Consider the following 135,963-nt stretch of genomic DNA (forward strand, 5'->3'; position numbering starts at 1 on the left):
AGGGTGAACAGACAGAATGATTTATAAAACCAAGCGTAGCAGAGAAACTATTAGATCTTCCTTCTTCATCTGTTGATTTGTTATCTGATCTGATTAAAAGCTGCTTTTGTTTCCATCAACTTGATGTTTCTTGCAAAGAAAAGAACAAAAGAAATCTCTTCCTGTCAATGGGGGTGGAGGTCTCTTCTGCTGCATTAAGAATCTGCAGCTCCTCTTATTGTTGCATATGCAGCCTGTTTCTGGACATGGCTGATCTCGGTGCTCCCCGCCTCCTGCTGCTCTTCACCAACATTGTCTGTTTAGCCAAATGTAAGTATGATCCTTTTTCTCAAAGTCACTCAAAATTATTTACATCATTTAACAACTTAAATGTTAACTATAACTCAGCTCTGATGCGTAGCTGTATGATTAAAATGATAAGCTACAGACCATCATAACTAAAGAAATTTATTTTAAAACAAATAATTTTTGCAAAGGCTCCCATCTTATTAGAATACATGCAAAAATTACTTGAATATGAAATACATTTTCTTTTATCTAACATTTTTTTAATCTAAATACACCCATATTACCGCACATACTTAGCACAACAACGGTTAGTTTTCCTATAATGAACAGATACAAAATTGTAAAAACAAACAAAAATGTATGGTTTTGCTAAAAAGTTTTCACTTTTACTAATAATAGTAAGTTATTATTATTTATTTATTTCTGTTGAACTCAGTAAAATAAGAAATAAATAGATCAAAATAAGCAAAACAATCAATTAAGGTAGCATACAATTTAAAAATAGTATAGAAAATATTCTAAAATTCATTTTCTTCTTTTATTAAAAGATGTCCATTTTGAATCAAATTAGCTTTTTTAAAACTGTTAAAATGAAGTGTAAGCGCTTTTCTTAAATCCCTCTTAAATTCCTTTCTTAAATCTTAATCCTACGCTCTATTCTAGTAGGTTTTTATTTAACTTGTAGGTTAATTTTATATTGTTTTAATTGTCTGTGCATTTTAGTTAATGTTCTACTTATTGAACACCAGATCTCCTCAAAAACCGATTTTATCTCAAGAATATTCCTGGTAAAATAAAGATTAAATAAAATTCTACTTTTTTATTTTAAATAAGGATTAACATATTCAGATTCAGGCAAATAAAAATTAACTTAGTGTTGAGTTTAGATGATAAATGTTAGAGAAAAATAACCTGAGAACATCTGACAAGCAAGGTTATTTTGAAACATTTTATGCTGTTACATTTTTTTTCTCCTCTTCTCACAGCTGAGACAAGCGCCGCAGCTCCACAGTGTGAGTAAAACATTTTGAACTTTTAAACCAATTTTTGTTTTTGTTTCACTTTATTTTTTCTATTACTTTTGAAAATACATCTTATAGGCAGGAGACATTTTTGTATCTTCCTCTTTAAGCTAAAATGGATTAATTTTTAATTTGCTGAGCAGGTTCTTACAGTGTTAGAGCGATCCGGTTTGGATTCCAGTTTAAGATGACCAGTTTCCCCACTGGTCGCTACACGATAAGCGTTGGTGAGGAAGGAAGTCCAACAACTGACAAGATTGTCAACATTCCTTCCTCTAATAAAAACCCAACGCATGAAATCCAACGTCTGAAGCCCTGCACTGAATATGAGCATAAGGTCGCGCTGCTTGACAATAATGGTACAGAAATATTCTGCAGCGGCTCTGGAGGAAAAGCAAAAACACTCAGCATGAGTAAGTACAAAAACTTCCGCAGGTCCTATAGTATTACTTTACTTATTTGGCGTGCAACACTGAGAAACATTACTGACGTGCTTCAGATGAACAAGACATCACAAACAGCCCCTGCATCCCGGGATACGTCTGCTACCAAAGTGGCTGGAACATCAGCTCCTCGGTTTCTGCACCAAACCGAACTGAACAGTTCAGAGACGGGACGTTTGGTTTTAAACTGGCTGAAGACGACATCTGCTCAAACTTTACTGTCAGTTTTTACCAAGATAACTGCAGCAACTCCTCCTTTAACCTGACCCGATACATTCCTGCCGGTATGTACGAAAGACCAGACCAAGCTTTAGAATTAAGTAACTTCATTGTGATTTTTGTAGGAAGGAAAAAAAATCAAAAAATATTTTGTAACAATTATATTGTTATGCTGTATTTTTTTAAAGTCTGCAGTTGTAATAAAATAAAACACAGAAAATATACAGATATTCTTTAGGAAATGCATAAATTGTTGTAGATCCAAAACTTAAAAACTGTTTTGTATGATCTGTGTTTGGTCATGCAAATTACTCTGCGATCAACTGATAAAATAAATTTAAAACTTAGCCTGTTATCTGCAATAAAAACAATATTTGGGCTAATGTTATCTTGCTACATTTTGATCATTTTAATCAAATAAATAAAAAAGCAGATTTCAGTGTGCGAAGGTCGGTGGAAAGATGTGATTTTATTTATTTTGAAATTAAATAAAAAGCAAAATGCATTTCACTTAATTTCAAAGATGAATTCTTATAAATAGGCTCTAATTTAATTAAAAAACAGAATTCTCCATCTACACCAATCACCTCTGCTTTCGGTCCAAATTTGTATCAGGCAGTCGGGGCCGCACACAATCAATCCAGAGGCCACAAATGGCCCCCGGACTGCAGCTTGGAAACCCTTTCTAAAAACCAAAATGGTTGGATTAAAATTAGATTTGTTTCTTTTTCTAGATCACATAAATCCAAATGAGATGAATCAGACTAAACACAATCGCCTTCCTGCAGAGATAGAAACAAAACTGCCTCCAAACTGTAAGAATCTCAGCATTGAGTACACCTGCTCAGGTGAGTGAAACGACTAGAAGAGATGTGCTTAGAAACATAGAAATATATGCATATAGATGATTATATTGGCACTTGTATTCTCTGTGTAGCTCTTCTGAATGTCTCTAAATTTGGAGCAAAAGGCAAACATACTAATAACAGATACTAAATAAATTCTCTGTTTCCTCAGAAAGTGGAAAAGTCGGGGAATCCATTCAGCTCTCTAATCTGGAGCCGTTTACAGATTACAGCTGCACTGGTCTGATCAAGAACAACAATGTTTCCATCAACAAAATAACTCCAGCTGTCCAGCTCAACGTTACCTGTGGTGAGCTGCTGATTACTGTCTTTGAAATAACATAACTTTAATCCAAACATAGTTTTGGGTTGGAGAACAATAAAAAGGAGTTTTTGCTGTTTTCCAACAGATTTTACGATAACTCCCAGTAATATATATGAAAACGAAAGTTTAGCTGTGGGGTGGTGGGAAACAACCAGTGAGAAATGCGGAGCCGTTCTTCCTAATCTAGAGAAGCTTTCTTACAAATGCACCTTTCAGGAAATTGATGGAGGTGAGTAAAAATTTTCTTATAATAAAACCATTTTTACTGCTAACTCTTTGTTAGACGTTTGGAGGAACAAATAAAAATGTAGTCAATAGTTAATTTAGATCTTCCATTCTCTGTAAGACAAATCAATTGAGCCAACGTCAAATAACAATTTAGTTTTAATTTTCCATGGGACAAGTGTATGTACCCTAATATTTTTTTAAAATTTACTTTTATTTGGTCGACTAAAATGTCTTTATTCTGACCTGCTGTTCTCAACCAGATGCAAAGGTCCATGGCAAGACAGCGCGACAGCCTCGTGGAGGATTATGTAAAACTTATGAACTTAAAAGATACACCAAATATATTATTGAAGTCTACGTCGTCTATAACAACAAGAACGCTTCCCAAGGACTAAAACTCAGAGCACAAACAAATCCCGGAGGTAAAAGTGAAAAAAAAAAGTATTTATATCTTGATAAACAAATCTCAACTTCACTGAAGACATTAGATCATTAGATGAACATTTACCATGTGGATATCAAGATGTTTATGACTTTCTATAAAATCAGTAAAGTAGTTTTACTTTAATCAATGCTTAACAAAAAGTACATGACATTTTCTGTTGTCGATTCACTTCACTTAAGAAAACATTTTATGTAATTATGGATAAATTGTTTTTACAACTAAAACTTTATAGCAGAGTTTTCTTATTTCAGCTTATTTGGCTTAATAAAATAAAATAATGGATAATCCTACAGATATCCCCTTAAAGAAAATACAATTTATCTAATTGAATTACAAAAATCTAAACTTTGGATTTTCTGTTTATAGACTTCCAGTTTTTATGCCCCTTCTTCATTTCATTTCATTGTCACAATATATTTTTTCATAGATTTAATGTATTTAACTATTTATTTACTATATTTTGGTCCTGTGGTTATTCTCAGACATAGGGTAAACATTTAGGAATATACTGACAGACATGAAGATGTTTTATAATCAAAAGTGTCAAATTAATTATTAAAATTATTCTTGAGTTTTTTTTTTAAATGACAGAATATTTTTCTATGTTTTACCGATTTTAAAAATAAAAAGTAAATGCATCCATGATTTTAAAAAACTCTCTTTTTTATTTCTTGTATCAGTGCCAGATAAAGTTCAACAACTGAAAGTCCACCTCATAAAGCACAATGTGATCAGAGTAACTTGCTCCCCGCCAGTCGGTGGATTTAAAGGACCAAAGAAAATTTACATCGTTCGTCTCATTGGTGACAGAGAAGTAAAGAAAACTGCTGAGTGTCGTTTTGAAATCGGAGATCTGAGCTACCGCACATCCTACACAGTCCAGGTTTGTGTTCAGCTTTTTTATATTCTCTGGATAATTCAAATATTTTCTATTTAACCCTTGATGAGGAGCATTTCCCTCTTCGTAGGTGGTTGCCTTCAATGGGGTGTTTGAGAGTGAAGCTGAAACAGCAAACGTTTCCACTCGCTGTACGTGTTGCTCAATAACTACAACAAAGTGTGAAGAACTTCACACACCGATCAAAATGAAACACTGCGTACTGTAACTCATGTTTTATTTGTTTCATGCAGACAATGACAAAGCTCTTAGTGGCATTTTGATCTTCATCCTCATCATTCTCATCATCATACTTGTAGCGCTGCGTCTGGCAGTCTTCATCAAAAAGCGAAAGAAGTCAAAGAAGTAAGACTATTTACTTATGTTGATCTGACATTATAACACTGACTTTTATATATTAATCATTTATCAGAAAATAATCAAAACTGATTGGTTTTCTAAACAGTGTTACTAAAGAAGAAGTTGTGCTCACATCAAGAGCGAGTAAGTTTTCTCAATAAATCTCATAAAGATTTTATTTTAGAACAATGTGGTTGATTCAAGTTGTTACAACATTGTCCCAAGTTATTATGACTTGGGTCAATGTCATTTATATTTTATTTTATTACAAAATAAAATGAGACTTTTGATTTCAATAAATAGCTCTGTAAATTTTAATAATTTTCTGTTGTGATGGAGATACAGTACTTTCTAATTGACCAGATATTTAATTGTGAAAATCCTCTTTTACTGTAGTGTCAGATTTCCTGTTTGTTGTGCTTTATGTTAATAAATATCTTTCTAAATATTTATTAGAGGCTTACATATGAAGACACCGTGGCGCTGAAGACCAATTCATCATTTGCTGTCTGTGCTTGAATATCAAGAAATTCAAAACATCCACGCCAAAATTTCCCAGATTTTGATTTTAATGTTTGGTAATATATATATTCTTTGATTCAGATGTTTACAGCTGTCTATAGCTGCGGTTGTTACTAAATGCATCTATCTGCTGCTATAGATGCATATGTTGTTTATCGCTGTGGTTTCTCTGTTCTCTTTGTTTCTCTTTTTCTGCAGGTGTAGAATCAAATAAATAAAAGACGCATAAAAGATATTCTCCTTATCTAATGTATGTATATACATTTGACGTTTGTTTTCACATTTATAATATATGTGTGACTTTTGGAATATGTACAAATTTCGTTACTTCCTAAAAATGTCAAATAAAACAATGATCATTGTTCATTGATTTTCTTTGAATCATTTCCTTCCACTGTTTTAACCTGACGATATTCCACTTCAATCATAATGAGGAAATAAAAAGCAAAACAAAAAAAACTTTGGCACTAAAGTAAATTTTTTTGGTGGATCATATCTACTAATATTTTCCATAAAATTCACCTATTTGTGATTTTTTTAGGGCACATTTAAAATATTCTAAAGAAATTTAAAGGATAGACGGTAGCGGCTCTGTGGTGATCATTATTATTCCACCACATCTGGCCTTGTAAATGTTTTTCTTTATACACAACTTTATTTGGCTTTAATTAAATGTTTAACTCAGCAACACCTGCTTACCAGTAAATTTCACTAACTGATCATGATACCCACAGAACATGCCAGCAGGCTCCTCATCAGAAACTTCAGAAGACGACGTTACGAAAATATTTCCTGTATGAAACAGAACAGCAAGAAAAAAAAAAGTCTGCTTCCTGTTGTTAAGTGGTTGCATTTTGCATGCAACCTACATATCTTTAGACAAATAAACTTTACAATGAGGAGTTATTTAACTTCAGCATCCAATGAGGAGTTACTTGGCCTTTGTGCAGATACTTGGAGAAAACAAGATTTCATGTTGGACACAAACAGCCTGAAATTTTTGCCCGTCCCTCAGTGTTGCTGTCAGTCTCATAGCAACATCACTGAACATTTTATATCTAATCAGTTTTGGAGAAACATCCAGTTTTTGTATCAAATGTTCCAGAATAATTGTTTTGTTCCCTTCTTCTGACTGATACCTTTCTACAGTTAGATCTTTGCAGTACTTTTTAAACTTTACTGCCAGTGCTGGTTATGTCTAAAGGATGTAAATGAGGAAAGCTCTACCAAGAAGGTTCAATTTGATTTCTGGTTCATCAGATTCACTATATTTGATGGCAGGAATAAACTCAAGAAGACTGAATGCTGATTCAAAGATGCCTTAACAGCAGCTCTACTAGAATTGATGTACAACAGTTGTTTAAAACCATTTGGTAAATGATAAATGGTGCAGGAACTTGTTTAAATGAAAACATGATCAGAGTAAATATTTTAACAATACACCCACCTTTTTGAAATACACTGACAGTCTAACTCCTATATGTCACTTTGAGCACACTATGCACCTGCACAATCACAAAACACCAATAAAGGAATGAACATAAAACTACAGACATTTAAAACTACCTGTGGTTTCTTCAACAAATAGAGTAGAAATACAGCTTCCTGTTGATTCGGTGAGTGAAGAGTAGAGGCAGGTGTACAAGGCTTCATCTCAGTCCTTTAACAACAAAACAAATGCTAAATTCAAAAGGTAGACTGTTAACATAACCTTTTAGATGTGATTTACAAATATGTGACTTTATAATCTGAACTGCTGAGGTATAAGCTCAATATTGGCAAAACATAAAGAAAATGTCATAGATGTAGTTACTTATAAAGTTAGGAAACCTCTAAAGGTATAATATTCATAACAGTAACACATTTTAACACTGAATCAAATGTTATTTATTTATTCAAATGTTGCAGCAGTGTGGCATTCAAAAGACTGGAGTTGCTCACCTATTTTATCGTCTTTTGAAATGAGAGTCTGACATATCTACACCGAAGGGAAACAGGAAGTAGTGCTGATACATTTAAATGTTTCTAAACAATATGATGAACTTTAATAAAGTAACATAACTCTCCCCACAGAACAAATGAAAAGCTGGATTTGTAGAATCACGAAAAGAACTTGACAGTAACCCTGAATACCCATGAACTGTTTCTTAGAAAATGTTAAATTTTCTGTCTTTTAACATTATTTTATTGCCTTATTCGGCCACATTACTGATAATATAGCATCACAACAACAAAGAAAACAAGTCTCAGTCAGCTCAATGTCCACAAAAATGTTAAAGCTTTATTCATTTTTAATTTGCATACATTGCATTTGTGATATGTGAAGTTCATTTGTCATAAAATGCTGACAAAGCAACTAAAGCTACCAAGACAATAAATATCGCCAATGTTTTCATTTTTACTTTCTGGACTCTTCAAAAAAAACTTCAGTGGGCATGCAGGAGAAAATGGACGAAAGCTAAAAAGGCACAGTCAGGCAAGTTACAAATAAAAATACCAAGAATACCAAAATCCTTAAAGCAACTCAGAATTTCATCTTCTTTGGAAAAGTAAAAGAAAACTCCACCTTTGTAGGTAATGTCTGCACAGATCGAGCTCAATTTTCTATATATAATATGCTTCATATTTCAAAGTAAATGCACTTTATGTGAATTTACATACAGTAAAATGCTTTAATTAATTATGTATCCAGGAAATATCAAGGCCTGCCTCCTGAAGGCGCTGCAGAGTCAGCTTTAGTACTTTACTTTCTATGTTGATTTGCCAAATTAAAACAAAAAAACCCACCAAAACTAAAATTTCAAACATTAAAGCAACCAGTCCCAGACAAATACTAAAGAATACTGAAATATTTTGATGCCATCTGGATACTCATTTTTAGAGCATTATCAGGACTGTAGCTGAAGGGAAGAAATTGTTTTATAATAAAAGAGTCGTAGAAAAGAGCCTAAATCCAAAGGAATATATATACTTGCAAAACACAACTAGCAAACACTGTATTTGCTGTAAATCTCTGTATTTCTGTAACTATAAACACATCATTAACATATTTGTTAACCAACCTTTTTTTTCTTGCACATGTAAGTTTTGATTCTGTATATAACACATATGATGCATTGGATGTTAAGGAAACAGGGGTTTAACAGTGTTACTAGGGGGTTTATTACACACTAAAATAGTGTTATTAATCACTATACATTTACCTTCAGAACGGTTTCATTATTGAAATGTAAACCAGTTACAGTCAGTGCTAGCTTTTTATGAAACACTGGTGTAAACCATGAAACTGGAAAAAAAAAACACATACTAACCAGTAATCCATCCCAAGAACCCAGTTCGTCTTTGGTATGAAGAGTAAACATCCCATCATGGCTTTTTCCTTTAAACAGGGCTTTATATATGGTCAATAAAATCTACTTTCACATAGATTGATGATAATGTTTGAGATTTGTCTGATACTTTGACTGAGAACACAATTTAGGCACACTGTGGTGTCTTCCTAACACGGACGGCTTGACATGCTATATTTATAGCATAAGAGAGAAAAACGCTGCAATACTAACGAGGCTGCCTTGAACTTGACCACCTGTATGGAGGGTCAGATGTGTCTGCTGGACACTGAAATAAAGGAAGCTTTATTTCATGTTCTTAATGTTTTCTTTGTGACTTTTACAGACCCAGAACAACGTGACACTTTGTACCTCGCTGGAGCTGAGCTAAGAAGAAAACATGGTGTCACGGGAAGGGTAAACAGCAGATATAAAACTGCTTTTATTACAGCTTCAGCGACTATGGGGGCTGTCAAAAGAGACATTGTGAAGTTTTCAGACAACACAAAGGTGTCAAAATGACTAACATTCAAAGTGTTGTGGAGACATTTGCCCGTGTTCTCCCCCAAGCACGTCTCTAGTCTATCCTGTAAATGATTCTTCCTTTTCTAATACATTCATTTGACATAACCCTGCCAGCCTTGCTTTACCAGGGTAAAAAAGTGCAACACAACAACATATCAACCATCAATTGCTCTGCTTTGTTTCAGATTTGCTGCTGTCACTCAGTGAAAACAAATCTCCACCAGAATTTTAAGTTTCTCAGTTTTTTCCACCGTGCAGTAAAGCGTTGTCTGAATTTCTTTACACATTTAAAGCTAATACGGCTTTCTTTTTTTTGCCAAGTATCTATTTTCTAACCAAGTGTTGACCTTCTCCACTTAGCAAATTTTCAAAACAAAAAAAAAAAGATAAATATATTTTCCATAATTGTTTTTGTGAGCAGAAAGGGTTCGGTGCTAAGGCCTCATACGCTGCAAGAACAGAGACATGGTTTGGGAGTTCTTGTAGCTTTTTTTTTTTTGGACATGTGGCTCCGCAGTGACGCAACTACCGTGCAGAAAGAAAGAAGGTTCTGGGTTTGAATCCCCGTCTGCGGTCTTTATGCATCAATTTGTATGTTCCCCCCAGGAATGTCTGGCTTCTCTCAGGGTTTTCTGGGATCCTCTCACAGTCCAAAAACATCACTGTTAGGCTAATCGGTCTCTGTAAAGTGTCCCTAAGGATGAGAGTGTGTCCATGGTTGTTTGTCCGGTGTGTGTCTGTGTTGCCCTGCGATGGACTGGCGACCTTTCCAGGATGTAACCTCTGGAGATAGGCAGCGGACTCCCACCATTTTGGAAGGAAAGGTGTGTACAGACAACAGATAGATGTTTTTGACATCAGCTGGGCAGAACCTTTTACATGTTACTTGTTCTTGCAGAGAACATAATGACTTTTAGTTGGGCTTGTCCTAACTCTCATCTTTCTGGGCTTGTTTGTAATATTTATTGGGCCTTGCAAAAGTATTCATAAGCTTTGAACTTTGTACATTCTAGCATATTATAGACACAAACTTTAGTGCAGAGGTGTCCAAACTTTTCACTACGTGGGTCAAAAGGGTCAGCTTAACCGTAATTGAAGGCCACAAAATTTGTTTGCTCTTTTAGTTCAGGGTCTTTTTTTTGCAAAATGTGTCCTTATTACCTGTACTAATAAAACTAATGATTATTTCTACTATTTTTAGATTTATGTTGAGCACCACCACCACCAACAACAACATCATATGGGTTCTTTAATTCAGAAAGAATTACTTTATTTAGCTGAGTTTTGTACCTCAAGTAAAAGTCCCTGGATGTTTGCTGTCCAGTTTACTATAAAATTGAAATAAAAGAGAAAGACATGGTTGACAAAATTTTGTTATACTTTCCATTCAAAGAAAAACAATCAAATTCATCTGTATGTTTTTTAACGAAATCACATAATTGCAAACTTTACTATTTTGTCTGCACCAAAATCAAATTTGTGCCATTTTTGTTTTACAATTGAGGGCCACACAAAATCACTTTGTGCCACACTTTGGACACCCCTGCTTTAGTGCATCTCTTTGGGATGCACTACGCATACCTTATGCCTTAAGTAAAGCATAATTGTTAAATTAACTGTGCATCAGTTTCCTTCCACTTTTTATTATACACTAGTTGTGTTTCTTTGTCATATAAAGTTACAGCGAAATACTCTAAAGTTTGTGGTTGTAATATGACAAGTGGAAAGGAGTATGAGAACGTGTGCATGGCACAAATAATAATCTGGGAGCACTGATATGTACAGCCTGCATAGGAGAATATTATTTTTGTTTCACAATGCAATACTGTTCAAAACCTTGCAAACCACTGAAAACACATGAGAAGTTGTTGAAAGGGTCTGAAAAGTCACTATTTCTACCAACTAATGTCACTGACTGAGGTAAATGATAGTCACAGCTGCAGGATGGATGCCAGCAAACACAAGCTGAGACAATTTTTCAACCTCAACAAAAGAAAAGTTGAAATTCAAATCCTAAAATTGAAAATCTACCTACTGAGAGAAGAACATCTAGATCACTGACTCTGGTCTGTTTCATAAACTTTACCCTGGCGGTAAAAAATCTGCTTCATGTACCAGGTATCACCAGGAGCTAAGCTCTGGAGGAAGTTTTTTTTTTTTTTTTTGTAAAGGGCAAAAGTTGTGTTTGGAGTCCAACATAAAAGGCAGGAGTGGATGAGTGGAGGAGTTCTGCAGGGTGTAGTGTGCGACTCCAGGCTTAGCAGCCCTGTGTGACGCCCTGCATGTGTTTGGCGATGCCGTACACGTAAGCGATGTCCGGTCTCTTCTCCGGGTCGGGGTTGATGCACATATCTACCAGGTTCCTCAGCTGGTGAAAGGGCAGGGTGGGCAGGTAAAGAGAGAAATGATGAAACAGTTAATGATGCTTTACTACCAACATGTCAATTTTAAAAGGAAGAAACATCCTGCAGGTTGTTCCAACACAGCAGCAAAACCAGGAGGCAATGGTGATCTAATCAGGTTTTGGTCAGATGAATCCACTTTAACCCGAGCTCACACATGCACACCTCCCGGTGCCACTCCACCGACACCCAGGGACATCGGTTACACCCGAAGCAAAACGCAGCAGCTGATTGGAGCAGAGAGACAGGACTATTGCAGCTGGGACAGTCAATGCCATCATTAAAAAAACAACAAAAAAAGGTAATAAAAGATGCAATGGGGGAAAAAAACAACAACAAAAAAACACATCTATACAAGGTCGCTATGGTAACCGTCTGTCGACTTCCTGGCTGCTGTTGCGTGGCACCGGCTTTTCATCAACCGTTGCGTGTAGGGGTGCATGTGTGTGTGTGCGTGAAAAGGATGGTTAAAAAAAAAGTGAGAGGAAGATGCAAATTCAGACGGTCTGAGAATTAGTCGCATGGAGAGGAGACGGAGGGCGTGCAGAGAGGCAGATATGTAAAATATTCATGCGCTTCTTTGCATGGCGAGTGGGGTGGGGGGTGGGAGGAGTGTCAGGTGGAGAGTGGAGGGGTGGGAAAGCGAAGGAAGGTGGTGGTGGTGAAGGAGCGGGGAGCGGAGATGGTTAAATGACACAACAAAGATGAGCAGCTGACAGTTTGCTGCCGATCCTTCAGGAGCATTGTTTACATCCAGACAGGCGCTGCAGGCACCCCCCTCATCTCCATCTCTCCATCGCCCTGTCTCCCGCTCTATCATTCCCGCTCTCTTTCGCTTTGTCTTCCTTTCTCCAGGATGGGGGTGACATGTGGGGTAACGCTTAAGCTCAGCGTGGTGTGTGTGTGTGTGTATGTGTGTGCAGAGAGAGTTGCTGTTACAAATATACACTTGCACATTTTTTGGCAAGTTCAAAAACACACATGAAGATGCCACAAAGGCTCAAAATACCTCAGTAATAGCTCTTATTCCCCTAATGAAGTAATTACTGAGGCATAATAGAAGCTTATTCTCTTCAGGATTTATTATTAGACTACAGAAACGTGACTAACAATATTAAATACTTAAGTCTGACAGTAAACTTTAGTGAATCCATGAGGTTAAAATAATAATCAAGAACCATTCAGAGCATCTTGTTATTGGGCATCAACATTTAAATGGAAAACTGCATAAGGCAGGAGCTACTGGTCCTCAAAAGGGACATAAAGAACTGCTTTGCCCAACCTGCAGGACATTAACAGTCAGAGGCTAAAACAGCCCAGTCAGTCCCAGTACAACCTTCTCTTTACCACCATCAGATTTAGCCCAAAATAATTCATACTGATTCTGCAGGTTTCTTCTGACTGGAAGTGAGATTAATGTTTTGGAGAAGCTCAGAAAGAGTCCCAGCTAATTATGAAAAAGAATATAAAATCTCCATTTGCTGATTTGATTTGCTGAACTATTAATAGTTCACCAAATGTTCACTTTAAGTGTTTTTACTCTTAACACTTCAAAATGTGAAAGTACTATGTTTACATCCATGTAATTTGCAAATAATTCTAGAAAATAATTACTGCTCAGATCAAAAACTGGACATAAAACACCATCCTTAATACAGTACAACAGAAACATGGATTATAATTGGGAACAAAAAAGTCTTTTGTACTAAAATTTCAGCAATCAAGCAAATTTGATAACAAAAATCTGTAATGGATGTATGGTAAACACCTACCATACATCTGTGGATATGTCTCATCAGTGTTCTGAAGCATTTGTCTGAATACATTTAGAAGAAAAAGAACCTCCACCCACATGAAGACGACACGCAAACAAAAAGCCACGCAGATTCTCATGCTTGTCATCGGTAATCAGCAAAAGGGCAAAATGCAACCAGAAGTCTGACTATGTTACATTTTTATGCACGAGGAAGTCTTCACAGAAGTAAAGTAGATGATTAAACGATGATTTTTGGGAAACTCTAGCCCACTTAGTCTGACTCTCCTCGAAAGCATGTCCATATGTTTTTTATATGTGAATTTAATTCCCAAATGGATAAAATCACTGCCAGCCTTTTGATCAATTATACACCATTCACTGGGTCAGACAGATGGGTGGATTTTCAGAAAAGAAAAGTTACAAAAAGAAATGAAAAACAGGGCAGTAAAGTGTTTGTTATGCTTGTTTCAAGTACTAAGAAACCAATATTGTTGCGTCCTCTTGTAAAAATGCACAAGTCTACATATATTTAATGAAAAAGCAGAAAAAGGCAACAGATAACAGTAGAAGTACTTACCTCTTCTGAGTAGTGATCTGCGGGAAGAGGGGGGTAGTCACACTGTTCTATCTTCTTGCAAAGCGAGTAGAGGTTCATCTTATCCCCATAGAAAGGACTCTGTAAGGCTGCCATCTAAAGCATAGAGATGTAAAGAAATAGAGAGGAGACGTATAGAGAGAAAGGGGATAGAAACAAGAGGAGAGCTGGTGAGACTACAAAGACAAAAAGGAAGTAAAACACTCAATCAAACTCTCAACAGGTGGTACAGGCTGCACCGGGTGTTGGAATCAGTCTCTGCACAGTTAACTGCTCTCAAAGCATGAGGTTTAAAGGACCGTGGGAGTGTGAAAGACAACAAGTTGATCAGTCTAAAGTTTTTTTTGTGCATGGCAGTTCAGTGTACTGTCAATGTTTATGTGAATCAAAACAGAAAAATCTCTTAAAAATTGTTCCCAGCAGATGTTTTTTCTTCCCGCTTGCTGGTCTTTTCCTTGGCACTACATCACAAGGCTGTGAATGAACATGTGAGATGCAGCTTTAACTGTAGAGGGGAATGGACACAAGACCAAATATTATTTCATTTTTCAGGAGCAGCAAGAAATGTGCAACTTCTAGACAAGTGAATGTCAATATTCAGAGCAGACAAAACTAAGATGGACTGCAAAACAGAAATACATGGGAACAGGTCAAAAATCCTTTCCGCCTCTAAGAATACTCTCCCAACATGATATTTTCTCTTACAATTGGCTCACTGTTTAAAGCAGGGGTGGGCAACTCCAGGCCTAGGGGGCCGGTCTCCTGCAACTTTTAGATGCATCTGTACTTCAACACACCTGAGTCAAATAATGAGGTCCTTAGCAGGACTCTGGAGAACTTGACTGCACTTAGGAGGTGATTCAGCTATTGGATTCAAGTGTGTTGGACCAGGGAGACATCTAAGAGTTGCAGGACACCGGCCCTCGAGGACCAGGATTGCCCACCCCTGGTCTAAAGGCACTCCAATTAAAATTAAATTCTTATGTTAAAGTAGATTCTTAGAAGCTTTTCCAACCAGGAATGTGACATTGCTTAAATTTATTTTATCAGGTAATCTGATATATTCATGTTCGAATAATGTATGTACAGCATTACTGTGAAATTCATGTTCTGATTATTTCCACTGTGCTGACTTTATAACAGTTTAAATATACAGATTTTCAAAAGTGAGAATTTCAAAGAGGATGACTGTCAGTTTCACTTTCGGTTTTAAGAGTCCAGCATGCTGAGGTGAGCAAATCTTTAGTGCAGACCGCAGAGTACGCTGCGACAGTATTGGGAAATAGTGATGACATTACTTCTATGAAGCCTGTAATAATTTTTGTGACAGTGTACCACCTGCTGTACTGCAGTAATTTTCCTCTCAGTCAGTGGAAAATATGGTTACTACACACACGTATGCATGATCATTTTTGAAAATACAGTAATATAAAAATTTGGTCATACCGCCCTGCTCCATACCAATATTGTGTGTATTGCTGCCTTCCTTTTTGACCAGCATTAGGTTATTCTATCTGGTTTTCTGCTTGTCTTTTGTTTCTGCTTCTATCTAAAGCCTTACTGCTTTTCCAATTTTCAAGATCCAAATTTAGTTTAAAATTCCACTCTGAAAGCAATCTTGATGGTTGCTTCTGACCTTTGGATGGGCTCATTGTGAAAAACCAAACCTGCAAAGAGGAGCTATAAAAAGGAAAAAAAATTCAGAAGAAACTTCACAGGTTCATCAGCGGGCAGAGGGAGTTTTAACACAATATTTTCTCAACTATTTTTCAGCTGTCCGTGTATTGTTTTGGAGACAAAAGTATGTGTTTGACAGGTTGCTAATTTGGAGTGTGAAAGCTGACAAAGAGGAAATTTTCACATGTGAATCAAAAAGGAGTACTTCCATACAGAATACATTAGCTCAGTGAAGGTGCTATATTATAAAATGCTTGGCACCATGGAGAGAAAATATTTGTGTGAGTTGGACCAATGAAGAAAAGTGGCTGCAGGATAAATGACAAAAAAAATTTCGGAAGAAATTTAGCCGGGGCCTGCCAAGGCGCGCCCGTCGGGCATGGGCCCGGCGTCGTCGCGCCACAAATCGGCGTCGACGCCAAAGGACGCCGCGACGTGATCAGTGGCACGCGGAGAACCGCAAGAACGTTAAGCGAGGCGGACGTGCACCGTTCGGTACGATTTAAAATGTTGTCAAGGCTTTTATTTTGGAAGTTTTGTTAACCTTCATTTCAAAGGGCCAAACTAATCCCATGCGTAATAGTCCTTGGGTTAAAATAGTTATATAATGCTCAAAACACAAGTAGCTGATGTAAAAATATTCAAGGCTTTTATTTTGAAATTTTCAGTATGCTTCATTTCAAAGGGCCAAACTAATACCACGTGTAACAGTGCTTTGGATGAAAAAGTCAAATAAAGCCAAAAAGAGCAATTACGTCATGTAAAATTATTCAAGGCTTTTATTTTGAAATTTTCAGAATGCTTCATTTCAAAGGGCCAAACTAATACCACGTGTAACAGTGCTTTGGATGAAAAAGTCAAATAAAGCCAAAAAGAGCAATTACCTGATGTAAAAATATTCAAGGCTTTTATTTTGAAATTATTATTATGCTCCATTTTAAAGTTCCAAACTAATCCCATGTGTAACAGTGCTTTGGATGAAAAAGTCATATAAAGCCAAAAACAGCAATTACCTGATGTAAAAATATTCAAGGCTTTTATTTTGAAATTTTCAGTATGCTTCATTTCAAAGTTCCAAAGTAATCCCATGTGTAACAGTGCTTTGGATGAAAACGTCAAATAAAGCCAAAAACAGCAATTACCTGATGTAAAAATATTCAAGGCTTTTATTTTGAAATTATTATTATGCTCCATTTTAAAGTTCCGAACTAATCCCATGTGTAACATTGCTTTGGATGAAAAAGTCATATACGGCCAAAAAGAGCAATTACTTCATGTAAAATATTCAAGGCTTTTATTTTGAAATTTTCAGTATGCTTCATTTTAAAGTTCTGAACTAATACCACGTGTAAGAGTGCTTTGGATGAAAAAGTCAAATAAAGCCAAAAAGAGCAATTACGTCATGTAAAAATATTCAAGGCTTTTATTTTGAAACTTTTGTTAAGCTTCATTTCAAAGGGCCAAACTAATACCACGTGTAACAGTGCTTTGGATGAAAAAGTCAAATAAAGCCAAAAAGAGCAATTACATGATGTAAAAATATTCAAGGCTTTAATTTTGAAATTTTTGTTAATATTCATTTCAAAGGGCCAAACTAATACCATGTGTAACAGTGCTTTGGATGAAAAAGTCAAATAAAGCCAAAAAGAGCAATTACGTCATGTAAAAATATTCAAGGCTTTTATTTTGAAATTTGCAGGATGCTTCATTTCAAAGGGCCAAACTAATCCCATGCGTAATAGTCCTTCGGTTAAAATAGTTATATAATGCTCAAAACACAAGTAGCTGATGTAAAAATATTCAAGGCTTTTATTTTGAAATTTTTGTTAAGCTTCATTTTAAAGGGCCAAACTAATACCATGTGTAACAGTGCTTTGGATGAAAAAGTCAAATAAAGCCAAAAAAGAGCAATTACGTCATGTAAAAATATTCAGGGCTTTTATTGTGAAATTTTCAATATGCTTAATTTTAAAGTGTAAAACTAATCCCATGTGTAACAGTTACTGAGTTAAATCAGTTATATACAGCCCAAAGCAGCAAGTAGTTGTAAAGGCCAGTTCTCAGTCCTGATCTGTTTCAACTGAGGATAGATAGAACTACAACGATGCGTATTCGTAGTCCTAACCAGCAGCCAATAGCCTCTTGAGTTCCGTTGCTATGGCAAATAATGGTCTCAGCAGGTGTGAGCTCTGAGCTGTGAGCTCTCAAACACACAAGTGTGTTTGAGCAAACACACTTTACTGAAAAAAAGCATTGGAAACAAATCCTTCTTGTTCGGGAACCGTAATACATATTCGAAAAGCGTTTTAAGCGTATGACAGTTCAATGTGTCTTCTGCGATAGTCCCGAGATTCATATCTGTACCTCACTCAGAGCATTTACAGTGATGAGAGAAAGAAATGTTGTGCCCAGATATGAACCGAGGTCGGCTGTCACTCTAATATGAGCAAAAATGAGAAACTTTGGGTCGCTTAGAGGCAAATTGTGGACAAACCATAACTGGTATCGACGAGCCGTCTTCACTTTCGAAGAGATCACAGACGTATCTACAAAATGAAATTTGAATGGCATTTCTAGGTGAATTTGTGACGACACAGCAAATCCTCAAAAATAGGGTATTTCTAGGATTTTTCCCATTGAGTTATAATGGGGTTTTTTTCGTAGTTTTTTGCGAATTATGTCGCCATGTTAATCCCGAATCCCACCAAAAGTAATAGCTGGAATGGCGTGAATTTTCTGCACGTTTTGATACCTCTTTTGTAGGTGTGCACGCAGCGGTATGAGCCGCATTAACGGTTACGGATGAAAAATAAAGAATAACTAGAAAAACAAAATTTCTGAAGAAATTTAGCCGGGGCCTGCCAAGGCGCGCCCGTCGGGCTTGGGCCCGGCGTCGTCACGCCACAAATCGGCGTCGACGCCAAAGAACGCCGCAACGTAACCAGTGGCACGCGGAGAACCGCAAGAACGTTAAGCGAGGCGGACGTGCACCATTCGGTACGATTTAAAATGTTGTCAAGGCTTTTATTTTGGAAGTTTTGTTAAACTTCATTTCAAAGGGCCAAACTAATCCCATGCGTAATAGTCCTTGGGTTAAAATAGTTATATAATGCTCAAAACACAAGTAGCTGACGTAAAAATATTCAAGGCTTTTATTTTGAAATTTTCAGTATGCTCCATTTTAAAGTTCCGAACTAATCCCATGTGTAACAGTGCTTTGGATGAAAAAGTCATATACGGCCAAAAAAAGCAATTACGTCATGTAAAATATTCAAGGCTTTTATTTTGAAATTTTCAGTATGCTTAATTTTAAAGTTCCAAACTAATCCCATGTGTAACAGTGCTTTGGATGGAAAAGTAAAATAAAGCCAAAAAGAGCAATTACGTCATGTAAAAATATTCAAGGCTTTTATTTTAAAATTTTCAGTATGCTTCATTTCAAAGGGCCAAACTAATCCCATGTGTAACAGTGCTTTGGATGAAAAAGTCACATAAAGCCACAAACAGCAATTACGTCATGTAAAAATATTCAAGGCTTTTATTTTAAAATTTTCAGTATGCTTCATTTCAAAGGGCCAAACTAATCCCATGTGTAACAGTGCTTTGGATGAAAAAGTCAAATAAAGCCAAAAAGAGCAATTACATGATGTAAAAATATTCAAGGCTTTTATTTTGAAATTTTCAGTATGTTTCATTTTAAAGTTCCGAACTAATCCCATGTGTAACAGTGCTTTGGATGAAAAAGTCATACAAAGCCAAAAACAGCAATTACATGATGTAAAAATATTCAAGGCTTTTATTTTGAAATTATTATTATGCTCCATTTTAAAGTTCCAAACTAATACCATGTGTAACAGTGCTTTGGATGAAAAAGTCAAATAAAGCCAAAAAGAGCAATTACATGATGTAAAAATATTCAAGGCTTTTATTTTGAAATTTTCAGTATGCTTCATTTTAAAGTTCCAAACTAATCCCATGTGTAACAGTGCTTTGGATGAAAAAGTCATATAAAGCCAAAAAGAGCAATTACATGATGTAAAAATATTCAAGGCTTTTATTTTGAAATTTTCAGTATGCTTCATTTTAAAGTTCTGAACTAATACCATGTGTAACAGTGCTTTGGATGAAAAAGTCAAATAAAGCCAAAAAGAGCAATTATGTCATGTAAAAATATTCAAGGCTTTTATTTTGAAATTTTTGTTAAGCTTCATTTTAAAGGGCCAAACTAATACCATGTGTAACAGTGCTTTGGATGAAAAAGTCAAATAAAGCCAAAAAAGAGCAATTACGTCATGTAAAAATATTCAGGGCTTTTATTGTGAAATTTTCAATATGCTTAATTTTAAAGTGTAAAACTAATCCCATGTGTAACAGTTACTGAGTTAAATCAGTTATATACAGCCCAAAGCAGCAATTAGTTGTAAAGGCCAGTTCAGTCCTGATCTGTTTCAACTGAGTATTCCACTATAGATAGAACTACAGTGATGCGTATTCGTAGTCCTAACCAGCAGCCAATAGCCTCTTGAGTTCCGTTGCTATGGCAAATAATGGTCTCAGCAGGTGTGAGCTCTGAGCTCTGAGCTGTCAAACACACAAGTGTGTTTGAGCAAACACACTTTACTGAAAAAAAGCATTGGAAACAAATCCTTCTTGTTCGGGAACCGTAATACATATTCGAAAAGCGTTTTAAGCGTATGACAGTTCAATGTGTCTTCTGCGATAGTCCCGAGATTCATATCTGTACCTCACTCAGAGCATTTACAGTGATGAGAGAAAGAAATGTTGTGCCCAGATATGAACCGAGATGGGCTGTCACTCTAATGTGAAGAAAAATGAGAAACTTTGGGTCGCTTAGAGGCAAATTGTGGACAAACCGTAACTGGTATCGACGAGCCGTCTTCACTTTCGAAGAGATCACAGACGTATCTACAAAATGAAATTTGAATGGCATTTCTAGGTGAATTTGTGACGACACAGCAAATCCTCAAAAATAGGGTATTTCTAGGATTTTTCCCATTGAGTTATAATGGGTTTTTTTTCGTAGTTTTTTGCGAATTATGTCGCCACGTTAAGCCCAAATCCCACCAGAAGTAATAGCTGGAATGGCGTGAATTTTCTGCAGGTTTTGATACCTCATTTGTAGGTGTGCACCAAGCGGTATGAGCCGCATTAACGGTTACGGAAGAAAAATAAAGAATAAAGAAACACTTTCTCCGACAATAGCAATAGGTTCCTGCCATTGCTTTGCATGGCAGGCCCCAACTAGAAAAACAAAATTTCTGAAGAAATTTAGCCGGGGCCTGCCAAGGCGCGCCCGTCTGGTTTGTGCCCGGCGTCGTCACGCTACAAATTGGCATCGACGCTAAAGGATGCTGCAATGTAATCAAGTTCAGATTTCTTTAGCCGAAATCTCTTTGCTTCCTTGTCTTTCGTTAGGCGATGAAATACGTTCATGTTTGGTTCGGTTCAGTTCTACTCTAGTGGGCAGACTGTACCGCAGCTGATGCGCTACAGATATTTCTCCGCTGATTTTCAGTAAAACTCTACAACGGAGAACCTGGAGGTTCTGGTTCGGATGAACAAAATAAACCCAGATATTTTATGTTTTATTATTTGAAATTATTGATAGGCCAAGCATAATGAAAAAAAACTCAGATCATGAAGTTATTTTATGTAATTCAAACAAAAATTATAATTTACATCATACCAAGCTAATATTATGTAGTTCTGCTGTTTTTCACTGTCGGCACAAGACGGCAGCTGAGAGTATCTGTATCCGAAGCAACTGATTCAGTGAAGTAGCTTAATATGCTAGTTCCGGTTATTTGTGGCAATTTCTGCAAGTCACAATAGCTCTAGGTTGAGGTAAAACAAAATTGCCTTATTTCAGCTGATCAGATTGATGTTAACAGAGATTTTGTAGCCTAACAGGTTTCACGAAAGCCAGTTAGCAAAGTGCTAACATGTGAACAAATTGTGGTTCCATCAAGCTAGCAGCTACGCTATCAGAGCCACAACAAAATATCCCACAGCAGTCAAACTTTTAAAATCGATCACATTTCTTAAAGAACACATTACATTTAACAACTGTAAGCAGTTCTAATAATATAGTAATGAAATTAAATAGTATATTTTATGGACATAACACAAACACTTCTTACCTTAACCAAGCAGTCGGAAGCAGAAAGCTCTTCTTCTTCTTTTTGTTTTTAATGGCGGTTGGCAAGCAACTTAATGGTGTGCATTACCGCCACCTACTGGTATGGAGTGTGGATCAGGGCGCAACTTAAAAAAAAACAAACACTAAATCCTTTCTATCAGTTTAGTTTTCTTAAGAAATTTTATGAAATAACATAAATATTCATGGGGCGTGCTGTGGTGGCGCAGGGGGTTAGCACGCCCCACGTTTCAGTTAACCGCTCCCCAATCTAAAGTCTTACATATAATCCTGTTACCTTCAAACATGTAATAACCGCTTTATTTATTTTGTGTTTAATTAATATCTTATTAAGTTTAAATGTCTCTATATCATATTTCCTAATTTATTGTACTTGCTTTATATTTTCCACAATTAATTATTACATGTTCTACTGTTTCCATATCCATACCACACTCACATCTACCTGTTGGATGTTTACCAATCAAATTTAAAGTTTTGTTTAATCCAGTATATCCAAGGCACAATCTTTTTTTTTTTCATACTTGCTCTTTTCGCTTTTCAGACTTACAATACTTCATTTGAGCCAGCTGGGGGAGACAATTCTCTGTTTTAGCCAGTAGGGTATTAGGGTTTTCAATGGATTTTCCCCATTGACTTATAATGGGGTTTTTTTCGTAGTTTTTTGCGAATTATGTCGCCATGTTCATCCCGAATCCCACCAAAAGTAATAGCTGGAATGGCGTGAATTTTCTGCAGGTTTTGATACCTCTTTTGTAGGTGTGCACGCAGCGGTATGAGCCGCATTAACGGTTACGGATGAAAAATAAAGAATTATAATAATAATAATAAAGAAACTTTTCTTGGGAGAATAGCAATAGGTTCCTGCCATTGCTTTGCATGGCAGGCCCCAATAATAATAAAGAAACTTTTCTTGGGAGAATAGCAATAGGTTCCTGCCATTGCTTTGCATGGCAGGCCCCAATAAAAAAAAATGAGATTCTGGGTAATAAATGTAAAGATTTCCAACCACAATCATAACATAGATCTGTAACTTTTCAATTCGGTTTACTTTTATAGCGGAAGATCACAAAAAATGTACTTTAAATGCAAGTATACATAATAAAAGAGTTAAATAGTATTCAGTCCAAAGTCTAAAATCAATTAACTCTATTCAAACCAAATCAATTTCTATAATCAGGTTAACATTTCTGTCAGTCTGATGCAATGCATATTTTGCAGAGGAAACTTTCCATTTTTAACAGGAAGAAACCTCCATCAGGAAGAAACCTGGACATCTGATGAGACCAGAGAGCTGAAATGACAGGAAGAGTCCAAGAACAACCACAGAAGGACTGTGGTCGGTTTAACCGACCTCTTCTGCAGGTCAGTTAAACCTGCAGAAGTTTATACAAAAGACCTCGGCAAAAGTCTTGATTTTTAGACTTTTGGATAAGTTCGGCTTCACTTGTAAAAATTGGCCGATCGCTGATCTCCCAAAATTAAGGAAATCAGCACCGATATATTGGCTGGGCAATAAATTGGTCGGTCTCAAATCACTTCGCAGAAATCATTTCAATTCAGTCACACATGCATTTCAATTGATTCTAGTTATCAAACAGTACATTGTGCTCAATTAATTAACCAGAGTAGATTAAAAAGTTTCTGTCTAAGGAAACTCAGCAGATTGTACCATAAACTGAAACCATAAAATCAGTTTGGAAACTTTAAAGCATTGACTTTATCCTCACCTAACTTTCTGCTTCCTGCTGTGCCTGCCTCAGTAGGCTTTACATCATTTTCTTCATCCTGTTGTATATTTTTCTAAGGTTGTAGTTCAGATATGTGTGTTTGAGTAATTGTGTCCAGACGAGAGAGGCCCACTGAGATTCTATGGCTGTCTTCTTCACTTCCTGCTGGCAGCTTCAAGTCAAAAATCTGTCAATCTGCTCAGTAGAACCCATGTTGTTTTTGGTCTCTGTGGCATCAGTGTTGACATGTCAGCCACTGAAAACAGAAGTACCAAAGCTCCATTCAAGTTGGAGACAGAGGACTGTTTGAGCAGTGGCAATAAATTACTTGTTTTTATTTGAGTATTTCTTTTCTTTCCAAACAACAACCTTAACTATTGAAGGAGTGCTAATGCAAATCGGTGCAACAGGTCATTAGTATAATGACAAAAACTGTTGTTCCCATAGAAAGTACTCCTTGTACAGTACAGTTTTTGACACGTCTGTCAATGATAAATGAAACCTGCATTTAAACTGGAGATATGATGTGTTCTTTCTGCTCTTTCTTTTCATTTTAATAGAAACTACCCCCGTCCCAATGTCTCTTTGTTTAGCTATGTTCTTTTGTGTTGTGTTTTTCTTTTGACACATAACATAATTATATACTTTTTACATGATATAGCAATCCAAAATATTACAGGTACTTTAATACATATATTATTTTATTAAAGCACCATTTGTTTAAGTTTTCTTCCGTTTTTCTCATATAAAGTACTCATAACTCAGTTCTTCTGGGGTTTAGTTATGAGTCTGTCATGGACACATCCATTAACAAATCCCACCACAACCAAGTACATTCTAGTTTTTCTTTTATACAAAAGTACTCCTGTGGTTAGCTGTCGGTTTCCTTGACCAAGCTCTTTGGCAGAGACATTGCTGCCATTAGCTGTGTCATTAGTTTTATTTTTTATGGAAAGTTGACCTGGCCCATCAGGTCATGTCTGCATGTATAATTAACAATAGTTACACCACTGTTGCCAATTTAGCAATGTTCTTGCTATATTTAGCGACATTTCAGACAAAAAAAATAGGTGTCGACCAAAATTAGAATCGGCAGGTAAAGCTGGTCAAGATCGGTAATCGGCGATCGGCCAGAAAACTGCAATCGGTGCATCCTTAAAAAAACTAAATGAAAATAATTTTTTGCATGCTAAAATGGTCAATTGCATTGAGGCAACCCTTCAAAATGTACGCCAGATTTATTCTCTGCAAAGTAGATAACTATTTTAGAATGCAATAATCGTTTTATGGGCAGTTGTGGCCTCTAAGCTCTCTCATCTGTACCTCCTACATTCTGTGATCTTTGGTGTTTTGGACAATGTCGTCATTGGTGTCTAGTGTGAGCATCTGCTGCCATGACATTTTGTCCAACTGTCCAAATATTAAATTAGCATGAAAAATTTCAGTTTAGAATGGCTGAAATATATTAGTAAACAATTATTGGACACCAAACAGTTCTTTGCGATATGAATGTTGCAGTCATTGATGTTGTGATGACGATACCTTCACGATATACCATATAGCCTTGTTCTCTAGTCATACTGTTGGAGACCAACATTGTCTGTAGGATGTAAGTTAAATTTATCAGTCTAGTCAAAGTGAACATTGTTTGCAATAGTCTTAGGTGGGAGGAGTGAAATGTGGGTGAAAGGTTACATCCTGAGTGTCGTGGATATGTCTTATTTAAATGAACATATGATCTCATTAATAAGAACTTCCAGCTGCAGCAGGATATAAATATGTCACATGTGATGCAGGAATAGAAAGCTAAGGTATTTTTCATGACCAATTTACTAGTGCATCTCTTTCCAACAACTAAAGTTGAAGCTTTAAAATGTCTAAGATCAAAGAAGAGATCTAAATGATCCCTCACTGAGTTGGCTTCCTTCACCAAAAGACATTTTGTTATAAAAGTCAATTTCAGTTGTTTTAGAGCGGTCCATGTGGAAAACACTCCTAATTGCTTTGTAAGAAATAAACCGTGTGTGTATTTTTTAAATTAACCAAGTGCCTTTATGCCCAAATTTCTCGGAAAGCGTGGAGAAAAAAGACTGAGACAGAAACATGGGGGAAAAGAGGGGAGGGAGAAGCAGGCAACCGCAGACACCAGGAGGCAAAGGGTTAAACAAGACCCCCTCGTATTTTCATGCATCTTCTGCTTTTGACAGATGAAAAATGTCAACTGTCCTGTTTGTATTTGCGAGTTTTTGCACTATTCATCTGCTTCATTAGTGCCTGCTGCTCCTAGCCCCTGACAGCTGCCGGCCCCCTGCTCTAGGAGTGAGTACACACACACACACACCCGCACATGCATAAAGATACATACCCACACAAAAACAGGAAAATACACACTTGCTCCTTTTTCAGACTGTGTCATCGCAACGGTTTAGATGATTGACTCACTCCCTGACCTCTGAGGCCCTGGTGTGTGTGCGTGAGCCTGTGTGTGCGCACCTCGCGGTGTGCGTGTGTGTGTACACGGTTCATTGATATTCGGGAAAGACACGCTGCACACGCATGCCTGCTGTCTGTCTAAGGGGAGTGAGCTGCTGGTGGCAGAACACACACACAGACACGCATCTCAAAAACCACACACACACAGCTGTATTTCAGAGAACTCCCCCTGATGTAGCACATTACTAGTTTCCCTCAGCTGTCACAACTAAAACATAATCCATAAAAATTACTCGAGACAAAACCAATGAACAATAATCTTAATCCTCAAAGATCCCCTTGATTTAATATAAAAAGTTAATATTATGGGCTCTTTCAACTTAATGTTACTAATGCAATAATTTGTACCCAATTTAACAAAAGAAACTCTACTAAGTTGGTCAAATAGCAAAAGAAAGACTAAATTATTGCACCCAAATGACTTTATTATGCACCTAAATGTGTGCCAATTATTGCCAATACAAAGAAAGAACAATCGCTCCTTTATGACTGGAAACATAAAGTACAAAATCTCTCCATACAACTCAGGGTAGCATAAGTCCAAAGCTCAGCAGAATTTCAAATGTGTAGGCTGGAGTTCAGACCCCACTGACATGATGTTGTTAGTTGTCTTCAATGGACTGTAAAAAAATAACACCAAAAAGTTATTTTCTATTAAACAATTTCTACTAAGTTGGAAGGTGTCTGACAAAAAAAAACAACAAAAAAAAGTGTACATTTCCTATCACTCTTCATTTTCAAAGAGCACAAAAACTAGAATTGCACCAATGAGGCTTTAACTGACTGATGGCAACTTCTAGTTTTCTTTGACAGCTAACCTGCTTATTCCAGAAAGGAAATTTTTAGAAAATCTTAGAAAAAAAAAAAAAATTTTCCCCCAAGATTAACAATTACCAACAGGATTTCAACAAATTTAATTTTTATTCAACCTTTACAGGTACAAACACTGTGTATTAAAGAAACAAAACATTGGTGCAAGGGTTATTGATTTATTGAATCCAATAGGAAATACACAGATAGGCATGAAATTATTCAGATTTGGATTTAAATTTGCCAGCATACTTCTTCTGATCAGGAATAGTATGAACACTTTGAAGCTGTCCGACCAGAATCCTAACTGGGCAGCCATTTAATAAAAACAACTGCTGAAAGTTACCTCCTGTAAAGTATAATAATAATATATGATCATTGAACCAATCTATGGCCATTATTTGTTCATATTGCATACAAAATATGTATGTGTTACAGACCATTACAGACCATAAGATATCATACATGATCAACCTAGCTACTGCCCTTCTCAGGATTATGCTCTTTTTTCTTCAAATCTGCATTTCTTTAGCTGTCTTAATTTGAAATTGAATTCTATTGAATTCTCTTTTTATTTTAAGAGAAATATAACCCTAAACCTTGCTGAAACCCACAGGCCACAAGTTTTAGCACAGAGTGCTTAACCTTTTATTATTAATACCTTAAACAGTGTATCTTTAAACTGAGGTTTGAAATTTTGATTCATCTCTTAAAAATACTCCAATAAAGCTCATCATCAAAACACAATCAAAGAGAGAACCAAAAAGACTATCCGTCTTTTTCAGCTAACTGGCCATGTTGTGCTCTCCGTAGCCTATGCATGTAAAACTGGCATGGCTACTTTGTAAATGTCTGGATGGGGGCTTTCCATTTTAATTACATTGATCCGGGTTTCACACTCCAGCTTCTCTCCCTGTACACCAATTAGGAAGAGCTACGAGAGGCAGCCATCTTCCTCCTCTTCCCCAGCCCCATCATCCCTGGAGTCTTCACATCCTAGGACTAAAGGGTTTCTCACAACTTTTCACTCATTTATGAACACACACATTACCGTAATGGCAAAATAAACACCTAAATGTTAACATGCTTTCATGATAAACATATATTGGTATACAGAATGTTTTAAGACACATAAAAAGTGAAATACTACTGTACAAGTGAAACCCGTGACTTCTTAGATGCTGCTGGTCCTTCATGAGTCTTTATGATGATATATTAATCAAAGTAACAAGTTACAATGTTGGGACAGTCATTAGGCATATACCTACACCCAGCGGAGCTATCAGTGCCCTACTTTAACACACTAAAAAGGGAAAGAAAGGGAGGAAGAAAGGGATGAGTGAGTTGAAAGCATAGAAATGTTAAAGTGGACTGAATCTTTGAAGAAAATCTTTTTAGGAATATGTTCACCAGAGCCAAACTTACTGCAGTCGCACTGAGTGGAAATATTTTAATTCTGAAAATTAAACATAGTTTAACATTTTTTGAGAAAAGAAAAAAAAACTTCTGTTGAAACGAAAGTAGCAAATTTTAAAAGCAAAACTATATTTCCTTTAGGAACACACCAGCTCTAACCTTTCACCCCTAAGACTTGCATTCTTCAAGCACTTAGAAAATATCCTTGATGGACGTCTAGATAACATAAAACTATGACTTTGTCCCACACTGATGGCATTCTGAATCTTGAACATATGAATGCTTTTTAGACCCTGAAGTGAAATTTAAAAATTCTGAAACCATTTTAAAATAATCAAGTTTGGGTTAATTTTACTAGTGATTAAAGTCTGAAAGGGAACTCTCTTTGTCAATCAAATTAATACTTGTTGTAACCCTGAATATGAAATATTTTAGCTTGGGGATAGGTGTATCGTCAAGGGCAGTTCCTTTTCCTTTATTGTCTTCAATTTAATTTGGTAGAAAAAAAAAAGTGAAACCAATTTTCTTATTTGCTGATTAACAGGATGTAGCAACTCATTTCCCAGAAGTCCTCTTCTGATTGGCTGATCAGGGTCACGTGACGACTCTTTTCCTTTAAGACAACAGAACAGCTGTTGGATGTGAAGAGGACTTTGTAGAATATGTGGTGGACCTAAAGATTAGGGTGATGGAAAGGAGGGCTTTCCACCTTCCCACAAAAGGAAACAGCAAAAATAATTTTCCACTTTCTTGAGAGATGCCTGTCTCTGATAGGGGTGAGCAATATGGACCTAAGGTTTTATTACAATAATTTGCGGTATTGTAGTAATAAAGATAAACGTGATGACGGGAACCATTTACAACATCTGCTTTAGGTAATTACATGACTCTGTGTGTCACAACTATCATAGCCCCACTAACACAAATGATGCTCCTGAAAAACATACTCATTTGTAATGTGCTTCTTTAGGAGATTTAGAAGTCTGAACACGGTACCTTTATTTTCAAGTTTATGGGTGTTAATGACAATAAAGGTAGTTTAAAAATCATTAATTAGAATTTATTGTGACAGCAATAAATCAAAATGGTTATCATAAGACATTTATCACAATAAATTATTCACAAAATGATAAAGGGCCACTCCTAGTCTCATAAGTAAACTTATTTTGTTGATCATTTTAAATCTGAATCTAGCAGGGGCTTGAATAATTATGAGATTAACCTTACATTAATATAAATTACATTAGAATATTCAGACAAAAGGAAAAACATGTTAAGACTGAAAAAACAGGGCCTCAAACCTTGTATGCAGCAGACTACTGACATGTTTTAGAGAACAGAAAAAAACGTTATAAGAGCTAAACAAAGGGAAACCGCAGAGGCAGCTCATCACATGCGAACGCCAGATGCTGAGAACTCAGTATTTTGGGGTCTCGTAAAACCAACACCAAAAACAAGGCGGGAGGGAAAGGCGGTGTGCAGGAGGTATGAGACATGGGCACAGTCAGAGGTATAGATGCTTTGGTTTCATACAGGAAGGAGACACATTCCAGAAAATCTATTCAAGATATTTTTCAGCTATAAACCGTAATGCATCTGTATGAACAGGAGTGTAAAATGCATCTCTCTTTACAGAAAACACAGTAAGTTCGAGACTTACTGATCGAATTGCATGGGGGTATTGACCAGGACCAGGCGTCTCCAGCTTTGCTCGGTGCCATGTGACCAACCTTGTGATTTACTTCCTGGCACTCCATGGGAGACATCCCAACAAGCACCCCTGTTTAGCACGCCATAGTAAGTTTGGGTGAAGGGCAGAGTGCAGGGTCAGGGGATGTAATAAGGTTGGACATGAAGAGAAAGGGATCAAACAGAATGGAAGATGAAGATGGACGCAGATACAATGGTGAGGTATTGACGGGCAGACCCTTCGGACCTCAACTCAACCCCCGGGCGCAGGAATGAAAAATGCAGGCTCCCTCAAACGGAGCCGCTTCACACACAAGGAACGAAAATCCCTGCACTCATTCATAGATGAGAAAACGCACCAAGAAAAAAAAAAAAACCCAGCGCAATCTTCATTCCCAACTGTGCTTTCGTAGTGAAATCAATGAGGAACAAAGGAATCAGAAGTGGATTTCTATGTGAATTGCCTGGAGGTTAAGTGAGGAAAAGAAGGCATGTGGAAGGGAACTTTGCAGAAGTTAGAGTAGAGCAGAGAGGAATGAAGGCTCACGTTCTGAGAAAGAGATACTCCGTACTGTGGAGCCGTCTTGCTAAGAAAAGAGCGGAGCACGAGCCTGTTCTTCAAAGAGAATATGCATGGTGTGGTGAGTACTGCTCTGGTAACAATACGATTGTAAAATCTTTATCTCCACAGGCTTCGTGCATGACTCACCTTGACCTGATGGGGGGAGTTCTGTGTCTGCTCTTGTACCTGTAACAATTTCTCTCTGAATGAAACCGCCCCATCATTCTCTTTGCTACAGCAATCCATAACTCAACTCTCCCCATTTGTTATTCTCTCTTTCTACTTTTCTACTCTTCTGTCTCATTTCGTTTCACTCTCATGACTTTTTCTACCTTAATGCCCTTAACCTTTTCTACTTTTCTTTAGAGATTCCCATACTTTTTCACCCTACATCTCCATGTTTGTCTCTGAACCTCCTCTAGGAGCAACAAGTCTCGAGTAGTTTTTCAATTCTGCTCTCCAGATCCCTTCTTTCTTTTTTCCTCTCATCTCTTGGTCTCATTTCTTGTGGTTTACTCCAAATTCTGAAAGAAAAACCTCCAAACTGAAAATAAACTATTTATATCATGTTTAAAATTGCACAATGAAAGACAAAATTAAACATAATTTGATTTTACTATGAAATTGCACTTAAAATATTGATACATTGTGAGCCTAAAAACTAAACCTGACTGAAAGTTACAGATAGGCTTTAAAATTCAAAGACCCTATGCGTTCTCATGACTGCTTTACATGGAAAAGATTTTGCAAAGATGACCGATAATCTCAACCTGTGCTGTAGAGAGATGCAGCACTGATATAACCCTGAAATCGATTGACCGGGTTTCGGTTTTGCAACATTATAATGTTGGATCACTGAGCATACGTTAAAATGAAGATGCTCATCACAACCCTGATGCTAATTGCAGGAAAGGTCAGAGAAAACTATCTGCTGAGGACACAGGGGTCTTTTGGAGTGCAGAGGGCGCTCCTGAAGGCGTTTTTCTACTCTGTGGTGACATCAGCCACCTTCTATGGCGTATTATGTTAGAGCAGCAGCTTCTCCACAACTAAGAGGAAGCTGCTAGACATGCTAGTGATGAAGGCCAGCTAGGTCCTTGAATGCCCCTCAACCAAGTGCAGGTGGTGGGAGACAGAAGAACTTTGGCTAAAATAATTGGATAATTTATCCAGCAGAGATGTTACTGAAATGGAAAGCTCCTTCAGTGACCGACCGCTGCATCCTTGGAGCACAAAGCAGCATAAGATCTTTCCTCCTTCCTCCTAGCAAACTGTTAAGACTTTATAACAATCACTACTCTCAAAAACAATCAATACATGTTTACAACTCTGCTGTTATTTGAAGTTTTTCCTTATTTCAAATAACATCGTTGCTATTTTTCCACATCCCAGCAGATGTTATAGTATTTTCAATTTCTTGTAAAATGTCTGATGATGCTTTTTTCCAGCACAAAAATTCAGAATTAGTACATTTCTTTAAATTACCCCATCGAGCCTCTATTCCTATAAAGAAAAAGAGAGTACTTACTGTACAATTTCTTATTCTTTATACTTTTACCTTAGTTAAATATGCATGTTGCATTTAACTCACTGCTGTTGCACCAGAACTTCTCCACTGCGGGACAATAAAGAATATTTCTATTCTATTCAATTGTAAAAGCACACCATGGCATACAGAATGAGACAAAATGAACCAACACAGAGGAACAGGAAGGTGGAACTTGATGAAATTTTAAGGAGGGCATAGCGATATATCCAGCTCACTAAACATGCATTTCTAAGATAACTGAGAACTTCCATTTTTGCTTTTATTAAAGAAAAATGATTTATCAAATCACACAATTTGCTTTAAACAATCTGTAACCAATGTAAAATATTTAAATCCAGGTTTGACCAGCCCACATGTTGCTATTTTGTTGCAAGTCTATTTGTAAGGTGGTCTTAATGCCCAAAAATAGCACTTAAAATTCTTGTGTTTTGTGATTTAAAAAAAGCTGTTTTTTTCTTTTTTTTTTTTTTTAATTTTTATTCTTTAAATCTAATTCTTAGATACAGTTTTGACGTATCTAAAAGAGAATCTCTGTTCAGTGTAGATTTCTCCAGTTCAAGTCTGACCAATCTAGTATTTTAGATCTTGAGCTACATATAAGTTTTTAATAGTCAAGCACCACTTCCTTTCTTCTTCCAAATTAAGTGTCAAGTTAAAAGCCCTCACCTTCATACCAAAGACTCAAAATAATAGCATAAACTCCATCAGACAAAGACCCTAACTTCCAGTATTACATTTTTAGTTTGTGAGTAAAGTAAAACTTTTTAAGCTTGATTTCAATGTGATCTGATTTTTCTGAGTTAAAACGTGGGTCAGCTAAAACGCTTGTTTCTGTCTGTTTTTTTTTTTAACCAGGAGAGAAGTTGTTGCACTTGCTGCTTTGTTCGGCTGCTGGTGTTTCGCACCACAATTTTCACCATGATGCATCTGTGAACTTATGCCCTGCAAGCTGAGCTCAAACTTCTTCCTCGCTCGTTCTCCACCTCTATGCCTGAGGCATTGTGGAGAAGGTGCAGTCAGTGATGCGTTGAGATGCCGCTCAAACCATCACAAACTCATGGGAGTTGGGAGACGAAGAGAGGAAAATGTGGGCAGGTCCTAAGTCAACAATCTGTCTCTGAATTTGGGCTCATCTGTGAGTAGTGAGGGCACAGAGAAGCTGTTAAACAGTAAGGTTGGACTGACTGTTGTCCACATCCAACACTATTCTTCCTCTTACTCTTCCCCCCTTTGTTCGCTCTGCGGTGGGGTCTTCTGCTCTGTTTGTCTCTACTCACTGTGGTTCAGAAAAAAAGCCCCGCAGCGTTTTGCTCCCGACTAATCAAACTAGTCAGTGTCACCGTGCAGCCTTATCTAAAACACATGGCCATGTCAGTTTCCTTCATTTAAAAGCTTTTCAATGTTCAGCAGGTTCTACAATTTAAACAAACGTCAACACAGAGTTTCAGGGCCTCCGACGGCACAGAAAAAATCCAAAACTAATATTTTATACATAACAAGTAAAGAAATCTGTAATGTTACTGTTGATAACAAATGTAAATAAAAATACTGTGGTGTAGGAACATACATGACTGTCAAGTACAGTGCCATATGAAAGTGTGCATACCCCTCAAAATCTACAATTATTGTTTTATTGGCATTTCTGGTTATAGGACAAACAAAAACAATCATATATCCCCCTTTCCTCTGATAATCCAAAATAAAATTCAGTGGCTTCATGAGCCATTCAGTAAATCGAGTCAACTTGTGAGTAATTTAATCTCAGTATAAATCCAGCTGTTCTGTGAAGGATGCAAAGTGAACAAACAGCATTATGAAGACCAAAGAACACAGCAAACAGATCAGGGAAGAAGTAGAGGAGATATTTTTAAAAAAGTAGATGTTTGGGTTATAAAATAATATCCTAGGCATCTCTCAGAAAACCATCAATCCATCGCCCAACAAAATGACAGAATGGGTAACGAGACAATAACCAGAGAAGCACCCAAGTAGATTATGGTAACTCTGGGGGAGCTGCAGGACAACTGTTAGTCATGCACTCAGCAAATCTGGCATTTATGGAGGAAAGGCATGAAGAAAGTCATTGTTGGAAAAAATCCATCAGCAGCTCTGTTTGCAGTTTACCACAAGCCATACAGGGAACAGCCAACAGGTGGAAGTTGCTCTGGCCAGATGAGATTGAAATTGCATTGTTTTTGGCCTACGAGCAAAGCGCTACATGTGGTGGTAAACTAGCGCTTCACTTCAGCTCAGTTCTTTATTGTCCCACATGGGGAAATTTGGTTCACAGCAGCAGTCAGACAGTCGAGGCATAAACCACACACGTCAACACAAATACCACACTAAATAACAAGAAATAAAACTGTGAAATGCTCCAAAATGTTCTAAAATCTGCCAAGTTTAGTCAAAATTAATTAGGGGCTTCAAAAGCTCTTGGGACAAAAGAATATTTCAGCCAAGTGCATCCTATAGATGGCAACCTGCACCTCTGACTTGAAGGGAAGAGACCACATTTCTCTAAAAGAGGATGGTCTCTGCTGGCTGGGACGCTTGCAGACTTTTTCACAATTTGTCTGATATCAGACAGAGAGCACGGCCAATTATTTTGTTCTTATCTTTTAAGAATACGTTGCTAAAATAAGCAGTAGACAAAATAACTAATCTCTAATCAGCATTTTATCAATGTCAAAAATATGTTACCATCTTAGAAAATACTGCCTGTGCAGACTTTTATTGCAAATCACTGCAGAGTGTTGTTCAAATTTGAGAAAACTGTTAAAAATTGTTCCTAGGTATCTGAAACTGTCCAAAATTTTCACTGGAGATTCCTTGAATATTATTGGTACAGTAGGGTGAGTGAGTTTTTCTCTTCATGTCATTTATGGGCCATATTCAACTTGAGACAACGCTCATCACACTACTTCATAAAGTAGTAAAGAACAGTTCCATTTTGGATCTCTCCATCCTGCAAGCATATTGACTACAACAGTGTCATCTGCATACTTCAGGAGGTGTTTGTTTTAAAAAAAAAAAAACACTCTTGCCGTCATTTATGTATAAAACATACAACAAATTCAACAAAAAAATATATTCATGCACTACTTTATGTTGGTTTATACAAATAAAATCCAAATAAAATTCATTGAAGTTGGTCATAATAATGTAAGAAAGTTTAGCTTTTCTTATTACAGTGTACAGTATATCCCAAGTATGCAGGGTTTAAAATGGCCTGTCTGTTGATGTGCATGTTTGAATGTGTGTGTTCCTCTGTCACTCCCTCCTTCGACTGTAAGGTGACAGAGTGTGCACATATTCCAACAGCTTACCTCGTAGAGGAGGCATCCTAGCGACCAGATGTCAGATTTGAAGTTGTAGCCGTTTTCATGTATCCTCTCTGGTGACATGTAGTAAGGGGTACCCACTGGAACACAAAGACAGTGAGAGGGAGGAGGAATGGAGCGAAGGGGAGACGAAGACAAATAGAAAGAAATAGGCAGAGGGATAAAAAAAAAAAAAGATAGTATTAATATGTTGCAGTAAACAATAAAAACAAAACGATTTTAGTCTATATTATATAAAAACATTTGCCTTTACAATTTATCACTTTTGTTCCATTGCATACCTCGGTGGCATTACACAGAACCAAACCAAACATAAAGCCATATATACACACGTATGTGTATATACATACACATGTACAGAAATTATACCCACACACATAAATCAGTTCCCATTAGTGAGACTCCATAATGATCTGAAACAGTAGTCAAAGCTGGCCCATTTCCAGTTCTGGTTTTGAAACTCAAGAATCCCCAACTGCCAAGGCGGATGGCAAAGCTCCAGGAAATCAGACCATCACCCAACTGGACCCAAAGAGGAGGCACAGCTCCGCTTCACATCCATGACGCACTGCAGGAGGCTTTGGAAATTTGCTGTTTTCTTAGCAGACTTTGACTGGCTGTTTTTATCATCTGCTTTCCGTTTACTGTGAATTCCCACGTAAAAGTCTATCAAGCAAATCCAGCGGGGGCATTTTATTGATCACATATGGTTAGAAGATGGAAACTTCACCAAGTTCTTAGGCTTCTTTTACATCCACTCAAACAGCAGCACGAAGGGTGGCTCAGTAAAATATAAACGTAATCTGTAGGACTCACATAGTCAACGTAACCGATGACGACTATTATATGCAAAATGTCTACATCAATGTTTTTACTCAACACATCATGCTCATGCACTTATCTTTTATTTAAACTTTTTTACAAAAGTTACAGACTCCTGTCTGCAGACGTTTGTGTGTGTGTGTGTCGGGAGGGGGGGTGTAGGCGTGTGCGTGTGTCTGCAGGCAATCATATTAAACTGTGTTTGAAATGCAATTTCAAAACAAACATGGTGGAAAAAGCATCTGATTCCATGTCAAATGAGCTGCGTTAGTGTAACATTTCTTCTCAAAAGTCAAAGTGGTCTATAATATACCAAGTGCTTCAAGTCAGGGGATGATAAACCGGGAAAATTTAGACTTTCTATAAGGTTTGTTATGGATTATAGTAAAACAGCCACTGTGCAGGAGGAGCATCCGAAGAGACAAAATAATCCTGACAATAAAGGCAGTATATGTATATTCTTATAATGTTGAACACAAATTATGAAGTTATTCTCTTCCGTGTTTTCCTCTTGATGAAGCATTTAGACCAGGGACGGCCAGAGTGCGGTCTGTGGGCCACTTAAGCCCTTGGAATGACTTTGTGCAGCCCCTGACCTCAGACTGAAAAGTAGCACAACTGGGCCTAAAACCACAGAGAGTTGATATAGATGGAAAGATTTTGTTTTTATTTGGGGTGAGATTTCATATCTGTGTAAAATGGAAAATTTTACATTGACACAAAGTTTTTGTCTTAATTAGCTACACATTTTGCTTTTATCAAGGCAACGTTTGGCACAGAGTGACCCATATCCTTATCTTGTTGCTCAGAATAGAAATACAAACCTAGATTTAAAAAAACAGTCAACCCAACTCAAACAAGGTATCTTTCTTTTAAAAAACCAAAGGTGTACAACCCATTTTATGTTTCAAATCTACAATGATTTACAGAACAGCGCGTATGCTAGACAGGTGATGGAACAAATAAATAGGCTGAACAATTAACCAGGTGGTCTCAGCTTAATAAAATCATATTAATATATAAAACAAACAGTAAAAATGTATTTTTTTCTAATACTCAATTTATTTATTGCATATAAATATTAGGACATGATATAAAAGGTAGTGACCAAAATGTGGCATTAGGAATAAATGTTGCTTTTCTGTCTTTATTAAAAGCAACGAGTTACTGAGTGACATGTTTTTGATTGAAAGATGCTCAGAATCCAGAAAGACATTTCTGTACATTTTCTCTCACTGGTTATATCTGGACTTAGGTAAATGTGCATTAGTTGTTGAGTTTACAGCTGAAGAGAGCTGGTGTGTGTGAGCATCCCTCATGCTGAAGCAACTCAAGAGATAAGTCAGCTTGGATAAAAATATCAAAAGAAAAATGTTCAAAAACGGGACTGAAATTTGTATACGCACAGATAGTCTCCAAGCTATTCAGCACATTAAACGGTCTAACGGAGGTCAAATTATAAACTGTAATTAATAAAAGTTTAAGGGAGAGGCATTAGACTCGACGTCTACTGACCTCAAAAGCTAGCACTTTTAAATTTGGTGAAGATCTAATTGGGTGGAGAAAATCAGCTTTAATCTTAGATGAGTGACTCTGAATAAAAAAAAGCGTTATATGTCATTCTGAAAATAATCAGTTTCCACAGCGGCATATAGAGGAAGAAAGGGAGGAAGAGTAAGAATACAGGGATTGCGGCTTTAATTGGTTATCAGGTTTTCATTGTAGTTTAGATACATTATTGGCTCTCTGGCTGTGTGTGTGTGTGTGTGTGTGTGTGTGTGTGTGTGTGTGTGTGTGTGTGTGTGTGTGTGTGTGTGTGTGTGTGTATTAACACCCATGTTTGTGTGAGAGCTCTGTGAGGCCTCCCGGTGCGGTCTGAACAGGCTCCCCTAACATCCATTATTAGTTGATTAAAAGAATCAGCCTCCCTTATGCTAATAGTTGCATAAAAAGGGCTGCAGCGTCGGGCTCAGGCTCCTTTAGTGAGCCGAATTAAGGACACATTATTTATTCATGCAAATAAATTGAAAGTCATGTAGGGATTGATTTCCATTATAGTGAATAGCAATGACAACACTGTTTTCACTGCATAACGGCTTAAGTGTTGTTGAATGGGAGGTGAGATGCCATCGAGTATAAAGAACGCAGCACTTCTGAACCCCTGCTGAGCGTACAGTGAAATGAACAAAAACTTGTCTTATTTGAGATTCACTCATTGATTTGATGCCATTTCCTTATAAACTTTAAACCTAAAGCTCCAACAAGACTATTTCAATGTTTCAGACGGAGTTTCCATTAATAAACCTGCTTTTATCTGCGCTCCATTACAGCTTTCACTTCGCAGAATTTTGAATCACAGTCGAAGGCGATGAATTAATTTTCATTCAGACTTCTCTGTTTGAATCCAGGCAGCAACACACAGTCAGACTGAAATGGAGAAAAATATTTTGAGATGTTTTCTGCTGCAGCTCTTTTGTTGTTGTTGTTTATTCTTTCTACACATCCATCTGAGCCATCACCCCAATTCAACTCTGTACCAACCTCTTCTTTCTTGATTGCATGCCTTTAAACCTTCCAACAACACATACTTTAAAATACAAGATGAACTCAGGGTAAATTAGAGTTATAAAAAAAATACACATAATATAAATTCCATTTATAACGCACCGTTTCAGAAAGAGAACATTACACCAACAGTTAATGATGGTGTAATCCGATCATCAGATTGTGAATTTAGCAGAATTATCCTTAGCAGACCAACAACTCCACCACTAAATGCCTAAAATAACCAAGTGGCCTAGTTAAAGTCTGGACTTCAATCTGACTGAAATACAGTGGTATGATCTTACCCAGGCAGTTTAGCTTGAAAACCTTCTAATGTTGCTAAAATAACAAGTCTATAAAAACAAAAGTGACCAAATCTCTTTCACATTGATGTAAAAGACTAATCGCAGCTCATCACAAAGCTTGAGGGCAGTTCTTGCAACAACCAGTTTGGTTTAGGGGACTTTTTCATAGAGTTTGGTTGGTCTGGATAGATCTCTTCCCCAACTTGTTAAAATGATTTATAAATCGCATTTTATACTTATTCAGGTTATCAAACCTTCCAACATTATATTCTTGTTTGAAGCACACGGGAAACTGTTCCTTTCCCATCAGATATTCTGCTTCATACTTGTCCAGGAAGCTTCTGTTTTCCACATTTCATTTGGCCATTTTTGGGAGAAGTGGTCCAATGTGACTGGAGTAGCATGAGCAACAGACGATGTGGGTTCTGACTGACACAGCAATGCACTAAGATTTATATTAGCACTTTGTTGTAGCATTGGCTGGAAACCATTGGTGAATGTATGTGTATATTGCAAAGTAAGAGAACATGTATTTATAACAAAGCACCTTGGAATAGATGTCACCTACAAATACAGTCAGATGAAGAATATGTCAGTCAAACAATCACCATGTTTTTTATTAGAGAACATGGGTGTGTTTTAGTACATTTTTGTTTGTTATCATTTAAAGCACTCCACACCAAATGAATGCAAAAGGACACACATGCTTATTTTTCAATTAGAATGGCTTTAGGTTTCCAGTGATATGGTAACATTGTAGAGGGGAGCTGTAGATAGTAAACTATTCAAGGTTTTTGAAATGTGTTGTGCATTTATTATTAAAAGATAACATTTCTATCTTTTAAGAAGAGATAAAAAAATTTCTTACTTTTCTTTTGTGAAAAGTAAGAAATTAGCATTGGCAAAGTGTTAATCTCAGACTAAGATTAGCACTTTGCCAAGACTGATACATTTTATGAAATAGTTAAATTCCCCACAAGGGACCATTAGACGCTAAATTAATTATACTATGTTCAAACTGTGGTACACTGAGTATTTAATATGTTTATTTTGTATTTTCACATTGTAAGAAGATACTCAACTTTAACCCACCCTTTATTTTATGTTAGGTTAAGTAAGGCCTGATGAATTTAAAGACACAAAATTTAAACTTCTATTTTGTTCTATTTTCCTATAAACAATGATAATGTTTGACAGTGAATTATTGTACCCTCATCGAACGCATTTAACAAACTGCGATTTAATCTACACTAAGACCCCTGGTGTATGTTCAAACTAAACTGAGGGTGTATCAGCACAAGTCCATATCTGTACAGAAGACAAAAAGGGTCTCTTCTCTGTCTCTCTCAGTGTGTGTAGTGTTTTAGACAGGGGAAAAAGAAGTGTGCATGTGTGTTGGTGTATGTACCGAGAAGCAGCTGAGTTGAAAGCCTTGGAGCTGACAGGCTGTAAGCCTGGACCTCCATCTCAGCTCCACCACCCAACTCCTCTGTTCAGCTGGGTGGCTGGGCTCATTACAAACCCACGCAATGGCATGCATACACACTGCGCTTCTGTGTCTATCTCTGTGAGGTCATTGAATGACATAATGCAATCCCCTGCTCCTTTCCCTTCAACTTCAGCAGATGACTTCAACCTTCATCCTGACATTTCTCCCACCCGTCTCACTAAAGTCAGGGCTTCATTTGCAAACAGCCACCTTATGTTTTTCACAGGAAGAGGAAGAGACAGAACGTCCTCACTTTTTAAAAATGGGCACACTGGAATGATCAAAAACTAAAATCTGGTTCCCACAAAAGCAGTCAGACACAGATATAAATACCTATCTCTCACCACTCCACCACACAGCTTTTCTACCCTTTCTTCCTCCTGTGTTTCCTGCCATTCTCTCATTTTACTCTGTTCTTGACAACTTCTTTTTTCTCCTCTTTTTCGTCACTTGTCACACTCCTTTCTTCTACCTGAGACACTGTACATTTTTTTCACTTTCTCTCTGTCACCCCTTCTTCTGTTTCTTACGCTCATTTCATTTTTTTTGTACCATATTGCCTCTCTCCCTTTCTTCCTCACTTTACTCTCTCTTTTCACTCGCTTCCATTCTCCCAATTCTAGTTTTCTCACACCTTCTCCCTCTCTCTCCTTCACCTACGCCGTCATATTTCCCTGACTAAAAGTCAAAGCACCAGAGGGAGGGACAGCGGGAAGGAGAAGTGACAACAAGCAAGGCACAGAAACAGCAGCAGGAGAGAAGGTGAGGTGACAGAGAGAGACAGAGAAGATCTGCTGTTTGAAACACACAGTGAGAAATGTCAAGGGGAAAGCCAGACGGAGGAGGAGGTGGGGGGTGAAGCGCTCTGAGTCTCTTGTGTCGATAGGTCATGGTAACCTACAGACATTATCAGCTTTTTCCAGTCCAAGAACGTCCACAGATATCTGGATTTGGTAAATACATTTACACATGAATTGAATGTTGTCTTTTTTTCTTTTTTGCGTATCGGTCTAAAACAGAGAGGCAGTGGAAATCAGAAAAAAAAAACCTGACAAGTTCCTCCTGATGCTTTAAGTATTGTCTGTGGAAAACAACATGCAAATGAACCCAACAGTATCAAAACTGTTGTTACTGACGGGGAAAAAATCAACAGTTAGTTGATTTTTAAGTGGTTTAAGTTTTAAAAAACAATGCTTTTTATGATTCTATACAAAAAAAATAATACATAAGCATTAACATTTACCATGTTCAGTGCAAAAACCTGCACTAGAAAAAAAAAAAATCAATCTCCACTGATTCAGACTCACTGATCACCTTGACCACACTTCAGGTGGGGCTGCCTGTCCTCTATCAGCCTAAAGAGGGTGCTGTGGACTCAGCTTTTAATGAGCAATCACACACACGCAAACACATTTTCAATCTTCTCTTCTGGCACTGCAGGATGTTTGGTTGATAGAGCTTCTGTTTTAGCTGGTCATGTGACTAACACGTTCTCAAAGTCTGAGCTGCTGTAGCACTGGGGGCTGAGAATAGCACACAGTTTGAGGTAATAACAGTTCGACACGGGAGGAGACACGGTGTGAATGGCATCCCAGTTGTCTGTGGAATTTGTTTTACTGAGTTTTCCAGTGTATGAAGTTGCAGAAATGTCCAGAGGGACGCTGGGTAACAGCACAGCTGATAGAACTCCAAGTGTCGAAACTGATATCTATCAGATTTTACATTGTTTTCTGACATTTTAATAATGTCTGAAGTCTGGCACTTTGGAGCCGAGACTGGAAATTACATGTGAATCTCAATAATCATCTGCTTTTTCAGGTGTGTGTATGATGAAAAGTATTTATATACAAAACGTCAGTAAATATCGGTTTCACAACAAAATTTAAAATGTGGGTATTTCAGACAGTGAGGTAGAGAACAGCAGTCCTAATATTCTTCTCCTTTTTCTTTGTCTCTTCGATACTCCAAATCTAGAAAATACTTTATACCTTTTCAGACTCTGCGGGAGCAATGATTAAAGTGTATATTACAGAATATTTCTTATGTCTTGTAGTTACCACAAATACATTATAATCTTTTACTACCATCTAGAAAGATTGTCACGAGGCAGTCACATTTTTCACACTGGAATTTGCTTAAAGTAATGTGTGCAAACATACGTATTTCACCACACAACTTCCGTATTCTGAGGGAAGCATTTTCAAGTTTAAGCTGTAGAAACCATTATGTTCAAATATGTTGCAACGACAGCTACTTTTTGCAATGCAATGCTCTTCTGGGAACCATGGGTTTTAACATCCATAAGACTTTTTTGTTCTAACTAAACACTGCAGCAGAACCAGCACAGCTTGTCATTGTAAAAGAACTTTCTGACAACACTGACGAAAAAGACCCAAAAAACATCCTGAGTATGAGCTCAAGAAACATGACAGGGCTTAAGGTGTTGACTTGGGCCAACCTCTGACTTCTCAGATCCCTACAGGACATCTCTGAGACAGACAAGAACAAGCCCAGTCCATCGAGACCACATTCTGCAATAGTTGGCACCACAAGGCTATAAAAACATACATGTCAACACCATGTCCCATTTAAGATCATGTTGTCCTGCAAATATCAAATGAATTTTAATGATGGATGGAGTTTCTGCAAAAGCAAAACATTTGCGTTCTTCCAGATGTTAAAATCTGGTTAATACAGGCGGAGATAAACAATTTACGACATGTTACTCCATGTTCTTATTTGGTAAAGAAAACCGAGTCATTAGGCTTGAACACTGTGTAAAAAGTCAAGTACACACCATAAATCTAGAGGCTGTGGAACTAATTTTAGCAGCTTCAAATTTAAGAGTCTTTTGTTTGATCAGTTCAGTTTTTCACCTTGCCTAGGCATCAATGGCTTGTATTGCCATTAATAATTAGAAAAACATTGATAGTCCGCTGGAGATGGACCCCCGTGACCCTGCAAGGATAAATGTGTGAAGACAATGATTGATGGATACTGTAAATCCCACTGGTTTTTCACCTTGGAACTAGAATGAGTTCATCTTAGTTGTAATGTTGTTCCCAGATTTGGCTTTTAAATCCAAGACAAAGTGAATATAACTGGGATTGGCCCTGGACTTTAATAGATCAATACAACACTCAACGCAAAAAGAGTCCGAGCTCCAACAGTAAGTCAGAGATCTCAGGACATCGACTATGACTTCTGCATTCTTTCTCTTAGATGTTCCTTATTTACCTGGGCTAAGGACTGTCACCTCTTGATAAAACACACTGACTAGCAAAGGTGATTTTGGTTGAGTTTGGATGATCTTAAGTCCAAATCCAGAGCAGCAATCTACCAGGAAATTCAAAAGCGATTTCTGCTTCCTTCTGCTAACAAGCTTTATGAAGATGCTGATTTTATTTTGCAGCTGGAACCGCTCCACAGTCAAAACTAATTCAGTGACTGCTCTTGACTCACCAAAAACATTTTTATTAGTCTTGTGCAAAATTGACATTTTTGGAGAAATAAAATTTGGGGTTTTATTCGCTGCAATCCACAATCATCAAAATTAACAAAAACAAATATAAGAAATATATTGCCATGCTGTAAACAGTTCTATTTCTCCATACATTTTTGATATGTTTAATTAACTGAGATGCAGCTGTATAAAAACCCCGTACACAAAGAAAAAAACAAAACAAGACCAAAATTACATAGCCTACAAAATCTGTTAATTGTAACAGGTTCTGAGTCCCAGATTAAAAGCAAAATGTGAGAAGAAAATAGTAAAACGAAATTTTGCCCACTTTTTTACTGTGTCCGCACCCTAATTTATTTGGGGATTTCGTGCAGCAACTTTCACATCCTTGAAGGAAAAATAGGGTGTTACAGGATGTTACTTCCTACCAGTGACTAACCGGTCCATCAACATGAACAATAGCCATGATTGTAGAGAAGGCTAGCTTGTTTTATTACACCCGGTTTAAGTAAGACCTGTGTGACTCCAGCCTCAGTCCTTAACGGCGTCAGGGTCAAAGGTCAAGCTAACAGGAAGCAGTTAAGTGGCCAATGGCAGAGCAGGACTAAGTGCTGAGAAGGCTTGATGACTACATGACACCAGACTCACCATGCCTAATGAAACACTGGTGGATTAGAAGCTCAGCATGCATACTTATGTGTAGACTGTTGTGAATTACCAAGAGAGTGAGCAGCAGTTGTTTTGGAGCTGAAGAATCTTCCCAGTCCCAAGTCTCCCAGTTTAACCACACCAGTAGCTGTGATGAACACATTGGCTGGCTTGATATCTGAGAAAAGAGAATCACAAACAAAATAAATTCTGAAAAATAGCCCAATTTAATTTGGCAACCGTTTTTTTTTTGGTCAGCACACAAAACAGGCACCTGAATAAGAGACATTAAAATATCATTTCAGTTAATGTGGGCGTTAGCAAGCTGTTTTCTGAAGTAATGGTAATGTGACCTGCCGAAGCCTTTGAAATTTACAGCTCCCGTATAATTGTAAGCAGCTTTTGAATAGGCCGTCTCTGCTAAGTGGCTGTTAGAGCTCAGAGCTCAGGGTTCATTTGTGTCCCTGTGTCCTAATCAAAGTCAGCATTAATGGAAATACATCACCTGTAACTGAGAGGGTCTCTGAACGAGCAGCAATCTGTGCACATGAATCCAGAATGAGACCTCATAAACAGAGCACTTTTTTTAGATGATGTGCTTGTTAACAGCTAGACTTTAAGCCTGTCAAGGTGCTAGAGCAGATAACAGAGATTTATTATTATTGTTTGACTTTCAGATTCGCCTTTAGCCAAGTTAAAAGGTCGGGTAAACAATTGTTTCACTTTCTGTTAACAGGTTGCTTAAGTAGTTTTCTTCTCATCATGGGATTCGGGGGATTAGAGGTGAATAAGAAATCGACCTGTGACCAGAATAAGACAATTTGCAACTTGACTGGTCCTGAACAATGACCGACTGATTGACAACTCAAAGAAGCAATCCTTTTCCTAGTGGAGATGGCAAAATACATGAATGCTACTAAGAAGCATGACAACAACACTTCTTAATTTCAATGACGTCATAACGGACAGTCAACCATTTTCACTACCTGTGGTGTGTCTGAAAACGAATTGTGAGGAATAACACTAAGGCGAGATGTTTAAGAAGAAAACGTGCTGAGATCAGTCAGAAACAAATAAGAAAAATCAGAAACAAATAAGACAGAAAGAAAGTCACAAAGTCAGAAAGAAAAAAGAAACAAATAAATAAAGAAAGGAAAAAACAAACAAACTTTGAAAGGATGGATGGATAACAGGTTCCTCTGTTTTATCTTTCGGAGATTTCAGCCACTGTCTTTTGAGGAACAAAGCGTAGAAAACATTCTGTTTTAACTGACAATGCCGTGTAGAACTTCAACGCTCAGAGTGAATGGGGGAAGTGTGTATGTTGCGATGGAAAATACATCGGTGGTAAAGAACGTCAAAATGCATCAACACAACGAGTCTAAAATGACATTTAAAAACAAGCACTTGACAGAGTCTGGCTATATCGAGGCTCACTGCAGGAAAAAAAGGACATCCAGAGCGGCCAGACAGCAGGTAAAGCAGCGCACAAGTACCGACACTCACTCGGATGATGGTCAGAAAGCTAAACAAATAACACAAAAAATAATTTAAGTCAATGGGCTGGTGGTAGAAGACACTTGTTCTGCTTTTGTTGAACCACCGCTATGCGCTAGTGGTAGTAATATTTCACAGACGTAGCGCCGTTCAACCTCCACCCAGTGGAGAACTCTCACACCAAATGTCTGCTTAAAGCTGCAGCATGTAACTTAAGCAAACAAATACAAAATTTCACATATGTATTCAAACTTTCTCTATGTCCTGATATGAGACAGATAATCTATGAAAAATAATCAATCTCCTCTGCCTCCTCTCTGTGCTTTGCAGAATTACTCCGCTCAGTCAGAACCAACCAATCAGAGCCAGCATTAATCAGCTAGCCTTGCGCTCAGGAAGTTTTGACTCAAGAAAAAAGGAAACTGAATTGAATTACTGACATTATTTGATATAGGAATTGTTGTGGGATTTATTTGACTTATGTATAATTTAGGGTACTGAGAACCTTACTGTTAAATATTATTTTACTGATTGCAGGTTTTTCAATTGTCCTTTTGACTGAATAGCTGCTATATTGTGCCTGCAAGTATTTTGCATGTTTATGTCTAAATTTGGTGTATTTATTACCAGATCATTTTGCCATTTTGCCAGATCACATAGTGGCATTTATACCTAACGTGAAAAAATAAGAGGCGATCCAGATGATCGGCAGTGACTTCATGGATGATTGGAATTGGCAGCAAAAAACAAAACAAAACACAAATTTACATGTTATCGGGAGGCATGGGACCAGCATGAAACTCTCACAGTAAAATAACCTGAAGCAAAAATGCCTATCGACACAATTTTTAACAGAAATGTGAAATATGTTTTAACAGAGTATTGCAACTTTAACTTCCACCTCATAAATGTCCATACATTTTTGACCAGAAATATTTATAAATATTGGTCTTTCTTGTAAGTGAAGGAAAATGGTGAAGACTTTAATCCCACTAACCCAGAGTATACAGCAACAGGTGGAGGAGGGGTCCTACACTACAAAACAAATCTGGGAACATAAAACTACTCTGGCAACTTCTCTCACATCTCAATGAAAGGACTTTAAATCAAAGAAATTATATGACATGATATTTTTCCACTTTTTAAAAAGTGACTATTTAAAATCCTGTAACACCTTGATGTTAGTAAACGTCTCATGGATAAAGGTAGATATGAAGCAACAGTGCTATTTCATACAAAAAACAAACATATGGGGAGTATGAAATTAGAAAGTCTGTAAGAATATGAAACAGTGATGGTGCCAAATGAGTGGCACTTCTAAAAGATAAAAACAAACTGTTTAATTACCATAGTGAAAGTACAGAACAACGCCCTGACCCATCAGAAAATTCCCTATTAAGATGTACTGAAGCATGTATGTGTAGAGCAACGCTACCTCTGTGCATGACTCTTCTGGAGTGCATGTGTTCAAGCGCACTGCAGAGCTGGACGAAGTACTTCCACACCGTTCTCTCTGGGATGAGCCTCCTCTGCTTCTTAAAGTGCTGCAGCAGGAAAACAAAAACAAAGAGCCAAGGTTACATTAAAATGCAGCAGGGGCAACAGACAAACAAAAGATTTTACTACAAATTGGAAAAAAGTACAAAGGATAGAGTTACTAGGTTGGCATGTAAGATTTTATGTCTTTGTAGAGTATCCTTCCCCACACACTGACTCCACTCCTAATGCAAGCCAGACCAGGCTATCGTCTGTCCCTTGCATATCCAAGTTCTGTCTCATTTTCTCTGCAGCGTACAATGGAAAGCACATGCATTCTCCGGAGCAAAGAAAAAGAAATTTGTGGTGCCTTCTTAAACTCCACCATCTGGCACACAGGACTCTTGTTGCGCTCAGCCCACAGTGGCAGAACGGTTCCTCCTGTTTTCAGAGTTTATGCACGTATAACTATTTGGAAGGCTAGGAGTTTTTCTTGATTATCAACACTGTGGTTCAGCTGATAAAAGCAAAGTGATGACACGAAGGCAAACTGATCAACAATGACTAAATGAATTAACTGGTTCTTGGAACTCCTATTTGGGCGGCTGTGCAGCAGTGCAGGCCATAAAAATGTATCAAGTTCTATGATCACAATTTAATGGGGTGTCCTTCAGGCTCCAGCTCCAGGAAAGAAAAGCCTGGAAGTAGACCAGGTTAGACGAGAGCTGTGCACACGAGGAATGCACTTGGAGTATTTAGCCAACTTTTACCAAAACAGAAAAAAAATGTCTTAAAATTCTGGACAGGATACATTTCACCAGGAAGTTCAACTTGCATGAAGAATTTTGTTGCACAACGGAGACCTAAAGCAAAAAATGTAAAATCTCCAAGCACATTAAAATGCAACGAAGGCAGGATTTTGCATGCGCTATAAAAATACTTTATTAAATTTCCTTTTATCATTAACAACTGTCCTTTTTATACAAAATGTTTCTCAAAGCACATAAAGGTGCATAATTTGGGATCTCTGAGCAAATTATTCCATGTTCAAGGTGCACAGTATGAAAAAGCAGCCTTCCCTGAGATCAATCAATGCCCTTGGTACGTTAAAAAGAGGCAACTAGTTTAAGAAGCGTGGCTGCTAAAAATCCGACATGAGACGGAGGGGAAACTGAGGCAAGCTGGGAGTTTATCCAGGACTGCTTTACAGGCAAAAATATACCACAGGTTTTGTCTGCAAGTGGTCAATGATGTCCACCTCACCAAATCATAAATAATGCAACGTTTGCATTTGTAATGAGAAGAGTTGCATTGCACACTAAATCAAGGCTCCAAATAAGGGAGCTGCATGCAAGAAGAATAGATCACAGCATAATCAATCACAGGCAGAAAAGTTGCTTCTGTGTGTTTTTTTTTCCTTGGTAATACAGGAAGATTTATTCCTAAAGTAATTTATGAGCTATTCAGTTTGTTTCTCTGATACATATTATGCTTGCACTGCAAATAAGTAAAATTCTATACACCTGTTCAAATATATGAATCGATTACAGAATTAGCTGAAAAAGACCAGCATGTCCTGGTAACAGCCAAATTACTGTATATTTTAGTTGTTTTTTTATTATATTTTATACATATCCACTTATGGGTATAATGAATGTCAACCAAATATTATTAAAAATGAGACATTTGGTGCAAAAAGGATTTGTGGATCTAATTCCCAGATGCATAAAACTAAAAATATACAGAAAAAAGTTCACATATTTTCAAGCCACCACAAGCTTCTGGCTTCTGACAAGTAAGTGCCGTAATTCCTCTCCACATAATAATCGGAAGAGTTCATTTAAACTGGCTGGTTTTCTGAAACAGACCCAGTATAAAAGCATAACCCATGTAGTTTCAATAGGGCTGAGGGTCGGAGCCGTTCCAGGAGCTGAAAATTGTTTTTCAATGTGTGTTTGGGGTCAACATCTTTATGGGACACACACATGGCTTTAAATTTCAACCAAATTTTTGCTACTCTGGTAGTTCTTTTCATTACTGCGCTTTGTGCAATGACCAGTAACACTTGTGAGTCCCTCAGCATGATGTTACCACCCCTATGCTTGACAGCTGGTATAGTGTCCTTAGGTTTTCAGCCTCACCTGAACTATAGATAAACTGAAATGATATAACAAACCAGCCACCTTCATAGTTTGGCCCAAAATTATTCATACACATGGCAAGTTTAGGTTTAAAATAATCTTTTAATTCCTTATGAAAATAAAGTCATGCATTTCAACTATATTTTCTGGAATTACTATACATTTAGACCTAGGTCCAGTTTTAGTATTTTATCTTGCAACATTCACTGCATCTCCAGATTTCAAATCATCCCTGAAATTGAAACACTATACTTCACTTTATATCTGTAAACAAACCATTTTATTTGTGCGTAGACCATGACACAGTTTATTTTTGCTGGATTCACATGAATTACAGTCATAAAAATTCATAAAATTAGCTCTCAAAAATAGTATCTTTTTATCAGGGAACTTTGCATCACACCCCATTCTATTTAAAATTTTAAATTCTATTTGTGTTTTTATCCCCATTTAGGCCAGTTGACTCTTTTGAGGTGCAACACATGTAAATTAAGATCCCTGATCAACCTCCAAAAAAACTACTTCTGGTTGAAACGTCTAGGCTATTTCAGGTACACAACATCCAAATCTGCAGAGGTAAAAAAAGAAGGAAAAAAAAAACATCTAAGGGATAAAATAAATACAGCAACCTTTATTGCTCTCTAAAGTTGATGTTTAAGTCATGATCTTATACTGCTGATGGGGGACTTGGACCCAGAAGCAACAGAGTGGCTAAATTTGGACTGTGTGGTAAAAAAGTGTAACATATTCCCCAAACCTCTTGTTCACCATTTGTGCCCAAACAATCCTTGCATTGACATCCCCTGTGAGTTGTTTCCTTAAATAACCCTGTAAAAGGATGTTTAAGGGATGAGACGCAACTCACTTCATCCGTTAAGATATTACAATATTCCTACACCCAACACAAGCTAGAATATATATTTGTCACTGCAGCACTCTTCCAGTGAGAATGTCTTAAGTACCTGATTATATATATATTTAGGTGGCGATTTGCTGGACGTTGTTTATAACAAGAACAGAGGGGCAATAAAGACTTCAAAAACTGAAGTAGCAGAAATATAAAAAGGTGAGAGATAACTAAAAATGGATAAAGGTGTGGTAAAGAGAGGAATAGAGATAGACTGATGGATAAAGAAAGGGAGGAATAGACCTTGGCCTACATCCAAACAAAGCCTCAGTAAGGAGCCATTCTTTCTTTGCCCCCCATTTCCATATCAGAGGACCGTTTGATGTCAATGGGGGAGCACATAGACACTCACCAACACCCTCTTTTCTATGCCTTTAACAGCAAACACTGCACATGCAATATTCTGTAAGTGCATGCAAATCAGGGACCATCTGATATCATTCGAATCCTGAGATGGTCCGAGAGAAACAGAAAAGTAACAGTTTGGAGGAAAATACATAAAAAAGAATAATAATAATTTACATTTTTTTTTACAATGTTTTGTTTTTTTAAATATGGCATGTTGTATGAACGTGTTTACTGCACAGCCCTAGGCAGGGAAACTGAAATCTGGCAAAAACATCTGGCCTGCCACTGTTAGACTGGAATAAACAATCAATTAAAATGGTGAAGAAGACAAATGGTGCAGAGAAGTAGCATATATATTAAGAGTTTGTCTTGTCAGCAGAGATAAGGCTGATGACACAACCCCAATGCTCTGAGCATCCGAGAACGCTTAGCTAAGATAGCAGTGACACTTAGTGGTTTGTTATCCTACCACCATGTTACCTGCCATGTAACATCTTTGTAAAATGCAACTCAGAACATTTGCTTGAATTTGTGCCTCCATGTTTGTGTCTGCATCTTCTCTGCTTACAAAGTAGACTATATGTATGTGTAAGGTGTGTGTGTGTGTGTGTGTGTGTGTGTGTGTGTGTGTGTGTGTGTGTGTGTGTGTGTGTGTGTGTGTGTGTGTGTGTGTGTGTGTGTGTGTGTGTGTGTGTGTGTGCCAAGCCTGCCATGTTCACTCTCTTGTACCACTAATCCTCGCCTCTCCTAATTTGCTATGTTGAACTGTGCAGATGTGGATCTGCTGAGTATGACTGCAAACAGCTTGTCGAGCTGTGCTGATACAACACTGCAGCATCATTTATGCATAGCAGAAGACCAGGCTTTTTCACATACACACTCCTAATTTGCTTTACTGGCAGATTTTTATGATAACTGGGGTGTCGGTCTAACTCGTACTCGAAAAAAAAAAGAAGAAGAAGAAAAAGAAAAAGTATAAGCTGTGGATAAAAAAAGCACTACTAATGCTGGATAACCCCAAGTTTTTCTTCTGCTTAAAAAATTAAGACAATTCCTTGAATAAAAACAAGCACACAGATTTAATGTCAAATTTTATTTTACTTAAACCTGTTTATATGGATAAAAATTAGAAGAAGCTCCAGCCAAAATAAAAAAGGTTTTATTCAAGGTTTTTCTAGGAACCGATACGAAAACAAACATTGCTACTACTTCAACATACAGCCTTAACAGCAATTATTTCAGTTTAAATTCATCCAAGTACCCCCTACACTCAGAGGCTTGAATTTTATTATCACTAACAGCTCAAGATTTCTAACAATGTCTCTTTCACGGTCTTGGCAGATGTAAACACGTTCTAGTGAGATGAAAGAAACTTGCAGGAGGCCTTATATATTAGTTTGTTCCAGTATGAAGGGATGATTAAGACTCAGTGTCCAGGATGTCAAACCCCTATAAAATAACCACAAACCACAAGCCTTCTGCAGTCAGGCCTTCATTTATCAAACCACTCACTGGCACTTTCTGCTTGTGTGTGCACATGGCTGTACAAGAGCATCATAAAGAGACGAACAGGGTATAATTTAAATCTGGCCTCAACCCTCAGAATTTAAATTTAAAGAAAAAAAATCTATATATATACATAACAGTGTATGAAAGCGGTCAATAGCAGCGTTGTAAGTTATACTCTTTGTGGCAATTATCTTGATTTCTCTCTAAGTTTTGATGTAGCGCCAAGATTAATAACAGTGATAAATAACCGGTGTCTTGCTGAAGTATTTATACTCCTTAAACCTTTTCACATTTTCCCACCATTACAACCACAGCTTTAATTATTTTGTTGGGCTATTATGTGATAGACCAACACAAAGTAGAGCAAAACAGTGAAAATTTAGAAAAATACTGCACGGCTTTAGTTTTATAAAAAAAATAAAGATCTATGACGTGTGGTATGCATTTGTATTCAGCACCCTTAATTCAATACTTTGTAGAAGTACCTTTCATTAAAATTACATCTCCAGGTCTTTATAGATGTATTTCTACCAGCTTCACATATTCAAAGGCTGAATTTCTTTAATGCAATGTCGCTCAAGTTCAATAAGATCGGATGGAGAGAATCTGTGAACATCAATATTCCAAGTTTTAACACAAACTCTCAGTTTGGCAGAGCTAGGTTGTCCACTAGTCATTTACACAAGCAAAAATTATTTAATAGAATTAGTTCACCACATTAAAGAAAGACAACTGGGTTCCATAGCAAAACATGATTAAAATCCAGTTTTGCAAATTGACATGAATAATAAAATGTCAGTGATTCAACAACTTTCTTTTACAAGTAAAACATAAAACACATTTTGTTTGGTACATGTGCACTCTTCATGCATTCTTAAATTTCTAATAATCAGTCTTTTCCTGGTTCAACAATGGTTTTATTCTCAACTCTCTACCATGAGGCCAAATTTATAGAGTGCACAACTATTATCTGTCCTGTCAATAAACTCACACAGCTCAACTGTGAATCTCTGCAGCTCCTCCAGAGTAACCAGGGATCTCTTGGATGCTTCCCTGATGAATAATGTCCTTGCCCAGAATGCCTATCAAAGACAACCATGTCTTTGTAGGTTTGCAGTTGTGCAATATTTAGATTTTCAGATGAAGGAGTGAACAGAGTGAAGCTTGGAATATGTGCTAAACATCCACACAACTTCACTACTGAAGGTCTGCTGGCTCCTCACTAATGTTCTCTAACAAACCTCAAAGGCAGATCTATTTAAAATACACACAGTTTGATTGAGCTTACTACTTTGGCCATTTCTGAAGGTGATCGGTAACACTTGATTTTATTTAGGGGCATAAGGGAAGAGGTACTCAATAAAAGGCACACCACAATTTCCAATGTTTTATCTGTAAAATCAACACATTGACCTTTGTTGGTAAAAAAAAAGGGAGAAACTGTTTGGTTAACAAAACCTTTCCAAAAGTACAGTATAAAATACTGGATGGAAGTTCACAGTGTTTCAAACTGTTATTTCTGCTATTCTGCTTACCTTGATCATACGAGAGAGATCCCCAGCATCAGCTAACTCCAGAACTATGTTCAGCTCATTGTCCTCAATAAAAGATGCGTGATACTTTATCACATTGGGATGATTCAATTGCTGTTGGAGGGGAAAGGAAAACAAAGTCAGCATGTCAGAGCAGACAGAAGAAATGATGGTGACATTTGTCATGTGGGCATCCTTGGTCACTTTCACCAGCTTCTTTCAGCTGGTACAAAATCTTCAAAACAAGGTTATGCACAGCAAAGGTGTGTTTTTGTGCAACTCGCTGTACTCTCACCACCAATTAAAATAAAAATGGCTGAAACCATGCAAACAAAATACATTTGGTACATGGGGACCTAATGAGAAGGTTTTGTCCTCAACTGTGACAAAGCTGGATGACATGTCACAACAAACCCCTGTCTATGATGACAACAACCAATGTGTGTGAGACACATAGACACAAAAACACACACAAGCGTGACAGGCTGACATGGCTGGCAGTCTTTAAAAAAAGAAAAAGAAAAAGCTAGCGTCCCTGGCTCATCTCTAGCGGAGAATCCTTCCTGCTGGTTGGTCAATAAGGCAGGAACAGCATTCCCTGTAGTAAACAAAAACTTTCTTTCTATCCTGAGCAAGAGACACGTGAGAGGAAAAGAGGAATGTTGATGGAAAAGACACAAATGACACAGTGACAAGGAGGAGAAGGAATGCAGACAGGGCAAGGTTGAAGAGCTAGGGAGGAAGAACAAAGGCGTGGATGGAAAACAGAATGGGAGAGGGATAAGGTAAGCTGAGTTGGAGATAGGGGGAAGGGAAAAGCAGAGAGATGCTGATATGTGGATAGTTGGAGCCGTGATGTGAGCAGACGGAGGGGTGTGACACGCGTCCTCCGCTCGGCTCTGCTAAGCCTCCTCTGCTGTGATTAAAGAAATGTTCATGCTCTGGATGATGCCGAGAAGAGGGGAAAAGGAGAGCACAGTGGAGTACACTACGCTACACTACACTCTCAGACTCCATCTCTGCATCCTTCTGCAACCCTCTTCCTCATTCGCGCTCTCTGTCTCTTCCTCACGTCTCCATCTTCCCTTTCTCCCTCCCTTGTCCTTTCTTGCCAGATGTATTTTTGGCTCAGAGTGGCAGTTCTGCACGGCTCCACAATGTAGCACAGCCAGAGAGTGATGACAAGCCCCCCCATGTACCCCACTTCTCCTCCTCCTCCCTTTCCTCACCCAACTCACTGCTCCTCCACAACTTAGACCTCAGGCGAATGATACAGAGAAATGAAAAGATATGTTAACATGCAGAAGTTTATGTAAATGATGGATGGGACGCAACTGCAATACAACAATCATTCATAGGGAAATTTCACATAGAGACTTGCATGATTATGTAATTACACATGCTGGCTGAGACCCAACAGTGTGTGTAATTACTTAATCATGCAAGACTGTGTGATACGTTTGTTGAGCTGGTGATGTGTTTCAAAGAAGAAGACGATACAGACTAATGCAAACTGATGGTACAAAAGTAGACGTGCCAGTAAATTCAATTATACTGCAATTGTACATGGTCGCATGAGCTAAAAGGAAAGTAGTTGGTAGAAATATGAACCACGCTGGTTTCAGTTACATTTGGAGATAAAAAAGGTCAATAAAGTAAATTAATTTACTTTATTGTATTTCATGTATTGTATTTTATTGTAATTTATGTATTTCTGCATTACATTTTATGTAATGCAGAAATTTAATTCAATGAATGCATGGAACAAACGTATGTAATATTTTACAACTATTCCATTTCAACTAAATTCAAGTTTGTAGCTGAGAATATTAATATTAATTTCTATGAAAATAACAGAAGAAAACGTGAAAGGAACTAGTATGCACAGGGCAACAGGGAACAGCAGCAAAAGACTGATAGCGACAATAATTTTAGCGCAAAACTTGGGTATTGATGCAGAACACAATGCCCGCTCAGGACAAAAGGTGCAATAAATAATTCTTCAGGTTGAAATTACATAAACTGAAACTTTAAACTGTGATTTATCTAAGGAGAAAGAGGAAATCTGAAGAGATGTTCTCTAGGAGCAAAAGTTTGAAGATCTAACAAACCGGGACCCTACTCAAAGTTTTAAAAGTGATGTATCAACCCATTGTGCCTGCAATTCACCACAGTTTTAGATTTAAAAAATTTATCTGACAGCCTTTCTATTTTAGTTTTAAAAATTTTGCTCAACCTCAGTTGGCTCAGACGCCAAAAAAAAAAGTATCACGGCAGAAGCTAAGCAGTTGAATGAAATGAGATCAGGTAGTGTTAGCAGATCATTTTGTCCAGACAGAAAATTCAAAACACACACTGCGCGCTTACAAACTATAGCTGCTGTTGTCTTAGTGATGCAGCTATTCACTCCCTCCTCAAACTATTTGTCCTACGGCAAACATGTTTCATAATAGACTCTCCTTTATCTCTGCTGAAATAAGTTTGTTTTATTTAAATGAGTAACTCTGTCTTGTCCTACATACAAATTGCCCTTCAGACGGTGTGAAAATTAATGGAGAGCCCTTGCTGTTTTTAGAAAAGCAGTTGAGGCAGAAATACGTAATGTAAAGGTCGATTCGGATTAATTTATGTTTCTTTATGATCAATAATTTACAGGATTCGTGGCCCTAACATATGATATGTGCCGTATAAAAAATGACAAAGAAGAATTATATGTTGTAAATTTTAAAGTCAGTAAGATGAAAAATTCTAGAAAAAGCAAACGGAAGAGGTTTTTAAAGTGCTGTGTTTGAGTAAGGCTGAAAGTAGCTGGTTCATGTAAGTTTCCTGTCTTTCCAGTAAACCCCTGCTGTAATCTAATCAGATGCAAACCCCAGACATGCGCATTCACAATCACATGCTTACAGTGTAATATTATTAAATCTTCCACTGCTGATTAGTGGAGATCATTAGTCAGGAGACAATTCAGGCATCACAACAATCACAAGTGGGAGAGTACTGTGCAGCTGTGGGATTTCAAACATGGTAAGAAAAATTAGCAGTGTTGAATAGGGGGAGCCCTTTTTTTTTCGCAAGCCACATCCCTCTCAAAGAGAATTTAGACGAAAGGAGAAAAGTGAGAAGTGAGATTCTCAAGTTGAAATCCCCATGCCAAGGCAAGAAAACACAGATGAATGAGCAGACATAAACACAGACAGACAAACAAACAAATAGGCATACTGTTGGATGGCCATGACTGAGTATGTCTGTGTAAGTGTGTGTATGCGATCACAGGCGACTGTGTGTGTCAATTCAGTCGGCCCATGCCAGTGCGCTTCTCATTATTCTGATTTAGCTGTGTCTGCTGTTGGCCTGTCTACTGGAGGATAAGGCAGAAGGACTGTCTCTTTCACATTCACTCGTTTATTATCAGGCTGGCTAGGCAGCACGAGGGGCCAGGCATAACTTCCACATTCACTAGCAATCAGCTTGCAGGATGAAAAAGGCGAATGAAAAGCTCTGAATAGAGGAAATGAGGCAAGGGGAAAAGACAGCGGAGAGAGATGGATACAAAAACAGAGCAACTAGCCAAAACAGCAGAGACAGAGGAGGCAGGAACAAGCAGAGGGAAAAACTGTATAGAAGAGCACAAAGGAAAAGAAATCTTATAATAGGGAGGGATAAACAGAAATGTAGCAGATGTGTTATATGAAGAAATGGCATCTGGAAGGGTGACATTTAACCCTGACCCCTATTATGAGGTCAGAAATATGGACCTGCTGTCCAGTAGAATCATTTCAATTATCTATGGCTTCAGACTAAAGCTCCGAAAAGGGTTCTGTCTGCTGCATCTTATTTTACTGGTCCACATCACCTCCTTTAGCTTTAATGTAATGTTTCAATGACATAAATATGTTGCTTTTTTCCTTTTACACGAAATGTAGTGCTGCCAGATTGTAGAAAAATTATTATTTTAGTAAATATTCAAATGGGGGTTTGTCATGAGTGCTTACCGAGTATTTATTGCTCTTTAATAGCTTTGATTTTTTAATTCTAAGGATGTGTGAAGTTCAAGTCAACAGATTTATTAAAAATACACTTTAGATTCAATGATAGATGGAATGAAAATGATGAATGATAGATGGGAGTCATTTCTATTTCGTTTTGGTGAAACTTTTTAAAGTTGGACTACAGAATGTTGTTCGTTTAGTTTTGCATATAATATTCTGCATGTCTTCAGATGAATAATAGTATATCTGTTTGGTGCATGTGCAAATATTTTCAGTGTGCCATTGCACCTTTACTAAATGCAGATTCATTAAGGTATGATTATTTGGTATTTTTGGTGGATTGTTTTGTTTTTTTTGTTTTTAGAGTTTTTAGTCATTTTAGTGCTTTGGCGGTTTAAGAACGAAAACTCTAACACACCTTGAAGTAAAATACTTATAAAATTGTCCCTTTTCAATTTCTGAAGAAACACAAATTGAGTCAGGGAGCAAAAACACAAAATATTGACTGGTAAAAAATTAAAATCAAGGTTCAATGTGGCAATTCAAAGATAAAGCAATTTTATAAAATGGAAGAAGGAAGAATGTCAAAGTTTATCCATAATTTAATTTTCCCATACTGATACAGAAAGAAAAATATTTTTTAAAAGCAAATTTTATAGTTTTTAAGACTTTTTGTGACTTCACTGGAACCCAACTCTAGCAGGTCAGACAGAAGCAATAAATACCATCGGTCCTTCACTGTTCTCTAATTGTTAATGTTCCTTTAAAGGTTTAAAAAAATCCCTTTTCTCTAGGGGAAAATCAAAACTTGTTAGCTCATATCCACATCTTAAAAAGATAAGAATCTATATGTTCAGAATGTTCTAGTAGATTCCATGTTTTCTGCAAGCTGGAAGTCATAGGAAAAGCACAGTCTGGTCAACTAAATCAATTGAATTCATTCTGATAAATATAACTTTTAGAATGAATCGCTAGTATAGAAATTATAATGTGAATGCTAACATGTGTCACAACTAAAAGGCTGTTAGGGGAAAACAGTACTTCTGACAGACATGTAGGATCTTTTAGACAGGCAGAGATATTAAAACTGTCATTAGATTATTCATTAGTATTTTAGAGCAGCCCAGTTGACACGTGTTAAAAGTAGTTCAACAAATAAAACCACTTCACTGGAAAATAAGAAAAGGCAAAGCAAGGAGGAAGAAAGGGGGAGACACATGAGAGACGCTGTTAAATTTCCATGCTGCTGCGCTGTTGTTTGGCTTTAAACATTTCAAAAAGATTTGAGAAAAAAAGGCAATTGTTCTGGCATTCAAAAAAGAGCCAATAGGAGCCTGGAGGGATGTAATACTTCTGTTTTCACACACACACACACACACACACACCCCAACAAACACACACACGCAGAAAGTAATAAACTGTACAGTCACACATGCATACTCATTTATATTCCCATTTGTGTGCACAACAGCCCCCTGCATTTGTAACCATCCAAGGGAGAACACACATGTACACACACACACCTGCGCACGCACACACCCACACACGCACGCACGCACACAAATCCACGGCGTCTGGAGCAGATCAATTGTTTTCCTGTGGTGGTGGGTCTCAGCTGAGGCACCTTAAGAGAACAGAGCACAGCGCATGGTGCCGTCTCCCTTTTCTCTGGTTCTTTACCTTAAGGAGATCTATCTCTTTGATGCAATCTTGCCGAGCTTTGGCATCCATCAAGTCGAATATCTATCAAGAGATCAAAAGGGGAGAGAGGACAGAAGGGTGTTTTGACGTATTCAAAAAATGTAAGATTGAGAGATGCAGATAAACTGGTTAAAAAATATATATATATAAATAAATAAAAAATAAAAACAGAACATGGTTGCTGTTATCTGGAGGGCGGCACTGGAGCGACTACAGGTGTTTCACATCTGAGTAACATGCACATATCCCTGTGTAAGGGGTTTGTCTGGATGTATGCTCCATCAGAGCAACATGGCGTCTTAGCGCTTGCATGAGTGTACAAGAGAACTACAAGGCCATGCATGAATCTAACTGCAGATTCACATTCTACTGAATTTCTTACAAATAATGTAAGTCAGTCTACATAGAGATGGCAGTTGCACAAAGGTTAATTAAAATGTATATTTTAGTTCAGAGGCGGGTCAATTTTGCGACTTCCAATCATAAGCAAGGCAAATTACCTTTGCAATAGAGAAAAACATTGAATATGTTTTTGTCCCTCTTTGAATGACGCAAAGCTCTCCAGGTTTCTTATCTATGGCAACTTTTTTTAAAAAGAAAAAACTACTTCTGTAAACTGTCACTGCAGTAAAAACCTCCTCAGAGCTGTCAGCACAAGACTATGCATTCACTGAATCTTGGCAAGTTAGAGTTTCACATATTTCACTACTATTGCCAATATGAAGCCCTTCCTGTGTGGAGAAACAATTGCAGCAGTTGGATTTGTTATTTTCTACAACTCCAGAGTGTCTCATAAGGTGTTGACAGAGCAAATGAATAGTGACCTTTAAACAAAGTGAACTTTGGCTAAATATATTCTCTTTCCACCTGATGCTGAAAATTGTATTTATTGCAGCTTACCTGGATTTTCTTTAAGGCCACCGACGTGTTGTCTAACAGGTACCTCGCTCGGTACACCTCGCTGAACTGGCCGCGTCCGATCTTCTTCTCAATTTGGAAGTTGGCCAATGAGTTATGGCCCATATCTGGCTGCAGCGGTTTCTATAACACAGGAAAGAACTCTTAGCTTTTAAGTGCACATATAGATTCATGCATTACCATTACATGAACTTTCCAACCAACATGTACAGCAAATCATCATAGCTATCGTGCAAAGAACCACATGTTGGTCTTAAAGTGCAGCTATGCTCGCATTTCTGGAAGAAGAGAAGATGAGGGCTGCAGGGTGAGGGTGAAACTGTGGTGAAACCTGGTTTCTCTGGGTTGTTTGATGAAGACGTTTACACTGGAACATGCAAACCTTTAACTGCAGCTTAATATTTAATCACGTGATGCACAAATCAAGTCCAAGCAGCTTCACACTCTAACTCTAACTCTGAACAGGCAGCAGAATCGGCAGACATGGTTTTACTCCCACATTCATATGATCTGAGTTCTAGGGTGAATTATGTGAAGGTTCATTTCCAGGCCTTCAGTACAACCACATGGTCGCCTATTCAGTTTACATATCAGCAGATGCCATAGCAGTCTCATTTATCATGCATGAAAAAATAGAACAGCTTTTACTTGTTACAGGCTAAATTAAATGACTCAACTGTAATATTTCTCTGTTATATTTTCTGTATTTCAGGACTTTGCAGTCACTCACTGGACCAGACACTGGAGTCACACCTCGGGTTTCACAAATGTGGGTTTGTTGTCAACAATCCTGACAGCCATTACTTCGAAGACACATGAAAAATAATCATTTATTTATTAACGATTCAGATGCAGGATGAGCTGATATGAAAATCTGGGCTGGTATCCAATATCCAATATTAACATTGTTGTTATGGCTGATAGCATATATATTTACTGATATTATATGTAAAAAAATAAATAAATAAAGATTATACTGTAAATATTGCTTCTGTGCTTTAGGTGAATGCCCCACAATCCTGCGCTGCATTGCCATTACTGTCAATTGATCAAACAAATGCCCCAAGGTCAAGCCCCTCCCAAAGGACACACATCTGGCAACAAGATGGAAATAAAAATCAGTTGCTAATATCAGCACAGCTTTTCCTCATGGGAGTATCATCGGCCAATATTAAAGTTAATACCGATATATGATGCATCTCTAATTCAAAGAGTAGGTTTTCATTTCTGAGAATTTCTATTCCACTAATTATATCCCCAACAGTCTCACACCAAACAACTCTTCATCTTGCTCTAACAACTTGAGCTGTTGTTTAGAAAGACACTCACCTATCCCAATTAAAAAAAACACTCAGAAATAAACTAGAATAAGCCCTGAGATGAAATGTGTGAAAACCACACTGAGTACACAGTGTGACCTTTCCAGCCTTTTGGTTAACTCGTAAAAAGGCGTCGGTGGGAGCAAACACAAGGTGACAGATATCAGAATGCCACATGTCACCACTTCGTCTGCCAGCGTGGCCGTGGGAGCAGCTCAGGGGCAACAGACTGGGGAGACGGGGAACCAGGTCAAAATTTAACCGAAACAAACAAGACGAGAGTAATTACAATCATTTTCTGGTGTTTAGGATTATGACAAATTTACCATGAATTCAGATTAGGGATGTAACAATATACACATCTAAATACAAATAGTCCAAAAACATCAGACATAATGATAACAAGATGAACAGAAAAAGAAAAGTAACAGTCACCTAAAAGTTATTTTAACTTTGAAAAGCTGGTAGTCTGTTGGAGGCGGAAAACTATTCCTGTCCTTCCCTTCTGCACCGAAAACTTCTACAAAACATCATAAAAAAAGAGTTCCTCGAATAGAAATTAACTCCAAATTACAACTCTATTTAAACAATCAGTGGTTTTTGAAGGTGGGAAAATTTCCTGGTACACTTTGTTGTGTTTGCATCAGAGACAATTAAAAAACACTTAAGTTTGTAATAGCACGGTTATTTCCTTTTATTTTAGTTCTCCAGTTCAGACTGGAAGCTCCACCGGACATACATGAAATATAGCACTTTGACATCAATCTAATAAACAACTTGAAACAAACTATCAGACATTTTGTCTAGAACTTACAAATCTTCAAAATATATAATTTAAATATATTTACTGAGAATTTCAAACCACTCGACCCAAAAAATGCCTTACTTTTTGTTTGATAACAGACAACTTGTAAAAACAATTCTTTAAAAATTTGAATTCAACAACACAAATTTATAAAACCAGGTATATAATTTAACATGGGCAACAATTAAGCAGAGTAATTAGTGTTTGGCATAAAGGAAAAACTTTAAATGAATGCTTCAAATATAATAAAATTTGTCATAAAAATGCTGGATGTGAGAGAAAGTGCCTCTCCAAACAGGATAGCTTGTAATGTGCTGGCAGACAGTCTGGGGAGGGGCGGGGTGAGGGTGATCATTTCAGCATTTTACTGTTTTTTCTTAAGTTGACAGCCAAATCAGGAGGCGTGAACCAATCAGATGCCGTGTCCAATTAACACCGCCGAGGTGTGTGCCTTTTCCGGCATGACACCACCATCAAGCCACGCTGTGTAAGAGTCACTGACAGCCGCCATCAGACGGCGCTTCACAAGCCTCTGCCTTACTCAACATTAGACTACAAAACAATTTATCTCTTTTACTCAACAAAAAAACTCAGAAAGTTTAGTATTAAAATCAAATGTACAAGAGATGGAAAACAAATCCATATAGATTTCATAATATTCACAAAAAGCAGCGCTATTTGACAGGAAGTATCAATAGTATAAAAAGGCCTTTAAACAGGACAGAAGTCCAGATTTTTATGTTCAAAGAAAGGATGGAGAAGGCAAGAACAGGAAAGAGAGGACAAGAGGGCATTGCTTTCATTCGCTGCGTGGTAGCTTGACAAATGTTAGCATGAGCCTCTAAAGCGCTGTGACAACCGCCTGCTGAGAGCACAGTCTCGCTAATGTGTCTTGGCATGCCAGCTTCGTAATCACACATTTACATATGCAATGACCTACATTTGCATGTCAGATCGCACACTGTCCAGCCTGATTAACAGTGGGCACCTCCCCGCGTGGAGTCGCCCTGGGTGGCAGCAGAGGCCATGCGAGGGCGGAAGAGAGGGCTGGAGGGAGGGCGGCTTTTCTGGCAGCCAAGGGGCCGAGCTGCCAGGCAGGATTATGTCAGCCAGCGGCCCCGACATTAGACACTTCATTAGAGCTAATCTGTTTAGCAGTGGGCAGTGTATGTAAACTTCACAGGCCATTTGCGGCACCTCTTCGCCCCCTGGCCTGGCCTTCAAAGGGCAGCCAGGCCGGGCCTGAGTGACAGGTCGTCTCATCTGTCGCACACGAGCGTCGCACAATCAGAAGCTTCGAGCTGAAAGACAAGGCCACAGCACACACACTCTCACACTCACACGAGCACCCCCACGTTTACAGACATATAAAAAGGGAAACAGAGTAATGACCCTGACTGAGGCAGGGGTCAGAGTCTGGATGAATCAGTTGCAGAGGGTCACACAGAGCGTTCTTTTTAAGGATTTCAGTCTGTGTGTTTGACGTGTTGGTGGAGATAAAGGATGAATGGTCGCATGCAGGTCTAATAATACCCACCAAGCACAAATAGGGGGTTTTGAAGGCAGCAAACAAAGTTTGCAAGCTGTTTTTGTGGACATTTCTTGCAACAATTTGCTCAAAAGGTCATGCATGTGGAACTTAGTCATGTGAAATCAAACACATAAACTGGATATGAGAGTTTACAGTAAGAGTCGTCTTTTAGGAATCAGAAAACTGTAAGAGAAAAGTGTGCTTGTAACCATGAGCACAAACATAGCTTTCATAAAAAGTATGTTTTATACATGTTTGTGATAACTATCACCTTGTCTTGGACGTTTCACCTGTGGAAAAATAAATACATCAAAATCGAGCTTCTCTGCCTTCTCTCAGTGTTAGCTGCAGAAATGCATTGCTCAGTCAGAAACAACCAATCAGAGCTAGAAAGAGGTTCTTGGTGCTGCCAATCAAGCTTGTGTACGCATCACTCATTTTCTCCCCATTGCTCTCTGCTACACTGCAGCTTCTACCTGACAGCAGAGTTTTCCAGTAACGGCAAGTTTACTGGAAACTTGCCGTTACTGCTTCACACTGTACATTGAGCAGTATGATCATAGATTGATCATACTGCTCAATGTACGGTGAGCAGTTCATACACGAATGTGATTGACAGCGTTAAGACCTTTCTCCTGGCTAAATAATAATTTTAAAAAAGCATATTTCTACTTATAAAGTTGCATATTGTAGCTTAATGCACAATAAGCTACAGCATTTTGAAACCAGGAACACAAACCACATTTTTGAGGAGTATTAACAGAATTTATGGATTCAGTTTAAATTAAAATTTAAAACTTCATCAACAGTAAAGAATTACTGACATTTTGTTAACAATTCACTCCTTAAAAATGTATGAGTGGCAACCAGAGATGGAAACAAACAAAAACTCAAAACTTGATGCACTCTTGCCTGGGACTGGAGTCACATGACCGATCCTTATCTCATGTATTCATGTGTGAAGATAAACCAGCAGAAAGCCACAGACCACAGCCATGCCAGGGATGTGCAATGAGCATGTAGAAAGGTGCAGGGAAGCTTGCCAAATTTACTTTAAAAAGTTGTGCATGTTAGTGGTGGTTTCATAAAAAAGACCACAGTGGCGCCTCAGGAACTGAACACTGAATGAAACACCACTTCAAAAACACAAAAACACTTAGTTTGTCTGTTATTACGACTTAATCTTGAATAAGCGGTTGAAAACAGGGTAGACTTGAATTTAAGGGTTTCTTTCAAGCAGGTACAACCAAATGCATGTAACACTGCAGGAAAACCCAAAGAAGAGGAAAGGAAGAAGAGTATTCAACAGAGGAGTAACTCGTTTTCCTCCTCTGTTCAACAATCAGGACTTATAGGCTACACCGATGTCAAGAAGATTTGTAAAGTGCTCTTCATGTTTGTGGTGATGCTCTACATACGTTTAGTGAAGGGGAAAGTAACATGGCCTATTACAATTAGTCAGTTTGGAGATGTTTGTTTTTTAAGCTGGTGCTTAAAAAACAGGCTTTTTTTCCTGTTTTCACTCGATTGGTAAAGTGACTGTGCGCTCATGCAAAAATCTAAATTAATTTTACAAGATCCCTAATTAATATTTAATCGTGCAGAAAAGTATTTAAATAAATAAAAAATAAATTTACTACAAACCAGTAAAACCTTTAACATTTAATGTAAAAGTTAGTCTTCAATATAACATTTTAACTAAAATGTATAACAAAAAGATCATTGTTCCTTTGTAGGTCAAGTGATATTACTGTATCATGTTTTTATGGTGTAAAGAACTTAAAGCACTTTTGAAATATGCTATACAAATAAATTTGACTTCGGATGTGATTGAACTGAGATCTATTTTCATTTCTCGTTCATTTGCATCACATCTTATATTCTGAACATTTTCATTTGTAAACAGATGGACTTTAACTTTATTAAACTTAGACTGAAGGATATAACCCTAAAGATTGAAAGAAAAGTTTTTAGTCTCCAGTAGGAAAAAAGAGTTTTTTGAAGCTGGTGCTTAGGGCAGAGTAGGACCCCAGATGTGTAGAACAGCAATTTCTCTAAAACATTTTGTTAAATCTCTGGTTTGTACTTTGAGATGTACTCAGTCTGCTCACATTGTTCTGTTTTGAGAAGGGGACAAAGTCACGGATGACGATTAAGTGGCAGATCGGGCTAGGCATTGTGGGTAAAGTCTGTGAGGGACAGAGTACACAAAACTGCCATGGGTAAGTCGGAGGCAGAGGAACTGATGGAGACGGGGGACAACACAGCGAGAGAGAGAGAGACGGAGAGGGAGCAGACAGACAGCTCATTGTTGAAGTGTGATACGAGCTGCCCAATAATGACACCATTGCCAAACACAACTGACAAGACACATGGAGAGTGGAAAAGGGGATGCTCAAGAGTGAAATATGGTGGGGGAGGTGGGGGACAAGCACCAGAGGGGAGAGGGTGTGATGTGACAGCCCAGCAGTGCCAGTAGCTGCCACATGAAGTCCAGCAGCAGCAGAGAGGCGCCGCCTTACATGGGCAGACAGAGAAGCAGTCGGATCTACGGCCACAGCAAAGTTTGCTTGTGGGCTTTTTTTACTCACAATATAAATGTAACACTATAGATAAAAGGAAAAAACTCCAGCTCAAAAGACAAGACAAGATTTTTACAACGTTTGGGAAAACTACAAATCACTTATTTACTTTTTTATGGGTTGCAATTTATTTTTTAAAGAATCTGTCTTTGTGCGGAATACGCTAATCTAGGTTTAACAGGTATGAAGTCAGGTTCTCATGCTCGTCTTGATCCAAGGTTGTCCTAATACCTAACAGTGCTATTTTGCATTTCTAACGTAGAATAAAAAAGGTTTCATAAATCTCAAACCTTGCTTTAACAAATCTTTCTGCTTGGTTGACCACTCAAGTAGTATTTATTACTTTGAACTACTAGCACTGCAGAAGGGGGATGCAAAAACTTATAAAGTTGCTTTTTAGTTTGGTGCCGACAGGAAGCCACAAAGCAGATATAAACTTTAACCACATCGACAGCTAGCTTCTGACATCACTTGTGCAGGCTGTTGTTGAGAAACATGCCGAGGTCTCAACCTGAGGAGATGGATGTGATTTTGTAGATCATGAAGTGCTGTGATGCACTTTTGAATCACACACTCATTCATCATGTGTATACTGACCACATGGTGCGTAATTCACAGTGTTCCGCTGCATAATGACTGGGTACATTACTTTCAATGACCTCACTTATTTTTTTTTACATCACTGGATCAACTGACCATGTGGGAACGAAGACTTAGTCCTTTCAGTGATGCCCCTAAGAGTTTGATAAAGGACATTATATACTATATCTTGTGCCACAATGTTTTTCTAATGATTATGTCAAAAAATAACATAGCAATCCTAAATATACCCATGAGTAGACATTTCCAGGGTGGTTATAAGAATTATTATAATACATTAAAGCTTGAAAATCCTTTCATGTATTAAAAAAAACTGTTCCCAACCCTGGTTTACATTGAAATCAAATAAAGGAGTTAAAACGCTTTTCTTGGAAACATAAATAAATGTTTATTCTTTGCTTTGGTCAATAAACTCCTTTGTCAAATGGTCTTACCATATTGCTGTAATGGAAAAAATTATCCTCCCACGTCCTAACTATGCAGCACCAGTTTATTTTACTTGGTAACCAAGTATTTTGTCCACTTAATTAATGTCATTACTGACTCTGTATTTTGTTGGAGAACTTTACTATGACAAAACAAGGACAGTTCAAATTTACCATTTCATTAATTAATAGCTCATAATATCAAAAAATATTTCTGTCTGCTGGATGAGAACCAAAAGCAAAAAGTAAGATCAAGATTTTCATATCAGGTTTGGGTAGAGGATCAGATTTTCATTCTTGGGACTGTAACGCTGAAACAAAAACAAATGTGCTGGAGGTTATATTATAGAGGAAGCCAATTTAAATTTAATAGAAAATGTATGGCATTACTAGATGTGTTTCAGCCTACTATATGTTTAAACCTGCATCTGATTTTTACTCATCTCAAAAGAAGTGCGTCAACATACATGCTTGTGGACGATGCATTTACAAACTACAAAACAAATATTTCAAAATTGACATTGCACTCATCTTCACAGAACATACCATCCAGCAAACTAGTTTGGATTGAATGCAAGTGACAAAGAGGGGGAGCAAAGAGGAAGAGATGTGTACAGCAACTGGCAGCAAGGGAGGGGATGGCTCCCACCCTCACCAGTCACCAGCCCCCTTGAGCGGGCACCATGCAATATTCATCCTCAGCCAGTCAGCCAGTGAGCCAGGCAGCGAAACCAGCAGGAATCACCCCAAAGGTGCTTCTCATTCTTCTCCCCTCCAATCGGCTTCCACAACCACAGCGGCTTGTCTCGGCGCTTCCTTCCAGTCAGATCTGTGTCTGTCAAACTGTGCAGTGACGGCTGAAATCTGATCTGAGGGGGCCTTCTCTGAAACCCTCCCACTCACTCAAGAGCAAATGCACCATTAAAAATGCACATCTTAGCGGCTCATCCCGTTTAACTAATGCATATGCATCATACCTCCGGGACCAAGAAAAATTATATTGCAAGCGATATGGAGTATCCTTCATCACATATACAATTCAGATTTTTTCAGGAGGAGGCTGGCGGGATTTTTTTTCTCCCTTTTTTTCCCTGGCTGCCAGGAAAACTGAACCTTAGGAAAGTGAGAAACAGATACAGAACTTGTTGAAAGGCACCCATCTGGATGCTGCTTAGACAATCATCTACATAATCTAACTTTTTCCCCTCTCTCCCCCCTCACCATCTCCCATTAAATGTGAAATCGGTTCAAACATGCTCTGTGTGAGTGAGAAAAAAAACATGATGCAACAGAGAAAGTTCACTGTGCATCTCCAACCCAGAGCATAAAAACAAGTCAGTCTAGAATTAACACTGATGTAAACTGCTAGAAATAGATTGAAAACCAGGGAGAGAAATCATTAAGCCAGAACAATAAACCATAATCAACTGCTGGGAGATCAGTAAGAAAAAAGAAATCCCCTGTTTTTGTGTTTGCGTAGGGGGAGTGTTGCCAAAGTCAAATTAATTATTAGAGCTTTTATCTGCAGTTCTTCTGTGTGCAGCCCAATTATCCTTAATTTTGCAATTAGAAATCTTAAAATAAATGAATCCCTTTGGCAATTCGAGTGTTAATGTTGCCATGCCCTTGCATACGCAGGAAAAACAACAACCAGTACTGGCCTATTTTTAGTGAGCTGCTGTGTTTTCCCAAAAAGAGCCCACGTTTACTCTGGGGCATATGGATGAACCTCTTTGTTTAAAGTCTATTCAATACTTATGGAGGCAAAAACATCCTCCTGTAAAGAAATCAATGTGCCTGATGTTCGAGGGCGGTATTAAAACCCAACAATGACCACATCTGCACAGAGCGAGCTTGAGTTGTATCGAACAGAAAGAGGCACGCAGGAAGGCCAGACTCTGCCAACCTCCTGAGCTCTGATCAATACCAACAACTCAACATTCATCCTCCGCCGTCTGTCTCACAAGCAGGCTACAGTGGTGCGTGGCAAGATGAGACTGAAGGGTGCATCTTCACAGATCCACAGGAAAAAAATGGCTTATTTAACGTTTAAAAACTCTTCAAATGGAGAAGCATGTCAGTGTAAAATAAGAAATGCTCAACGGTGCAAAATAATTCAGATTCATTACAAGTGGAGAAACTTAAACTTAGAGATGCACCAATCAATTTTTTTCCCTCAACAAAACCAATATCTGCATCACTTATAGGTTTGACCTCTAAAGGACAAACATATGCTTTCTTCTTTGACTGAGGGAGTAGCTATGAAACTAATTGATTTTTTTTACATGTTTATTAATAATGATATAGCCTGAAAATGTCAGGAGTTTTTAGGTTTGCCACATGTACTGACGATCACATGACAAAGGGAAAAGCTTAGATTTCAAATTAATCAAAATATATTCAATCAAATCTTAGACTTATTTGAGGCATCTTTGTTTCATGAGACAGAAAACTTTCAAGTTAACCTAATCCATTAATTCGGACCAAAGTAAACCAACTGCAGGTGTGAAGAACACCAAAAAGAGTTATCAAATACAGGAAAGTCACTGTAGATGACTGTAATCTCTTATGGAAACGGCACTTTAAAAAGCTCAACTGTCCCTTTAAGAACCCAGGTTCTTACAGTCTGTATTTATTTTCCAAAATGGATATTTTATTAAATATTTATTACTATTATTATTCTTGTAGTCAGCTAAACAGCTTTTAACTAACAACTGAATATGTTGTTTTCTTCCAGCTCAGACCTTTAAGCATCTATTCTGTTGTTTTCTATGAACTCATGATCCTGTTGAACCCCACAACTTGTTTAATAATTTAAAACTTTGAATGTAATCCCAGTTCTCTCAAGGTAGTGGCTCTAACTTAGGCCTAGATTTCTGAGCCACAAACATTCATATCTAACAACAAAAAATGTTAGAAAATGTATGACTTTAAATGAAATGTGACGAACTTATAACAATATGCGTACAAGCTGAGAATCTTTTCCACTTTATAGTAGTGTGAATCATGCATGGCAACAATACAGACCAACAAATAAGCCAGCGGTAGATTGAAAATGATCTGAGAACTTCATGTATTCCTCACCTCACTTTACAACTATGCAGCTTGGCTTGTGTTGTTGTGAGTCTGTGGGAAGTGTTACCTGAGGTTGAAATACTGGCACGCCTGCTTGCTGTCCTTGTGGGTGCATATCCATATCCATGGTGTTAGGAGCTTGATCCTGTACACCTCTGGAAGAAAACAAAAACAAAAAGTTCCTTTAAAAATGCTACAAAACTCCTGCAGCAATTCCAGTCAATCTCCACTGCCGATCACAAACAGGCTAGTTAGTGATTGCTGCCATGAGATTCGGTTTCAGAGGAACTGGAGCCCACGTCTTTGCTGTTGATTTGACACTCTTTGTCCCGACTCTCCTCAAGTTGCAACATGGACAAGCTACAACAGCCAGCAAAAGCAACTTCAAGGGAGCATCGTAACGCTTCACTGCTTTCAGCCTGCTTTCAAGATATCTTCCTTGGAAATGATCTGTTTTATCAGCAACTGGTTGAAGCACATTCTGTAATTGTTGTTTATTCTTTTGTTCTGAGGAAATGTAGGTCAGAGACTTAAGAGCATATAAGCTCTTAAGTCTTATATGCTTAAGAGCATATACGACTCTGTTTCTGGTGTACATCATTGTTCTGTTTAAGTGCATGTTTAGGCACGTGACCGATGGGGAAGCTAGCTGCGTAAGAAAAGTGCTCATCTTGAAATGACACTTTAAATAACTGGCAGGTTTAAAAAAACCCAAAAAAAACAGCATGAAAATGTTTATTTAGTTAACATCATAGGATAGTCAATGCAATAAATGCAATGACTATGCAGACTAAAATTAACACTGATAAAAGACACAGGATCCAGCACTTACACATCACCTGCAAAAAAACACCTATGAGGTGTTGTGTCTATTGGTTTTCAATGGAAGCAATTAGAACCAGGAAACGCACACATACTCAAAACACACAGAGAAAGAGAAACGGAAACATCACAGTTTAAGTTATGTTGCACTCTTACCACCTTGCTGATAATTAACCTGTAGAGAGATCTAATCTCTCTACAGATCAAATCCTTTGCAATATCAATATTGCACACAGAGATATTGTGATGACAATAAATTTGCAATACATTGTGCAGTTCTATGGCATTGATAACATTTTTTTAAAATTCATATAAACTGATGTAGTTTTAAATTTCACACAATACATTTTCTCTTAGTTTTAGTAATTCAGTGTAAATTAGTAATTCTGTGCATGGACAGAGAATACATGTCTGTCCATAATCATATCAACTAACATCAGTTTAAGATGGTTGCTGATCTAATTAATGTAGATTTAAAAAAAAAAAAAACACGCACACACACACGGTATTTTACAATTCAACTAACCTTCAAGCCTTTTGTTGTAATTTTTCTAAGCTTTGTATTTTGATAGAGTGAGACTGGCATCATTACTCTTCTCTCAAACCTCTCTCTGTTTCTGGCAGAGTGACAAAATAAGCAGTGTGAGTTCTGTATCTCACGTTAATGAGATCAATTACAACTGCCGTGTTCTGAGGACCCCCATTTACGGTCAGCAAATGGAAAAAAAACATGTAAATCAGAGACTGATTTACAAGTTAATCTGACCCAAACAGAGCAAATTCTGCTTAAAATGCAGCTACTGTCGAAATTCCGAAAATTCATTCTTTTGCCAAAAACTAATAAAACCAATGAGACACACAAAACTATACTTTCAAAAACATTTATTGGTGTCAAGAGTGTAAAGTGAGTTTAGTGGTATTTCAGTAATGTGGATAAAATGGTGGCCAATGATAAAGGCTTTATCATCATCTACTCATACAAAAGGATCAGCTGTGGCCTTAAAACTTTGTTAAAAATAGTTTGGTGTGCAGAAGAAACACAAACTCAGCCCGTTATAATATGTGATATGTATGATGTGTCTCCTTTTTATTTATCAAGTCAAGATTTTTTAACAGGATTAACAAAAACTTTACAAAAGATTGACAACTATAAGCTCATATCCATTTCTTTACTAAAAACATGGATGAGATTTCCGTTACACTGGGAATTGCACTTTTATTTTTATCTAAACAAATTCAGGTTGAGGAAGTGAGTAAAGGGAGGGAAAATGCATTTCTTTCCATGCCACCAGTGACTGTAGACTAACAATTTTCTCACTTTACATAATTTAATGTAAGATTCAAGCTATGTTTCCTCACATGAGTCCCAAATTCAAATTAGGAAGCAAATGGCAGAGGACAAAAATAAGGAAACGGAATGAGGCAAAAACTGAAACTGATACATATTTATCTCCTTCTAGATATATTTTAATTCATCCACCTTTTTGATGAACATTGCATTTCATTTCCAAAACTTCACTGACTCTTAGGACATGGTTTAGCTTCAACATTTACTCAAATCATGTCTATTTTTTTATTTCATACTTCCTCATATCTCAACAAACAAAATGTTTCAAGCACTCCATAAAAGATAATCGCTGCTTTTAAAATGCTTCTCTCACAACTACAGTTGTAGACAAGTTGTAACAAGCGCTGCATCAAGGTATACTATGGTGTTTTTACGGTTACAAAACCACAAAAGCAGCAATTGATTGGAATTCATAGAGTAAGGCAGTGGTAATCTGACTGGGATAGTGCAGCAACTGGTGGGGGAGGGGTAGAGCACAAACTTGCCTGTTTTAAAGTATTTCAGATCAAGAAACACAAACAGTCATGATATAGAAACTAAAGAAGCATGACCCTTCATCTTGCTAAAGCAATTACAAATTTTAAACTAAAAACAACTAAAACACACTCCAGGCTCTCTCCCAACACAGATAGACTAAATAAGCAACAAATACCAGCTTGTTGGTTAAAATGAACCAACTAATGTTTTTAAATATAGATATTAAATATAGATATAAACTAAGGTAGTTTTTGAATTTTCACAAGGAAATGACACTATAAGATGCAGTGAACATTTTTAAGACCATTTCTCGTGCCTCATTTTCCACAAATATCAAAATCATGCAGACATTTTTTTTCCCCATAGGATTTTATTTATTCTAAAACAGAAAAAAAATTAGAGCAGCAATTAACACAAAAATGAACTGAATGTATTTATACACACTTTACATTTAAAATGAAAACACCGTTGTCTGCAAATAGGTTTCACCCGAAAGTCCTCAAATGCTTCACCCGGTTCAAATTCACTGAAGGAATGCTATGTTATTGCATTTCAGGCAATGAAATGTTTATTTTCTTATTTAAAAAAGAACTGAATTATTTTATTTCATGTTTTAATGTATTTAAATTAAAATAGGCCTAAGTGGTTAAAAGAGAAATCTGAATAATGTGCAATTTCTTTTATCCGATTAATCATCGGAATAATTACTGCAGCCCTGGCTTTTCACTTTGTGGAAAGTTTCTCTCATTGCTATAAAAAGATTTTTCATATTGAGTGATGGAAAAATTAAACATGAGAACAAACAAAAAAAAAAAGAGTAGGCCACAGCAGGGATGATGAAGGACAGAGTGCAACAGATGCACAACTGAGGAAGAAATGCTGGAAAAGGGAAAAGGGTTCGCTGGTAACCCTGATGAGTTTGTGGTCCTGAGAGAGAGCGCGCGGTGCTGTGCACCACAGAAGTTGGCGCTGGCTTTAGCTCCTTTTTAATCCCCATTTCCTGCCTCCTGCATTATTCATTTAAAACAGGAAAAAACACAAAACGCGGGTGACGATGATAAAAAAGGTGGATTGAGGCTAACTGGGAGAGAGTGGGGAAGTAGCAGGGTCCTGGCATCGGGACGCTCTAAAGAGAACAGTGCTAAATCAGCTCGCAATCTGGGAGACAATATGAAGATAAACCAACTAGTCTGGCTTTGAGGAAGAGAAAGAGTGAAGGGCAAGTACGGGGGTGAACAAGAGAGGAAAAATGCAATGTGACACTATCTGGCCCGGGTGTAGGATGGGAAAGAATCAAAGCCACCTTTGAGGAGCCAGAAGACGACAGTGAAAGTGCTGGAAGAGTGGTGTCCATGATTACAAGAAATGGAGAAACCTTTGAGTCTGCGCTCATGAAAGCCTACCCCAGGCCTCCTCTCAAACCCCTGCCTGACGAACGCTGATGATACACAAAGAGAAAAAGAGACGGAGAGAGAGGAAGAAAGCCTCTAATGATGGAGGGGTCCGGATACTACAGAAGCGGCACACTTTTCAATTCATTTTAATCACTATTCAAAATCATTAGCCCAAATGTGCAGGCACTCGTGTTCATTGGGCCATGAGCTGAGAGAGAGACAGAGAGGGGGAGAGGACCAATTACACCTCAGCATGCAAGCCACTTTTTGAGGTCTTTTAGTAGGATGGTCCAAGAATTGACAGAATAGAAAATGAAGACAGGATATTTTTCACTGTCTTTCAATCTATGAGGATGGAGGAAAAAACAGAGGAAACAGCGGGTGATGAAAGAAGAAGTTCTGAAAAAGGCACTGAAAACCAAGTTCAACCATTCCTTTAAATCCTAAAATCTGCTAAACTTTTATAAGTATTAAAGAATCTTAAACAGAGGATCCACACAACATTAGTAAGTAATCCAAGTCCCAACTAGAAAATAGGAGACGTATACTGATCAGAAATTTGTGACCTGTTTTTCAATCTCCGATGCCGATTTTAGAAGATTTCTCTTGAACAGAGAAATACACTCCCGCCTGTTTGTGGTTAAATTTTCTAGTTAGTTCTTTTGCAGGATGACTCGATCTTTTCACATTTAATTCATTCTCATAATAATAACAGAACTACTGTACGTTGCCTATAACTCTCGGAACAGCTTTTCGCTTTAAACACTTTTTTGCTCTTTTTAATTTTCAAGACCTCATAGGAAGTTTTTTTTTCATTGCAGGAGTAAATTATATACAATCCCAGCACAATAAGCTATCAGGAACTAGTTTGATTCTCATCAACCAACTAAGCCAATACAGTTTATGTGAGTACATTTCACCTTCTGGAGCGAGTGAAAAACTGAATTTCCAGCTGACCTTTCTTGGGCGAGTCCCATAAACAAAAAACCCTGAATCCTCATCTGCATCTCCCTCCCTGTGCCTGCACACCTGCACGTTTGTGTCCTGTGCATGCCAGTTTTCACTTTACATCCTCTCCTGATGTCTATAGCGGTAAATGGTGACTAATATAGAGAAAAGAGCTCAAGCACAAACAGGTGTCAACCACGACCCCCCCGCTCCTGCCTTCTCTTGTCCTTCCCACGTCCTCCCCTTCCTGCTCCACTGGGCTCTGTTGCTCCTGTCTGTTATTCAACACAAGCTGGCACGTGGCTAAAAGCCTGGGCCACTTCCCTGCTCCATTGTGCTACCCACTCCACCAGGGTACTGACGGGCCCCTTGAGGCGGGGGGCCCTTTGTTGCCGTTCTGTCACTTAAGCAGGTGCCTCGCGGTAAAGGCAGGAGCCAGGCAGCCTGTGCTGCTTCGTTAGCGTGAAACGCCGTTTGATGTGCTCGTTTCATCAGCCAGAGATGGCTGCTAAGGAGGATGCTAATAATCGCTTGAAAAACAAAAACATTCCACTTAAGCTTGTAAAAGATAAACTCCAATTTCAATGATAAAAGCCGAGTGACAGGCAGCCATGGTACCAGTGGAAAGAAGACCGCCAGCCACACCACTTCAGACTTTTTTATTCTCCTCACTTCGATTACAAGGTGAAAATAATCCATCCTGTCAATCATGGGGAATAAACAAGGTATACCGACAAACTGCTGACTGTGTATGAGAAGAGAAAATTATGTGGGCAAAGTATGCAAAAATAGAGCTGCATTTAAGACAGCTGTGTTATCCCTGAGGATCAAGCTTAGTGTGTCAATGAGCAGGCTGTGTGAAGCAGAGCCCCCCCCCAGGCGTTAAGGAGAGGGGACCCGTGGGGTTTATGCCGTGTGTGCACACCCTCGCTACTTTCACAGCCTTTCAAAATGCCACATCACCATCACCCCTTAGTTAAAATAGAAGATGAATGCATAATATGTTGAGGAAACAGCAAATCAGTGGCTTCTAATTTAGGCTAGTTTATCAAACTGTAAGAGACGCCACAAGTTCTCAGGATCTCAGAGGAAACTGACTGAATAAGCATGACTTTAAGCAAGTAAGCACTCAGAACCGCCACTCTTCATCTCTGAATAAATGATGACTGTTTATAACCAGAGGATAGAAACAGTTTAGATTACAACTTTTACGGTGCCACATGAACTGAAGTAGATTTAATCCTTAAGCAAAGGTTACTACTTAACATAAAAAATTTTAACATTTATAATCAGAGGTTTAATATTAGACGCCAAGACGTACAGCTTTCCTAGTGGGCAACAGATAGTTTATAACATTTACTGATTAATCAAAGATGTTAGTCTATCAGTTCTTTGTGTTTGAAGTAATGCTGTCGATCTATTAATCACTCTACCACTATTCAGTATATTCAACTTTTTAAGCTTGAAATGTTTTCAAAGACATGCAAAGAAGATGCTTATAAACGTGCAAATACACAAACATATTCTTATGTTTAGGATGGTTTAAAAGAAGTAATTTTGTTTCAAACATTCATTTAGAAACGTTAACTTTAAATTCCATGTGCTGCGGTGGGACAATAATTCATCATTGCCTCATTGACCGCAGTACAAGACCATGTAACTCGCTGCTGTGAACTAACTAACCCTCCACTGGAGAAAGGCTTTTCAGTTTAAATAGGTAATGCAATTAATCTGCATTATGTAATATTAAGGCTTTCAACTGTTTAGATTAATTGCAGGAGTTAATGTTGTCGTGGGAGGATCTAAAACGGTTCGGCTCTGATGGTCTAAAGGGTTTCTTTGGTGTTGGAGTGTTTTACGCTCTTTCACTTACTGACTTTTACAAAACTGTGGCAAAAGTCAATGTGTATGTAGTTTTCTTGCACTGTCACAACTATATATTTAGCAAGCATGAGCTGAGAACTAGTGTGAAGTTATATTTATAGTTTAAACAACAATAGTTTCCAAATTGCCGTTGCCAAACACTTTATTACAAACTCAATTTTCCAGGTTTTCTCTACAGGCAAAACTTGTACTAAAAAATGTCTTAAATTTTTATATTTTTGTTCAGGTCTCTGTTTCAAAATCAGAAACAATAAATGTTCTATACATCATGATGACTGTAATAATCAATGTTATGCTATTTTAGCAAAAATAGAAATAAATATGTTCCGTTAGAAATAAAAACAAGATCCTGTTAAAACAGTTTTATTTAGCATCTTTGTGTAAATACTGTCATTCTGTAAAACAATTAGATTTTTACTAATGGAAATTTCATACCAGCCTTTGTGTGAGAGTGTTTTTCGCTATAGTTGCATATATTCTCAGTATTTAGAGTAGAGCAAACCTAAATTAATTTATATTAGAATCAAAGACCCACACCCAGAGTTAAGCACCCCAGAATGATGAAGATCCCAGGGCTTTGGGCTGCCATCGCGGCCTGTGGCAACAACTCAGTTTTTCACAATGCAGAACATAAGCAGAGCACAGCAGAGCAGAGATGTCAGCCCTCCAGGACCAACCAGGGCTTTGTTTGTTAGCCATGTCACAGACTGACCACCAAATTAGCTTCATCACCTCTGGCACCGGGATATTAGATGTGACATCCGGTACCGCAGGCTGTGGCTCTGTTTTTCTGCATGGCTAGAGGGCTAATATGTAAAAAATATTTATTAAATAAAAGGGAACAAATGAGGAAAAAAATTACAAAGGGATGTGTATCTTAAAAATACAACTGCATATTAATCTAGATACCCAGAGCATTGTAATGTTCTGGTATTACACAGAATGAATGAACTTTGTGATTTGCGAAATATTTTAACAGTAGTTAGATTTAAAAAAAATAATTTTAAAAAATCACATTTAAGCCAGCCTTAATAATGCAGTTATGATTGGCTTTTATTGAACCAATATTGTTAACTATACACATAAATATGTTTCAGCTCCCTATGGCAAAACAGAATAACACAGTTTGTTTTTGTCTCACTCTGCTTAGCTGCAGCACATATTTTAAAACTCATTAACTCGATATTTAGAAAACTTCAATTCCATCAAGTCATTCAACATGTCCTGCAACAGAGTCCTGATTTATAGGACTGTCAAATGTACACAAATTTGTTAAAAATAAAAACTACTTGATCTTTCCACATAGTGAATAGTGCATACTAAGCAGCATCAGCAGTGGCTGTTGCTGAATTTGCCTTACATCAGCATTGCTGAAAAGTAACAATGGTTGTAATATATGCAGCAGCTGATAGGCTGCAGATATTATGTGGGAGCTCTGCTCACATGGGCCACTGACAGCATGGCGAGGAATACTAATGGCGTCCACCTACTGATGGATTTATTCAGTATCCCAACATGTGGAGGATCTGCATCACGAGGCATGTCTTTAGCTCACTAAAATTACTAATTGTAAATCTAAAAATTACAAGTAAGATCCATTTTATTGCAACTTACCACCTCTTTGTTTACTGTAAATAATAGAACCAAAGACAAATGAGTTATTAATCTGCATCAGATAGTTGATGGATAACAACAGACTTCCACATAAACAATATGCAAAGATACAGCAATGCAAACCTGGTGACTTTATCGTTATAGCGCAACATTTTTTTCAGGAAGTTGGCTCCACTTTGTTAAAGACTAAGACAAACATGGAGGGTAAGCAAACTGTTTTAATGTGAAATGAGTAACCTCTTAAGTGGAGAAAAGTAAGGGAGTACTTCAAGTTACTTGACAGTAAAAGAAGAATTTGACAACACCCAGCCACCATGAGTGTCTACAATTTTATCCAAAACAATTGTTGGAGGAAAGTTTTACTCTTGTTTGATTAATGCTGAGCCTGTGTGTCAATGTGCAGACTTCTACTCATTTAACAGTAAATATACTCTAATATTTACATGAATCAAATTTAAACTAGACAAAATCCTTGGTCACATGCAGATATGAAATATAATATTTCAGTCTTTATTATTACACATTATTAAAAAGGATTAAATAGAAACAGGTTATATATAGTGCTCAAAACTGAACCATTACTTTTTATTTTGTTCCAGTTTAATCTAAAAATTGTGACATTCTCAAACAAATCTGTCGTTTTATGAAGACTATCGCTTATGTATTTAATAAATTAGCCTTTTATAGAGGACTATTTATTATTTAGATTAATGGAAAAGTTTGTAATTCATTTCTGAAGAAGGCCGTTTGGAAAATGCAGGACAGATTAAACACATCATGCTGATTTGTTTCTGGGAGGTAAGAAAGGCTTTTTGTTAAGATTCCTCCCGCATGAAATTAATTTCAACAAAAAGCAACTGTTTCCTTTTCAGCCCATTTTCCAAAAAAAACACAAACTTAAATATATCTTACGTTCTCTTGATCTACAGTTTTCCTCCTCTCCTTGAGTTGCTTGATGCAGTTAGACTGTGTTAGCACAAAAATTTATCTAAGAGGAAGTGACAAGCACAAGATGTCCAAATCATTAGTAATGTGAGAGCAGCAGTTCCCAGGCATGTCTCGTTACATAGTTAGCTGCTATAGTAAGGTCTATGGTTTGGGTTTTTCATGGAACACATCTTACTGTAAGGTCTGTAAGGGTTATGGAGAAGGACCACAACCCCCCGATCTCCTTCAGAGTCAGTTAGCAAAGGCAAAATCTAAGACCCTGAACCTAAAACAACCTTGGCCACAGCCAGTCACTGAATAAGGAGAAAAAGGTACACAAACATTAAATGGAGAAGTTATTGTGAAACGAGACATCTACATTGAGTGCATATGTTAACCATGGAGCCATGGGAACAAGGCTCCACCAAAAAAATGAAAAATAAAATAAAATCAAGCTTTGGGCTGGCTGTTGCTCAGCTTCAGCCTGCTGTGGCTTCTGTGGAGAATTCTGCTGGCTGCTGCACATACATCCTTCCAACCAGATCTAAAACAGTCCAGCTCAGAGAAAACATCCAACATGGCACTGCTGTTTCATACACGCATCCAGGATTTTGTTATGCAGTCCAGAAAGACGACTCCCATTAATAAAACCAATGGAAAACCAACGAACTTCACAGAATCTTTAAAGAAAAACTTCCAAAAATCTATTTAGTTTACCATTACATGATGCTAATAAAACACATGACCTTATGTTGAATTTCAAACAAAAAAATCCCAAATGGGAGCTAAATTAAAATGGAAACAAAAATCAACGTGAGCGCAGCATATACACACACACAAAAAAATAAAAAGTGCTGTGTTTATTTTTACTCCTCAGGCACTCATCTCTCTTTGCATGAGTGCATTACCCGGCACACCGTCACAGCATGCCAGCGTGTGAGCGAGTATGTGTGTATCTGACGATCAGAGAATAACGTTACCCCTAAGGGGTCGCACCTCTCTCCATTCTTGCCCTCCTCCCTTATACGCTCCTCTCTGCTCTGTGCCTGCAGGGATTTCCTTTTTCAGTTCAGAAGAGATGTCAGACCTGTTCCACCATCCCTAGCAGAGGCTGGACTCTGCCCTACATTCACTGAACATCTGGGAAACTCACCGCATCAACCTCATTTTAAGATGTCAGGGTCATGTGGGGTTTAGTGGGGAACATCAAAATATCTTAAACTTGAATAAGTTTAAGATATTTTGCTGGTCAGCAGCAGAGAGCTGAGCATAAAGTTAAGGCTTTCACACAGGGGTCTGTGTTTTAGCTGTTCAACCACAAATATAAAGCAGTAAAGCTCAGTTGCACTCAAAATTCACCTACAGTTGTGGTTCATTTCAGTTCAACGTTTAATAAAGTTTCCAAATCAGAATAAGAATTAAAGCATGTGGTGATGAGAAAGCTCCCTCTCAGTCTGTAATTTTACAAATCCCATGCCTCTGACCGATCTGGACCAAAAACAGAAACATGTGATGAGTGAAACGCTTGCAGAGGAATTTTCATGCTGCTGTCTAAAATGGTAGGGGTGGGCAAAATGGACTTAGAATTTTATCGCAATATTTTGTAGTGCTATTCCGATAATAAAAATGATTAAAAAAATAATTTCTTATTTTTCAGGTAACTGTATGTCTGTGACTGCATGGCACAGCATTCATATCTCCACAATCTCATTTGAAATAGGCTTCTTCAGGACACCACATACTTAAAAAGTGTTATTTATATCACTGCAACGGCACACCAGCTGCATTTAATCATATCTTTCAATTTACTGGTATTTATTGATGATTTGTGGAAATAGGAAAATAACATTTCCAAACATACTGCCCGTTTTGTTTTTACTAGAACTTTTTCACGATAAAAGATAAATAGAGATAATAATGTCCACCACTAAAAGCCATAGAAAGGTGTGACCTGAATATACCAAAACTGACTGCAAAACAAGTTAATCTTCAACAGGAAATAACCCAACATATTACCTCACCTTCACACATTTCAAAATTCCAACAAGAAATACTACATTTGAGATTTCTTAAAAATACATCTATGCTGGACGAAAAGTAAATAGTTGGTAGATAGCGAGTTTCTGCTCTGTAAAGGGCAGCTTTTAAAAAGTCACTTCTGACTGCAGTTTTAACTTGATGAAATGCCTTTTTGACTCAACACAGCTTCACTGAAATCAAAATTTGGAACAAAAAAATCCTCACTTTTTTGAACTCTTTTGGCTTATTTGAGCATTTAAGCAGCCTGTTCTTGCTAATTGAAAATTCAAAAGGTGACAGCAGATTTAGTTCAAACAGACTGTTTTCAATCCTAAACACAATCCCACAGCTCAGCCGCAACTTTCTGATCTAATTTATCCTACGGAGAACTCTATTTATATCAGAACGGAGTTCAGAAAATAAAATCGTCAGTTACCAAAATTGCAGAGAAATACAGAAGCAAGGAATGCAAGTAGGATCCACAGATAGGAGAGAAAAGCTCCCCAACAGGGCTTGAAAGCGACTAAACCAGAGAGGTCTTCCCTGCCACTTTCACACATTAGAATATTAATATTTATGAGACTTCCTGTCCCCAACCCCCCCTCTGTTTTTCCCTCAGATGATTTGAACATGAAAAACTTGAAAAGCGTAAATTCCAGGAGTTGCGTATCACAGTTTGACCTGGAGCCACACAGCAGACACCAGCCATGACAGACTCGCTGCTCAAAGCAGGCGGGAGCTTCTTTCATCACGGCATCCTGGTGGTTTTTTTGGTTTTTTTACTATAGTGTGACACTACCAGTCCATGCCATCTGCCTCTTTGGAGAAATCTGAACTTCAAGACGTGCCTTCCTGCTTATGCGTTGTTTTTAGGTGGGCTTCACAACCAAAGCCCAGCATTGTGCAAGCTTTAGCTGCTAAGCTTCTTGCCAACTGCTGTTTACAGCCAAGCCTCGCAGTGTGGCGCAATGTTGAATATTCACCGTTAAACTGACAAGCCAGGACCAGTTGGGAACCCAGCCAGGATCCCCCCCCCCCCCCCCCCTGAAAACACAAACCCATAAATCAATCTTTTTTTTTCCCAGCCAGTCCAGAGGCGGACCAACCAGCTTACATCCTCAAGCAACAAATCCAGAGCAGCAACAGTTTGGGGCATTTTCCAATCATACTTGAAGCAAAATTTAAATAATAATTGACAGAAATACGAATCAATACATTGATTCTGCTTAAAAGACATTCATTAACGTCACCCATCTCTGTTGCTATCCACATCTGTAAAATAATTTTTTTTAGAGCGCCAATACCACACTGGCAAAGGTCCTTCATCCTTGGCTTGGCAGGACTTCTGACGGCGCCAGCCGGCAGCGCCATCCAGGCCTGACCCTTGCTGCTGCAGCTTCCTGCTGCGCTGGGGGAGTCGGGCTGCCTGCCTCCCTGACAGTGGGCCAGGAGGCTGGGGAGGAAGCCCCAGGTAGGCAGGACCTCCAAGAGTGGGGAGCCAAGAAACAGGGGAGACAGACTTTGAGCATTACAACACACCGAGGATAAACTTAAGAAGAAGAAGTGAGGGAAAGTGGTGGAGAGGGGTCAGGGGCTGGTAAGCAACAAGAGGGAAGATCCAGAAATGAAAAAGCAGCAAAGATGGGAAAAGCGGATATGTGTGGCATGAAAATGAAGAAAGAGCGAGACAAAGAGGCTTGAGGGCAAGCCGGGCAGCAGGAGATGACAGAAGCGCCTTGTTATGACTCTTTTTGCTTTTTTTTAATGCCCCCAAGCATTCAGCACAACCTCAAAGCCCTAGGCCAAACTCAGAGACCAGGGAGACCACGGGAAACCGCTGTGAGTCAGGGTACAAACAGCGAGGGAGGCAGAGGAAAGACTAAAGGGACATCTTGCATGTCCTGGTTATAAACCAGACCAAGTGAAACGAAAATGAAAATAACAGAGTGGATTTCGCAAAATGTATTTCAAAGTGATTTATAAGCACTAAAACACCATTTAAGATTCATAAAACTGTCGTTAAAACTGATAAAGTGTTTCTATGTCACAATTTAAGATCCAATAGTGGCATAAAAACACGCTTCTTTAAATTTAACAGAGTTCAGAAGGGCGAGTGGAAATTTTGCTGAGATGAATCATGGGGTGGACTGAAACTGCATCGCTGTATCCGGAGTTTAATGGAAAGCACAAATTAAAGCCAAGTCTGATTGGTAAAGGTCTAACTTGAACCAAGAAAAATGTCGTATAAGGAAACACAAGAGATCATTATTAATATCGGTTTTGGATGATTTTTTTAGTAACACTGGGCTGATAACCGATGTTTAAATCAATCTTGTTGACATTTGTGTTTAAGTTTTCTTCAGTAATCTCATTGAGTTTTCCTGCCAGTTCCAAATAACTGTAAATTGAAATGCCGACAGGAAGCGTTCTCCCACTTTACAAACTACTAATGTTGCTTTAAATGTCATAATAACTATGTCCAAATGTCACAGCAGCAGACAACACTGCGATCAGGTCTTTCCTGTTGGTTGAGTGGGTCACATAATCAGAACTGCACCAGCAGCCAAGAGTCCAAGTTTCGCTATGAAATGGATGAAACCGCAAAGATTGTTCGGGAAAACAACTTTGTCTGAATGTCCACGGTCTGATATTGTTCAACAAATTCAGAGTTTTCTTTCTAATGCAGATGCAAATAAAATAACTCCACAAAATGTTTGAATGTGAATAACTAGGATTCATTAATACAAATCTTTTGCACCCTATTCTGATCCAAACCACTTAAAATTGGTTATTTATAGGTAAGGTCTGAATCTAATACTACTTTATAGTGAATTAAATTGTTTCCCTGCATATACTTACAAAATTACATGTTGGTTCATATTACATGGCCTGTTAGTATAGTGACTGTTTGCCATTTAGCTCACTAAACAGAATTTTTCAGGACACTGCAGTTACTTTTTTACTTGAATGCAACATATTTTGACAATCTTTTCACAATGGAGTATCTTGCTGAAGACTAAAGCTAGCATCCTGCTCCTCAGTTCGGATGTGTTAATTCTAATTTTTCTGCTTATTTTGTTGCTACAGTGAAACAACACCTACCGGAAATGTTTTTCCCCTTCATAGACTTAGGAAATTGCTTTGATCGTCATAGAATTTAATGAATAAGGAAACTCTTGATTAAAAAGGGAACTTGGATTTATCCAACTTTGTGTTTCTTCCTGTTGCCACTTTGAACCACAGTACATTGAGAAACCTCAAGATATTCAATTGCATCAAGTGCTGAATGTGAAGAAAATCTGAGTGAGTGTTAATGTGGAAATACAAGCGCAAATGTTATTTTTAAATAAGAAAAACTAAGCTTTCAGTAAAACTAATATTACTTTAGAAATTTAGCTGTATATTAAAAGTCCTTATGATTCATGACATCTTTAGTTTTACTTACTATAAATAGTACAAGAACAGAAAGAAAAAAAAACTTTCCCAGCATTTTACACTGAAAACAGGGCGGTTAAAACAGACAATCTGTCAAAACACGCAAATTTTTGTTCTTCTGCAATAAATCCTGTGTGAGACATTTAGTCTCATTTGTGGTGAGCCTGGAACAAATGCCCATAGCATAATCAGCAAGAAACACAGACACAGAAAAGCGGATTCTTTCTGCTCACGAGTGCAAAATCATTTGGCTTCTGTCTCATTTCATGACAAATGTGTGCTGTCACTGATGTGGTGTTTACAGTGGCATGTAGCATCTTGCAATTATTCAGTGAATGTGAACTGATCCTGAGGCATTTGGATATTTTGCATTGGGCATAATGAAAAGTGATGGAAAGAAAGAGGAAGCTCCAGAGTGATAGCAGGTTTAAAAAAAAACAAAAAAAAAAACAGGAATCTGCTTCAAAGCCATTAAATTACAACAAACACTGAATTAAGTTTCATTCCCTACAATGGACACATATTGGAAATGTTGAGAATAGGCCTGTCACAATAATCAATAAATCAATTAATCTCATGATAAATTAAACAAACTCAAAATTTTCCAATGGCATAATTTATTGTTTATCTATTTTGTTTTCTCTTTCCACCAAAAACTGGATGATAAATGTTTTTGGTGCTTTGGTCTCAACTAGACATTTTTTCAAGGACAACTTTTTTTTACAGAGACATCATAAATCATTTTGTTTGTTGTTCTTTTATTTATTTATTTTGGATATTTAAGAAGTCTTCCAGTTCCAGTGTGAAATGTTCATTAGAATGTTTTGATCTTTGAAAATGTGCTCTTGCATTATTACCATTATATTACTTAAAAATGGTCTCAAAACAACAATATTATCATTTATCGCGATAACTTCTGGAACAATTTATCGTCCAGCAAAATTTTTTATCGTGACATGCCTCGTTGGGAATGGGCTAGCAGATAGTATTTTATTTTTATGTTTACGCATTTACGTATGGCAGATGTTTGTTTACAGCACAACTTACAGGTGAGGATATAGTGGAACAGATTAATACGAATAGACTCTTAGGACAAGTGCTGTTGTCCTAAGAGTAAGACAGGCTGGGAGATGGGACAATGGTTTACTGAAATGTAAAACTAGAACATTCTGGCTTTCAAAGTAAAAGGTTCTGCTTCTTCTGCTGATGTTATGGTCTTAGAAACTCACCTATCCAGAAAAATCATTTCTTTAAACACCAGAGAAAGAAGTAAAACTTTGCTCAGCTTAAAATATCATTTAACTTTTAAGTTCTTAGGAAGTCTTAATAGCAAGTAGAGTGTCTGTTTATAACTTTGCTCAATTGTTTCATGCTTCTTTTGCTTCCATAAATCAGCAGGAAATGGAACAAAGTATGATTTGATAAAAATCTTGAACCACTTTTATTTAAATGTGAATGAAACATTCCCCAGGAAGGTGGAGGGTAAAATTGTTAAATTATTTCTGACAGATTATGAAACCAACTGACACCGATGTTTTATTTAAGTAAATAAAAATAAAAATTGTCATCAAATATGCCACTTTATCTAATTGTTCTTTATTTCACAGGAATAGTCAGTAATGAAACCATGCATTTATCAGTAAATTCCTGTAAGCTAAAATGTGCTATTTACGTCTTAACATATCTATCACTTTGTAGTTTGCAGGTGACTCTACGAATATAAATAGATACTTTAAATAAAGTAGGACTTATGAGCCAAAAACAAGGCCAATCTTGTCAAAAAGGTGTGAGCAAAACAAACAAAACCCAAGTCCTTTGCTGTAGAATAAAGCGCTGACACCGTGCGGTCAAAACAAAAGCAGAACAAGGGGCACTGAAAGCATTTCGTTCGACTTTGAAACAGGTCTGAGGTCAGTAATTTTTGTGTTTGCATGTCTTTGTAGTTTGTTTTCCTGAGGGCCTGATGAGAAGAAGCAGCAATGCCAGACTTAAGTTAGCACCATTCACGTGACACGAGGAGCTGCGAGGCATCGTCCTAGGATATTTGGATGCTTGAACCATCAGTGACCCTGCATATAATAAAGGGAGATGGATATGAAAAATATTGACAGGCTGGCTGTTTGAAAGGAGTGCAAGAAGCTGCTAAGACAACCCACATTCTTTGCCAAAGACCTTCCTGTAAACTCTAACCAAATAGAGTTGGTGATGGAAAGACTATTTTTTTCCTATTTATTAGTGTCCGTTTTATTTTATCCACATCTTTTCTCATATAGCTTCAATTATTCACTTGCTTCTAATGTACCAAACAACCATAAACCCTGCATCTTAGATCAATCCTAGTAGTGATCTCAACTACATTTTTTCCTGGTATAAAAAAGCTTTACCGAGGTCTTTCACATCATGCAAACGACAGTGTTTAATGTAGCTAAAAAAGGCCTCAGGAAGCAACTTCCTTCAAATACGCTTTGCAAAAAGAAAAAGAGAGCAACATTTTTTTGCTGTTGTGCTCCGTGAAAACCCAAAGGCAAGATGACTGTTAAATGTGGTCAGATGACAAATGTCTCATCTGATCTTTAATCCCGTCAAGTGGCCAGCTTCAGGGTTAAAACGGGAAACTTTCACAAGACTGAGTGATTTGGTAAATTCCTCTATGCTAAATCATTACTCTGACTTAATACAATATCTATGCATGAAAGCATAGAGTTTTACATTTTAGTAGAGAAATTTCAAAATTTGATACCAAATCAAAAATCAACCTCACATCTTCTGTTCTGTAAATATGTCTTTCAATATGCAATCAACAAAACATGACAGACATTATTTGACAATTTGAGTAAATTTTTCAATGTGTTTAAAACAAAGTGTCTGCATAAGGACTTGTTATCATGACTTGTCTACATAATCTAAGATGATGACTATATTAATCCATCAACATTGATATATTTAGTTTGAGTTTCAAAAGAAAAGTTTTCTTCACTGACAAATTATCGGTGCTATGGAAGATGTTTTCTCAAATTCTCAAAGGTTGAGGCCGTCCAAAGTAAGCAAGTACTTCAATAATCTGTAAGTTTTAATTGTGAACAACAGCAAAACAAATACCACGAAGAAATGACACCCAGGAGAAATCTCTGAAATTAAACATGCTTTCTATCTGATAAGTGTTTAATCTCCAGAGAACATTTGAGCAAACTGAGCAAATATATTTCATTTTATTTGTGAATATCATAATAATATCTAACTCGTAATTCGGTTATGCAAGTTAGTTAATAGTTTCAGTTCCAATTATATTGATATGAAAGAAAGAAATCATTCTTCCTATGTTATACTGACTAAACACCGACAAATGTTTTAGTTGTTTTTTTTTCTTTCTAAGTTTTGTTGACTTGTAAATTCAAAAAATAGATATTTTGCAATCAAAAGGTTGTCTGTTCAATTCCAGCTTTCTCCAGTTACACGTCAATGTGCCCCTTGTTCATTTTTTTATATTGAATAGCTTTATATTAGTAAATACACAGATAAAAACAGCTACATTTATTTATTTATTTATGTTGCACCAGAGAAGAGACTTTATGCATTTCTCTTATTTAGCAATATACAATAGAGTTGAAACTTTATCAAAAACTTGTATTATTTTTGGAGAGAAAATGGGTAATTTGTATAATTACAACTGAAGATCAATAAAATAAAATAGATGTTGAAGGCAGCCACATGCATAGAAATGCCAACTTTTCAAGTAAGGTGAGGGCTTTTATCTGTTTGCTTCCATTTACAAAAATAAGTAACTCATTTTATTTTTGTTTTAATTCAAAAGATCCGACTTAATTTATCATCATACATCCAACTTGCAAATCCAAACAGCAGAGCACGGATAATCATCTTGTCTTGCAAAAGCCTGTCAGATGTAATCCACCTGCCATTAGCTAAAACTCAAAGGGAGACATGGTGACAGAAATCCTTTCACCACAGAGACTGATGCAAACATTTGTCAGCCATTTTTCTGATCATCCGGTTTATGACACATTCCTTGATGATCCGACTTCACAGAGGCAGCCGGCGTTCATCTCAATCACCTACCGACGCCGGCAGACTCCAGCCTGTTGTTTCTGACGATGATCAAATGTGGCAACAGAGGAGTGAGTAATAATTGGGTCAACAAGGTATGTCAGCTCCCACTAACTCCCGTTTGAATCATCCCTTCTGTAGCTGCAGAAAAACGTGCGACGCCTTCAATCTTTTTACTGTGATGGGCAGCGACAGCGACATTTAATTGGAGTCTGTTAATTTTCAGCTAAACTTTAGGCCTAATAAGGATGGAGCCTGAAGATGGAAAATAACTAATGTTTTTAGTTAGCTTATGTTGATTTAACCGATAAATTATTACAAAGTATACATGCAGTCTGGCTTTAAAGATATGGGAAAAGATTCTTACAATAAAACTACAGTAGCAGAACGTCTCAACTACAAGTCCTACTTTATGTTTTGCTCACATATCAGGTTTGCTGGTTAACTGGGGATAAGATTTCACACTTTCTAATGTCATCTATTGATTCTATTAATAAAACATTTATAGATACACGTAAAGTGAAAGCTTAGTCAGCGTAACTGCTGTGGAACAAAACATTTATCATCTCACGAGTCTGACCTGCTTGTATATTTTCTGTATGAGCCTCCCGGTCCAGAACTTGAATTCAAACCTCCATGTTCTGCCATGAAACGTTGGAAAAGCAGCACATGAAGTAACACCACAATCAAAGAGCGTGCAAAACTTAGACAAACTAGAGATTAGGATGCTGCTCTTTAACGTCACAGTTTGCAGTTTTGGAAAATTACAGTTTCTCTGTCGACTTCATAAATGATGAATGAAGAAAGTTCAATCAAACAGAAGGATAATGTTGGCATTGTTCGAGAGCAATAACAAACTTTATTGCTCTTCCTACCTCTCTCATGCCTTATTCTACGATATCTTGTGCAATCTCTGTAGTTATGGGTTTAGGCTGCTAGAGAACAAACTGACAACTCTTCCTCACTCTACTACTTTCTTCTTTTACTACTCTGAATTGAATTATTGCTCACCTAATATGTAATCACATATTGGTAATTACAAAAAACAAGCTAATCGTTCCAACATTTAAACAACCAGTCTGACAGTTCAGACAGTCAGAGTACCCAGAGAAAACACACACACATACACAGCGAGAATATGCAAACTTCAGGACGCAGAACAGTGGTACCAACTACACCACTGTACCAACTACACCACTGTACCAACTACACCACTGTACCAACTACACCACTGTGCCAACTACACCACTGTACCAACTACACTACTGTGCCAACTACACCACTGTGCCAACTACACCACTGTACCAACTACACCACTGTACCAACTACACCACTGTGCCAACTACACCACTGTGCCAACTACACCACTGTACCAACTACACCACTGTGCCAACTACACCACTGTGCCAACTACACCACTGTGCCAACTACACCACTGTACCAACTACACCACTGTACAGCCCCTATTATTATCATCATCACCAGTACTATTATTATTAGTCTCAACTTCTCGCAAGTTTCGATGTAAATTGAGGAACTGCGTTCCTATTTTCTTTTTAATTTTAAACAATACACATTAGCTTGATGTCAATGTGTTTGGAAATATAACTGTGCAAAATATTGCTAAGAAACCTATTAAACCAGGCATGGTGAAGTAAAACTTTACTTTGAAGTTATAAGAACAATGAATCACAATAACAGGCAGGCTTTCAAGAAGGTAAAATGTGGTAAAATACATGGATATATATCCAAATCCACATAGTATTTAAAAAGTAAAACTACTTTATGTAGTTTTGCCCCTTTTTACTTGATGATAACATGACAGTAACAGTGAGGCATGGCAAAAGAGCTGCCTCTGTCATACGTCCATCACATGTCTGCCTACAGGGCTTTCTTGTGATGAGAAGAGCAAAAGTTTTGTAAAAGTCACCTTTAACACCTATAACAGTGTAATTTGTGTTTTTGTAAGGTTGTTATTAACCTTCACTGAGCGTGTCAGCTGTGTAAATAACAGGAAAAGTTTATGAAGTAGCATGCTAGTTGGCTAACAGGCAAAGCTAACGAGCGAACTTCGTAGAACTTTTTTCTCAAGCGTCAAACTCGAGTAAAAGCAAACAAACTAATGATAGTTAAATATTAGTAACTGCTATAGTTCCCCAACATCCCCGCTAAACAAGTGACAACAGTTTCCAGCGGTGGTTGCGCTCCAGGAGTGGACAGTGTCAGTACTCACCAGGAAGTGGGACTCTGTTGCTAAGCTATTCCTCCTTCACGTTAAGTTTCCTCCGATGGTTATTATGGCGCTCGTCTTTGTTGTGACTTTCCCCGTTTCTGTCCAAGGTCGCAACAAACCAGTGAACTCGGTGGGCCTCTGTTCTTGCGTGGCACTTTGCCTGTCCTACAAAAAGTTTTTTCTTCCCCCTACAGAGGCTGGCTGTGCCGCGGAGTCAGTGGAGACGTGTTTTCAGCCAGAAGGCCCCCCTCATCAGCTCACTGCTGCTCCGTCAGTCGCCGCTAATGTAAACAACGCGGCATTCCCGCAAGGCAGCTGTCAAATACCGCGAGATTCAACACAGATACTCTAACTCGGGAGTGTCCAAAATGCGGTCCGCGTGCCTTCTGTGGCCCATGGACTTATTTTGTCGATGGACTATTCAGGAATAGTACACTTCTGGTCTGCCAGCATGGACACTTGATGCAGATGGAAACTTTATTTTCTCTTAATTAGAGCTTTGTTCTTTACTGACGAACTGATATCTTAAAATGGAAAATGTTTGGCTCAACACAAACTATTTATCTTTTGATTTTGTGTTTTGATTTTTTTAAATTCCATATTAAATAGGATCCAAAACTAGTTTTTAGCTTTCGCTTTCGCTGCTGGGAATAAACTGGAAAATAAAAAGCAGTCAACCCCAACAAAAATGTGGCCATTGTAATGTCTCTTTTAAGAAGACAAGTCTAACCCATTTAGATCCACTTTAATTTATTGATCCTTTCCCTAAAAAATACTACGGTACTTTATTTGTTTCATTATAATATTACACATGTAGTTTTAAGCTGTGCTGGTTAAATAAAATTTCAAAGATTTAACATCTTTTTGGCCCATGTGGTGAAATGTTTGGACTCCACTGCTCTATACTGTCAAATCTGAATTTTATTTTCAGATACAAATACAAGAAGAGAATCTTAAAGTTTTTCTTGTTGGCGTAAACCATAATAAAAATTCCCAAAAAGAAACACATAGTTTGGAAATACTTTATTAAAACAATCAAACATATCAAAATCAGATCATTTTATGCCCATTTAATTACGAAGTTTACAATAAAATAATATCATCTTTACAATATTCCACAGAAAGAAAACTAAGTAAATAGATAAAACAAACAAATTTTGATGCCTTATTGCAATGACTTGAAAGAGTCTTTACAATTCTTTAAGCCATTTACAATTTTCACTTTACATTTACAAACCTCAATATCTTTTATGGTATTTTACATGATGGACCGACACAAACTAGAAGCATAATTTTAAAGCATAAGAATAATTTGTATTCACAATCATTAACAAGCAAAAATCTGAAAAGTGTGGCTTGCATAAAGTGAGCTGTCCAACAACGTTTTGAAGAAAACTATACAATATACTACGACATTTTGTTCTCCCTGGGGATCAATGGAGTATTTTGGAATTGGATTTAATTGTTTGTAAATCAGATCAAGTTTAGTCAGATTGGGAGAAGAAAATCAACAAACGTCAATTTTTTAGTTCAGCTGAAAATGATTAATTAGATTAAAACCTAAACTTTTATTGGTCCAGTCTATCACATAAACCAGCTTTGATCTAAACCATATTACTGTAGCTGTGGCTGAATGTTTAGGTTTGTTGTCCAGCTGGTCAAAGACATTTTATTCCAGGATTGTTCTGTATGTCCTTCTGTTCTCATCATTCATGATCAGCTTCTCTATCCATGATAAAGCCAAGCATCCTACAGCATCATGCTGCCACCACCATGTCTCACAGTGGAAATGTGTTGGTCAGGATGATGTGCAGTTTTAGTTTTCCAACATCCATAATTTAGCATGAAGCCAAAAGTTGTGTTTTGATCTCATCAGAACATAGCACCTTCTTCAACATGTTTGATGTGTTTGCAAAATGTCTGGCGGCAAACTTAAATGTGTATTTGAGGTGCGTGCTGTTCATATTTACTTTGATTTGATTTCTGCAGTTTAACAAACATACATTTGATGTTTTGTGCAGTGAAGAAAACTTCAGGCTGTCACCACAATCTGCAGGATATAATTCTCCGTCAGAGTGAACATTTGAACATTTGAAATAGATCATATTTTCCTCATCTTTTCCTCTATTGACAGATAAACTCGGCCTGATTTTATGAAAGAAGAGGATGGAAATCGTACTTTGAGTTGAACATGGTGACGATGAGGTGGAATTAAGTAGTGATGAAGATGAGGAGCAGCAAGAGTATTTGCCAGAAGAAAATGAAACTGGTGAGAATCAGAAAGAGGGCAGCCTGGCTGAAAACAGAGAGACAGGTACATCTAACACGGCGTAACAGAGACAGGCAGTGTGGTTTCCACTCTTAAAGGGCTCTATAGAAAGATTGGATTCATTCTGTAAAAACGCAAATGTGACAAACAATGTTTGGTTCTTTGTGTACAAACTTTACCCAAAAAAACTGAATGTAGTACTAACCTGAACTTGTTCTCTTGCAGACAACATTAAGTTGTAGATATTAAAGCAAAAGTATGCTGAACAACTCTTTCAAAGATTCAGACAAAATAGTTAATTTTATTTTGTGTTTATATTCAAAGTAGCTTGAAACTTTTAAACATTTTCAAAACTATCAATCAAATAAAAGATGCGGAAAACTTTACACAGGTACAACAACCCCCGTCAAAAGAAAAACAAAATGAAACTTCCTGTGTTTATTTACTCTGTTTAAAGATATGAAATAATCTCAGGAATATTTTTTCCCCTAATTTGAATCCAAAGACATGTCCTTTAGAATGGTGTAAAGTAAAAAGACAATAACAAAGAAAATTCTTATGATAAATGTTTTCACTGCTTCTCCTATATGCAAATCCAAAGAGAAATTAAATTTAAATTGAACTGAAAAGTTTTATAATCTAACCTTCTTCATAAAAAGTTTATGACGAGAAAACATGTTGAGGGGGCATATCATAAAAACTGTTTTATTTTATAGTTATGATACACATGATGAGCATGAGGTGCAGCTTCTAATTTGGGATTTTGAGAGTAACATTTTAGAAGAAGTGTTTTTGCAGATTTGTTTGCATGGACAGGAAGTACAGCAGCTGTTTCCAAATGGCTTCTTTTGCTTTGATAAAAGCTTAGATGCTGATTTCAGAGTGACAATCTAAACACCGGAAGCACCTCTTTCTTCTTCTCATTCCCCGTTGTTAATAATCAACAAGTTATGCGTGCTTGTGTTTTTTTTTATCTTCCCCACTTCAGTAGCCGTTTTTGTTAACCTTACTGCAAATATGGAAAAGGGAGAGATGCCTGGAGTGTGGTACACCCCACCCTCCCACCCCCGTTTTTCTCCAACAACAGTTGAAGATTAAAAGAAACTTCTCACAGAAATCTGTCAATTCTGTATGTGAATAATGCTGTGTGGAATTTAATGGCATGAGTTATATTGAGTTTCCTCTACGCCCACATTTTCTTTCGATGAGATCAATGCAGCTCGGTGACAGATAGGGACGGTCTTTTGTATCTTCAAATTTCAGGTTTCTAAGGGAATAATTAGATGGATGGATGAAAAGTAATGCATGAGCCTGCACGGGGGAGCTGCACCCAGAAATCCTCTGCTTCTACACATGTGCCTCCACGCCTATTTGGTGGAAAACTGTTTAATAATCGTGTTGAATTTCCATTGTGCTAAAAGTGGCTCACTGCACTGATCTGCCGCTTTGAGCCAATGGCAAACTTTTTGTGTTCTTTTTGCAGATATTCCTTATTTAACAAAAAGGGTTTCTGTTTGATTCGGGTATAATTTTTAGCATGAAAAGTATCGTCATCTGCTTCACGCCGTTCCTTTTCAAACTTTCTGGTGTCGCTTGGAGGTAACCAGGTGAGAACAGGTTTTTCCTTCGGGGGAAACAGCAACGATGTAATCGTAGAGTTTATCCAGGCACTTCAGACATTTTACTGTAAAACGTGCCATTTACCTCCAACGTGTTACACCTCTCTCATTCATACTTTCGGCCTTTTTGCTATGAATTTGAGACTAGTAAAATCCACAAGAATACAAACACTTCTAACCTTTTTTATCTATAAAACCACTCTTCAAAATGAGAAAGACAAGAGAATATGTCATCCAAGTAAGACTGATTTGTATTAATCATCACAACACAGGTAATTGCTTCACGTATATATAAAAAATACATAATGAAGTATATCAATAAAAGGTCAAATTGAGCAATGAGGATGGTAACAGAGGTTTCACTATTAGAGAGCTGAGGCAGAGAGCAGCATCTTAAGGTTACCACTTGCCCAAACAAGTCTTTAGATCCCGTCTACATGATAACTTGTCATTTAGAAAAATGGAAAAGTATTTTGTTCAACCCTAAAATATTTAAGCATGTGAAATTTGCTCAACTCTACATACTAGGATGTTTATTGGAGTAATGTCATGTCTTACCTCTCACTCTTCAGTCTTAACAAAGTTTCTGAGGGGAAGTGTGTCGTATCAGTTTTTCTGGAGTAGGAAAAGGGTGAGAGCAAATGTCCTTGTAGCTCTTAGAATGGGGAACTAATCAGAGATAGACTTAGAGCAAAAGAGGCAACAGCTGCACTTCCACATCCTATTTTAAAAATGTATTTGATCTTTTTCCAAAACGATGTCAACATTATAAACTGTTGTCTTTTCAGATGCGCCCATGTCTAAAGATTTTAAACCAGTTTCTAGACTTAAAAAAAAAAATAGTTGAACAGAATCTTATTCTTGATCAACTAAACTCTAACATGCTTCAGGAAAAACACCAGTCTGGTTTTATTCCTAATCACTGATTAGGATTTTTAAAATCCTGAGGTAAAATGGATCAGAACAAACCTTCAGTACAGGTCTTAGTAGACCTTGAACACATCATCCCACTGGACCAGCTCAGACAGATTGAAATCTCTGAAAGTCTCCTGAAGTAGTTCTACTCTGTCTTTCTATTCATCGTCTGAAACACAAAGTTCCTTAAAATCAAGACTAAAACCCAATTTGTTTAGAATTGCCTTGACTAATAAATGGAACATTAATTCTAGTTTGGATAACAACTTTCAATACTTTTCATAAAGTAGCGTTTCTTTTTTGTCTGTTAATTTTGTTAAAACTAGCTGAACAGGAAGAAATACTTGGAGATAGATGTTTATTTACATCCCAGATCATAAGGAGGAATAGAGAATGATGCAAGAAAGATCAAACCAAGGGATTAAAAGAAGAGATGTCCAGTTTGTTCCACTTTTTGTTGGTTTTATAGGAGAAAAAACAGAAGCAGTCACGTAGACTCCATAAATACAGCATTAATGATAGGACAAACAGAATAAAACTTTATTCAATGTAGGAAAACATCAGGATATAAATTATACAGCATGCAGTTCAGTAGGATCAGCTTAAAATGTAACATGATGTCATTCTTGTCACTTAAAAAGAGGGAAACAAAAAAGGAAGTCAATTTATGCCAGAAAGATTTATCTGGAGAATTTAGCAGGGAAATTGCAGCATGACTTGAGTTGGAAAACTGCAAAAAAAATACATCTGAATTATTTTTGAATTTGATTAAAATAATCACTCGTGTTATCCCTGTGTTTATTTTCTTTAACAGCATCCTCATGTTTAGCTGGTTTGCTCTGAATGTCAGGCCTCTTTGTCTTGTAATTAAATATAACAATTCAGTCTGAGCCTTCCTGCTGCTGAGTCGTCCAAAGCCTCAGTAGATCATTGGCAAATGGGTTTCTGCAAAGTATTAACAGCAAGAGTGCCAAAAATGTGGTGTACATGACTTCATTATTATTTTCTGATTGAATAAATGTGCTCAAATAAAAGCTGAAATGAAATAAATCTGCTAGGTTATGCTCCTGCAATAAGATATTAATCTAGTTTAAGATTTCTTACAAAGTTTCATAGGGCAATGTAAATAGCTACATCATAAAATCTTTATTCAAAGACGGTTTTTTTCCCCCCTCATACATTCAAAATTAAGGAGCAATACACAAAATTCCTTCAGAGAGAGACTAAAAACGTGTTTTAAAACTCTCAAAAAGCAAAAAGGATGTTGCCGTTTTCACAAGTGTCATTTTATTTGGCTGTTTGTTAATGATGTGGCTCAGGGGTTAGGTATGTCTGCAGTGTGGTAGAGACAGAAACTGCAGTCAAAGCTCCTGTGATCAACAGCAGACTTCACAGAGACCAGCAGATGGAGGAGGGAGAAGCCTGCGTGCATCCTGAAGGTTTAGCAGAAACTGAGAGGTTACACTCCGTCGGTACAAAGATGACCTGTCACACGCTGAAACACACCGCACCAATGCAGACGAGCTTCCTTATGTGCCTCGCATATCGCAGCCTTCACAGGAACAGGGAGGCAGAGAGGGTTGGGGGTGAGGGGGTATTACACCTGGAAGTGTGTGTGAAATGTCTTGCTCTGCATATATCCAGCCCCAACTTGGAGTCGAACCTCACGTGATGATGCTCCCCATCTCCATTTCCCCCCCTAATTAATGTTGTTTTGTCTTCAAAGTGCAATTGAAACCTGTAGTTATCGGCCTTGATCGCTGAAATCTCAAGGTTGTCAGGATGTGAGCCGTCAAATAACAAATAGATGTAAATATAGAATAACAGCACAACAGAGAAATGAAGGATTTACAGCATGCGGAGAGCGCCGCGTAAATGAGGCACAGGAGAGAAAGTGTGAGATAATGTGAAGGACAAAAGCTGAATATTGTTTCTGTTTGGGTCGTCTCATGAAATCTGTTTTGCAGGGACTGCTTGAGCATTCCCATCGTATATAACAAATAAAATATTTTCCATTTAATTTGGATCTTTCCACCTGTTTTGCATCATTCAGAGGGGCAGGCCTCAGTTTCTCTCTCTCTCACACACACATGCACGCACACACACCCCCACGCACAGTCAGGTTGTGTCTCATTCACATCGTCACCCCTCTGACATCTGTCTGAGTGTGTGTGTTTGAGTTAGTGTGGCGGTTGGTGTGTGAGGTGAGTTTAAATAGGCGCCTATCAATGGAAAAGGGGTGAACTGAGGCGGAACTGGCAGAATATCACACACACGCCCACACACACACATATATATATATATATATATATGCTCAGAACCAGTGACAATGGGAACGACACCATCAGAGCAGCATGTAAACTGCAAATGTGACCCATGCCTCAGTGATCATCCCATACTTTGGCTCAGTCGCCTGTCACTCTCAAATGTGTCCGCAAGAACAATTCTTTGGTGGATGACCTAGAAAATCAGCCAGTCCCCATCCGATTGTAAAAATGTTGTAAATTACTGGATCACTTATCTGTTTTCTCTTGTGTTGACTATTTCTGATGCTTTGCAAAGCCCTTTGACCCATTTCCCCATTTAATTTCATTACAACCACTTCAAACTTCACTGTATTTTAGACACTAGACCAATTCAAATTAGTGCAAAGCCGAAAAGTGGGAAAATAAAATATGTGTCATTTCCAGGTTTTTGTTTACCAAAACATCTGAATACATATGTACCCAACTTGTTTTAATTTTACCACCCTAGTAGAATAGAAAATAAAATAAATGCTTTCAAAAGTTGACCAATTAGTAAATAAAGTCTGTGTGTGACTAATTAAATCCCAATAAATGCAGCTGTTCTGTTAAGGTCTCAAAAGGTTTGTTGGTGAACATTAGTATCACAAAGATCAAGGAAAAGAGCAGACAGGCCTGAAATGAAGTTGTGGAGACATTTAGAACTGGTTAGGTTATAAAAACAATATCCTAAGGTTTGAAATTCTACAGCTGTTATGGTTGATACAGTTGATTCAGGGCCAAAATGCAGACAGGAACTTACATTAGCTAAGAAGAAGGAGGAAACTTACAGGAAAGAAAAACTTACTGATCTTAAACAGGTGAACAAGTGTAGAGTAATAAGCAGTAGACCAGGCAGGGAACAAATCATGTCAAAGAGGTAACCGGCAAAGGATGGTGGAGCGTTAGCCTTTCCATTACAAATATGATCAGAATTATGTCAACATTCTGCTAATTTTGAATAAACACAATTTCACAGTTGCTGTGTTTCCATTAAATAAGAAACACAACTAAAATCATAAGCTTGTTCACACAATAAGTCAATAAAAAAAAAAAAAAAACATGCCGCACCTTGATCCTCCTGCCACTTCCTGCTCTCTGCATCTTTTCTGTCACTAACATCCAGTTGTTGGTCACTTGACTTGTGTGATGTGAGAAAAGTGTTTCTATTTCAGTTTTGCCATGTTTCCGTTAAGCAAATTTATATTTGCAATTCCAATTTGCGCAATTATGTGGTCAATGGCAACACATCTAATGAGGCTTAAATATTGAGGAGTTTGATTGTAAACAAGAGGCAGGTGGTTAATTCCTGACAGGGTGCAGCTGGGACAGGGAGGCAAACAGGTAGACTGAGGGAAGGTGAATAATTATCACTGACCGCTGAGCTGAAACTCAAAGAAACAACAAAACAAGAGGAAAGAGCAACACTGATGTGAGCAAATCCAATGTGCATAAAGAGCAGAGAAAACTGAACTCAAAGAAATGAACTTATATGTCAAGATATTTCTAGCAATAATAAATCCAGGGACTGGATAAAATATGGCAACCTAATTGGATATAAATAAACAAGTGAAACCAAACCAAAACTCCCAATGTTCAATTCATAATCTGAATATTGAAGGAGTACAGCAGAACAGCAAACCTACCAAGACATCCCTAGATCGATTCCTTTACAAATGTGCGCAAAACTTTGTCAATATTCCACTAATGTCGAAAAAACTATTTTTGCAATTGAACAATGACACAGCAAACACGTGGAAGGATTTGTTCTGGACAGAGGACACCGAAACTGCATGGTAAGCTCCCACTGAAAGCACCACCTCTGTAGTGAAATATGGTGGTGGCACTATCATGCTGTGGTGGGGCTTTTTTTCACCATTGAAGTTGATGCAGAGAAGACGAAGCAGGGCAATACTGGAAGAAACCCCATCAGAAGCTTCAATAGTGTTAAGGTCGAAGCAAAGGTTCACCTTCCAAGGAATGGATGAGATAAAAAATAATCTCCATGTGTTGGAGGCATCTAGACATACATTTAAATAAGAATCTTTGGTGAAACTTGGAAACTATCTTTCACAGATTCAACTCCACTTGATGGAGTCTGAGCTGTTTTGCAAAGACAAGGGAGCAAAAACGCTTCAGCCTCTAGATGTAAACCAGAAGACCTGCAGCTCTAACTGCAGTTAAAACTGTTTAGGCAAACTTTTAAATCAAATGGCTTGAATCCATTTGCATGGCAAACCTGTAAAAAAAAAGATCATTCTTCTCCCTGTTATGCATTACTTTGCAAAATAGAATACATTGGAGTTTCTAGTGATACTGTCAAAAAAATGCAGGAGGTGTTCATACTTTTGCAAATCACTGTATTCATAAAGTCTGCTGTTTAAGAACAACTACAAGCCATATAATACATCTGTATTAATTTACTGTCAATACAAAAATCTCTTAATATTTAAAAAGCATTACTGTAGATTTATCTGTCACTACATCTGTTCTGCTGCAGGGTTTATGAATGTTTACATGGCATAAACTGGTTTATCAAGTCACAAAAAGTGAAAACTAATGAGCTTCTTGAAGGACAGTCTCATTTAATGGTGGGACATTTAAATTGCTAATTCAAATTCAAAGGGATGTAGGAAGGAGTAAGTCTAGGGGTAAGCCTAGTTAAAGGATCTGCGACATTTACCCTTTTTGTTTTAGTCCAGCTAAATAAAACTTAAGAGCTTTTCTTTAAAAAAAAAAAAATAGAGACCACTTTGATATTTTTTGATAAACAATTTTTTTTAGAAATATCAAACATATGGCAAGTGTTGTCATATATATTTAATTTTAGGGTTTAAGGTAATCATAAAACATATATTTTCTTCTATGGGATGTTTATATTTGAGGAAGATCATTTTAAAAAATACACATGAAAATAGTTTCAAAACAAATTACAAGAAAAATAGACTTTAAGGTCATACACTTGCGGAAGGCTGAAGCAATTGCTCCATAAAAAACAGAAAACAACTAAAACCTGCATTTTGTTACATTAGTTTGCTCTTTATCATTTATTAAGACCCTTTGTGGAGAATTCAAAGAGCTACTTGCGGCTCCAGAGCCACAGGTTGCAAACCCCTGACCCAGGAAGTGTAGAAATCCTTTGCTAATTCCCTCTGTTTTTATTTCTGCAGCTGCATTCAAAATGATGAACAAGTTGTTGTTGTTAATGCGCTGTGACCTCAGGTAACCTCCATCAAGAGCTGCATCTTAAACAAATTTAAGCCAAAGTGGCACTTATGAAAGGTTTTCCTGTTTCCTTTTATCTGCCATGTTTGTCAGGATCAGCTGAGATTTATGAACAAACTCTTTGTGTGACAGAAAATATGCTGCCTTGTCAGCATTGTTTTAGTCAGAGTACACAGCTGTCATTTACTGTAACAGGAAGAGGAGATAAGAGAGGAAGAGGAGGATGTCAGTCAGCAGAAGGACGCCGTTCTTACCTGTTGCTGCTCGACACAATGCCGTGCATGTCCTGGATTTTACATTGAATGTAGCTGGTATCTGGCAAGCATCTGAAATTATTTACTTATTTAAGTTAAAGGACCAAAATACATCAGGTGTTCAAATACATAAGCATGTTTTTTATTTAAAAAACCACAACAATACTTTGACTGGAATATAGCAACCCTTATGGCGGAACAGAGCTGGATCAAGAAGGCCTGCCTAAAAAAAACAACAAAAAACCCCCCAAAAACATTGAAGATAAAATACATTCCAGTGAGAAGTGAAGCTCTGAATTTCTTGCCAGCTTGGAGTCATGACGTTGTCCAGAATTTCCATGCAGCAGCTCCAGAACCCGGAGCAGGGGCTGGCTGTGTTTGTTTGTGTTCCTGCTTCCATCTGGGCTTCCCGTAGCTGTGTGGTGTCAAACCTGCCCACCTTCCTCCCATCAGACCCGAGAAACACAAGCCCTGCTGCCACGGCGCTCAGGCGCCCCGGCGGCTCAGCTTTTCTCTCGGACTGACTGGAGCGTTTCCCCACATTGTTGGAATCCAGCACCAGCCTGTTTACTGGTGTGGCTTTTTTTTTTCTGGCTCTTTCTTTATTTGAAATGCAAACCCAGCATTTGTGCCGCACAGCATAAACCCCAAACCTCCTGCTTTGCAGACTCAGACACATTTTTGTAAATCAGAAATTCTGCTCAATTCCACCGATAAAATGTTAATAAACAAACCTCAATTTAACACTCAAACTAATATACATCATGTAAATATTTCTGTTTTATTTGATGACTATGGCTTATAGCCAATGAAAAGCCAAAATTCAGTTTTGCAGAAAATTTTAAGATTACATAACAGCAATAAAAAATTATTTTTAGTACAGAAATCTCCACAGTAGAGAATGTACACTCAGTTCTTGATTGCTCCTTTGGCATAAATTACTGCGTCATTCTACAGTGCAGCATGCTGGAGGTGGAGCTGGTCTGCAACGTCATCATCACCATCTGTAAAATCCTCAACTTGGATTACCTCTCCACTCTTCCTCCAGACTTTGGAACCATGATTTTAAGAGAAAAAACCAAAATAGGACTTTGGACCAGTGTGTCCAGTCCAGTTCTGTTAAACGCTTCAGGTTCAGCAGTGGCTTTGCACTAGTGGTGTCCATGTCCTGCATATCCTGAATCAGTGACTCCAGCTGCCTTGTTAATCTATGTAGAACCATTAAATGAGCTTTGCACTTTTTCCTTCTACTTAATTTTCCATACACACAGCAGTCTGTGAACTCCCAGCTTCTTCAAAGATATTTTTCTGGCTTACCCTCTTCGCAGATGATTGCTGGACACCTGAACATTGAAGTTTTTCACATAACTTTGCTCTATCATAGAAAACTGATGGAATAATAATTTTGTAAGAAACTGAATTTTTTTGGTTGTGAGCCATAATCATCAAAATAAACAGAAGCATCTTAAAGTATAACCACAGTATGAACCTGTGAACCTTGATATAAGTTTCACTTTTTCCATTTAAATTACTAAAATAAAAAATGATTTTTAAAATATTCTAATTTATTCAGACGCAGCTGTCCGTTCACTGTACATCACATATCATGCTGAAAACAAAGTGCTTTTTCACCTTTATTACAAAAACAATTATTTCTGCAATTGCATGACTCATATTTCAAATAGCTTTAAGCAAAAAAGTGATGCTGAGAAGAAATGTAACTGATGAAGAACCTCAAGTGTGGGAACCAAAAATATTCAGGAACGTTCTGAGACTCACGAGAGAAATACTGCTTTCACAAATAACCACAGTTATGAGCTAAGAGAAACCAAGAATGCATTTTTCACCCTTTACAGTTATAAGCTGAATGTCAAGAACAAATAAGCTTGAAGCAACAGTGCCTATCTGCTGTCTGCTCAGGAGGTATATAATTCATGTGCTTCATTTTTGCAGCAAACAATAAATCACACAGCGGATCAAAGGAAATTATACACAACCTCGAGGAAAATGTTAAGATGATGAGGGGCATGCAAGAATGAGGATCTCTTCTTTATCCGCTTTGTCTCTCGCTCTCTTTTTTATACTTCCTTCCCTCGGCACAGCCAGATGGCAAAGCTCCAGCTCTGCAGTCCTCTTCATACACTCATCATATTTGATGGGCATCCTGCTGCCGAGTCTCAAGGAGGCCATGTGTTTTACGAAATGACACTTGTGACAAAAGAAAACTTCTATTTAGCAAGCTGGATCTTGGATGGGGGGTAGGAGGAGGGCAGCAGCATGTGTGTGTGTCTCTGTGGGGGGGGGTGTGCAGACGAAACTACTGTTGGGATGTATATCTTGTGCTTATAATAGGAGAAGTGTGTGTGTGTGCGTGTGCGTGTGTTCATATCAATAACATCTATATTGTCTCATTGTTTCAGGTGTCCTTCAATCACATCCTTTCTTTATGTGAGTAATTTTTTAAACTATATTACATGAAAAATGTTACATTTTCTACTCCAAAACAGAAATCTTCACTTTTACACACTGATAGCATAAATATCATACACCACTGTCTCTTCTGCTGATGCATTCAAACATTTTGCTCTTTAAAAGACAACAAAAAAAAAGAAAATCTGTTTCACATTTGCATCTGACACAATTTTTTTTTAATGTTGGTTGTTTTATTTGTTCTCGATTTGCTATCATCTTATCCTAAAATTGTCTTTGTCTTCAATGGTGAGGAATTCCCATCAAAGTTTTCCCCTTCTCTTAATACTTTAGGGAATTTTCAAACGTCGGGATGTATGGCTGTAATGCCCCAAGATTTGTTCTCCCTGAAAGAAACGATAGAGTAAGAATATATTAACTACAGAGCAACCTGGCTTTACGCGGTCTGCATTTTACTCTCACTTCACTTTTTAGATTTACCAATATGTTATGCATAAATATAGACGACGTATGCATATCGATATAGAAATCAATATGTGCTTTGCAGCATTCCTTTTATTTAAAATTTAAAGCCATGTTCATGCATTAAAAAGCAATTTCAATGTTTCTGACTGCAGGGTTTAGATGCAAATCCATGGGGCATTACGTTAAAAAACCATAAACATCATAAATTAGGAAATAGAACTTAAAAATGGAAGCAAAAATGAAGACGTTTAGCTTGTAGTTAATTACTGAATGCTCTCTCTCATGCTCCCTCTCTCTCTCTCTTGCATTTGCTGATGTGATAAACTTGCATTCAAGAAGGAACACAAAAACATGGCAAGTGTAAATGAAAAATAAAAAACCCGTTTAAAGCAAAGTATTTTTATTCACACAAATTTAATAAGATATATAACAACCGTTTGGTCCATAAATATTTAAGGGGAAATAGTTTCTATACACCATCTTTATCAAGAAACAGGGAAACATGGACAATCTTGATAGAACACTTACTGTACTCAACTATTAACACGGAGATCAATATATAAGGTTCTTGGATTACCCAACTATATCTGAAAGAGTGCACAAATGCTTTCTATGACATCGCTGCCCCTCCCTCCTGCCCACTTTTTTTCTTGTTTTTTTTACTTTTAAAACAGGATACACCATAAAAAGATCTTCGGAAATAAGATGCAAAACAGTACAAAACTAGTGAGGCGCCAAAAGGATGTGAGTCAGTTAACAAAGAACACATAGATCCTGAATTTCACAAACTCTCTCCCAAGTTATAGCATTAAGGCACATAGTAGAACTGAGTTAGGCGTCTACTTCATGAAGTAGATCAAGAGCGGCACTTTGTTCTGCAGGAGAACAAACTGTGACGCTCACAATGAAATCTGAAGGTTTTCTCGCTCGATCTATCAGCCAGAAGAAACAGGGGCGGGTTGTTGGTTTTGTTTTTTTAAACTATTATTTTTTGGTCTGTTCAGTGGCAAGTGTCAATAAAGAAAGTGTAACAAACAGGGAACACATGGACAATGATTTCCTACTGGCTTCTTCTCGCGACTCCACCCATCTGAGGTCAGATGTTTTGACTGGTTCTGTCAGCTCCTAAAGTCTAGTCTGCAGCGTCGCAACCGCCTAATTTCTCAGCCCCTGACTCTTTTTTTTTTATTTTTATTTTTGTTTTACATTTAAAATCACGTCATTACCCTGAGCAACATGATAAGGACAATAATGCACTTTTCTCTGGGCAGTATGTTGTCACTGTGCAACTGAGTTTAGCTGTGGGTCTGGTGATATGTTTACCAGGCTCTGTGAGAACCACAAGTCCCCAAAAGCAGAAAGCGCTCTGTCATACAGACGAGTGATTCCAACTGATCTGAATTTCTTCTGCTGCTTTTTATTTTATTTTATTTAAATCATCAGTTTCTACTAATGGATGCGCTGAACAGTTACCACTGCACAGTGTGGGATTTGCTTCTGGATTCATGAGAAAAACGCCCGTGTGTGGTTTCAGCTTCTGTCTGGCGGCCGTCTAGGTGCTTTACAATGTAAATTTAGATGCTTTTACATGTAGCTTCTGTCAGATTGCCGGCGTCTGATTCCATCAAAGTCAGCCTTTCAGACTGAAAACATTCGGTATTAATTAAAGCCTGTTTTCTGGAGTTACCCATATACAGAACATTCGACAGGTTTTCCAAATTATTCCAACGCAGAACCAGAGAAATTAAAAAATCTTGATAGTGCGAACACAGTGCATACATATACATACTTCTGGCACTATTTTTTCTTTTATTTCACCAATTAACAATAAATTAGGGAGGGCGTGTTTCAAACATATTTTACTACAAATACACAAATTAAGTCAGATCAGACAGAGTCTAAATTTCCAGCCAAGTTTCAAGTTTTTTTCCCCCGAATAAAATCTGCAACCCAAGACAATTTTTTCAATATCTTTGACTCCAAATAAGTCCAAGAATCCAAAAGTCAATCTTTGCAGCTTGAGATGCTACACATTAGAGAAATTTCCTAAGTGGTCGCTGCTGTTGTAGCCGTTGTTGTTCCTGTTTGTGTACACAGTACAGCACTGTCTCTTCCCAGGAGCTGTCTCTGCTTCATTTTAAAGGTGTCATTTACAAAAATAAATGTAAGTTAAAGAAAAAAAACTTAAAGAAAGTCCAAAAAAAGAGCAAAAACAAAACTCAGTTGAAATAACAATCAGTCTGATAGAGATAGCTTGTTAGAAAAGGTTTGTCAAGGTAGTTTGTGAAGGGCTCCCCGAATCATGGCTGTCCAAACTAGAGGTGACGGAGGTCACTACAGTGATAGAGGGGTTTGTCAGGTCTGTTAGTGTGGCCGCGCTGGAGGGGGGGGTCAGGGCCCCACTGTCGGATGAGGGTGGAGGGAGTGAGGTGCCATCAGCCTTATCAACACCTCCATTCTCCTGTCGCAAAACGTTCCTTCTGAATTTGGCTCTTGCGTTTTGGAACCAAACCTGCAAACCAATCCCAGTGTGGCTTTTACTTTTTGTGTTTAAGTATAGTTGTTGTTTTTTATTATTATTATTTTAAAGAAAGCACCAAATCATTACATATCAAATTATGACAGGTTTTACTGCAGTTTCCCTTCTCTTTAGATATATAAACCTTTATAATATGATCATTATTTTGAACTGTTGTGTGATTTTGACAGTAAATCAAATCAAAATCCTGCACCTATTTTTTTTTAATGCAAGAGATGCAGCTATAAAGAAAATATGCACTCTCATTATGAGTAATATAACAGTGTTTAGCTTTCGGTTGCATTCTTCATTACTACTTTTCAAATTTCTAGAAAAAAATAGCATTTAACAGTTAACAAATTTAATGTAAAGGCCCCTGGATGTACATCTAACGTCTACATGGAACAACAAAACAAAGCAAAACTAAAAGAGATGAAATTGATGGCGTGAAACAAGGGGAGATGTAGGGGGAGAGGGATGCAAACACTCAGTGTGAGGGATGAAAACATCAGTAAAGAGGAATGGCTGCTGGCTTACCTGCAGAACTCTCTTAGTGAGGCCTGTTTTCTGAGCCAGCTGCTTTAAGTCCTTGGCGTCCGGGTTGTGGTTGATGGCAAAGTAGGATTTCATTGTCCGGAGCTGATGGTGCTTAAAGGAGGTCCGCATGCGCTTGGTCTTCTGCGTCGGAGCGTAGGCCTGCTGGTCTCGGTCCAAGTGGTCGGTGTCGTTCTCGTTGCAGCCTGCACAAAGGCCAGGGAGCAGAGCGCAGTCAGAAAAATAAAACGCAAATTCAGAAACGCTAATGTCATTCGGAGACTAAAATTTCCAAAAATATTCTAAATCCTGTCAAAAATTAAAGTTATTTGAGTGAATTAATATCTGCATTTCACTGTTCACAAAAACTATTATGGACATTGGATTAATCTAAAGTTTGCACCTATGGATTTGGTTGCAAGGTGACAAAAAAAATGTGAATAATTTATTCCTTGCAAATAAAACAGCCCTAAAATGGATTTAACTTTCTCCAAATAACTTAATTTGCCTCCAGATGATGCAATACACTCGGAGACCGAAAAGGAAAAATACATTTTACATTAAAATACGGCTAAAATCAAGAGCTTATAAGTGAATAAACATATTATTTTAGTCAGAATTGTTTTCTCAGCAAAAATTAATCAAATGCTGTCCGATTTGACAAGTTTGTTTACACATTTGTGGTTTGCTAAGAGGCAAGAGCATGGTGATTAAAACATGTATTAACCAATACAGATGCAACATACAACTGGAATCTACTGTTGTTTCATCTAAAATATATAGAAAGATATCGTTTTTAAAACCAACCAAAATAAAGCCAACAGTTTAATGAATTATTACAGTAACACTGGGACCAGGCTAAATGCTCTCTGCCTGTGTTTGCAGGGACTAACTGGCCTAATGGGCCTCATTTGTCAGCAGCTTTGAGAGTAAAACACCTGAAATGGATTCACTAAATGGTATGCATGCTTGGCTAAACGCTCCACAGATGCTCCAGCATTTATCAGCGTGACAGAGAGAATCACACCATTTCCGAAAGTTGGAAACGTTTTGGCCCGGCAAACAGATAATTTCCTTCTTTTAAAATATAGAAATTTGGTTTGCTAAGATTGAACTTTTATCAATTTGGCTGCAAATGAGTGAAAATCTAATATGCAAACAAGAAAATTGCGTTGATTTTTTTGTGGACTTGTTTTGTTATTTGAGGATAGTAAAATAATATATATATATATATAGTTCATTACCAATGAGCAAAAACACTAGCAGCTTAATTATTGGAGAGATAGATGTTATATAAAGTTATAAAACATGTGTTTAAAAACTGCTCTTTCATGTAGGATAAAAAATAAGATGCATAAAAACTTCTTTCTTTCTTTCTTTCTTTCTTTCTTTCTTCTTATTATTATTTTTAAGGCATCATGAATATATCCCTCTGTCTGAAACGGTGTTTCTCTCAGCATCACCCACTAGGGGTCTCCATATGCATAGGAGAGCAACGTGTTCACCGAGCGGTGGGGAATACACACCTTTCCCCTGGTGGAAACATGCATGGATGTTCCTACTGAAGCACAAACAAAACCTCAAACGAAACCTCTTCCAATTTGTCAGGAATGTGAGTCTCTGGGTTTGACATGTTGGTGTATTAACATGAACAGTGTGAGACAGTAATGGGACATGTACACTCAGTCTGTTCAAAATGGCAAAGTCAAAAAAGGAAGGGAGGAGGGGATAGTGCTTCTACTGCTGGAGCTGAAAAGCTTTATGTTTCATAGTTTTACCCGAAGCATTTATTAGACCCAAAATAAAGAATACAACTGATATACATTTATTTGTATAAATAAAGTTACAGAGCAGCAAGAAAAGGGGTCTAAACTTGAGTTTATACATGTATATTGTTGTATGTATGTATATAAAATACACAATTTCAATCTATTACATTCCACAAATAAATTAAGAAATTACATAATCCCATTGGGACCTTTACTTTGTCTGTGCTGCCTAATAATGACGTAAAGTAGACTAAATTTAACGGAGGGATTTATTATTGTCTGTAAGTGGCTTTTTACCGCTTTGAATTATTCAGTTTAACTTTTTATCTGCTGTGACTCAGTTTCACTTTAATGTTGTGGAGTATTTGACTAACACAATTTATTATTATTATTAAAAATGATCTATCTATCTATCTATCTATCTATCTATCTATCTATCTATCTATCTATCTATCTATCTATCTATCTATCTATCTATCTATCTATCTATCTATCTATCTATCTATCTATCTATGTTATTCTATTAAAGAGTCCCACATGAGAGATTCCCACTGGGACTTTTACTGCGTCTGGAGCTTAATGAATTAATACGGACATCATTTAGCTGTGAGATTTACAATTGCCTGTCAGTGTTTTGTTTTGTTTTTTTCTTTTCTTTGTTTTTTCCTGTTGTGACGGCATTGTGGAGCGTAAACAAATCACAAAAGCTATCCTACTTCCTATAAAAGCAACAGTGGGAACTTTAAGATTTGCATAATCCTTCGCAGTTGTGTTTGGGGAAAATAAAGCTCTTTTCCTTTCTTTCTGTCGAGCGCAGCTCGGACTGTACAGTGCTCTGTGCCTGTCCCTGCTGCAGGCCCCTGTGCGCGGAACTGCTCTGCCCCTGAGAACCGCACTGACCGCCGCGCAGGAGGCCAGGGATTCCAACGTCACCTTCAATTAACAAGGAACAATTAACGCGCAGATTACCTCTATTCCTCCCCCTGTTCTATTCAGCGGGGAACAGGGGAAACTGGGCGCACAATGACAAACTTTCTCAACCGCACACTAATTCGCGGAAAGCGACAACAAAATGGGGACGCTGCGGGGAAGGTTGGGGGTTCGGGGTCGTAACATTCAAGCGACTGAAAAGAAAGATTTCAGATGAAAAGTGGAGATTTAACGCAAGTTTACGCAGCGAGGATCCAGTTTAGTAGCTTGGAAGAACAAACTAGTAAAATATTTTTTCCCCTCAAAGCAATCCTCCTCCCCCCCTCTAATACTGTAAAGTCATCAAGATGTAATTTCAATATAATTATAGAAATTGACGAGCAGGTTGACGCAGAGGTCAAATTTCGATTATGGGTTACTATGTGTAATCTCGGAAACGGTGCGTAAAAAGACGCCTTAACAGAAAGCTGAGGCTCTACTAGCCTCAAATAATGTTTAATTGGTTTTTGTTGTTGTTGTTGTTGTTGTTGTTGTTGTTGTTGTTGTTGTTGTTGGGGTTTTTTAAAGGCCTAAATGAGACGTGTATTTATTTTAAAAACTGTAGAACGGAGGGTTTTTAGAGCGGAGTGCGAGGAAATTAATCAGATTAGGGAACAAAGGATTCTATGCGTAACGGAAGCAATATTTATCTTCTTAAAATAAAAAAATATTTTTTTAAATATATATATATATTAATAACAATGATCCTATATTTATTTATTTATTTATTTATTTATTTATTTATTTATTTATTCTGATTCTGAGTGAAAACGAGCTGAAAAGACGGAAACAAAAGGAGCGTCCCCAAAGAGAAGCAGTTTTCCACATCAAGAATCTTGCTTGACAAATTTCTGTAACAGCTTTCAAAGTTAACCTTCCATCGGCTCCTGGGAGCTTTTAGGACGCAGGCCACCGCAGCAATTAATATTCTGCAGAAATTATACGAGGGGAGTGATTCGTCTTACTTTGCTCTGCTGCTGCCGGGCCAGTCCAATTTTTAAGGTCAAATAGTAAATTTAGGTCCGGGTTAAAAAAATAAAATAATTATAAAAGCCCATGCATGTGAACGTGTGAGGCCCCACCCCCTGGACCACTCACCTGTGTTGTAGCTGGGTATGTCTATCCCCATGGCCGGGCTCTTCCTCTTGCGCGGCCTCCCTTTCTGCGCCGTCCCCGTGCCGTTGAAGTAGGGCAGCGCGAGGCCGCCGCCTTTGGCCGCCAGCTCGGCGAAGTTGAGCTGCGGATGGTAGTCCTGGCCCTGCACCAGCGTCTCGAAGTGGAGCCTGCAGTACACCAGGCTGTCCTTCATGCCGAAGTGGTCGCCCGTGGTCAGGGTTTTGTTGCACGTGGTGCACGTGAAGCAGCTCAGGTGGTACACGGAGTCGCGCGCTCGCATCACCATCTCAGAGGCGGATATCCCGAGGTGGCAGCGCGCGCACCTCTGCACGGAGAACCTTCTGGAACAGACGCATCGTCAAAAAAACCCGCATACATAAAATAATAATCTCCAATTTGGCTGAATGCTAACTTGAAGCTGGCTAACATGGGGGGTTGCAGTGTTAAGGTGAGGTAAAACGTGTGTGTGACTCAGTCATAATGTATGCACGATTAGGCCCGCACTTTGATGTCGCTAATAGCCACATCTGGCTTGTAACTGAGTGTGTGCGTGTGTGTTTAAACAATTTCTCCCTAAAATGTAGAAAAACTCAACCTTAACCTCAATCATTGCTTCATACAACACAATCAATTAGCATTATATTTGTTAATAAAACAAAAATAGAGGTAAGCAAAAAATGCTTCTGTTTATACAGTTATATTTTGTATTAATGATTGCATTCCAGGTAGCACGCATGCCCGCTTTATTTCAATGTGAGAATGTGGGGAAAGCTCAACAGCGCCCAGGAAAAAAAGCCACAAATGGGTTACTTTAAAACTAAACGACGGCTTATAAAGCTCAAAACGAGTAAAAGGCGCAAGGAAAAAGAGACGGTGACTCATGCATTCATGTCCATGTGGTTAGCATTATACAGTCACAGCATTCCTGCCTGAGCCAGTGCCGAATACACTTGAATTTTAGTATCAAAACTTGTTTCCAGGATCACCATTATGATGTTAGTGTGCAAGAATGAGGCCTAAAGCAGATTATTGGATCACAGTTTATATTGACATGGCTACACTAAAGAGCTTAACACTTAAAACGAGAGCGCGCCGATGTTTATCCAACGTCTTCTTACCTGTAGTAATCCTCCTTGCAATAAATACTCCCATCCTTGGCAAAGCACGTCAGCTCCGATTCCAGCGCCAGCTTACATTCACAGCATTTGAGGCACCGCAGATGCCACTGTTTGTCCACGGCCAGCAGGTAGTATCTGTCCGAGATCTTCCCACCGCAGCCGGCGCACAGGGCAGGCTTCTCCGGGCTCATGGAGGTCATGGTCTGGGGTATGAAAGGGGGAAGATTACGAAACGATTTCGTTCGTTTCTATAAAATTAGTTTATATATAAACAAATATGAATTTGTTTGATTTTATATATATATATATATATATATATATATATATATATATATATATATATATATATACTTATTTTAAAATAAATATTTTTATTGTTACATCTCGAACCAGATAAGGTTAAATACGAAACAGCAGAAACATTAAGTACGGAGTTAAATATTTATAGTTTTTGTTTTTCCTTGGGCAGCTGTTATATCTAATCTGTTTAGTACAAAAGATCTACACTTTTTGTTTAATGTAAATGTAATAATAATAATAATAATAATGAATATAAAAAATAACCACAAGGTGTCAAATTGTCAAATGATTTAGATATACTTCAAATATATTGTTTTTGGTTTCTTTTGAGTTTCTTAGTTTCTTTTTAGAAGAACCGTATTTAATATTTCAAGAATAATTATTCTATTTTTCATAATACATTATTAAGTTGTATTTCAAATTAGACAAATTCAAGCACAATATAAAGTTGAAAATAAGTGTCAATAAAGATAGATGTTAATGCAGCTCAGGTCTGCTTACCTTAGAAACAATACAGTCTCACATCACCTGACATGATCGAGTATTAAAACATGAATTTTGGTCTGAATTTCAGCTCCATCTCCGCGGTTCTTACCGACTCCCTGCCGTTGAGCTGCATGCCCTTCGCCAGGCGCGACTCCGTCTTCGTCCTTCTCTCCATCTCCTCCATGATCCCTTGGATGTGATCCCCGGAGATCCCGTGGAAAAGCATGGCTCCCGGTCCTGGACACAACGTGCAACTGCTCGCCTCTGTTTTGCAGCTCACAACTTCCATATACCGTGCCTCTGCGCTGCGCCCCGTTTTCCTTTTTTTCTCTCCTTTTTTTTGTTTTTCTCAGCGCATCCGACTGGGCTCTACACAAAACAGGAGAAAAAAAAAAAAAACAAACCAAACCCTGGTGATTTAGACCACCTCCTCGGCTGAAAGCAGAAAAAAAACTACAGCATGGGTGGGACAGGAGGAGAGGCGCTGAATTCCTGCTTCCCGTGAATGTCTCTCATCCAGTAAAAGAAGAAGAAAAAAAAGTATATAGTCCAAATGATGCGACAAAACGGTGTAGAAGCTGTGGTGGAGAGGGACCAGGGGAGGAGGAGGGGGCTACAGTGTGAACAGTTGCCAAAAAATAATGTCACAAAGTTTTGGGTTTCTTCTTTTTGTGCAGCAGGAGGAAGGGAGGGGGTTCCTCGGTGCTTGGAGGTCAGGTTGGGACTGCCTGGATTTGAGAACCGTGTTGTATTTGTGAAGAGAGCAGAGCAGAGCAGAGCCGGCCCAGTGTGAATAATTTGGTAGGAGGAGTCCTCTCTCTCTCTCTCTCTCTCTCTCTCTCTCTCTCTCTCTCTCTCTCTCTCTCTCTCTCTCTCTCTCTCAGATTCACCTCTGATTTTCTATTCACCAACAAAGAGCTGTCACTATTTCATCAAAAAGCATCACTTTATCCTCACGTTTTCGTTGCCTTAATCGGGCTTTAAAAAAACATGTACCTAAAATAAACCAAAATATTATATTATATTATATTATATTATATTATATTATAAATTGTATGCAATTGATATACTTAAATATGCATCCAAAGCTTAGTATATATATATATATATATATATATATATATATATATATATATATATATATATATATATATATATATATATATATATATATATATATATATATATATATATATATATATATAAAAGAAAAACTACATTTCCCACTGTGTTGCGTTTACGGACAGTTTTATTCTGAAACCACGCTGCTATTTGGCTCAGATCGTGTGTTTTTATGCCCTGAAATAAGGCAATAAATCTTCCTGCTGTACAGCTGGGCGGGGCAGTGATCAGTGACAGCGTAGAAGGCGGGGACAGGTTGCATTAATACTATTTTGAAATAATAATAATAACAATAATAATAAGAATGTAAAATAAAGCATATTATTAGGATTTTGTCCAAAACACAATGTTCATTTTTTAAACTGAAAAAATTAGGATAAATATTGTATGTATACTTTTGCATAGACGAAGTTCATCTCTATTTCCATTTGATGGAAAATCAGATTTTTTTTTTTTACTCCAAGAAGTAAATTTTATTTTTCCACAATGCTGTGATAAAAGCACCTTAATATGTGCCTGTAAACGTCATGCAGAACAAAACTCCCTCTCCTTTCCACTATGTGTCACATTTTTGCAGGAATCGGGGGCTCATCAACACATTTCATCTCTTGTTAGACGTGAAAACCTTATTTACCAACAGGAGACTTGATGTGATGGAGCTTCAACATCATTCTTTGGTAATATTTTCCAAAAAGATTGCATGAAATGCTATTAAATATTGCATTTCACGAGAGCCACTGGGGAGCAATATGATAAAGACCAGTGTCACTTTTAAAGGGTGTGAAAGCTGTTTTATATGAAATAAAAAAAAAAGAAGAAGGGCCAGACTTAAAGGGTTTCAGCTGCAGGACCAGAAGGGAGTGAAAACTACCCAGACCCACACAGGGCCGGATTTAGGAGCATGGGGGGCCCTGGGATGGAGCCAGTTTTGGTGCCATATTCACTAATTAGTTTGTTGCGCATTAACTTTGACGTTTTATGCCTTATTCACATATAAATAGTTTTTTTCTGAGACAATCTTTTTAACTGAACTTTCAAAACAAACAAACAAAAATCCTCATAAAAAAAAGCACCACTGTCAGTTCTGGAAACACACTCACACAAGAAAGGCCTAAATGTTTATGGTGCCATGCATGCTAGGACTGAATACACAAAGAAAGCAGATGTGGAGTTCGGCCTGCAAGATATATGCACTGATATATGCGAACTATTTTTATTTTATTTTATTTTATTTATTTATTTATTTATTTATTTATTTATTTATTTATTTATTTATTTATTTATTTGCATAAATAAATTCTACATAAAAATATAAAAATTTGTCTCGACGCCCCCATAACTATGGGCCCTGGGTTACTGCCCCTGTAAGCCAGCTTTAGGTCCAGCCAGGGGATACAGGCCTTATTGCTGTACTAATAATTAACTTGATTAGATAAATACGCACAAAGTGACATTATAGCTCAAATAATAGATTTACACATGCTCAAGGGGGTTTGCAGGTGTGGATGCTTCATTTCAAGACATGTAAGATCATCGTGACACCCCCCCCCCCCTCCTCCCCCCCACACACACACACACACACTCCCACCGCCATCCCGTTCCCCCTCCCCACCACCACACACTCTCTCTCACACCCCCCTAGTGAAGTTGTGTTGGCTTTAATTGGAGGCCCCTTGATAGCAGCGCTGTAAGCTGAAGCCTGAACCTTCCTGGACGGGCTGGAGCTGCAGCTGTTCTCAGAGCAGAAACCTTCATTTGCTCTCTGTCAGGGTCTCAGCAGCAGCCGCAAAGCGGTGAGAATGAACAAAACGGATCGCATTTCACCTGGACAAAGACACCCCGAGAGTGGGGGGGGAGAAGCAAACCATCTCTGTGTGAAATTCATTCACGCTGCTGATTTGCTTTTGATTTTTTTTCCTCCTTTAGAAAATAGGAACTTGCGCATTTATGCTTTTTTTGTTCATCCAAACGCATTACTTTTTAAAAGTCTAATATGTATAAGGTAATGTAATTTTTTTGTCTCGTTAGCTTTGACCCATTGCCTCCAGCGGTGACATTTCGTTTGACTGAAGAGGGTTTAAGCAGTGTGTCAGTGAACACCAAGGGGATGAAGAAATCAGCTCTTTGTTGCTGTCGTTTTGTTTGATTTCTTCCCCATCTCTATTTGCAACCATGAACTTAGGGGCCATTTGCAATTTATTTATATGTAAAAATAAATAAATAAATACATATTTAGACTTAGACTTTAATATCATTATTATATAGACTCTAGGCTTAAATCACGGTAAATAAAAAACATATACCATATTAAAACGTGAAAGAGTTTTATTTTGAAGGATTAAATGAAAAGAGTGATATATATATATGTATATATATATATATATATATATATATATATATATATATATATATATATATATATATATATATATATATATATATATATATATATATATATGTATATGTAGTTGGTAAAGTACCAATTACCTAAATAATAAAAATTGCAAACGTCCAATCCCCCCCTAATTTTTGTAATTCTCGTCAGTGAGCAGAGACTTATAAATCAAAACTGTAAAAGTTCTCAGATCCAAATGAAAGCGCCTGATTTTGATCTGACTTTAACGCGTTTTTTCATATTTTAAAGCCACCTGCAAAATCCAGAGTTTGGCCAATAAACGACCACATATTTGCTGGCAGCACAAAAAAATCAATCCGTGGCCTTACCTTCCATCACATCCCCGTTCATCCTGCAGAATATCAACCGTGTCATCGTTACATCCTCACATGTGCCGCGCGCATTTCTCAACCCACATTCCTCCGTCGATTTCCTCCAGTTTTTTTGCGTCAAAAAAAAAAAAATGCCCCGCTCTGTGTTATTATGGCCCCGAGACTGAAGAGTTGCAGAAAGGGTCTTACCTGAGGCTGTGAGATCCCCCTGTGCGGCGCGCAGGCGGAGGAGCTGCGGACTGTGCGCGCAGAGCAGAGGAGACAGACAGGCGGTGGAGACGCTGCTTGTAGATGGGGGGCTTGGGGGGTGAGGAGGGGGCGGGTGGTCCTCGTTTCAGAGCGCGCAGCTCCCGTTCGTGCGTCAATTAAAACACAAGACATTTAAATATTCCCCTCTCTCTTACATGCAGACAGCCCTCAACAGAGAGCAGCAAACAGGAGAACGGGAAGGCACGAGCCAATGGCCTGCTCTGCATGGAGGATTTAATTCCCAAACAAGAACAGAAACTGAGTTAAAAAGCGGCTGATAAATTATAAAAGGTATTATTCTTATTATTTTTAAAATCTTAATAACCCGGGTAATGCAAAACGTGAATGCGTCTGCTCCAAATTTTTGGTTGCAATAAACGTAAATGAGAGTCACGGTCACAAAACGCACCAGCACCCGTGAATGTTTGTGTTTGCATAGAGATTAGAAGGGAACGGCAGCAGCTTCAGGTTCTCTCTGTCTGCAGAGGTTTGTGTGAATATGCAATAATAAAGGTGCGCAGTCAAACTCGATCACTCAGAAGATGTGGAGCACGGCAACACACAGCTGCAAAACAAGAATGGCTTCTGTCTTCAATAAGCACATGCCAAATTGAAATAACACAGTGCGCGTTAATTTGTGTGTTTTTGCAGACGGGAGCACACAAAGTGGAGCCTAAACTCACAGCAGTGTTTTAATCATTACAGTTTTTTACCCCTCACTTTCTCTTGTTTTTGAAACATATTTATTATGAATAATGTCTCATTTTAAAATTATTTTTTAAAAGATAATATAAATATATTTATTTTGCACATTTTAGAAAGATTACAAAGGTGCACATGACATGAATAAAAGTAGCAGAAAATCCCATAATAAATTTAATACTAATTCACCTTTAGCCTACCCATAATTATCATGAATGGAAAATGTCAAATAAAAATTAAAACAATAATTTAAAATGACAGAAATCAGCACGTTTTTGTAGGAAGAATCAAACCATGTCAACTTTCATCTTCCTGAAATCTTAATTCACTTTTATCATCACCGTTTTATCTCAATTAAGAGGATAAAGTTAAGAAAAGGTGACTTGATTTGGAGAGGTTTTATTATTTATTTTCTGGCAGGCTAAACGATAACATGACAACCATCTGTTACATTAAAGAGCATAAAGTGCTGGCTCCATTTGAACTGCATGTTTATTGTTAAATAAATGAGGAAATGGGCAGCATCCAGAATAGGATGTCCAAGGAGAACGCGCACACACACACACACACACACACACACACACACACACACACACACACACACACACACACACACACACACACACACACATGCACATGGAGGCTCAGATGGACAGATTTCAAATGACAACAAGTTAACAGAGTACAGTGGTGCTGGGAGCAAAAGGGTGACAATTAATTACTCCTCTGCATAAACGATCATGTGCCACACTGCTAACAGTCATTTTGCTTTGCTTCTTCAGCCTGGGTTGACATCACAGTGCATCTCATCAATAATGCAGCGACGGCGAGATCCGTTTCACAGCGCGCCACGCACGGCACGTCAGCGCGCACGTGGCCATTTCCCCGCGCCTGACACCCAGAAACATGCGGCTCTGCGTCCCGCCTGGGCTCCTCGGTGCGACCCGTCCCGGACGCCGTGGCTCCGATCTGCTGCAGGGCATGGTGGGCTGGATTACCACACATCCAAGGTTCATGTGGAGTTATCATTTCTGGGTCACCTCCAGTGACACTCTGTCTTGCAGAGCAGCTCTCCCCGAGCATGGACAGGAAAGGAGGTGGAGGAGGTGGTGGTGGAGGAGGGAAGGCTCCCCGGCTCTCCCAGGATCCACTGTGGAGCAGGGAACCACAAGCTAAATACTGACAGAATGAAGGAAAGGGAAGGGGAGAGAGGGTGGAGGGGGGCTGAGGAGGAGGAAGAGGAGGAGGAGGAAGAGAGGGAGGAGAGAAGCACTGTAAAGCTTTATAGTCACATGTATCACAGTCACATGGAGCCTGGGTGGGTGGGTCGGTGAAAGGATGGAGAGATGTTTACAGGCACAAAATGACCATGAAGGGAACATTTTTGAAGGAAACGGGAAATATCAGAACAGCCGATTTACTTGATTTTAAAGCAGCTTAATCAAATCTTCTGCTGAGATTATGGTTATGTTTTTGCATATCTTGTTGGTCATTTCTATCCAACTCAAACTCCCTGCTTCCTCCACTTTCTCCCCCCACCCCTCCTTTTATCTCCTCTATCTTTCCCTTTCCTTCCCTTCCCTCCCTCCTTCGATCTCCTCCCTGCTCTGCTCTGCTGGAGCTCAAATCACAACCCCGGTCCCTGGCAGATGGAGGATAGGAGAGGGAAGCTCTTAACTAGCCAGCCTGAGCCTCTGCTCTCTGCACACCAACTGCTGCCTGCCTCCCCTCCCTGCATCGGAGAGAAGCTCCACCATCACACACACACACAAACACACTCCTCGGGCTCCTCTGGGGACGCCGTATCCTCCCGGGGAATGGTGCGTGTATTAGTCCAGATCTGGCCACACTAGAAAGGACATGGAAACATAATAGATGGATGTTCTGTATCATAATATACTGGTTCAGGTTATGTTGTCAAATGGGCAGAAATAGGTAGAGTAGCCAAAAATTGTCCCCAAGTAAGAGAAACACTACTTCAACGTATTTTCACTCAAGTAAAATAATTTCTCAAGAGTAAAAAAGTATTTGGTAAAATGACGACTCAAGTACTGAGCTGATCAAAACATCAATCATTTAATATTTAAAAATTGCAAAACCAGATAGACCAAAACGTGGAAATGTTGGTATTTTACAAATATTAAATAAAAGTATGTAATTATGTAAGTAACATAATTACAAAATAACAACATCAAACAAAAGAAACAAGTTTCCAAATCTGTTTCTTTCAATATAAAACTTATGAAATTGTAACAAAAACTGAAGGCGTGTGTCTGTGTCTGGTGAATGTTTGGTTAAAACAAGTTTGTTCTATCTTCATTCAGTGAAGTTACTCATAGTGGGTAAAGTATCCAGAATTTTTACTCAAGTAGAGTAAAAATATATTTGGTAAAAAGGCGACTCAAGGATACTTTTGTTCAGTACTTGAATTTTATTCAGAAGTACTTGATACTTTTGAGTAAAAGTAACAAGTACATTTATTCAAGTACTTAACATTTAAAATATTACACCATCATTCAGACCAAAATATAAAGTTACATGAAAATATTGGTATTTTAAAGACCTACAATAACATAATTCATATATGAAACATAACTAAAAAATAAGATGAATGGAAACATTTTTCCAAATCAATTTCTTTCCATGTACTGTGAAACTTTAACAAAAACTGTAGGTATGTCCGTGAATTTCTGGTATTTTTCATTCAGTGAAGCTGCTCACAGTGGATGGAGCATTCATCCACTGTGAAATTTTATTCAAGTGCCAATACTTCAACATGTTTTTACTCAAGTAAATCCATCCAAGAAATCACTGAAGTCAGAGTAAAATTGTATTTGTTAAAAATCCTACTCAAGTACTGAGTAACTGATAAAAATATCAATCATTTAACATTTGGAAATTACATCACCAGAATGACCAAAACACAAAGTTACGTGGAATTTCTTTCAGTGTAAAGCTTATAAAATGTTAACAAACATTGTAGGCTTGAATATTTTGGTGGTGTTCTTTCAGTGAAGCTGCTCACAGTGGGTAGAGTAGCCAGAAATATTACTCACGTAAGAGTAGCGATACTTCAAGTAAGAGAAAAACGCACAGCGTCAATAAATGTTGCTAAAAGTACCTTCTATTCAAGTAAATGTAACTAGTTCTTTCTAGTTCTCCTTCCTCTTAAAGACGCGATGTAAAGAAAGCAATGAGCGCTTTAATGTAGAACCAGGGAGGGGTAAACAGGCCAGAGCGCTCCTCGGGCTCCTAGGTGCCTTTGACCGCCCCTGACTTTCATCTGGGCTCATCTGGCGGCCGCGGCTCCGCCTGGCATGAGCCTGACCACCAGTTGCGGTCTGAGGGAGAGGCAGCTCCTCTGTGCTATTTGCAGCCCTGTCTGTCCAAAGGAATCTGGTGCGCTGACTGTCACTCAGCGGCCGCGTGTGTTTTTTATCACTAATTCTACCACAGGGATGTGGTTGTCCATATGACCACTGCGGAGGCTGCTGCCCCGAGGCGAGCTGACACTGTCTGTGTAGAAGGACCAGACGTTGATGTAGGGGCTGTTCAAATGCTGCTTGAATATCAAGACACGCGTGCACGCAGCGGCACGGGCGCGTGGGCACACACAAACGTACAAAGCAGTGCCCGACCAGTTGCTGGGACTGATGTTCCTTTCAGCCATCATAAGGCTGACACTCGAGGTTTTCTTTTTTTTCTGTCTTCTTGCCAACCCTGTGTCAGTTCCTGGCTGGTCTTTCCAACAGTGATGGAGACACTTTAACTGGCTGCGGTTGGGGCCTTTGGCCGCGGGGTTGCTGAGGCTCTGTGAGATGGCGGGGGCTGCTTGGCCTGTCAACTGGTTGTGACTAGGGCCCGTCTGCACGCAGATCCGATCTGGACAGCTCTCTCTTTCTCTGCGGCTAGTGGCATCGTCCTGCAGAAAGGCACACGGTGTAGAGCTGCCACTCTGCTCCAGTGCAGCATATGCTCCGGCTGAGGGTCAGAGATGTTCAGTCCAAAATGCCTGAAATAAAAACCTCACATGTCTGCCTGACAGTTGTAGTGCCGCAGCAGATCTGCAGTGAGGAGGGCAAGTAAATCTGGAGTGTTTGCTCATATGTTCACATTTGTTTTACCCCAAAAAGCCAATATTATCAGTCATATTCAATAGATTAGAATATGTGATTCAAATACCGTTGAAAATAACGACTTTTAATTAGGCATCAAACATACTTTCCATCAAGTCCACATTTCTGCAGTAACATGTTTTTATTGATCTGATGTAATATAATAATGGAAAAAAATAAACATAATTAACACAAATGAAGGCTTGAAAAAGTCTACATAACTTGTTTCATTTAGGTACTGAAAAAAATGAACTTTTCAATAATATTCTAATTTATTGAATGAGTCTGTAGCTACATTGCTGGGGAAATAATTTGTTCCTTACAAATTTATTGTGTTTTCATCACACTACATGAAGCAAATTTAATATTATATATAGCTTGAATAAAAACAAAATATAGTTAAGGGGGGGGGGGAAATCCAAGCCTACCTTGTCCTCTATGAAATTATAAATGGCCAAATTTGTAAATCATGAATTAACTGGGATTTATCACATTTTTAGGTTCAATTTTACTTTCTATGCAGGAGAATAAAGGAATTACTTAAACAAAATATATCTGACAGCATAAAGTACACTAAAGGATCTCAAGAGAAACACAGAAACAGAGTCACTGACTAACATATTGCAAAGGGTAACAAAGACATTTCTAAATTTTTGGGACTCCAGTTAACCACAGTGAGAGTCATTATCCGCAACTGCAGCAAACATGAATCCTCTAAATTAACAATTTACAGCAGACATCAATGTGAGATTCTAATACAATAATATTTCTTCCAGTATATTCATGTCAGGTCTGGATGAGCTGTTAGCGTTGTTTCCCTACAGGAAGGAGTTCCTGGTTCGAAACCTGGCACAGGCCTCTCCACATGGAGTTTGCATGTTCTCCCTGCACGCAGCGAGTCTCTCTGGGTACTCCAGCTTTGTGACTGTGTTGCTCTGTGATGCACTGGTGACCTGTCCAGGCTGGACACTGTCTCTTGTCCAATGACCACCTGCAACCAGCAAAGAAAATGGAAAATTATAAATATTTTGGAATTTACAGTACAGTGACATGAAGATATATGTTAGGCATCATAGGGTTAAGTTAAATTGATATGTTGCAATTCGGTATAACATTGCATAAAACTTGAAATTGAGGATATCAAACCAAGTTAAATAGTTTTAACTGAAGATTACAAATCTATTTTACTACATGAAAGCAAAGAGGATACTTTAATACTGTTTGTATGCTGTTATAATGGTGGAAACATAAAAAAAATATTGCAACATTGTTTCTCCAGGAAATTCAGTTCGATTTGAATCTCTCTTCACTGTTCAGTCTGTGGTTTCTCCCATTGAATTGGATTTCTTTGGTAGAATTTCAACTGACCCGATCAGAGAACAGAGGGACAAGTTGTGAAAGATGACATCGATTGCTGTTTTAGAATCCTATACTCCCTGTAGTTTTAATAATTGCAGAAGAGGAAGTGAAGAAAACCATTCAGTCCACGCTTCTAAATATTGAACTAACATTGACAGCTGCCTCATTTGGTTCTACACTTCTCTCTTTGCAGTGAATGATGCTTGTTTACAGTACAGGCCGTTTCCGGTAAGCTTCATAGCATGGAGCTGGTGCATTATGTCATGGCCAAATAGCCATTTAGTGAAATTTAAAACTTAAACAGTACATGTAACAATCATTTCACAATAGCCTAGGGTCCAGACTGTCTGTACAAAGTGAAGCCTAAAACAAGGGGCTGATTTTTACCAGGTTAAAAAAAATTATAAAAATGCTCATAAAAAAGCCTAAAGCCTGTGATAGTCGTGAACTGATAATATTCACCAGAATCTCCTGCTGTTGTGTCGCAGTCACCAACTGCTTAGTTAGAGCATAATGGGGTGTGTGTGGTGTGTGTGTGTAGGGGGGAGTTGGGGTGGGATTCAAACCTGGATGGGAAGACGCGGAGGGGATGAGGGCAGACATGAAAGTTGGCCTATTTCATGGTCAGGCTGCGGGACCGCAGAGGCCCTGAATGGCAATGCATCTACTTTAATGTGACAGACAAGTCCCGAGGCAAAAAACCCCACGGAGCTGCAGCAGGCAAGCGGGCCCCAGGTAGGGATGCAGTTGATGAGTGTGACACCTTCACCATCCCGCTGCAGCCGCCGCACGCTCCGCTGCCTCTGCTTAGAGGAGCACCAACAAACCCGCCCCAAACAAACCCGCCACAAAACCTGTCCTCCCCAGAACCTGTCCTCCCCAGAACCTGTCCTCCCAGAACCTGTCCTCCCCAGAACCTGTCCCCCAGCCAGTTATGTTGGCTATACTAGTCTCCTTTTATAGCCGCTCGACGGGCTTTTTCTCCGATCACTGTAAAGCGCCAGCCAGCCTTTGGGGATCCCACTTGCCGTGGACGCGGCAGCAGACACATCCTCTCATCACGACGCTGTTTGCCCAATCAGGCGGAGACGGGCAAGTGTGTGTGGCATCTTCAGAGCAGCAGAGAGAGACAGAGGAGCCCGGAGGCGCCGCGCTGCCTTCCCACATGCACTCACAAATCAAGCGGCGCCGCTTTCCCCGACGCCTCCTGCACGCACAGGTGGAGCTGCGTGAGCACTTGACCTCTCCATCTACCATTACTGTGGGCTACAAAGTGCTGCGTTAAGCGCAACCTTTCTTCTATATTGGTCTATTAGGAGCCACAGGGCGCTCTGATGGAGGGAGCATCCCTATGCATGTGTGCGTCTCAGCACGCTGGCGAACATGAGCTGATCTATTGCAGTCCTGGGATGAGAAGGCCCAGGAGTTCATTAGGGCTGCAGCTCTGGAGAGCAGCCGCGGGGAGCTGCGCTGTAGCCAAGTGTTGCCAGGAGGCTGAGCTGCGCGTCCGGTGGGGAGAGGAGGGGAGGGAGGGCTGCTGCTGATGTCCATGGCATGTTTGCTAACAGCCTGATTCCATCAAGTGGTGCAACAGCAGTGCAGCCAAGTGCGAGGGCTGACCCTCCCCTCACCCCCCCACCTTCCTATTTTTAACAACACAGCGCATCAGTCAAAGGTAGACAGTTCAGTCAAGCACTTGTGGAGTGCAAATGATGCTAATATTCATGCATGTTTTTACATTTGGGAGCAACAAAAGATAACGAGAGATGCGAAAGCAAAAGAGCTCCGTCTGACTATTTGGAGTTACGTTCGCTCATATGCCCTTTGTCTTGAGGGCGAAGATCTAAAATGCACTCTCAGTTTTCATCTCCATACTCCCACAACCCTTGTAAATGCATCTGAGGAGGGGAATACCGCAAAAATCTTAAATACTCTTAAAGAGACATGAAAAAACAAAGCTCGGGGCGTTCTGGTGGACATTGGAGAAAAAAGAAAAATATGCAGAAAACAAACCACTCTAAGAGAAAACAAAGTTATAAAAGACTATTTTACATTAAGGTCTAGTGAACAAATCCTATCTCCAAATCCTCCATTTGTGACAATGAAAACAATCCTGAGAGTAGTTGTGATTCATAAGAGGTAGGTATTGCACAGACACTACCAATATTTCATCATTTATTACACAGCAAAAAAAAAATGACTCGCACGCAGGCAAAATAACGACAGGCAGGAGACAAGCCAGGAGAGCCGGGCTCATCCAAACAGCATTTAGCTTTTTACCTCTGCCTAGTTACAGCTCTATACGTAAAACAGGGAGTTGAAGCGTTTCTTCATTGCAGGGTCCTTCACATTGACTTGGCCATATGGACACTGCAAGAGAAAATGACTAAATCAAATGATGCATGTAGAGCAGCTCTTTAATCACACTGAGAATGGATGAAAATACGGCATATGAAACAAATTAAAAACACAATGAAACAAATTTAAAACACAATGCAAAGGGCCAGAATGAGACACATCAGGACAGAACAGGGCGATGCGGGACGGGACAGGACTAGAAGGAAGGAGTGGTGTGGCAAGACAAAGCAGGCTGGGATTGAATCGGCCAGAATCAGACTCAGTGGAGCAAAGCAGGATGCCATTTTCACAAGTCTCCTTTAGAATGAGCAATCCTGCACATAGTGTGGTAAAACAATTGAGACTAAAACCAGAGATCAATTCTGGTTTTGTAAAGTGTCATCTTGTAAGTACAGATATGGATTAAAGGAACTAAAAAAAAAAAAATCAGAATTATGACTTTAATCCATTTGGGCACATGGGAGCAAACCGGTTCGATAACAGAGATGAGCAGTGCAGGTGGAAAATATCTTTCTGGAAGAGAATGTCGAATTTAAGTGAATTTTTTTTTTACGTTGTCAAGGCGAACGAATCCTCCCTTTGGAAGAGGATTAAGTCTGAAAACATTTGCCCATTCTTCATAGCAAAATAGCTTGAGCTCAGTCAGATTGGTTAGATAGACTTTTTAAAAGTCTTGCTTTAGGTCTGGACTTTGACTGGGCCATTTTAACAAATGCTTAAAATGCTTTGATCTAAACCATTTCATCATAGCTTTAAAGGTTTTTTGGGATTTTTCCTCTGCCTCTGCTTCAGTCTCAAGACTTTTGTAGCACCAAAACAAAACATGCATTCTCAAACAAAACAGACTGAAGCCTTGGGTTGTTAACTCACAGTAAGACTGTTTTTCTTTGGCATTAGGCAATTCAACCATCTCTTATCACTCTGGTTTTTCCAGTTTAGCACATTTCAAGTCAGAAAATAGGAAAACTGTTGCCTGAACCATTTTAATAATTTAATTTTTGCTCTAAATTGATTCATCAGTTAATTTCTCATACACATTTCTATTTTTGTATGTGATGCTTAATTCTTTTACAATTATGGATCAACATATTTTGTGCTTTTTATTAGATTCTCCTTTCTCTCTTGCTATACATGTATGAAGGCGCCATATGAATAAACTTGCGTTCAAAGACTTGTTTTGTTTTAGTGGCTCAGTAAAAGCACTTTTACCTCTTCTTTTTTTCCCCGAACTTTCACCTTTCCAAACAATCAGCTTTTATTGACTCCAGACATGTAGTTGAGATTTGAAAATTTAGATGACTCTCAGGATAAATATAAAGCTATACCTCCATAACTTAGAAAATGTTTTCAAAGAGTGATTCATCCAAGCATACTGAAGGAAAGTTGACTGGAAGAAGAAAATGCTTCAGAAAAAAATAAGAACAAGAACAGCTTTGAGTCAGGCAAGTTTGAACAATGACAGTGTGACAAAGAATTCCTGGAAGACTTTAGGATCTTGATTTGCAAATTAAATGCAAAACTTTGAGAACTTTGGGCCATTAAGCAGCAGTCCACTCTTTTTCCCATATCTGAGGTAAAAACACTCCTGAATTTGACTTTGGTTCTGCAGTGGGTTAACTAAAGCAAAGCAACATTTATTGCCCATTTCCAGGGTGCGTCTGGAACTGATGCCTGGTGAAGCTCTGACTCCAGTCACAGGTCACGCCTTCTGAATCTCTTTTGAGCACCTTTCTCTGCAACTGGCTTTCCTTCCACTTAACTTTCCATAAATGTGCTTGGATACAGGACTCAGAACACTGTTTGGTAATGACATTTTACGGATTATTCTCCTTGTAGGTGGTAAAAATGAAAATGAAGAGTAAAGTATATCAGAGTTTCAGTGCTTTTGAACTAAATTATAGAAATAAATAACATTTCTGATGATATTCTCATTTGTTTAGACGCACCTGTAGATGCAACAAAAGAACACACCACTATACTTTTTACTATTAATTCATTACCAATTACATGCTTTCTTTCATCTGTAATGTTACCAGTAAACCAAAAAGTACAGCATACCAAAAAGAGTAGAAACACAATGGGGAAAAAAAACACAACAGAGCAAAATAACTGAGGCTGGATAAAGGAGACAAATTTGCAGAAGAATACCAGCGATCCAAAGGACGACACAACCTGGTGACAACAACAACAAAAAAAAGAGAAGAAGACAAAAGAGCTCACGTGTCTGCAGGCGCTGCCGCAGCATTTCCCTCTCTGAAGGTGGGCATACTCTGTGAACACCTTATACCCACTGAAAGGGTCCACATACATCTGCTCCGTTGCCTGAACATAATGAAGATATTACAATTTAATTAGCATGACAAACAAGCATGCATGCCAGTGTGTGACCCCTGCATACATAACTATATACAGTACATTTAATTACACAAAGGTAAGCTCGGTAAGTAAGCAGCCTGAACGCACTGATCCCGGATATGGGTGTATACACACCAACAGATTGGCTCAGGTGAAGGTAAAAAGGGAAAAGCTGACCTCTGTGCATAGAAACAGATGTAAAACAGGTTAATTCTCATGATGTTGCTGATTAATTTGTGCTATCCTTTCGTGCGACTCCAAAGGCGAACGATTAATCAACCGTGCTACCTCTTCAATACACCCTTTTTAGACAGTTTATTTAGACTAATCGTTCCACAAAAACACCTCTTGAAGGCGAAACACACTGAACTTCTCTTGCCATGTTTTGGGAAGTTAGAAAATGTCATCTCTCAGTCTGTTTCAAACTGAGAGCGCACTAGTTGGTGAGCTTTGACAGCTCACAAAAGCAAAATAAGCCTGGGGCCTTTCAGTGACACGGCCTGTCATTTCACATGGCGGTGCAGGGCCGCATAGTGAAGCTGGCATTGCCGGGCACCCCCACGGTATTGTGCTTTTCCCACCCAGGCCCTACCACTCTCCTCAGGTCACGGCCAACTTGCCTCAACTTCATCTTCACTCCGAAGCGCAATATTTACAACAGATAAGCCTAAAGGCACGTAGACGACACCTTTGCACCGCTGTCATCGAGGCGGAGCGCCTCGCCTCTGTTTGATGGAGGAGCAAGTCAGAGCTGGTGAATATGAGATGTCTGACAAAAACGATTACCGCTACCGGGTGGGTTAAAAACGTAATACTACAGATAATAAATCAAATCAGTCACAGTGGCTTTGCGTTTAGTGGGAAAATGCTAACTGTTAAAGTAAAGTTTTAGAAATACAAAACTTTTCAATAGTTTTTTACAACTAGAATCTGAAAAGTCCAATGATCTGTGTATATATTTAGTTCTAAAATCCTTACATTGGAGAATAGACTTTAAAATACTTCTGTTAGCTTATGAATCACATCCCCATAACAAGAACTTGGCAAAATGACCAACATGACAAAGGAAGAAAAGAAAATGAAAATGTGCGTAAATCATAATTGAAAAAATCGTGGCCGTTTTCAGCAATGGTATCCTGACTTTTTATTTTTATTTTTTTATTCCATGCAGCTTCAGTTAAACACTTAGTTTCCATATGATTGACCATGATCAGGACTTCACCCGAGGCGTTCTGGACATTCTCCACCAGGTCCAACTGTTTTACAAAAAGTGAAACTGATGGGATAGACTGTTCATCAGAATTATATTGTGATGCCTCTTATTTCTTTTATTTGGGCAGGATCAGGTTCTTCTAAAGGTCGCATGACAGTCTGGTCATTTTATCCATTCATCGTCTAAACCTACTTGTCCTTGCAAGGTCGCGGGGGGAGTTCTGGTGCCTATTTCTAGCGGTCATTGGGTGAGAGGCAGAGTACATCCTGGACAGGTCATTGGTCCACCACAGGGCGAAACAGAGACACACCGAACAAAATACACAAACCTGAGAGCATCTCAGAGAGACCGATTAATATAACAGTTATGTTTTTAGACTGCAGGAGGGAGCCAGAGTCACAGGGAGAATGTGCTAATTTCATGCAGAAAGACCCCAACCCAGGATTCAAACCAAGAACTTCTTGCTGCAAGGCAACTGTGCTACCAACCGCACCATCGACCATCATAACTGATTTTTCTATCAATTATTCGGACGACTTGACAACATTGATCTATTTATCGGATAAAAAATTTGGCACGTTCTGCAGATTTTTCATTTAACCACTTACGCCTTTTTATATGCTATTGGAAATACATTAAAAGATGCACACAAATAATTTAAATCTCTTTGTAAATAAGATTTTTTGCCTAAAATTCAATAACATAGCATTCCTTTAGTGTATGCTTGATCATTTGTAGAAAAAAAGATGCATCTGCACATGCTACTTTTCACATCAGCATGTGAAAAGCTCGGCCAATGGTTAAAAGTGCAAAGCTAATCTGATGCTTCATATGATATCTTTTTTTAAAGAGTCTGAAACGGGTGAAGTTAAAACTATGCCACTTGAGGAGTTTTGGGTGGAACCTACTTATAGACCAGTGCCTCTCAATTCTGGTCCTCAGGGAACACTGCCCTACATGTTTTAGGTGTTTTCCCTGCTAACAGGTTCCTGCAGCACTTCATGGCTGCAGAGAAGGTCAAGAAATCATTTGAATCAGCTATTCTGGAACAGAGACATCTAAAACATGCAGGGCAGTGGTCCCTGAGGACCAGAATTGAGAAACACTGTTATAGACGAAGAGTTTTTTTAATATTTCTTAAATGCAAAAAGCACATGTATTTTGTGGTAAACTTTTGCCTTAATTACTGCTGTGTGTTCTTTCAGCAAATGTCATTTTATTGAATCTGTCTACTCCAGTTAACGATTAACCTATGAGTAAATTGAACATGAGGTTAAAGAGTTCGTCTTTTGAGCTTATTGCACTTCCTTTTATATGGCTCACCTGTGGTGTAACTACAGGAAACTGCAGGTAGCCTGTCAGGATGTGTTTAGAAGCTGCAAGTCAAATGTTTGTCATGAGCAACACCCCAACTTTTATGCCTTGCTGGGGAAATACAAGGATAAATTTATGTGCTGTTTGAAGGTGTCAAAAATCTTAAGAGCTATTCAACTGTGTCAATTGTGACATATAGTGACACATGATATACCTCAAGCTTTATTAAAAAATATTTTTATTTTATTTTAAAATGGTATGGACTACCGTTTGTCTGGAAATAAATTAGATTTGGATGGATGGTGCCAGGGATGCTTTAGCAGTACCATTTATGGTGTGACTATGTTGTGATCTTGTCATAATTCGGTATAAGTGGCGGTGTAAACGCTAATTTCTCATGTTAACTAGAGTTGTTCTGATGCACTAACTGACAGTTTCTGCGGTGGTTTGTGGTACCTCACACGCCTCCCTGTGGAGTCTGTGGATGGTCACCTCCTGCTCTGTCAGCCTCTGTGCAGCTGCAGCGCTCCTGTCTTCACTGGTCTGCAGGTTGCAGCTGCTGCTTCTCCCTCCCTCCGAGCTCCTCTCCTCTGAAGGCTTCATCACTGACATCTTTACGAGTCGTTTATGAAGCTGGACACGGAGCTGAATCGACCTGCTGATGAATGCTCTGCTGGGGAGCTTTCTGTAAAACATGCTCGAGTAAAAACCCGGTTTCTGTCATTTAGAAACGCTGGAAACCGAGAGAACCCCGCGGACATTGTTTACATTAAACAAAGATTGTCTATGCAGCATGTTAACTTTCTCCCTACTCCTCCTAGTTTTCCCTGTACAGTCATGTGTTTTACTTCCTGATGTGCCTCTTTTTACATTTGTCACATGTGGTAATTTTAACTGCCAGACTGTACAGCGCCTCTGCTGTTTCAAAGCTGCTATGGGCTCTAGTTGATTTAGTTTTGAATGAAAGAGAAGAAGAAGAAGAAACCTACAGGTGGGTCTCAGTAAATCAGAATAACAGCGAAAATGTAACTTATTTCATTCATTTAGTTTAAAAAATGACATTTATGTATTGCCTTGATGCTTTACACGCAGTGATATATCAAGTACCGCAGTTATTTTAATGATTATAGCTTTCAGAATACTACAAAATTAAAATGTTACTAATTACCTGTAAAAAATATACATATCTTCAGTGCATAAATGTTATGTTAGCCACCAAAATCTGAATCCCTCTGTCACAAAAGAGCACTGCTGAAAAGGTTGGTTGTTCAAAGAATGTTATATCTGAGCACAAGAGTGGTGTAGGGGGGGGAAGTTAAGACAATTCCAAGGGCCCTTGACCAACAGGGGGGGCCCCCCACAATATATTTTTTTTTCATGGAAATAGAAACAATCTGGGGCCCTGTCAATTACAAATTAAGCATATAAAGTTTTTTTAAAAATGTTTTTAGCAGTAAAAATTAAATGGTACCCCTCCTAGACTAAAAATCACACATCCATAGTTGCACTGAACCCCCCTGGATCTGCTTGAAATGGTTCGTTTGTGCTCACTGACAGAAATTCAAACAGTCTTTATATAATGATAATAAAAACAGCTTTCTGTCCGGACTGGAGCCAGTCCAAATTCCAAATTACAGATGTCTGTGACCACGTCCCTCCTGGCCTGTCCTCTCCTAAGTGAAATTAAAACTGCAGTATGTAACTTTTATAAAAAATATATTTTTTTACATATTTGCTAAAACTGTCATTATGTTGTGAAAGTACAGCATGAGAGATAATCTGTGAAAAATTAATTTCCTCTGCCTTACCCCCAGTGCTATCTAGAAACAACCAATCAGAAGCAGGAGGCCAGTTTTAGTGCTGTCAATCACAATCTCATATGGTTGCTCATCCTTCCCTCCCCCTTGCTCTGTTCTATGCTGCAGCTAGCATAGCCTGTTGTGAATGCTCTGTCTAGCTAGCATAGCTACCAATGATGGCAGATAAACAATAAGTTGTTTCTCCCCCATTAGCACAGCAGTGAGTGAGATTGATTGAAAGCACTAAGACGCTCCTCCTGGTTCTAATTGGTTGTTTTGGCCGGAACATTGCATTACTTTAGCCAGCAATAGTAGTTCAGGGAGGAGGTGGAGAAGATATTTTGCATGTTGCCTATGACTGTTGTTCGTGGGGAGAGACCTTTCAGTAAGCTAAAACTAATAGAAAAAATTTAAGCAACCTACGTGCATACAGCATGCAGACAGTTGCATGTAAAATTCATTAGCTATAAATATTGTGCTAGTATCCAAAGATAGCAAGGCAGTTGCACGTCTTTAACATTTGACACCTTTTATGGGTCAAACAGACTCAAGAAATTGTAACAGCAGGGGGGCCCCAATTTATTTTTTTGTCATGGGGCCCAAGATTTCTGGCGGTGTCCGTGTCTGAGCATATTGACATAAAGCTAAGTGAAAGGAAGAGATGTGGTAGAAAAATGTGCAAATGTAACAGAAATTACTTTGAGAGGATTGTGAAGCAAAACCATTTGGCGATGATTCACAAAGCTTGGACTGCAGCAGCTTCTCAGACAGACTTAACCAGGATGTGGACTGGATAATATATTTAAAGTATTTACTTTTGATGTTTATGGATTACAGCTGCAGAGTTGACACCAGTCCAGCAGTTTCTGACATCCTGAAAAGAAATATAAGCCACGAAATGACATTATTGAAGAAGCTGGCCGTTTGCTGAGTGCTGTTTTCAAAAATATTAAATAAAGCTGAATCTAAGGAAAAATATGTCTCTATTTGTAACCAGTTCATATGTATGAGTTACATTTTCTAAAATGATTTACTGAAAAAAAAATTTTTTTGATAATATATTTCCTTGAGGTGCACCTTATAGTAAAATCCACCTTATATAAATACATTTGTATCAATATATGGTGAAATGACACAGAAAAACAATAAATAGCTTAAAATGTATTTTTTACATTTTCAGATCATTTTGTTTTAGAAATGCAATATTACGCCTTTTTGAAAGATTTGTTACATTCACATAGTTTTGTTATGTTTGCATGTCAAGTAGTTGGTACTTTTCAGAAATGTTCGAGGTATTTTTTAGGAGTTATTCCATCTTCGTGCTATGAGCTCATTTCCTCTTATATGCTTGGAAGCACTACAATAATCTCTTAAAAAGGGTCTCATGTATTTTCTAGGTTATGCTATGAACGGTATAGTTTCTAACAAAGGAGCAGCTTCTATAAAAACTGCTGACAGAGTTTCCAGAGCACCTTTAACATTTTGCTTTGAACATTTTGTCAATCCCACCACTCTGTCGGAGCAGGGAGGTTAACCTCGACTCCACAAAAAAGCTTCAGTGGCTTCACTTTCCCGCAGCACACAGAGAAGACGCATCTTCTCTCCGTAAAATATTAAAGCAATACAGCTACTTGGACTTGGCTCTGCAAGGTTGATGAGTGGACGCTAATGAGTCCTCCCAAGGTTACCCACCGCTGTAAGCCACTGCTGATTATGTGTGTGCTCAGAACTATGGATAATGAAACCTGACAAGCGTCTTTTGACTGACATTGTGCGGTCAATTCACCCTCAAACAAATTACATGTCGGTGGTAAAGAGGAATTTGCATGCACATTATTCAGCGTGGTCATCATTACAAAAAAAAAAATTTATTGGTTAGGCAGATAAATCTTAATAACTCCTTTGTGGAGGTTCTGCAGCCAACATCAACACCATGTGATTCAAAAACAACTCAAAAACGACATGA

At 38.1% G+C, this 135,963-nt stretch overlaps 4 protein-coding genes across 12 annotated transcripts; 1 reads left to right on the plus strand and 3 right to left on the minus strand.

Annotated features, from left to right (window-relative positions):
• The first annotated feature begins 245 nt into the window (after window positions 1–245).
• On the plus strand, window positions 246–5,800 carry LOC111609768 (receptor-type tyrosine-protein phosphatase C-like). Its single transcript, XM_023340121.1, has 13 exons — window positions 246–309; window positions 1,275–1,301; window positions 1,454–1,723; window positions 1,810–2,037; window positions 2,707–2,820; window positions 2,990–3,127; window positions 3,228–3,371; window positions 3,631–3,792; window positions 4,496–4,698; window positions 4,784–4,844; window positions 4,947–5,058; window positions 5,159–5,196; window positions 5,509–5,800. The coding sequence occupies exons 1-13, from the start codon at window positions 246–248 to the stop codon at window positions 5,520–5,522; spliced, it is 1,575 nt and encodes a 524-aa protein (XP_023195889.1). The 3' UTR covers window positions 5,523–5,800.
• A 2,029-nt stretch (window positions 5,801–7,829) lies between these two features.
• nek7 (NIMA related kinase 7) lies at window positions 7,830–92,701 on the minus strand. Its single transcript, XM_023339830.1, has 10 exons — window positions 92,416–92,701; window positions 71,320–71,407; window positions 60,898–61,038; window positions 59,977–60,039; window positions 54,311–54,421; window positions 47,830–47,938; window positions 44,968–45,075; window positions 35,612–35,706; window positions 14,164–14,277; window positions 7,830–11,796 (listed from the first exon to the last, which is right to left on the minus strand). The coding sequence occupies exons 2-10, from the start codon at window positions 71,377–71,379 to the stop codon at window positions 11,686–11,688; spliced, it is 912 nt and encodes a 303-aa protein (XP_023195598.1). The 5' UTR covers window positions 71,380–71,407; window positions 92,416–92,701; the 3' UTR covers window positions 7,830–11,685.
• An 11,040-nt stretch (window positions 92,702–103,741) lies between these two features.
• Window positions 103,742–118,810, minus strand: lhx9 (LIM homeobox 9). Of its 7 annotated transcripts, none has more exons than XM_023340057.1 (6): window positions 118,723–118,810; window positions 114,794–115,053; window positions 113,899–114,101; window positions 112,763–113,121; window positions 108,930–109,132; window positions 106,258–108,386 (listed from the first exon to the last, which is right to left on the minus strand). In XM_023340057.1, exons 2-6 carry the CDS (start codon window positions 114,971–114,973, stop codon window positions 108,132–108,134), a joined length of 1,200 nt encoding a protein of 399 aa, XP_023195825.1. In that variant the 5' UTR covers window positions 114,974–115,053; window positions 118,723–118,810; the 3' UTR covers window positions 106,258–108,131. The 7 variants fall into 7 exon arrangements, with proteins under 7 accessions (XP_005800895.1, XP_023195825.1, XP_023195823.1 ...); XM_023340055.1 differs by having other exon boundaries at window positions 114,794–115,412; window positions 118,723–118,796; XM_023340058.1 differs by lacking the exon at window positions 118,723–118,810 and adding an exon at window positions 118,531–118,692.
• Window positions 118,811–123,688: 4,878 nt separating this feature from the next.
• On the minus strand, window positions 123,689–133,059 carry c9h1orf53 (chromosome 9 C1orf53 homolog). 3 transcript variants are annotated; one of them, XM_005800870.2, is made up of 4 exons: window positions 132,655–133,059; window positions 129,537–129,638; window positions 127,239–127,328; window positions 123,689–124,590 (listed from the first exon to the last, which is right to left on the minus strand). In XM_005800870.2, the coding sequence occupies exons 1-3, from the start codon at window positions 132,892–132,894 to the stop codon at window positions 127,257–127,259; spliced, it is 414 nt and encodes a 137-aa protein (XP_005800927.2). In that variant the 5' UTR covers window positions 132,895–133,059; the 3' UTR covers window positions 123,689–124,590; window positions 127,239–127,256. The 3 variants fall into 3 exon arrangements, with proteins under 3 accessions (XP_005800927.2, XP_023194892.1, XP_023194891.1); XM_023339124.1 differs by lacking the exon at window positions 127,239–127,328 and having other exon boundaries at window positions 132,691–133,059; XM_023339123.1 differs by lacking the exon at window positions 127,239–127,328.
• Window positions 133,060–135,963: the final 2,904 nt, after the last annotated feature.

The sequence above is a fragment of the Xiphophorus maculatus genome, chromosome 9 (assembly GCF_002775205.1).
Source record: "Xiphophorus maculatus strain JP 163 A chromosome 9, X_maculatus-5.0-male, whole genome shotgun sequence".
Lineage (NCBI taxonomy): Eukaryota > Metazoa > Chordata > Actinopteri > Cyprinodontiformes > Poeciliidae > Xiphophorus > Xiphophorus maculatus.

Coding starts and splice junctions, on each gene's coding strand:
- LOC111609768 (XM_023340121.1), top strand. CDS start 246: ATGGCTGATCTCGGTGCTCCCCGCCTCCTGCTGCTCTTCACCAACATT. Junction 310..1,274: donor CATTGTCTGTTTAGCCAAAT/GTAAGTATGATC, acceptor CTCTTCTCACAG/CTGAGACAAGCGCCGCAGCT. Junction 2,038..2,706: donor GACCCGATACATTCCTGCCG/GTATGTACGAAA, acceptor TTCTTTTTCTAG/ATCACATAAATCCAAATGAG.
- nek7 (XM_023339830.1), bottom strand. CDS start 71,379: ATGGATATGGATATGCACCCACAAGGACAGCAAGCAGGCGTGCCAGTA. Junction 60,040..60,897: donor TGGCCTTAAAGAAAATCCAG/GTAAGCTGCAAT, acceptor ATCTCTTGATAG/ATATTCGACTTGATGGATGC. Junction 47,939..54,310: donor ATCTCTCTCGTATGATCAAG/GTAAGCAGAATA, acceptor TTCCTGCTGCAG/CACTTTAAGAAGCAGAGGAG.
- lhx9 (XM_023340057.1), bottom strand. CDS start 114,973: ATGGAAGTTGTGAGCTGCAAAACAGAGGCGAGCAGTTGCACGTTGTGT. Junction 113,122..113,898: donor TGCAAGGAGGATTACTACAG/GTAAGAAGACGT, acceptor CGTCTGTTCCAG/AAGGTTCTCCGTGCAGAGGT. Junction 109,133..112,762: donor CATACCCAGCTACAACACAG/GTGAGTGGTCCA, acceptor GCCTTTGTGCAG/GCTGCAACGAGAACGACACC.
- c9h1orf53 (XM_023339123.1), bottom strand. CDS start 132,894: ATGTTTTACAGAAAGCTCCCCAGCAGAGCATTCATCAGCAGGTCGATT. Junction 129,639..132,654: donor TCCACAGGGAGGCGTGTGAG/GTACCACAAACC, acceptor CATTATGTTCAG/GCAACGGAGCAGATGTATGT. Junction 124,591..129,536: donor GCGGCAGCGCCTGCAGACAC/GTGAGCTCTTTT, acceptor TGCTGGTTGCAG/GTGGTCATTGGACAAGAGAC.